This window comes from Monodelphis domestica, chromosome 2 (assembly GCF_027887165.1).
Source record: "Monodelphis domestica isolate mMonDom1 chromosome 2, mMonDom1.pri, whole genome shotgun sequence".
NCBI lineage: Eukaryota > Metazoa > Chordata > Mammalia > Didelphimorphia > Didelphidae > Monodelphis > Monodelphis domestica.
The window spans coordinates 67,500,259-67,644,437 of record NC_077228.1 but is presented as its reverse complement, the minus strand read 5'-3'; the positions used below and the strand labels follow the sequence as shown (position 1 = coordinate 67,644,437).

Sequence of the window (144,179 nt, the reverse complement as noted above, 5' to 3'; positions counted from 1 at the left end):
CCCTAAAACTTAATACTTATATTCTTAGAACACAGTAGGAGTTTAATGAACAGTCACTGTTTGATTGATCAGAGGAATAATGATTTGAACAATAATTTTAGTGACCAAAGCTACAGATGACTGACTCAAAGATCCCACTGTTAGGATGGTTTTAGAAAGAGCTAGAAAGACCTTTATGGACTGATGCAAAGTGAAATAAGCAGAACAAGGAAAACACTGTATACAGTAACAGCAATACAGTGATACCGTGGTTTTCATTGACACCAGTTATTGTCGGTTTTGGTTTTCCTCGATTTTTCCACGAAAAATCTGTCTCCCTTTCCATTGGTTGCCTCCAATTTTGTTGGCCTGCCCAAAGCCCTCACTGCTAATTTTGCAAAAACAAAGAGCAACCCATGCATTCTTCTGCCCTTCTCAGTCACATCCTGGATGTTTTTGCTGCTGAATTTGTCCATGACCTTGAATTGCTCCTCATCTGCCTCAATGCTGATGCTGTCTAGGATCTTCTTCAGGTCCTTGGAGTTGGGAGAGTTATTGTTGATGAGGACAGCCAAAAGGTGGGCAGCCACATAGTGCATCCTGATGGTCTGGGTGCTTATTTATTCTTTACATTAACCTTTTATATTAATTTCTTAGTGTTTTTACTATTAAACACTATATTCTCTATGAAATGTGTTTTGGGTATGTATTTTGGGGTATCTAGAATGAATTAATTGGATTTACATTGATTCAAATGGAGATAATTGTCTTGGTTTTCATCAGTTTCAGACTTCATGGATTATTTTCAGATGGATTATGGAAGAAAACCTGTATTGTGGAATGATCTACTGGGATAGACTTCTCTACTCCAAGCAATACAATGATCCAGGATAATCCTAAGGGACTTATTACAAAGAATGCTATGCACCTTTACAGAAAGAACTCTTGGAGTCAGAATGCTGATGAAAGCATATGATTTTTCACTTGTTTATTTGGGTATATGTTTTGAGGTTTGGGTTTTGTAAGATTACTCACTTTAAAAAATGAAGAAAATTGGAAATATATTTTGCATGATAATACAATAATATAATAATACATGCATAACCCAGATTGAATTGCCTGCCAGAACTGGAAAGGAGAAGGGAAGGGAGGGAAGGGGAAAAGTTCAATCATATAACCTAGGAAAACTTGTGTGGAAATTTATTACATGTAGTTGGTAAAAAATAAAATAAAATAAAAATAAAAGATCCCACTGTTAAGTCTATACACATGAAAGACATCCAAAGAAAGGAACAATGTATAATGAAATATAATTAGCAACAATATTTAAACTCAAGAAGATACTGAGTATTCCTGACTCCAGGCCTGACACTCTATGCACTCAGACACCTAGCTGCCCCTGACACACATTAATTCTTATTTATATAATGTTTTAAAGTTTACAAAGCACTTCAAAAATATTGTCCCACTGTATCATCACAACAACCCTGGAGGTAAATGCTATTATCTCCATTTTACAGATGAAGAAACTGAGGCTGGAAGTGACTTGTCCAGGGTCACATAGCCAATTACATGTCTGAAACCAGATCTGAACTCAGGTGTTCCTGACTCCAGGTCTGGCATACTGATTCCTATGCCACCTGTTACCTTAAAGATGTCTGCTAAATGTTTAATAAATATTTGTTGATTGATTACCCCTATGCCATGCCATCAGGATAAGGGATCAGATCATTTAGATTAATGTTTTCTTCTGTATAATTATTTTCCTATATTGTGATCTTACCAGAAAAAAAGGAAACTGTTCACCTGGGGGTGGATGAGGAAAGAATCAAATTCTTTCTACAACTTGTAGAATTACTGGGGTGCAAATATTTATTTCCTCAGGAGGTTTCTCTCTTTCAGCCAAAATGCCTTTCATGTGACAAAATTATTCCACCTGTGTAGGAGTTTCTGATAAAAAGATAATCTAAGTGGTTAGTGAAGGCAGGTCTTAAGGTCCCTGGTTGAGTACCTCACTGCCTGTGTGGGTGACAGGGAAGTAGAAGGAACGTCAGAGTCATCAGATACTGAGCTTAGATGTGAAAAAATGGGAGAGATTAGTCTTGCCCTTTTCATAACTTTGTTTTATGTATAATCTCCTCTCATGGATGAGATAACATTTGTTCAAACAAAGCCAGAATCTCATCTGGTGTTCACCCAACTTTATTTTAATAGTCAGGGAAGGTTTTCTTTTGGTTTAGAGTTTGGCCTCTGTAAATATAACCTTTTCTGGCTAAAAAATAAAGTTGGGGGCGTGCCAGAAAAGCCTGACTCTGTTTAAACAAATTTTGTTGATTTCATAAGTAGAGAGAAAAGGAAAAAAAATAAAACACCTGCTGCTATAAGGAGCTAGTCTTTCTGAGCTATTTCTTCCCCGGGGCCATATTGGAAACAGTATTGTATCTCCTTCATCTGGAGGTTTGAAGGACCTAAAGATCAGTAGAAGGGTGCTCCCCTCTCTCCTCCTAGGAGACTCAGAAAGATCTTAACTATTAAGAAAAAGAAAATTCCTTCTTCAGTTCAATCAATCAGTTTCAGATTTGATGAAGTCTATTTGTTAACTAGAGCTGATCAGGGAAGAGATAACAGATTGTGACACCTCCCCCCCCCAAAAAAATCATACTTTTCTCCAAAAAATCAGCACTGCTCTCTCCATTGTTTTTGTTTTGTTTTGTTTTGTTTTTTGTTTGTTTCACTTTGAAGTCAATCTAGCTCTACAAAAAGATAAGCTCTTCGTGGGCAGGGACTTTTTAGTTTTTGTCTTGGATCCCTAATGTCAAGCCCAGTGCCTAGCACATAAATGCTCATTTAATGAGTAAGTAAATGTAGGATAGGAGGAGAAAGGGCCCACTGTGTGCAGAGAACAGTCTCTGACAGAGACTAGCTGGAGTGGGAGAGGGGTGAAAGAAGAAAAATACTCAAGATTCCAGTCAGAGAATCAGAAGCTTGGAGAAGTCCAACTGACCACTTTTCTCACTTCTTCCAGCTGGGAGCCAGAGAGAAGAGGTAGATCTCCTGAGCTGGGAAGAAGCTGGTGTCTCTCTGGAGATCAACTGTTTCCCTTTGAACCCCTGGATACCTCTCACTCAGCCAATAACACCAGTCAGAGATATCTGTGGATATTGTATACTGGGATTTTGAAAGGAAGCCATCCACAGAGATCCCTTTCCAAAGATTTCATTCTCCATCTCTCTCCCTAACCTGTTCCTAGATTCTTGTATTCAAAGCTAGTTAGTTTAGGAATAGGGATTAACTGGCAGTGTTAAGGTCCGGGTTTTCACCCACCACCAAGGAAGTCCACGGACAATGTAATCAAGCAAGGAGAAAGCCTTTATTGGGAAAACTGATACGTGCATCAGTGGGAACCTCTACCATCAGAGTTCCAAGTTGCTTCTGACAGGCTGGGGTTTAAATACATTTTCATGAATAACCTTTGTTGGAAAGTTGCTTTTTGCACCTGGGATCTCAATACTTAAGTTTTATCAGGGACCTTGGACGGCCCCAGCACAAGCCCGGAGCTTATCTGTCTGTGGGGCCTTTTTCCTGGCTGAATTTCTCAGGGCAACTTTCAATTTTGATCTCCCTCAGCAGCTGGCAAGAAGAGGCAAGGCCAAAAGCCTTGAACCCCAAGACTTTGGTGGACTGACCTGCCAGAGGGGACAAGTTTTAGGGCTTCCTGTTCACCCACATACCCATTTGTTACTCTTTACCACTCCTTCCCTGTTTGAACCCAAATAAATTTATCTGTTACTTTAGATCTAGGCCTGGGCCAGTTACTAATAGTAGTAAAGAGGACTGAAGATTTGGGGAGGTCATACCTCTCCGCAAAAAAAAAAAAAAATTAACATCTGGATCCCAGTGATTCAAACTACCAGCCCCAAGGAACAAACATTTCTCCTTGGCAGTGGTGTAGCCCCAGGATCCTGCAGGGAACTGGCAATTGGTGTCCCTGAGGAACCAGATGCAGAGGAATTCATCTTGCCTCTCAAGAAGAAATTGGACCTCAAGGGGAGGACAATGTGTTATCTTGCCATTTCTTCCCCCAGATCATTTTACAGATGAAGAAACTAAATGGAATAGAAGTTAAGTGACTTGTCCAGGATCACACTGCTAAGAAGTATCTGAGGCTGAATTTGAGCTCAGGTCTTCCTGATTCCAGGTCCAGTGCTTTATCCACTGATTCACCCAACAGATTCCTCTCAGAGATTTAGCTTAGAAATGATCTCTCTCCTCTAAGCTGCCAGGTACTCAAATGCTGGGTGCTGAATTGGCTTGCTGTTTTATAGAAGACCCACAGTTCAGGTAGGGTATGATAGGAAGGACATTAATTTAATAAAGTTTAATAACTGATGGACTGTTTGAGGTCAGGAGTTCTGAGCTACAGCATGCTGAAACAGTTGGGTGTTCATACTAGTCCAGTGCCAATATGATGAGCCCCTGGGAGCTGGGGGTCAACAGGCCATCTAAGGAGCACAGTGCCTAGGGCATAGTGAGCACGCAATTAATGACTTACAAAGGAGGAGTAAACTGACCCTGGTCAGATGTGGAACAGGTGCAAGGTCCTATCCTAATCAGCAGTGAGGTTGTAGCATGGAACCCCAGGTTTCCTTTAGACACCCCAAACTCCAGAAGTGCTCCAGATTACAAGGTGTCACCAGGGTTTTTGCAAATCCCAGGTTTGCCCCTGTTCCCTGAGAACTCATCCTAAGGGATGACCCAGACTGAATAATAGGCCTTAAAGTACTTCATGACCCCAATTTAGATGGGACTAGTAGAGATAGTCTAATGTTAAGTACCCTTTTTTGTCTTAGTAGTTTCTCCCATTGTATTAAAGTCCTCTCCCAGGTAGCCCAGCTGGACCCTTTGTAAAAATTAAATTAGTCTCTAGTAATAGAAATATTATATTTTGTGAGGTTTATTAAGGATTATTAGAAAATCAAGGAATAAAGAAAATACACCACATTCCCATGGCTGATTAGCCAATTCAGAATGCCCATGCTTAGCTTACTACAACATTGCAATGGCTGAGTAGAGAGAGTGTGTGAGGCAGAGAGCCAATTAAATACTCATTGTGATCTCGCCAAGGTGGAGACTCAGGTGAGATTATAGGGAATTCTGGGAAATACCAAGGACTTCTGGGGATTGAAGTCTAGGGTTCAAATCTCCATTTTATACCTTTCCTTTTGTATTCACTGTAGTAGGCCACTCCCTGATACCCCAGCCTCTGGCTTATATATATATATATATATATATATATATATATATATATATATATATATATATATATATATATATATATATATATATATATATACACATGTGTAAAATTATGTATGTATTTAATATATGATACTGATTAAGTCTTTACAAAGGATAGTTAGATACACAGTTCACAGGCTCTTGCCCCAAGCCTGCTTGTAACCTGTCACTGTCTGTTTGCTGTACCTAGTTCCCCAAAAGCTTTAAGCTCCCCAAGTTCTAGCATTCTTTGGAGAATCTTCTTGAGCACTGATCCTCCCAGAGCCCCAGGGACCTGACTTTGTATAGTGTTTTGGTGCCTGGCTCTGTGTAGCAGCTGACTATCAGGGACCTATCTATCTCATTCCTAATTAAAGACTTGGTTTTGCTGACTACTTTAGTAGTTCTGTGTTTTTTCCAAGTTGACAAAGGAAAGCAGGAAATTTCCTTAACTTCCTTGCATTCTTGTAGTGCTAAGAAAAAGATGACCCTGAGCATCAGAGCCCGTGATAAGGATAGACCCCTGAGAGAAAAATTCCCCTTGGATTCTCCCCTAGATTTTGAGATGGGCACATAAACAGCTCCCAGTTATACTCTGATAGCATCAGACTGTATCTAGAACATATACTCATCCCTTAAACTATTCCAGGTCACCCCTTTTTGCCTTTGGAACACAAAACATCACTCCATCCCCCGTCAAGTGACAAACATCCCCACTTCTGCCTGACCTCATCCCACCTCCTCATCCCTGGTCTCATAACCCCTATTGTCTTAAAGGCATCAGAAGCCCAGAACCACCTCCTCTAGAAAGCAGTCAGTGTCCACTCTTGCACCTGTCTCTTGACCTTTCAACATTGCCTCCAGATTAGTACATTTCTCTTTATTTTCAAGCTGGTTATTCTTGACAAGGGCAACCTGTCCAGATCCAGAGTTCTACCTTAAAGCTCTCCCACAACAATTGGACCCATGAGTGACCACTGTATTTTCAACCAGTCTGAGTGAAATATCCCAACCAGGGCCAAAAAAAAAGAGGGGGTGGGATTGTGGAAGGCCACATTACAGAAAGAATGTCTTTCTTTTCTATACCAAGAAGAGGGCTGAATGGTGCTGAAAGAGTCCAGAAATGCCCAAATGGACACTTTGATAGGTGGGAGACTGAAACATCTGAGGTAAAGTCATTCAAATGGATACTTCCAAAAATTTCTTTTATTGCCCAGCTCCACTCCACTCCACTGGGTAACATTTCTTGCCTTTCTTTAATTAAATTTTTCTATTATTCTAATGAAGTCTATGGAACATGTCCAAATTATTGCCTTTAAATGCATAAAATAAAATACATAAAATGACAAAGAAAATCAATTACATTGAAATAGTTTTATGTGTATATATGTGTGTACATATACATAACTCTATATTTAATACTATATATTACATCCTATATATGTAAAACTATATATAACTATATATAGGGGCATATGTTTGTGTGTTTATTTTAGATCCCAGGTTAAGAACCCCTGCCTTATAAGGCCTAAGAAAAGTCAATAGGTTATTCTCTGGTAAAATTCCTTTCCCATGTGGGAGGTGGAGGTCATCCTGGGGGTTGCCTGTCCCTCTGGTTTCTGGAAATAGAAGAGCAAGCACTTTTTTCTTTTGATCTTTCTCAAGGTTTGGGTGTTTCCCTTCCCCATTTCAACTCACAGATTTCCACCACAGATAGGAGGGGGCTGAGCCTTATCTCCCATTCCCCCTAGTTGTCAACTTCTACTTTTTGTTTGATCAGGAAACCCCCTGAGGGTGAAATTTTGGACTTTGTTCTGAAGGATGCATAATCAGGCAAGAAAAAGACACCTGCACAGTCTTTAATGCATTAAAAAAAAAAAAGAGAGAGGCTGAGGTGATCTCTTAGGTCTGGAAAGGTCTAAAGGTAGTTTCCATATTCATGATTATCTTTTTAGTGGTTTCTTTTCTTGGGCTGGGATCCTGGGGATGGGAGAGAAGAGAGAAGTGATATTTCTGCTAATCTAAGCAGTCTTTAAAATACAAATGGAGACATATGCAGTGTAATTGGGGGTTGGGGGAAGGGTAATCTGCCACATTTATCAACCCATGACTCACTAAGGTTTCCTGAAAAGGACTGGCTGCTCTATACCCCCCACCCTCCTAAAACTACATTCATGGGGAAGATAACTTTTCCTAAAGGGGAACTTCAATTTGGGTCTCGGTCAAGGGCATATAAGTAACAATGCTACCCAGTAAGATATACAAAGACATTTCAATAAGAAGAAAAGAACCCTCCACTTTTGGATCATTCTTGTCCACTGGATTCTTCCCTAATGCCCATCTCCCTCATCCTCAAAAAAAAAAAAAAAACACTCTTAGGCCACAGAATTCCTATAGATCTCATCCTATATCTCTCCTACAATTTGTAGCTTAAACTCCTTACAAAAGCTGTCAATGGTAGGTATCTCTCACTCTATTCTTAACTCTACAATCTGACTCCTAACCTCATTATTTAACCAAACTGTTTTCCTCAAAGGTACCACCAATCATTTAGTTGCTAAATCTAATGAGTTTTTTCCCTCGATTTTTAGCCTTCTTTATCTCTCTTAACATTCTTTTATCCCTATCCAATCTCTTAATATTCTTTTCTCTCTAGTCTTTTCTCTCTCCCTCCCCTCTCTCCATCTCTCTTTCCCTCTTTCCTTCTCCTTCCTCTCTCTCACTTATGAGACCATTCCTACTTAGTTTCCTTTGCTAGAGCTTCATCTAGATCATGTCAACCAACCAGGAATGTACTTCAGGGCTCTGCACTGGACCTTCTTCTCTTTTCTCTCCATACTATTTCACTTGGTAATCTCATCAGCTCCCATGGACTCAATTATCATCTTTATGCAGTTGATTCTTAGATCTATTTATCCAGCCTTATCATCTCTGTTGACCACCAATCTCATGTCTCCAGTTGTTATGGGTGTGAAGAGGTGCATCCCTGGGGTTTGGGAAGGATACCTTTTGTAGGAATGCAAGACTCCAAAACTTAGCTTAAAAATAAAAAGAGAAATTTATTAATTTAGAGAGTAATGTTGAGAATGGCCAGGAGGATAAGTACAGGTGGAATAGCAAAATGGAAGGCTACTCCCAAAACCTATCAATTCTAGGGATTTTATACTCTTGCAATAAATGTTGTGTCATAGTGTGGATGTGACTCTAGAATGGAAAACCCTCAGGCATTTGGTCAGGGATTTGGTCATCTGACAGGTCTGCCTGGAGACATAGGGAATGACCCTCATAAAAGATTCCTTAGTTTTAGAGGACAGACAGATGTCTGAGATACAGCCTGATAGAATTGAGGTGTAGCCTGGAGGTACATCTCTGTCCATCTTAAACCTAAAGGAGGATCAAAGGAAAACAATCATCTCAGGGTCCTATGGGGGTCATTGGATGTTTTAGGCTAGGAGTCATGAGGATGTAAGGGAGCAAAGGAATTTCACTGATAATAGTTTGCCTGAGCTTCTAGGGGTACAGAGCCCATGTCACAATCACCTATTGGACATTTCAAACTGGATGTCCTATAGACATCTGAAGCTCAACATGTCTAAAACAATTCATTATTTTACCTCTAAATTTCCCTTTCTCTGGAACTTCTCTATGTAAAAATGGAGATTTGAACCCTGGACTTCAATTCCCAGAAGTCCTTGGTAGCTCCCAGAGTTCTCTGTAATCCCACTGAGATCCCCACCTGGACAAGATCAAAATTTTTATTTAAACTGGCTGTAAAGCCTACTGAGGTCTCTTCCTGTACTCAGAGATTGCAAGGATGTAGTAAGTGAAATTGAGTGGGCCTTTCAGCCCTCCTAGGCATGTGTTTTCTTATTTTGTATTTTCTTTATTTCTTAATCCTTAATAAACCTCTAAAAATATAATACTTTTTATTACTAGAAACGAATTTTAATTTTTACAGAACAAAACAGATTAATGGAGTGTGAGTGTCATCTGAAGGAAAACCCCTGCTCCCTAGAAGTTTCTATCACCAAATTTGCCAATCTGTTCATAATAATGGCCACTTTGGCACCCAGGGCATCGTGGACTCTGTCAAGAGAGTCTGGATAGCCCCTGGTATAACTACTATAGCCTCTAAAGTGTGTTCAGCCTGCTCTATCTGCCAGGCATATAACCAACATGCCTTTCATGGAAAAGCCTTTGCTGGGAGTCCTCTGGCTTACATACCTTTTGAGCACCTGCAGATAGATTTTATAACAATGCCAAAGGCTGGACAATATAAATTTTGTCTAGTCATAGTAGACCAACTGACCAGATGGCCGGAAGCATTTCCTACAGCCCGAGCCACAGCAGCTTTCATTGCTAAGGTGCTTTTAAAAGAAATTATTCCTCGCTTTGGCCTGTTAGCACGTATTGATTCCGATAGGGGGCGCCATTTTACTGATTCTGTTCTAAATCAGATATATTCTTGCTTGGGGATAACTCCAAAATTCCATGTTCCATATCATCCCCAGAGCTCAGGCCAAGTTGAAAGGATGAATAAAGAACTTAAAACTATGATTTATGATTGGCAAATTATGCACTGAGATCCATTTAAAATGGCCTGAAATTCTCTCTCTGGCTCTATTTTATCTTAGAAGCAGGCCTAGAGGAGACTTACATATCTAACCATTTGAAATGCTTTTTGGACATCCGCCTATACAGGCTAAGCCTTTCTCCCCGACATATACATCGCTATTAGGGGGAGATACTACTATTGCTTCCTATATACAGGACTTATAGCACAAACTGCGTGAACTTCATGAATCCGGAGCTACAAAACAAGCCAGACCACTGGACTTCTCACTTCACGACCTGAACCCAGGAGACAACGTATATATAAAAAACTTCCAGCGTACAGGAGCGATTCAGCCTTCCTGGGAAGGACCATTCCAAATATTAACTACTCCAACATCTATTAGGTTGGAGAAAAGGACTCTTGGATTCATTGCTCACATGTAAAGAGAGCATCTTCTATTGAGACTGATTGACGGTATCCTATACATGCATTGGAGATAATTACCTATTGACAAGTGGATGTTGTATTGTTTTGTTTTGTTTTTAACACATTGAATTCCTGAATTTATTTTTTTCCCTTTTCTCTTTTTCCTTATTTTATTATTTTTTCTTAAAATATTTTATTTTCCCTTTTCTCATTTCTATGTACTCAAGGTACATACAATCAATATTATTTTTTATTCTACAATAATATTAGTTTAAATATACATACTTGCTATATTATTAAATCATATCCGAACAGCTTTAGACTGTGGGAACCTGCCATTTATTGATAATTGTTATGGGACTGTGATTAATGCTTGTGTCTGATTCTAGGAAACGAGATCAAAAAGGAGCACAGAGATAACCTGGATAGTTCCAAAAGAGCTCACAGGTCAACAAATCAAAAACTAATCCAGGTAGGATTGATGCACTTCTAAGCCAATACTAAGGACTTGAACCACGTGTGGGACTCGAGGTTACAACACTTGACATATGTTAAGATGTAGACCTTCCTTGTATCCACACTCTTCGTGAAAATACAGACAAGAACCAAAGGTTGGCTATTATCCTGGCTCCCTCTATCCCTGAGAATGAAGGTAAAATCAGACCAGGGAATGACACTTCTCTATTAAAATAAAAATCTGGTCCTTTTCTCTCTCCTATAGTATGGCAACTTCCTGTAGCCTTGGCTGCAAATGGGTAAGTGAAAAATTACTGCATTCTGTCCTACAGACTTGTGGGCTTAGAAATTACTTAACTGGACCCTAATACAGGGGCCTGTAAGAAATATATTCTTGCTTTCTCAAAATTTTGTATACATAGATTTTTGATATTTTGATACTGATTTTGAATTCTTTAATATATATGTATGTTTACATATATATATATAAAGGATTTAAATTTTTTTCCTTAATTTTTTCCTTTTTTCTTTTGTTTTTTGATTTTGTTTTCATTTTTGTTTTTGTCTTTCTTTTGAATTAACTCATGCACCCCCATAACTAAACCTTGCATCCTTAGCTGGACTGGGTGTTTTTTCAACACTTTCTTTAGGGGGGATTGTATTTTCATAAAATCTAAGATTTAAATTTTGATCGAGATCAATCTTCAGAGAAGAAGCTTGCTAACTAACTGAATCCAGAGAATGAACTGTTTGCAGAAAGATATCTAAACCCTTACACTACAGGAAGATCCAGAATGAACCTTGGGGTGCAGTTGATTGAACATTTATTTTGAATGTACACTCTTATGCCAAAGGGGACTGTTCCCTAATTGGCTTTTGTCAATGCTCCCAGCAAAACATTGGTTTTGCTGTCTCTCTCCTCTATTTCCCCTTGTCTACAACTATTATAGTTTTCCTCTTAGAGGGTAAAATTTTGTATACACCTGCACTTAGAATTTTTGGGGGTGCAGGACGCTTATGTTTAGTGATCAATTAGGGAGACCCAATCATCATCAGGGGGGGAATTGTGATTTTTAAATTTCCTCCATTTTGCTTGGTCTAGCACCCAAAAAATGTGTACAGCCACACTACATGGGCGTGTGCTAGTTAACGACAAATCAGAAATAACTAACTTCACCCCATGGGCTGTCCTAAGCCAAGCTTGAGCCACCATTGGCACATGTGAGGCACAGGAAGTGAGGTAGAGAACAGCCTCTGGAGTTCACTCACTTCCTGTGGACAGGACTAGGCGCGAGTTCATTCTAGGAACTCGAGCAGGGAGGAGGTCCGCAGGCAGCTTTCCTTCAGATTGGTCATGTGAGTGAAAGGACTGATTACCTTCTCTGCCTTGGCCCTCCGAGGCTAAACTCCCTCTGACTCTGCCAGAAGGTCAAGTTAACCTCTTTCCTTTTCCCTTCTTTCCTTCTCTACCTCTCCTTCTTTCTTACTCCCGTTACAATTAAATTACCATAAAACTCCATTCCGATTTGAGTGTTTCATTTAGGAATTTCATAAGTGAATTCCTTGGTGACCTTAAATTAATATATATCAGTCTTTTAAAGTGATTTCCATATCACATCTATTACTGTGAATAACAGTGTGAACGTCATCTCAGCCACCCAGACTGATAATCTGAATGCCATTTTTGACTCCTCCCATTCTCTCACCCTTCATATTCAGTCTGTTGTCAAGGCCTGTCAATTCTCCCTTTGTAACATCTCTCATATGGGTGCTCTTCTCTCCTCTGATGGTGCCATCACAGTGGTTTAGGCCCTCGTCGCCTCCTATAAACCAGACTACTGCAATAACCAGCTGATTGTTCTGCCTGTCACCAGTCTCTCCCTACTCTGGTCCATCCTCTACTCAATTGCCAAAGTAAACTTTCTAAAGCACCAGTCTGTCCATTTCACCCTGTCCTCTCTACTCAATAAACTTCAGTGGCTCCTTCTCCCCTCCAGGATCAAATATTACATTTTCTTCTTGGCATTCAAAGCCCTCCAAAATCTGCTCCAAACTTCTTACGTGTTATATTCACCCTCAAACCTTCACACCCACAGCATTTACAGAGTCTGTAATACAGTGGCACTGGCCTCCTTGTTGGTCCTCACACCAGACACTCCATCTCCTGATTCCAGGCATTTTCACTTGCTGCCTACTGTGCCTGGAATTCTCTTCCTTCTATCTTTTCCTCTTGACCTCCCTGGCTTCCTTTAAGTCTCTGCTAAAATCCCACCTTCTACAGGAATTCATTCCCTCTCCCCATTAATTCTAGTGCCTTGCTTCTCTTGATTATCTATGATTTATCCTGTGTATATCTTATTTGTGCAGTTACTTAAATATTCTCTCCTTCAGTGGACTGGGAGTTCCTAGAGAGCAGAGACTATCTTTTTTTACCTCTCTTTGTATCCCCTGAACTTAGCATAATATCTGGCATACAGTAGGTACTTAAGAAATGGTTATTGAGGGGGCAGCTGGGTAGCTCAGTGGATTGAGAGCCAGGCCTAGGTTCTAGGTTCCTAGGTTCAAATCTGGCCTCAGACACTTCCCAGCTGTGTGACCCTGGGCAAGTCACTTAACCCCCATTGCCTAGCCCTTACCACTCTTCTGCCTTGGAACCAATACACAGTATTAATTCTAAGACAAAAGGTCAGGGTTTAAAAACCAAAGAAAGAAAGAAATGGTTATTGAAAGGCATATAGGTGACTCAATAGATAGCCAGGCTTGGAAACTAGAGATCCTGGGTTCAAATTTGGGCTCAGACACTTCCTAACCAAGCTGTGTGACCTAGAGCAAGTTTCTTAACCCCCATCGTTTAGTCCTTACCATTCTTCTGCTTTGGAACAGATACTTAGCTTCAATTCTAAGGCAGAAGATATCGATTAAAAAAATTAAGAATACACATATGTGTGTAATGTATGTATTGGCTAGCTGACTGCTTAAGTACCTGGAACATAGTAGGTATTTTTTTAAACCTTTACCTTCTATCTTAGAATCAATGTGGTATAGGCAAAGAAGGGTAAGTGACCTGCTCAGGGTCACACAGCTAAGAAGTATCTGAAGCAATATTTGAACCCAGGACTTCTGGTCTCTAGACCTGTCTCCAGAAATGGTTACCAAATTTTAGCATTTTAGTGTCAAAGAAAGTCTTGTGAGCACCTCCAAAAAGGCAGTTTATATATTAAGGAAAGCCAGTTCCAATGAACATTAAGTACAAGAAACGAAAGGAAAGTCAGGAATAAGATAAACAGCATTGCTGGTAGTTGAGTCACGACCTTTAACTCTCCCACTCTCCACAAAGCCCAGCCACACCTGAGATCATAGCTCTCCATGCAGCCCATCACTACTCTTGAACTTTGGGGCCATGATCAGAGATTAAATCATGCTAATGAAACAAAGTGAAGCATTGCTCTGACACAGATACAACTTGGTACAAGTAAGAATTCTGGACAAAGACCTAGATGTAGAGGCTAATGTTTGGTGCAAAAGAATGTAATGGCCCACACTAACACTTCTCTGAGCAAAAATGAGCAGAATTGGGTGAACTTCTGTGAGACTATGCCCCTTGGGAAAAGAGCATGGATTTAGAGCGTAGTTAAATTGTTTTATTTTACATCTTTTTCTGCCTTTGTTTTTTTAATTGCCAGTTGTGTATATTTGAATTCATGTGTGTCGGGATCATGTAAAATGCAGTCCTGTATACATGTGCATATATGTATATAAACATGCACACATTTAAACCCTTGATGTAGGTTAATGAACAGGGAAGAGATGTTTGAAATGGATATGGGAGTAGGAATCAAGGCAAGTGTTTCTGAAGTGCGGATATTCTGCTAGAGAATGTAAAGCTAGGAGGAAATCATAGCTGAACTTAGAGAAATGTCTGGAACCCCCCAAAAAGCAGAAGATAATATACAACGGGAAGGATTGGATGATATCCAAGGAAAGTTGCTGCTCCCTACTCAACTGATTCCCATTCTTGTGAGTTAGCAAATTCAGGAGGGGATACATTCAGGAAAAGATACATTCATCTCATTTAAAAGATTAAAGAATATGGACTCTCCCCATTCCCCATCTCTGGTTTAAGGACCTCCCACATGCTCCATTCCCCAATTGTGGCCAATCTCAAGAACTCTTTTCTTGGGTTTAGCCCTTTCTTTGACCTATCGGCTATCCAATTTTGTTGATTTTCATTTTGACCTTGATATATTAATTCTACCTGCTACTAAAGATACAACCATTTTATCTCTAGACCCTTCTTATTCTCTGTTTTTGATAGCCTGGCTGTTCATTGTTGTCGTTATTGTTGGCAATGGTGGTGTATAAACTATGGAGAAAACTGGCTTCTCTATTTCAGTGCTTCAGGAACTCCCAACTATCTCTCAAGGAAGATCAGCCTTCCTTTCCCTATGGCACTAGACCCCATGAGCATAATGACATCTTCCTTGGCTACCAAAAGCATCTATTCATGCACCTGACCTCATTCCAAGTAAAGATGACAATGAAGTCACATGCATATTCCATGAAACAACCAATGACTTTACCCCCTCACACACAACTTGAAATTTCCCATCCACCTAAAATGGAAATGGTCATGCCGAAAGCAGTGACATCAATACATAAATATCAAAATGTAAATAAGGCTGTGGGTGAAAAAGCAACAGTACTGTCATTCCCTCTATAATTGGACACAATAATAGAGAGCAATTCCAAAATGAAGTCAGGGACCAGGTTTAGTTGGGAGTTGAGTGGCCAGATAGAACTCCAAAATAAGATCTTAAACTAAAGTCAAAGGGGTTTTATAAGTAAGGAAGGGAAGGGAGGTATGATTGGCTCCTGGGGAGGGAGAGGAAGAGTATTTTTTTTCCCTTGCAAATGTTTCCAAGAAAAAAACTGATAGGAATCCCAAAGAAGTGCCCCTTCAAAAGTGCCAAACTGGTGGGTGAAGATACAAAATAGTATAGGAAAATGCTTTATCTTTGATAACTGCCACCTTGATGTCAGCAAGTAGAAAAGCATTTTTTTTTTACTAGAAATAATATAGTTGAAATATATTACTGAAGTCAGGTGGGGGAGGCATGGAAAAAGATGGAGAGGTTTTGACTGTCCCAAAAAGAATGTGTTGATATATTTAGTACGAAGAACTAACCAAAAGTAGGGCATAGAAAATGCCCTCTTCATACCACTCTTTCTGGCCACAGGGTAATAGTTACCCCCTTCCATGACCAAATTCATAGCCTTATAAATATGCACAATGATCACCAACTTTGGAGGAATTCTTAACATAAAAATTTTTCATAGATCCTCTCTCTCTTCCTATCCAATAGTATAAGCTCATTCTGAGTATCTTAGTATTAGAATCCCACTGATTACCAGCCATCCTTCATTAGCTTTTAAAAACAGTTATTTAAGAAAAGTTGGAATAAAACTAAAAAATTGCAGGATTGAAAGATGAGTACCATGACTTGGTATGCTGAGTAATACTTAGTATCAGCATGGTAAGATACAAAGAACACTGTATTTGGAACCCAAAGACCTAGACTCTGCCACTTACTCCCCTGTGTGCCTTTGGCATGTCATAGAACTTCTTCTGGCCTCAGTTTCCTGGTCTGTAAAATGAGAAAGGGTTAGAATAACCTCTAAGTTCCCTTCTACCTTCAACGTTATCATCCTATAGTTGAAGAAAATACATAACATAAAGCTCTGATGAATCCAGTTAGGTTTTTAAATCTATTTGTGTTTTATTACTCGCTATAGCATTTACTTAGATACCTATGTTTGAATTATTTATTCAGTCCATATATTTCCTTATTAATTAGAATGATTGACTTGATGAGTTGGCAGACATAACTTTGTAGCTTTCTGAAAACATATCTATTTGAAGCTTATGGCAGTAATATTTCCCCTGATCATTGGGTGGGGATATTTATATTTACATATATAACTAGCAATACATATTTACTTGCAATATCTTTAGCTGGTCCCTCTGTCATTTAAAGCTACAAAAAGGAAACCAACAACTTTATATATACTGCCTACTTTTTAAAAAAAAATTAAAAGATTTCTTTCCACGTTTCCATGATTCATTTTCTTTCCCTCCCCTTTTCCCTTCCCCCTCCCAGAACCGACAAGCAATTCCACTGGGTTATACAAATGTTGTCACTTGATACCTATTTCCATATTACTCATTTTTGCAATACAGAAATCTTTTAAAACCAAAACCCCAAATCACATGCCCATATAAATAAGTGATAAGGCCCATGTTTTTCTTCTGCATTTCTACTGCCATGGCTTTCTCTCAATGTGGATAGCATTCTTTCTCATAGGTCCCTTGGGATTGTCCTGGATTATTGCATTGCTAGCAGTAGCAAAGTCTATTACATCTGATTGTCCCACAATGTTTTAGTCTCTGTGTACAATGTTCTTCTGGTTCTGCTCATTTCACTCCATATCAGTTCATGGAGGTTCTCCTAATTCACATGGAATTCCTCCAGTTCATCATTCCTTACTTACACAATAGTATTCCATCACCAACATATACCACAATTTGTTCACCCATTCCCCAATCTAGGCACAACCCTTCATTTTCCACTTTTTTGCCAACACAAAGAGCTCAGCTATGAATATTCTTGTACAATTTTTTTATTATTATCTCTTTGGAGTACAAACCCAGTAGTGGTATAGCTGGATAAAAGGGCATACATTTTTAATGCCCATTGGGCATAATTCCAAATTGCCTTCCAGACTGGTTGTATACTGCCTATTATGTGCCAGGGACTGTACTAAGTGGCATTAAAAAAAATATTATCTCATTTGATACTCACACCCCTGGGAGATAAGTGCCATTATTATTATTCCCATTTTATAATTGAGGAAATTGAGGCAAATAGAGGTTAAATGACTTGCCTAAAGACACAGCTAATGAGTCACTTGGGTTTGGTTTGAATTCAGGTCTTCCTGACTTTCTGACCCACTGCTCTATCCATTTTTCAACTAGATGCCTCTATAGAGGAAGCTGAAGCCTTCAGTTAACTATGGTGGCTAGAGGAATATTTTCTCCTTCCCGTGGTACAAATAAGATATCTCAGAGAGGGTTTATACTTCCTCATAATTATCTCATGAAGACCTTTCTCTTTAGTTCCCTTCTCCCAAACTCATCAAAATAAACAAGCAAGAACAGATCACAGGATCATAAATTCAGTGCTGGAATGAATTAACAAATCATTTGTTAAGCATCTACAGTGTACTAGAGAAGTAGTAGCTAATTGGTTAAAAATCCTCACCTTTCTACTTCCCAAACAGCCCCATACCATGATGCCCAAAAATTATATCATGACTATTGTAGATACCTCTCAGTGGGCCGCTTATGATATAGTAGCCAGAAAGCAAGATACTTCTTCCCTCCACATCTTTTAGTTTTTGGAAGGGAAGGAGCGAGTAGCACTAGATGCATAGACATAGATGGGTTCTCCCCAAATTCTCAGTCTCTTCCAAATTTCCCTACTACAGGTTCTCAATTTTCTCAATGTCCTTTTGCAACCTAGACTCTTGGCTCACTGCTTTAGTCCTGAATTATACTGGCAGATTAGGTCCCAGAGTAGAAGGATATTTCTCTGCTCAGGTGCTAGCACTTACACTGAGAGGTTTGAGATGATTTTCTAGTGATATTGCTCATAGACCCCATAAGTATATTTTTCCCATTAATTTTCATTCATACTTAATTCACTTTTTTAAAAAAGAAAAGTTTAAAAAAGTTTTAAAAAAGGAAAGTTGGTATAAAACAGTTTAGAAAGTTGGTGGATTGAAATGTGAGTACCATGACTTAGTAACAGTGGTCAATGGTATACTTTTATTTGGATTTACAGGAGTTTATGTGGCATTTTTTTTTCAAATCTCTTCGCAAGATCATAGGATTACAAATTTAGAGGAAGAAGGGATTTTAGCATTTAGTCTAATCACTTCATCTTTCAGGTAAAGAAACTAAGACTCAGTGAGATGAGCTGATTTATCTGAAGTCTTACAGGTACTTTAGGTAAGAGAAAGAGGCACTGAACCACATTGCCTTTGTAGCACCTGAGATAATAGAGACAAAGATCTAAAGCTTGAAGGGACTTCAGATATCAGTAAGTTCCACCATTCCCCATTTATTTAAGAGAAAACCAAGTCTGGAGATGATGAATGCCTTGCCCAAGGTCACACTGATATTCCTCTGACTTTGGAGCTACAGCTCTTTCCACTAAAATGTCATAATTCCAAAGAGCTTTATATGTAATCATCATCATGACCATTATCATATCTGACATGTATTGGTGTTTTAAAATTTACAAAGCTTTGAAATACATGACCACATTTCATATGAAATCATTTGATTTCTATTATGATCAAATTAGGTAAAAAAATATATGACAAATGTAATTTTATGATTAAATTAGCTGAGCTTAACTAAGCTTAAGTAGTATGCCTAAAACTACATAACGACTACAAGAACATAGCACTGGACTCAGCCACTTCCTAACTGTGTGATCCTGGGCAAGTCACTTGACCCCCATTGCCTAGCCCTTACCACTCTTCTGCCAATACACAGTATTGACTCCAAGATGGAAGGTAAGGGTTTAAAAAAAAATAGCACTGGAATCCAAATTTTGTAATTCGTAATAAGATAAGAAATGAAAATAAATATAACACTACTCATAGGGAGGAACTCTTTTTTCTCTTTCTTTCTTTTTCATCATGATCAAAATTTCCATAACTTTCTCCCCTCTGGAAGGCTATAATGTTGACCATGGTTATGACTCACCATTGTGGTATTCTGACTTTGTACCACTATATTAGATGATTAGATGTCACGATAGCATATAACATGCTATTTACTGAAGAAGATAGGATTTAATTTCATTGTAATGCAGATCTAATAAGCAGAAAAACTTCATAGATAAAAAAAGGGTGTTTCTTTTACCATAGTCTCCAAGAACCTTGTGATTCTATGATCCCATGTGACAGTAATAAGCAGACAGGGTGGTAACCACTAGCAGTGCATTTCTAGGAAAGCTAAGTTTGGTTCCTTTTCTCTTGGTTAATACATGTTGAACTAGGTTTGATGCTCGCATTGAGCAGGAAAGATTGATTCAACGTAATATAATTTATTTGTAACTAAGGCACACTCTCCAGACTGTAGTCTTAGTCTCTTATATGTTCTTTGTTGTGTTAATGACTAAATACATTCCCATGTTATAGATGATCTTCATGTTTTCCATTGAGATCAGGGTTCCAATGTATAGGACCTACCAGATAAGGGCGCATCCTTATTCACATCAGTTCTTCCTGGCTAGAATTATATCCTTAATTCATAATTGTCCAAACTCGTTACCCATTTCTGGGTATACAATTGAGCATTTGTTAAGATATAGGTTAATGGTTTATTGTCCATCTACATTTGAAATCAAGCAACAAATACAAAGTCTGGGAGCTTTTTGGTGACAACTCCTTCAAGGCTTAGAATTCCTTGAACACACTGACAGTGTGTTCCTTACTGTCACATTGCTGGCCTGGTACAAAACTGTCCCTTACGCATCTAGACTGGTATTTTGTAAATAAAATGGCTTAATGAGATAATAACAATAATAATACTATAGCACACACACATATATATATACAACTCTCTTAAATCTCAACTGATTATCAGTGTCATCAGGATGGGGAATTATTTTCTTGCTTAGCCTTATATTCACCATTATTTTTTTTCAAGGAGATTAAATATTGCTTCCAAATTAGAGCATTAAATGAAATGTTTTATTAATCACTTGATGTACATGAGTGACATAAGCCATATGACTTCCATGAAAAAATACATTAAGTAGTTCCTTTATGTTGTGGTATTTTTCTGTAATGATATAAAAATGTTATTTAGATCATAACCAATGCATTAGTATAATTTAGCATAAATGCACAAAATTTCATGATATATAAATACTTAAAGGAAGAGTTAAATGAATTATAGGGATTTACACATTAAAATCATAAGAGTTGAGGATCTTAATGTTCACCTTTCAGAACTTAACAAATCTAAAAAATAAAACAAACTAAATAAGACTCAACTCCAGGTGAAGAGCAGAATCTATGACAACTCAGATCCTGATCTTGAAAAGGAGAACTGAAACTAGGTCTCCTGGTGAGAAATTGACCTTGTCATCATGACCACTTAATTCCAGTCCCCGGATGGGGGATCTGAGACTCAACTGGTAAGCAAGATGTGACTCATTATGATATCTTTGATTTCCAAGAATAAGTAAACACAAAAAAAATAAAGAACTATTATTATGGCAGGGATGCTCAATATACATACCCTAAAGGGTAAATTACTATGCCTAAATTCAAAGCTTCAAATAAAAACACAATTTAGCTACAATATCAATTAAGAATTCCTATTTTACAAAAAGAAAGAGTTTTTTTTTAAGAGTTAAAATGACACTATTGATGAGATGTGACCATAAGGAGAAAGAATTGCAAAAGAAATGAAAGTTATGAAGGAAAGACTTGGAAAGAGAATCAATAGTTTACTATATAACAAACTTCAAAAATTAGAATGAACCAAGAAGTTAATTACTCTGTTAAGAAAAAAACAAATCATGAAACAAAGTCAAAAGCCTTTTTTTTTTTTGAGACTAGTTATCTCTATTTCAACCAGGCTGGAAGCAAAAAGAATAGAGAAGGGGAAAAGATATACTAGGGAAAAAAGAGGAGTGAGAGTAGAGGATCTTATTATCTCCCATATTTAGGGTATATAAGTAGAAATCTATACAAATGTGGAAAGGATAGTATAAAGGACCATTATATGAACCTCTCTTTCATCAGAACTATTCAAAAGGACTGTAGGGAGAGAGACAGACAGACAGACAGACAGACAGAGATAAGTATTTGGTATACATTTTACTCATTAAAGGGGGTTGTGTGAGTGGGATGTTCAGGGAGGACTAGCACTTCTCATATGAGTTTGTTAAGCCCTTTTCAGGGCTGCTCATCTACCTTTGTTGTCTACCTGTGACTCCAAGAAATTGTAGCCTGTGTAGTTGTCACACTGTGGTAAAATAATCTGGGCTAATTGGGCTAAAGCAGGGGGAGGGTAACCTACAGGCCTCAAACCTATCTATAAATTAGAGAGATGTCTACCCCAAGCATATGAAGCCTTCCACCAGTGGAATGGGCAGATAAGAACAATTTGTTCCAATAGGCTAGTAGAGCACTTAGAGCTTGGGCAGATATCAAAGATGCCCAGGACATCCACTGCAACCCAGGCTACCACCAGTCATCTTGACTTTTGCCTTGCTGGTGGACTTTGAGGATTCTGGAGGAGAGAGTGGGGTTGATAACTTTGTAAAACTCTGCCTCACTTAAATCATTTCACTTGAAAGTCAAGACATGACTCCATGACATCATTGATCCTCTGAAACAGGAAGAATAAGCAATATTGTGTCTAGTCCTATAGTTGTTTATTGTTTCTTCTAGGAGACTGTGAGTTCCTATAGGACAGAGGCTGCTTTTTGTTGTTTACTGTTTATTTGTTGCCTTTCTTTTGTATCCCCAGCACTTTGCAGAGTGCCTGGCACATAGAAGACACATAATAACTAATTGACTTGACTTGCTATAAAATAATTTTGAACACTTTTTAAAACTCTTTAATCTTCTCTTCCAGAAATTCTAGTTGAATTTGTGCCCAGACTATGGGTTTTTTTTTTGTTTTGTTTTTTTTGAAGATTTCATTTAGGCTGGCTGGTTTGGAATCAGTCTCTTCTTCTGGCTCATGTCTTTAGCTGGTAGGTCTGCCTGCCGTGGTTTCATTTCACACTCAAACAACTGGTAAAGAGGACAAAAGATGGAAACAATCAGTTCAGAGGGGTCATAAGAAGACAAATTACTAATGCATTGGTGATGGAGCTCTGAGTTCATCTAAATGTTTTGGAAAATAATTTGGAACAATGTTAGAGAAATGACTAAACTTGGACCCAGAACCATATAACACAAGGCAATGTGCCACCCCTGGGAATATATCACAAGGAGGTCAAAGATAGAAAAAAAGGTTCAATTCATATCCAAAACTGTCATAGTAGCACTTGTAATGCTAAAAACCAAATATAAACAGCAGCAGAAAAAACCCTTAAAACGTGCCAATTGAGAAATGGCTAAAGGAATTGTGGTATATGAAATTAATCATCATTGTTTGGTAAGGAATGCAGAGTATGAGGAATTTAGAGAAATTTCAGAAGACACATGAATAAAGACTTACATGATAGAAAAAGAGTGTAAGTAGAACCAAAAGTCTATATAAACAATGACCATAATAATATAAAAGAAGAATATTAAAAGTCTTAAAATTCAAATCAATGCAATTACCAATCTTAGCTCCAGAAGAGTGATGATGCAACATATTTTCCCCTACTCTCAGTAGAAAGGTTATTACAAAAGAGATCTCTACTGATGAGAAGATGAGGAAGGAGAGGTAAGGGATTTCTGCAGAATTATCAGGAAGTGTCAGTGATGTGAAAAGCAAGTCAAAAAAGCATAATTTTTTAAAGAAAGGAATGATCATGAAAAACTTGAGAGGTTCTATAAGCCTAGAGAATAGAAAATATCACCCTGAATTTTTTTAAAGGTTAGAGAAGTGTGTGTACACCTTGATTATGATTCCTTCCAAACTTCCAAAGTGTGTTATTAAAGGCATAATTAGCACACATTTAGCCAAACAAAAAATGGTTTATGGTCACAAAGAGTTTGATTTAATAAAAAAAAAAGCTATTCATATTAGACATTTTCCTCCCATTATTTGACAAACCATTTATATTAAACATGGTTTTCCACAAGGGAAAATGAGCAAAAATGAGCTAGATGATAGTAAATATTGGGTGAATTCAAAACTTAGTTGAGAGACCAGTCCCAAAGAACAATCATTTGTGGTCAGATAATCCTACTGGAATGAAGTCTCTTTTGGAGTTCCCCTAGGAATCTTATTATGACTTAGATAAATGTTAACTAATTTTTCAGAATCACAAAAGAAGGAGTTAATTCAAATATTATCTATTTAATACTGGATGAAAGCATCAAGATTCAAAAGTATCTTAGGTTGGAACATTAACTAAGCATTTAATTAGAAGAAATCTAATAGGAATTAAATTGGCAGCTAGGTGGATGGAATACCTGGCTTGGAGTCAGGAAGATATCTTCCTGAGTACAAATCTGACTTTGGACACTTACTGTGTGTCCTCATCTGTAAAATGAACTGGGGAAGGAAATGACAAATTATGAAAACCTCATATGAGGTCCCAAAGAGTTAGACATGACTGAACAACAATAGGAATTAATGTGGAATCTTACACATAGATCCAAAAATTCTATGTGAGATAAAGGAAAGATATTACTATACAGTATCTCCCCCCCACCCCCGGAAAAAGATAACAATAGGGATATTTGTCGTCTGGGCGCTCAGTATGTCAACAATATTATAGAGCCACCAAAAGAGCTAATAGCATCCTAGATTTCATTACTGTAGAAGGAGAGACACTTTGGTCCAGAAAGCTACAGAAATGTTGAGTGGGGCCATAAGGAATTAAAATGAAGGGCTGAAGGGCACAAGATCTGAGGGGAGGTAGTGGAGTGAAGCAATGGCCAAGATTATTTACTATTTTTTACTGTGACTGCATAGAAGTGTATCTCATTTTTCCCAATTAAAAAAAGGTCCAATCAAAAGTCCAAAGAAGCAAGACTAATCCAGTGGATTCACTCCAGCTAACATGAATGCATGAATAAAGTATGGACAATGAAGTAAAATTTGAATCATTACATGTTATTACCACAGCCATCAGTTACTGGAGTTGAGTCATAAGTCATGACACAGATAAATTAGTTGGCCAAGCAGATTTCTGCATTTAAACATGAAATTCATAAACTAGAAGTTAAAAAAATCTGTGAAGGGGAAAATACCAAAATATCCTTGATATTTCTCAACATCATTTATTTTGCTTAATATAATATAAAATTGGTTTCTAAAACTTGCAACTTTTAAACCATAGAAATAAGTTGAAAATAGATAAAAACAATCATTTAAATTTTGAACATTTAAATATGATTTTAATCATCTTATATTTTTTGTCTCCAACATTTTAAAAGTGAAAGGATATCCCTTCATGATGGATAAATACATAGCCATTTTGAAGAAATCTATGGAACAGGTAGAACTATAATAGAGAAGGGTTAAGTAGAAGAAATATGAAACACAAAAGATATAATCCACTATATTTATCACTGGAAGTCACAAATATTATTATTGATTGATGAGGTCCTTTCTTTGCCTTGCATGAATCCTTTAGCAGCAGAGAACATGAACTCTAACCTAAAGAAAAGGGAAACACCTTAAAAGCATTCATGCAGTATATATTGGCAATATAAGAAGTTTCCAAAGAAAATTAGGTGCTTTTAATAAGCAAAAACAAATACTTTTAAAAACCCCATCTCATATTAAAAGACTACTTTCACTATACAGAACTCCTTTCAGAACCATTAAGGCAAAAAAGTCTCATTTCCAGCAGAAGAAACATTGGTGCTACCCACAGCTACTTATATCATCAAAATGATGTTTAGTGAACTATATGCAAAGGATCTTAGAATTGTTCTGCTTGCGGATGATAATAATGGGAAGGAGAATCACCCATGTTTAAAGATTTTGAAGATCTTTGTTACCAATTAATTGGGGAAGTAAACTCTTCCTATTTTGCATTACGAATGGATGAAGCAATAAACATAGTTGAAAATATTCATTAATTACATATATTGAAACACATCTGAGTAATGTTTTAGCAAGAGAAACAACTGATGGATTATTAAACAATGCAAAGTGGTGATGTATTGCATTGGACTCTATAGAAATCCATCAATGTCCAAATAAAATATAGCTTGCACTCTGTGAGTTCAAGAGTTCTATACTTCAGTGGGCTAAGCCAATCAGGTCTGACATCAAGATGATCACTCTCTGGTAAAAGGGGAGGCCACTAGGTAGACACTGACTTGGAAGGGAAAGTAAGCTGGTTGAAGCTCTTGAGAAAGTATTGAGATCAGTTTGTGAGTAACCTTTTCACTTCCAGTCTGGAAATAATAAAGAGCCCCAACCTTAAAAAAAATGACTCAAATGGAGAGTGTGAGCTATTAAGTACTGACAAGATTGGAAGAGCTTTTACTCCTCAGTAAAATCTTATTTTCCACTTACTTCAAAATAATAACACTTCATAGGCCATAATACTAAAAATAGATTTTTTATTACAAGTATCTCTTCATAGGAAAATATGCTTATATATAAATGCTTAGGACATAGCATAAAAATAGGTTACATTATAACTTTCCGAGGATCAAAAATATTATGCTGTCATAAACACCTTATTAATAGTTAACTGCTTCTGAAATTTCAAAATTCATCACTTAATTTTTCTCAAATTTAAACCCTGAGTCCTCAAATAGTTTTCTACCTGGAGAAAATCCAAGAAAGTACTCCTCAGAGAAAAATAATCTATACTGCTGGAATTGGCACAAAGATCTGTAAACAGACAACAACAATTGCATTGACATTATCTGCATGTGGAATGGAAGGTGGTTACTCACATAAGACCTTTCTCATCCTCCTTGCCAAGCAAAAATCTATGCTCCTAGAAATGTATGTAGAATTATAGATGTTCCAATATGGCAGAAACACACACACACACACACACACACACACACACACACACACACATACACACACACACACACCATTCCCTGACATTTACATTCAGGAATGTTCAGTTGAGGACCAACTTTCCGTTTAGGCATTTATCCATGAAAAATGAGCTTTAAAGTGCTCTTTACAAGTTTAAAAACCAAGACTGCCCAAGATTTTTCACAGCAATCTTGGTGGCCACTTGCTCCTATGCCTGACCCAGTGACAAAAGGATTTCACAAGCAGGTTGTTCTTTACCACTGACTCACACCCCTTGGATGACATAAAGAAGCAGGCGCCATTCTTCTTATCGACCTTATGGTTTGGGTGTCTTTCTTGATTCCAGGATGGATCCCCACTCTCATTGAGCTCCTTATCAAAGCCACATCTTCAGTGCTATAAAGGACTAGATTCCATAATGAAACAGTCCTATTCTCTTTTCTTTAGACTGCCCATCAAGTTTATAAAGGCCAAAGAAAGTCTTAGATTCCTTAGAACTGACCACTGAAAATGCAGAGACATTGACAAACAAGCTATTGGCACTGGTGAGGTTGAACATTGTACCCAGGTAACTGCTTTAGCCCATATCTGTTTGGTGGTATAATAGTTCATCTTCTTTTCTTCCATCAGTACCAAGTCTGGCATGGGCTGGTTATCACAGAGCTGGCCCCTGAAGTACACCTTAGAGTAGACAAAGTAAAGGCCAGTGTCATTGATCATCAGACTCTGGTTCTTGTTCTTGACTCCAGAAACCAGGATGATTCCATAGGTGGCTTCTCATTCAAGTGGAATGCCTTGTGATTTAGGCTTGCCTAGAATCAGAAAGAAGTTTTAAATGAGGGGCATTTAAGTACATCTGAGGCTCAGTGTTTTCACAGCACAGCTTCTTGTGCTCTGGCTATATAGCAAAATCTCTTGAATCATTTAGAAATAGGGATGTAGCTTGGGGTAGTGGAAAGAGCATGGGACTTGGAGTCAGGAGGCCTCAGTTTGGATCCTGGATTTCCCACTCACTAGGTATGATAAGCAAGTCACTTTGAGCTATAGACCCCATTAGCTAGAGAAGGGAATTAAACAGGATGACCTTTAAGGTCCCCTCCAGTTCTATGAGTTTATGAATCAATAGTGCTACAAAGAGTAATATAATGAATTTAATTCAATTCCTGGACCACTGTTAACTCCCTTTGTGGTCTTGACTGAGTGCATTGATTCATCTCTTCCATGCTTCGGTGTTCTCATCTATAAATTGGAAGCAATAATGTCACTCTTGTGTCAACTTCATCAGGTTATTGTAATGGTGCATTAACGATGCACTGGAAGATCTGGAAACAAGATCTGAAGCAAAGATGTTAGGATTCCAAGGCCATATACAAAATGGCCCCGAAAGGGTGATGTGCTAAGAGATGTCTAAATTCCTAAATCATAGACTAGTGGGGTTGGATAGGGCCTTTTATGTCATAAAAGGCAAGCTTCCATCCAACTCAAGGGTCCCCTCTACAACATAGGATCTGAGGTTGAAAGTTGAAAAGAATCTCAAAATCCATGCATTCTTCATTTTGCAAATGAAAGAATGAAATGCCCAAGAGGGCATGTTACTTGCCTTAGATCCTCTGGGTGACAAATAATGGAGCCAGAATTTGAACCCTTGTTCTCTGATTCCAAATCCCTTGCTCCATGCTCTCTCCATAATACATGACATCTTTGACACACGGTCATCCAGATTTGACTTGAAGACTTTTAAAGTCACCATGGCAGCACACTAGTTTATGAGAAATCCTTCTTTATTATGGATTGCAGGAAAGATTTCCTCTAGGAATTTTATATTGATAGCAGATCATTTGTATCCCTGTTAAAGACAACATTACTAGGTGCATGAGGAACCCTAACCCTTTCTACTGTGTTTATATTTCTACTTCTATTACAAAAGACTTGGAATTGCTAGTCTAGGTCATTGATTCTGCCTCACCCCCTTGCAACATGCATTCCAAAGTCAATGACTAGATGTTAAAAACTAGACATTTAAGGTTCTTTCTTTCTCATTCTACAGAAGAAATGACTAATCATGGCTTCCAGATACCTATAATTGGAAAATAAAACCATCCATCCCTGTGGTTTTTTTAATAACAAGGGCTCAGAATTTTTAAAAATCCTTACCTTTTGTCTTAGAATCAATATTAAGTATTGGTTCCAAGTATAAAAATTAAATTTATATCTCTAATAATAAAAATATCATATTTTATGAGGTTTATTAAGGATCATTAGAAATCAAGGAATAAAGAGGATACAAAATAAAAAATACTAGTATAGTTTTTCTATCTATTTCCTCCTTCAGCTCCACTAGTTTCTCCTTTAGAAATTTGGATGCTATACCATTTGCTGCATACATGTTGAGTACTAATATTTCCTCATTGTTTATACTGTCTTTTATCAAGATATAATTACTATCCCAATCGCTTTTAATTAGATCTATTTTTACTTTGCTTTGTCCAATATCATGATTTCAATGCCTGCCTTCTTTTTCTCCATTGAGGCCCAATAGATTTTGCTCCAGCCTTTGATCCTTACTCTGTGTCTACCTGCCTCATGTATGTTTCTTGTAGACAACATATGGTAGGATTTTGGTTTCTAATCCACTCTGCTATTTGCTTTTGTTTTTTGAGTGAGTTCATTCCATTCACATTCAAAGTTATGATTGCCACTTGTGTATTCCCCAACATTTTGATATGCTCACCTAGTTCTGCCTTTTCTTCTTTTGCTATATCTTTTTAAACCAGTGGTTTGCTTTTAATCAGTCCCCCTAATCCCCACCCTTATTATAGTTCCTTTTGAGCCCCCTCCTTTTTCGTTATTTTTTTAGGGTCTGTTAAGTTCCCTCTCCCCTCTCTTTCCTTCCCTTTTTTTTTGTACTCCCCACCCCACTCCTCCCTTTGTTTTTTCTCTTCTCACTTTCCCTGTAGGGTAAGATATAATTCGATATCCCAGCGGAACTAGATGCTCTTCCCTCTCAGAATTTATTTCTCTGAGAGAAATGTTTAAGTATTACCTATTAGCACTCTCTTCCTCTCCTTCTTATACTAGCATTTTTCCCTCCCCTTCCCATGTACCTCTTTGTGTGATATAGATTATCCTATTTATCTTATTCCTTCGAGTTTCTCTTGGTGCCATCTTCTATTCCCCCCTCCCTTTTTCTTTTTTTGCATATCATTTTACACCACTTATTACCCCAATCTCTATCTATGAATGATTCTTCTAATTACTAAAATAGTGAATATAATTTTTGAGAGTTATAAATAAAAAATTTCCATATATTAATAAACAATTTGATCTTATTCAAATTACAAAGGTAATTTAAATTTAAAAAAAACATTTTTTTCCTTTCCCCTCTCTTTCTTATTTACCTTTTCATGTTTCTCTTTGTATGTGCAGTATATATTGTAGCTATATTGTGACAAAAGTCATCAATAAAGATTGAAAAACATGAAGGAGAAGAAAAAAAAAGGAAGAGGAGATAAAAGTTTATCTGATTTTGTGCAAATCAGTTAATCTCCTTTGGCCTATTTCCTCATCTAGAAAATAAAGGATTTATACTAAATGAACTCTGAGGTTCCTTCCTGCTTTAAATCTGTGATCTTATCAACCCTCATTCATTCAGCAATCTGTGCCTACAGTGTGAAAAACATTGTGGTAGACAAGATGTTTAGCCAAAGACCCAGTTCTTACCATTATCTAGCTTAGAGTCTAGAGCAGGAGGAAAAGATACAAACTCATGTGACTATAATACAGAATATTACAACAGAAGTCTATTTTATCAGATTGGGAAAAATAGTACTGTATGAAATCTGAGTGGGACAGAGGAGAGAGTACCAACACTGGGGATCAGCGAATGTTTCATTGAGGAGATGGCACCAGACTTTAGAGAGCTTTGACCAGCAGGCAGAGTGGTATCACTTTTACTGGAATAGCAATAGGGCAAAGGAATGAGATGATTAGATCTCTTACATGAGCCCTTTTCTATTTCCAATGCCATTACCCTCCTATGTGCCTCATTAATCCTAGATAATTGGTCTTCCTACATCTACTTCCATGGGACTCCAATCTACCCTTCTTAGCACTGCAACTAATATTCTTTAGCCATAATGTTACTATGCTACTATTGGGTTATTACTATTTACTACCATTTGCAAGCAGCTTTTGTAGCTGTTCTCTACAGAATTCAAACTCTGCTTAAAGAACCCTCTACAACTCAGTCACTCTTCTTATCCCTTTATTCTCCTCCAAACCCTCTATGTCATGGCCACACTATCTGATCTCCCAAACCACCTTATACTTTTCTTCCTCACAGACCTATGCTATTCCCAACTTCTGGGATGCCCTTATTTTGTTTCAATCTATTACATTTCTAACTTCATTCAAATGCTACTTCCTCCAGGAAGCTTTTTTCTGACTTCTCCCCCATCTCTATCTAGCTTTACACACAACCTTTCCTTTTATACCTCCTATAACGCTTGGTTTGGTAATTCTCAAATGCCAGGCTTGGTACTGATGGAAGAAAAGAAGATGAACTATTACACCACCAGGCATATGTGGGCCTAAAGCACCCTAAACCTGGGTGCCATGTTCAACCTCACCAGTGCCAATAGCTTCTTTGTCAATGTCTCTGCATTTTCAGTGATCAGTTCTGAGGAATCCAAGACTTTCTTTGGCCTTTATAAACTCTGGGGCAGTCTAAAGAAAAGAGAATAGGAATGAAAGGAAAGGGGTTATGGGAAATGAAGTCCAAGGATACAAAATTCTAATTACACATGATATTCTAGGCACAATACTATGCTTCATTTTTGTTTAAATGTTTTGATTCTTTTTATAAGGAATAGTGGGGATAAGGAAAAGGAAGGAGAGAACAAAGGAGAGAATAAGGAACAAATTTTGTGATGTAAAGAACAAAAATGTCAATTAAACTTATTAAAAGTGAGCATGCAAGGTCTCTAAGTCTGTAAATTTTCCTAAGGTCTTTTAGCTGGTTTCCATTCATTCATTTGTTTATTCACCAAACATTTCATTGGCCTAGATAGCCCAGTATATCATTGGAAGGGATCTCCTGGATCATCTAGGCTAGTGGTGTCAAACTCAGAAAGAAGCAGAGGAAGAAGAGGCCACTAAAACCATATGTAAGAAACTTTGCAGGTAGCACATTGATTTATTTTTAAAATGTAATACTATGTATATTTTATTGTATTTTTATTTATTTTGTTTAAAAATTCCCAATTACATTTTAATCTGGTTTGTCTCAGATCCAATTGTTTGTTTGGTAACTCTGCTTTAGGTCATACAGAATTTTCTCAAGATACTAAGAGGTGTGTTCTGAAGCTATTGAGATAGAATATCATCTTAAAAAGAGATTGTGAGGGGCAGATAGGTGGCTCAGTGGATTGAGAGTCAGTCCTAGGGACTAAAGGTCCTGGGTTCAAATCTGGCCTCAGACACTTCCTTAGTGTGTGACCTGGGCAAATCACTTACTCTCCATAACCAATACATGATGTTGGTTCTAAGATGGAAGATAAGGGATATAAAAAAAAGGTGGGGATGGGGGTAGATTGTGAACCTGATTTGTGGCCAGGCTCTGGTCATTGACATTTTATTACCAGCTAGCCATCTGGAATCTAAACCCAGCAGTGGTTTAGCCTGCTCATCAGAAAGAAGAAATTGTTGTAAGTATAAGTAATTCCCTTCACTTACAAAATACTGATCTGTCCCCTCCTCCCAACTTCTCACCACCTTTACCACCTGTGCATTCCATCCAGTGGTTGGTTCTCAGTAGCTTTTACTTCTAGATTGGCTGTTAAGTTGGGTCCCTCTGACACGGCTTGAAACTCTGGATTTGCAGAGATGAGAGAATAGCTTGCTGGTGCTCTCATAGCCTTTTGTGGTCTGGGCTATTCCAGGGAATAGTGGAACATGTGTATGAGCTGCCCTGAAAAAGAAACACAGAAATTAAGCTGTCATTTTGTCTCAAGGGTCCTCATCCCATGGCACCATTGGTTGCCAAATCCCATAACTCCCAAGAAAGTGGTCTGGCGTCATTGTCAAGCAATTGGAGTACATAGACTCTTTAAGGAATCTCTCCAGGATGAAAAATGAAATTGGCAATGGGGGCTAGACAGAGTCATAGAACCATAATCCACCATTTCTGTCACTAGCAGCTTTGGGTAGCTAATGCTTGTGTATCACACACACACACATTGTCTACTGGTTATCTAATGTGCTTGTATAACACTAAGCTACACCTTAGAAAGAGTACTCTGTTTTTTATATCCTTTTTATTTCCCATTGTGTGTGTGTGTGTGTGTGTGTGTGTGTGTGTGTGTGTGAGAGAGAGAGAGAGAGAGAGAGAGAGAGAGAGAGAGAGAGAGAGAGAGAGAGAGAGAGAGAGAGAGAGAGAGAGAGCGTGCAAAGGGATGGGGGTGGATTAAAAATGTAATGAGGATTAATGTAAGAAGGCTATGTAGGATAATGAATAGAGTACCCAATTTGTATTCAAGAGCAGATCTGAGGTTAGATACTACTTTTTAATATTATATATATATATCACTATCTACAGGTTATTGTCAGGCAGCAATTGGAGTTGGATTTCACTGATGACTTCTGGTATAAAGAATTCCTAGTCATGGAGACTCCCCTCTTCCCATGCTGGTCAATACCTTCTCTGCAAGTTGCAGTCTTCTCAATGATGGCTATTGCTAGAGACTGATCAAGTCCATGCTTTCTGACTCTTCTGTCTCCAGTCCTGTCAATGTACATTCCTTTTGCCAAGTGCTAAGAACATAAAGGAAAACAAAAAACAAATCCTGCTCTTGTGGAGCTTATAATCTAATGAGGAAAACAATAAATAAGCAACTAGGTGTAGACAAGATACATGGAATAGATGAAAGTAATTTTAAAGGGAAGCGATTAACAACTAGGAGGATTGGGAGAGACTTCAGGCAGAGGATATAAATTGAGCTGAATCTTAAAAGGAACCACAGGAACTTAAAGGTGGAAATGACTGAACAAAATGGAAAAGAGTGCTTTGTGTGGGTGTTGATTAGAACTATGCTTTAGAAAAATCACCTTGACACCTTGGTAGTGTAGCTGGGAGCTTGCTTGAAGGCAGCAGTAAAGAAACAGTAGAAAGGTAGAGACTAAAGAGAGTATGAGGATGATAGTGGAGATCATTTGATGGAGAAGTTGGGAGGTGACCATGGTACAGGTAGAGAGATTAGACTTGTTGAGAAGGGACTATTCATATGGGGACTGAAGGAAAGGCAGATTCAATAAATGAAAATAAAATGTATTGAATGTAATATTAATAAAAATATTATGGTTGCCGTTATGAAATCAATGCTCAAGTCAGGATTCCATTAGTAGCTCTTAACAATGTAATTTTAATAAAAATGGAGGTATATGAAAAAGGGAAATGAAGGAAGGGGACAGAAATCGCACCTATTCTGAAAAATAACTAAGCTGAAATTCCAAGCCTGATAAGCCACTTAGCTTCCAAAGCCTCCAGTGCCAACCAAGACAGAGAGACAAAGAGACAGAGAGAGAGAGAGAGAGAGAGAGAGAGAGAGAGAGAGCGAGAGCGAGAGCAAGAGCACAAGCAAGCAAGCTCTTCCCCACACCTTTGTATACAAGCAAAATATGAGGTGTGGGGTAGGAAAAATTTAGGGAGTGAATTCTATCATCATACAACCAATTGCTTGTTACTGCCATTTCTAGATTCTCCCTCTACCATCATTGCTAAGTAACATCTCTTTAATCAACATTACTAAGTAACTCTCCTCCTGCTATCCAAATTGTCAAGAACCTGATCCGGTAACATTCTCTTTTCTTCTTCAGTGATTTCAGTGTCAAGCTGTGTTGTGTGTGTGTGTGTGTGTGTGTCTTTCCACAATTCCTACCTTCAATCTACAGGTATTTAGTATGTATATTGTTTCCTCATATACCCTAATTTCATAGTTCTTTTCAATCAACTCAGTTCCCATGAACATCTCCTCCATTCCACATTAGCTATACACAGATGGTCATATGCTTGGACACTCATATTCAGCTATTTTCCACTTTGTCATCAGTTTATTAATGTCCTCGCTTGAGGCAATAGTACTACTGATCTCAAAGCAAAAGGTGAAGAGGCAGTGAGATGAAAGAGGCAGGCATGGTCTCAGGGAGTTCAGAGTTGAGTGCTTTAGAAGGTCCTCCCAAGGCTTATTTTTTGCAGAGAGGTATAAGATTTAAAGGTTATTCAGTGCTACCCATTCAGTGCACAGATGAAGAAACTGAGGGCTAGAGGCTAAGTGAGCTACCTTCACTCTAAATCCTAGTGATGCAAATATGCAAATGGTATGTCAGAGTTATCACTAAAACTTGGTAGTATGAGACCCATGACTGGATAAAATATTTATTAGGCACTTACTTTGTGCTAGGCACTATATTAAGGGCAAAGCAAATAATGACAAGAAAATAAGACAATCCTTACTCTCAAGGATCTTATATTCTAATAAAGACAAAACACAAAGGAGAGCTAAAATGTCTTTCCAGATCAGAATACCTTGCTCTTTTGAAAGAGGATGACAAAAAGAGGAAGGATGACATTGCGTGTTAAGAAGGCATGCTCCTAAGAAACTCCCCAAACTAGACGGGAGTAGCACCATGGAGAGCATTTGGATGAAAATCAAGAGAGGTAGAAATTGAATTTATTTTTTTCTACGGAAGACCATTTTCTAATACTCAATGTAAAGGAAAGCATAAAGAAAACATTGAACTGTCCTTGACAAGCTCATCCTATTTGGTCCAGGGGAATAGACCATATAAACAGAAAGAAGGAATAGATGAGTAATTCAGGAAACAGATTACAAATCTGTCAAGAGTTCTGACATAATTCAATAATTCAGACTTTGTTCTTGCTCTCTCCCCCACCCCTCCCACTCAAGGTAGAACCAATAAGAATCTCTTGTTTTAATTCTACTGTAGTTTCATTCTTCAAAAGGTGGAAACACCAACAAGGTGAAATTCTCTCCTGAACCTTATTCACATTAAATAGGAAGAAATTGTGGTGGAAATAATGGGCCCCATGAAAAAGAGTACTTACTCTTAGTAGTACTTAGGCCCATATCAACTTGCTTGCTCTTTAAGTACTAAAAAGAGGGAAAGGAGAGAGGAAGAGAAGTTGGAACTCATTTTTTTTTTAAAAAAGGAATGTCAAAAATAATTTTTACACGTAATTGGAATGATAGGGGAAGAGAAAGTCAGGCAGTTTGACATGCACCTTGAATTTTGGGAGAGTTAATTTCAAAGGGTTTGGCAAGCCAGGTAGGATGCTCATGATCTAACGTTCCCCAGGAGAAATTAGTCCAGAAGGGATAGGAAACTGAAGAATGCAATTCTGAGGGCATAAAGGGAAACAATTCTAATGAAGGAAAAAAAGAAGACCTGCCCAAAGAAAGACTGGATGTACAAGTACACTTACAAACTTAGATTTTCAAAAGATATAAGAGAATAAGCCAAAGCTGGTGAAGAACAACAAAGAGTTGTGGTTTTTTGTTTGTTTTTAAAGTTGGTGAGAAAAAGGGAGAATTTAAGAAGTAACAGCTTTTTTTGGTTGTATAAATAAAAATTTTGTACCTTTGAACTACATCTCCCAGCTTCCCTTTCCTCTTTCCTCTTTCATCCCCACCTTGCATGCTTACATTGTATATAGTTGTAATTCTGCCTCTCGCTCTCTTCTTTAGCAACCACAGCTGTTATCTCCCTTTTTACTATAGCTTTTTATTTTAGTTATCATTAATAAATCTTATTAAATATAATACTTGGAGTATTTGGATATTAATTTTTAATCTTACATGGTGGACAAGATGACAATTGAAAATTGCAAGAAGGTGGAGCTACTCCATTCCCTTGCCACTCTTCTGCCTTGGAGCCAATACACAGTATTGACTCCAAGACGGAAGGTAAGGGTTTAAAAAAAAAAAAAGAGTCTGCAAACTATAAACCAGAGAGCTTCATTGATTTCTGGCAAAACTAGTAAAACTGGTATATATGTTGACACTATTTAACACTCAATGTAAAAGAGAGCATAAAGAGAACCTTGTGCTATCCTTGATAAGTTCATCCCACTTGATTCAGGTGGGTAACTTAGTTACCAGTACTGAAAGGTGTAGATATAATTTTGCAGAAGAGATGAGTGAGTCACTGTCAGCGATATCTGAAAGATATCCTACAGTTCAGAAGGGTAAATGTCCTGATTTTCAAAAGAGAAAAGAGCTTAAGAGTCTGCAAACTTGGGGGCAGCTGGGTGGCTCAGTGGATTGAGAGTCAGGCCTAGAGATGGGAGGTCCTAGGTTCAAACCTGGCCTCAGACACTTCTTAGCTGTGTGACCCTGGGCAAGTCACTTAACCCCCATTGCCTAGCCCTTGCCACTCTTCTGCCTTGGAGCCAATACACAGTATTGACTCCAAGACGGAAGGTAAGGGTTTAAAAAAAAAAAAAGAGTCTGCAAACTATAAACCAGAGAGCTTCATTGATTTCTGGCAAAACTAGTAAAACTGGTATATATGTGCAACATATAAATGAAATGGTCAAGAGAGTATCAGAAAAATGTCTTGCTTTTTGAAAGACATGATCTAAAGGTCAGCATCACCTCATCTATAGTTCATGGGAGACTAGCCTTCTTATTTCTTTCTATGGAAATTACTAAAGTGGCGAAGCTAGCTATAGTTGACCTAGATTTTAGCAAAGCAAAAATAACCTATCACTATTCTCTTGTAAAGTAAAAGACGAAGAGATGTGTACTAAAGAGTAGAATTCAATGAATTTAGAACTGAACTATCCATCAGACTCAAAGAGACTCAAAAAGTCATTAATGGTTCCGTGTGAGCTTAGAAGGAATTCTCTAGTAAAGTGCTAACAACATTTTTTGTTGATGACTAGGTGACTCAATAATTGATAAAGGTATAGATGGCATATTCATCAAATTTGCACATGAAATAGAACCGAGCAGAATAACTTAAAACACTGACATATCAACAATCAGGATCCAAAAAAGACCAGGACAGGCTAGAACATCAGACTAAAATGAACAAGATGCCATTATTTAATAGAGATAAACATCCAATTTAAATATGGGTTAAAAACTCAACATCACAAATACAAGATGTAATAGGCATAATTAGATGAAACTTTATCTGCAAAAGTTCTGGTGCTTTTAGTGAACTGGAAGCTCAATGAGTCACCATAGCAAAATTGAGAAGTGAGGCAGTTTCCTGGATTATGGAGGCGATATAGTCCCAGAGTCTTTTGCTCTTATCAAACTACATTTGGGGATATTATGTTCTGTTCTAGGCATCACAGGCTACAAGGACATTGATAGACTGAGTAATGTCTAGAATAGTTTCTTAGCCTGGGTTTATGAACTTAAAAATGCTGATAACTCTACTTCAATGTAATTGGTTTCCTTAGCAATCATATTTGTGCATTTAAAAAAATATGCTGATACAAGGTCTATGGGCATCCCTGAACTGCCAGAGATCTATGACACCAAGAAACATGGTCTCCTGGTCTAGAGGGCAACCAGAATAAGTAAAAGTGTTGTCTTTGTAATTTAGTTATCAGATAAAGGAATTGAGAAATGTTTAGCCTGGAGTAGTCTGAAGAGGATATATCCTCTTCATATATATATGTATATATACATGTATATATATACATATATATATGTATATACATATACACACACGTGTTTATTTATTCCATTTGGCCCCAAAGGGCAAAACTGGAACCAAAAATTGGGTGGAAATGTAAAGAGAAAAGTTCAGGCTTGTGCTTGAGAACATCTTCCTAACAATAAGACACTCAAAACTAGAATGGGTTTTCTTGAGATATGGGTTCCCCTCAGTGGAAATCTTTTAGCAGAGGATGAGTGACCAAACCATGGACACGTAGTGGGGATTCTTTGGGAGGAGCTGAAGTCTTTTCTAACTTGAAAACTGATTTTTTTAAACTAAAGGTCCAAAGGATTAGAGGCTGACAGAAAACTGAGGACACCAGACTGTTATTATTTTTACTCATAGCTCTTCTTACCTGTGTGACCCTGGATCCATCACTTAACTTACCTATTTGCCTAGCCCTTGCCCTTCTGTTTTTTTTTAATTTTTAACCCTTACCTTCCATCTTGGAATCAATACTGTGTGTTGGTTACAAGGAAGAAGCTAGTAAGGGCTAGGCAATGGGCGTTGAGTGACTTGCCCAGAAATTAAGGGGGAAAAAATTGATCATGCCAAACATAGTTTGTTTTTAAAAATAGATTTTTGGGGGTCTAGATGAGTAGAGAGGAGTCGTACATGCAATTCACAGAGATTTTGGTAAAATACTTGAAAGTCTATAAAGTTATTTGGGGTGGTGGCGGAAAGATGTGGTTTAGTGAAGGTACAACTAGATAAAGAACTGATTCAATGGCATGACCCAGAGTACTCATTAACAGCTTGATCTCCAAATGGAAAGTCTCCATGGGATGGATTTGCATGTGGCCCTCTGCCAAAGGTAATATTTTCATTGATAACTTGAACACATACATGGGGTCCTTCATTTTTAAAAGGTTCAAAGCTTAAAGTAAAAAAGTTTACAGGTAATCAAAGTTTAAGTTTTCTAATACCCTGGATGTTAGGATCCAAAAAGAAAAAATATAAGCTAGGGCAGTGAGTTCAATGTAATAAAATGAAATTTAGTAGGAATATAAATGCAATGCCTTACATGTGGGTTTAAAAAAAAAATTAGTTCCTAGCTGCATGACCCTGGGCAAGTCACTTAATCTCCATTGCCTCGCCCTATTGTTCTAAAATGGAAGGGAAGGGTTAAGAGAAACATTTGTTTAATGAGTTCTTAGGAACAAGGTGGGGAGTGAGACATGGTTCAACAGCAAACCTGTTTGGAAAAGATCTGAGAGGGTGAGAGATCAGAGGCCTGCAAGTTCCGAAAGAGCCAGCTGTGCAATAGGGCAACACCACAAGGGAGACAGCAGAGCCGGACCTAGAGACCGGAGGTGCTGGGTTCAAATGAGATCTCATACACGAATCGCCATTGCTGGGCCCTGGACCTCTCTTCTGCCTAGGAAGCACTGATTTGGGGGGAGGAGGGGGAAGCTCTTCATCGTCTTCTGCCCATAGAAAGACTAAAGCGCCAGAAGAGGGAAAACGACGTGAGGAGGGTTTTCCAGGCTTCTCTCCAATGAGGGTCTGTGGATGGAGCCGAAAATGTTTTGTCTGAAGCGCCAGTGAAGGAGAGGAGGCAGATGGGGGCTCATGGTTTTTGGGGGGGAGGCGGGGGGAGTTGTCCCAAAGTGAAACTGAGGAGCGAGTGGGCTCCTCCTCCCTGGAGGTCTGGAAGTGGATGCTGGACGCCCATTTATCCAGGGTCATGCAGAGAGACTTGGCTCGAGAGCTGTTGATGTTCCTTCCAGCTCTGAGATTCAGTTCTTCCCTAAGTGAATGTTATGGCCTCCTTCTCTTTAAGTAATAACACCAAACATGGAAGTTGGAGTGATTTTTTTCTCCTCTCAGTATATTTCCCTGTAGCAAGTGGGAACAATCAAACTCACCCTACTGACCAAAAAACTTCAGTGTTATCATAGGTGTTTAGGGTTTGTTGTTGGTTGGTATTTCTCCCATTGAAAAACATTCACCCTTACCTTTCGTCTTGGAATCAATACTATGCATTGGCTCCAAGGCAGAAGAGTGGTAAGGGCTAGGCAATGGGGGTTAAGTGACTTGCCCAGGGTCATACAGCTAAGAAGTGTCTGAGGCCAGATTTGAACCCAGGACCTCCCATCTCTAGGCCTCTTGATCCACTGAGCCACCTACCTGTCCCTGGAAAACATATATAAAGTAGGGATGGGCAGGTGATACCAGCAGAATCATAACTTTCTCTTTTTAACCATCTGACAATGGTTTTTCAGTTACACTTCGAGGGCTTAAGGAAAACCCATTTTCTGTCTTATGTAAATGCTGTATAACATAGACTCCCCACAAAAGAGTATCCTCCATCAATTGCTAAAAGAGCATACTATCTAAGAAGGAAGGATGTAAGTAAGTATGTAATGCATGCATGTATATATGTATGAGGAAATGTGGCACATTTTTATTTCTTCAAAATTCCTATAGGGTCCTTGTTCTTGAGTTCTCATAGTTATATATTTTAATAAGCAGCAAAAAATACTATAATCTTGAACAAAAATAAGTTGACCCAGTATTTCCTTTACCTCCTCTATCTTCTTAATTTATTGAGAGCTTCAAGTAAAGTTGCTCCATGTTGAAAATTAGGGACTGTGGGAGGCAGTATGTGCTATGAAATCATTCTCTAATCCTTAGATACCATAGAAATCACTTGACACTTTATTGAACACTATCAGAGCAAATAGAAGGTCATTAAGATGAACTTTCAAAAAGGTGCTTCAAAACAGCTCCCAAAGAATTGAGATTACAAGGAAAAAAAAAAACAAAACCTCTCCTCCTGATTGTGCACGTTCCTGTAAAGTGGCAAAGAATGAACTTGCAATGGAGTGATAAAATGTGAGCAAATGGGGGCAGCTGGGTAGCTCAGTGGATTGAGAGGCTAACTAATTCAATCACCTATTTGACTTTCAAAAAGCAAAATGGTAACCTCATCATTAGTGACTTCTGGAGGTCTAACAGAATTCTAGATTCAGAGCTGAAGGGAACCCAGAGGCCATCCACTTAGTTCAAGTCCATTTAATAGAGGAACTCAAGTTCAGAAAGGCTGTTCCCTATCCAAGGTCACAGGGTGGTAGAAGCTGGATGGGACAAAAGGTCTTCTGACTCCCCAGCCAGTGCTGGTAGATCTATGGCACTGATTTTATTAGTTGTCTGAGCAGTTAAATACTAAACATAAAAAGAGAACTTGTGTGTTGAGTTATAACACAAAAAAAAAAATACTGAGTTTCTTCTTTGTTCTCATTTCTTAAATGTTTGATAACCATTATTTGATATCCAACTCATGTAACTAAATAATTTGACAGGAAAAAAGGCAGACAGAATTAAACAGTTATTTTCTCATTAAATATGTAGTTTAAATTCTATCTACCAGTTTAGGAAGAAGAAATATATAAGAATCAAAGTTAGAATGTTAGCTTAAAAATAGAAAACCTGAAGTTGTTATTAAATTAGCACTAAGCATTTATGTAACTCCATACTGATGTTTAGCAGAATGAATGTTGGAAGTGTTTAACTTAAAAAAAAAAAGTTACAGGGATCAATTATGAGCTTGTGAATTTCTCTTAACAAAAGGAAGAAAAGCCATTAATTAATAAAGACAAGTGTTCAGATTTATTTGGAAATTCACAGTTTCTAATGGCACTACAGCTCTGTAGTTACATAAGTCTTCTTTCCACAATGTTGAATGCTGCACTCAGATGAAATTATTTTCCCATTCCTACCTCATTCTAATTTGGACCTCAATTTACTGTAATTATTATAAAACTCAGGTCCTCTTGCTCTGAACGGCTAAATGTGCAGACTGACCAACAAAAATTACATCATCCAAAATGTACTGGTAAACTAACATGAAAGCAGCAAAAAAAATTTCCTAAAGGCTTTAAATAAGTCACATTACACACAATACCCAGAAAAGGCATCAGATCAGTTTAAAAAAAGGATATTACTGAAAGTGCTCAATAAGTTAGAACAGTCTAACAAGGGATGTGAAGCTGTTAGACTTCTCAACACACAAAGAAAAAAGAAAATGCTTTCTCCAACTTCACTCACCATTGCACATTCACACCCCCTATGGAATAATTGTAATCCAAGTATACAGTCGCTGCCAAAATTAAAAAGAGAAAGTATGAAAACAGACAAAAACCACACACATCGAAACATCCTGCCCTGCACATTTGTAGCCAATACTAAAGCAAACACATTATGGAATAATTCATTCAGATGTGACTATTTCAATAAAGTTTGGCAAACTCACTGGCATGCCTGCTTACATTTGGACTCTGCATTGATAATATAAATTTTGGACTGTGCTATAAATTGGTCAGAAGTGTTTTTTTTCACCCTTTGCCAAACCTCCTTCTCCAAATTTTGCACTTTCAAAGGATTATTGTTCATTGTGAACAATCAGAATTCAAATGTAGCCAATGAGTCCCTATAATGACAGTTAACATCCTCAAGGTGAATCTATAAAAAAAAAATTAGTTGGGAACAATGGTCATCTGCAAGGTCCTAGGTGGTCCACTTTATGTTTATATCATTCAATTCCCATGGATAAATGAATTCATTCTAAATCAAGTAAATGAAAACACCCTTAAGAGCATCACAATCCCCCTCAGAGAACAGGCTTTCTGGCCCTGTGAATCATTTATATTCCTTGGTGAGTTTGCTATCCAGAAATCTTCTAGGCAAGTCTCATCTGATCTTCACTACCCGATGCACATGGACAGGTTGAGCTTCGGGCATGGGCCACTCGTAGAGCAATGTAGTGTTTACAACTTCAAAAAAGCTTATGTTACCAAAGAAATCAGATGACAGAAACAAGTTTCTCTTTCTCTCTCCTCTTCCAGTGGCATTATAAATAGACACAAGGCACATAAATATGGGAAGGTGCAAGAAATAGGAACAAAGCTGAAGAGAGCATTAGGCTTTCATTCCTATTCTACCCAAGGAACTGGGTTTCCAAATTACCTTTTTGCCCCAGTAATTAATCTGTGAAAAAAACATCTTTATAAAATATCTCCCATTGTCCAGGTAGGAAGTGATCAGACTTGTAAAACTGCAGCTCATTAACCAAGATTGACACAATCCCATCTACTTAAAAAGGCAGAAATCATAATTTCTGAATACTTTTCCCATTAGTTTTTAATGCCTCCCTAGCCCGCCCCCCCAACCCCTTCAAATACCACAGACTTCTTCAGTGAACAACAAAAGTCTCCAGTATGAAAAATTCAGCTAGTTTTAGATGTGTCCTGATACTGCTGTGACACCAAACGTTCCCACTGTGATCTCCTTGTTTCCTTTGATTAGGTCATGCAGGCTCGGCATTGAACCTGACTTAGTCTGAATTAGAGTTTTTATTAACTTTCCTTGGTCTTGGACTCTAGATCGCCTTCGTTTTAAAGCCCTCTTCTCAGTTTTTGTTTTTTGGGTCTGTCCATTACACAAACTTGTGCAAGCTGAAATGCCACAAAAATAGGATTCCTCAGACTGGGATGAGGTCTCTGAGCTTCCTTCAGATGGAGGACCCTTATAAGAAGAATGATAAACCTCTCCCATGTTAGAGAAATCTCTCTGGTTCGTAAAGGGCTTCCTTCCTTTAATGTCTCCATTGGCTATCGGTTGCGATGTGTCAGATGGCTTTACAGTTTCAATTTTTTCGGTTTTATATTTGCAGCGTTTCTTCTACAACACACACACACACAAGAAAAAAGAGAATTGGGATTAGAATTTCAAAAATTAAGCAGTTATTTATCTGGAAGAACTCAATCATTGTGGAATAAGTGCCACCTTCTGGCATCTGGAACATAGTAAGTACTTAATAAATGCTTAATGATTTGAAATGTAAGAATACATACATGTAAATTGTGATTCGTGTTGCTACTTCTGGCAAAGATAACTGTCATTAAGATTGAGGTAACCATATTAACAACATTAATTCTCATGGTTCATCTCTAAAATAGGACCCCCCCCATTTTCCATTTTTATGGAGAAAGGTAGTACGTACTTAGCTGGCTTGTGTTTATATCTTATATCTGACACCATTCTTCATCTATCACCTCATAATACACCAAGTGGACTCTGTAAATACAAAATTACCTTTTTTTCTGGAGAGAACTTGAGTGGTTCTACGATGTATAAGTCATCTGGGTCTACTACAAAGAGAAAAAGATTTTAAAACGAAAGAGTTAATTGAGTTGGAATTAGTCACTCATCTTGCACAACTACTAAACTACTAAAGTTAAGGTTTTTAGCTTTGATCCAATAAGATCTTAGCAATCTAATTCCTAACAGTTAAAAAAACAACCAAACCTGAATTATATTTGTAACAATATACCAAGTGGTTAACATACATACTCAAAATATCTAATGAAAATTTTCAAATAAGCTTTCCAATTCAGTTAAGGGCATTTTTCAAAATTTGTGGCTCAGTATGCACACATACTGTGATCCTAGGAAGCACTAGAAGTAGACTAAGCCTAATGTTTTCTGAGACTCAAGAGACACTGCTCATTAGCTGTGACCTAGGCAAGTGTTCATAAAAAAGTTTGAAGGAACTCCAGAGGTTCCCAACTAATTTAAGAATCCCTTTCGACATCTGTCAGATTATCTAGCCCCTGCTTAAAAACATTTTAAATTATAATGAAACCAGTGGCTAGTGCTTTAAGGTTTACAAAATGCTTTGTAAATATTATCCTGTTTTATCTTCACAACAACCCTGGGAGGTAGGTGTTAATATCTCTAATTTACAGAGAAGAAAACTGAAGCAGATAGAGATTAAATGATTTGCCCAGGGCCACACTGTAAGTGCATGAGGCAGGATTGACCTCAGGTCTTCTTGACTCACATCTCAATATTCTTATTCACTGTGCCTATTAGATGCTTTGTGCCCCTCCCTTGCCCTGTTAAATAGTTATAAAATAGAGACATTGCCACTGCAAAGCAGACCCATTCCTTTATAAAATAGCTCTAATTTTTCAGAAAATTTACCTTACACTGACATGAAATCTTCCTGTCTCTGTTATATCTATCAAGTGGTTCCAAAATAATTTAAGCTTTTTGGAAGTTTATCATTCCCATCTCAAGCACATGACATGGTCTAAAAAGAATGCATAACTTTTGGGGTAAACACACTCCTCCAATTCATAATAAGTATTGCCATTTGCCAAAGATGTCACTATAAAGGTGAACGAATACCTTTACATCCCCTGTTTCTCAAGTGGTAGCAAAATTATGGTAAAACAAGGACAATTTTTATATTCCAATTTCTAAATTCAGGTGGACTAATAGGAATGTTTTCACACCCCTAAGGTGCCTAACATAGCCCCCCCAAAATAGCAAAAACATACAAAAATTTATCTCATAACTTCATTATATATTCTGCTTAGTTAAAAAGAATTTGAAATTATTCTATTATTGTTTTAAGCCTAGAAAAGGCATATTTGTTTTACATCTTTTTTTTGGCAAATAAGAATCATAAAAAATCTTTTAAATATTAAGTTCTTCATAGAAATATTAAAGTTTGTCAATGTTCTGTGGAGAATAAATAGACCATTATGTACAACCAAATATAAATACAAAAATTAAATTCTACTCTATGACTGACTTTTGCCCTGTTGTTTCTCAGTCTGATGAATGCCCAGGAGACTCTCCTGACTTATTGATATCCCTTTTGACTCTCTGCTCTTGAAGCTGCAAATGAGCAGAGGAAGAAAAAAAAAAGAAACTGCTCTATTTTATAAAAGTAGACATTTGCTAAATTATTACTTAAGTTTTATTAAAAATAACCACAGATGTTAAACAAAGAAGATACAGCATAAAATTCCATTTTCACAGATTTTCCACTATGTACTCAGTCAACCAAAAGGAAAGTATATTTTAAGGTCTGGTAATTGTTGATTTACCTGGATAATGGCATAAGCGATGTACACATTCTAGTAAGATTGCTTTATAACATAAGAATAACAAATTAACATTTTTATATGAAACCCTATAAAAAAGGGTAAAAAAAGAACAAACTACTGGTCATCTAAAAATAATTTCTCTAGTATAATCATTCTCAATGGATTATTAACATTTGTTCAAAAGGTAATGTTTATAAGGTTCTCCCCATCATTACATTATTCCTGTTGCCTACAAGAAACCTGTTTTCAATCAATCCATCAGGTGCCTATTAGACAATAAGGAGCTGAGATGCTAATCCAAAATATATTTAATCTCAACAGGGACAGAAAGAAAAGCAATTTTAAAAAGTGCAGGACTCACACTTGTATCACAAGATAGCAGACCTTTGGAATTGGCAAAGATCTCTGAGATGATATAGCTTCTCAGCACAAAAATTTTATAGATGAAGAAACTAAGACTCATGTGGGTTAAATGGCTAGGAAAGATGTCACGTGGCTAGTAAAACAATTAGAACCTAAGAATTTTGACTCTCAGCTAGATATATTTGCTACTACTTGTCACATTAAATCAAAAGGATCTCTTAAGTAACCAATAAATGTCTCCAGAAAAAAAGAAAGAGAATGAGGAAAAAGTGTAGAAATGGGGAGAAGAATCTCCATCACAAATTCCTATTTGTATGACTTGTTCAATTAGGAAACAGGGTCTATCTAAATAAGGATAAGTTCTAATGAGGAATTCTAAGGAACTCTGCTGAAAAGTTTAAGAACTTTAAGAAAAAATTTTGTAGCAGCAAGCTGAGGTAGTAGAGATTATTTGTTAGAAAATTGGAAAGATTGATCTTTTAACCGCTACTATACATTACTAATCCTCTAACAAAATAAAGTAAAACCAAGAAACATTTTAAAAAAGAGCTCCAAAAATGAAAGCCATTCAGCTTTTTCAATATGGTTGTGCAATATAATGTATATGGGTATGTAGAAGTGATAACTGGATTTAAAATTAGTCTTTTAAAGAAAATGGCATTTATGGATGAAAACATATAATGTTTTACTTGTTTATTTGAATGTACATCTTAGAAATTTGATTTTATAAGATTATCACTTATAAAAATGAATACTATGGAAAGATAATACATGTATAACCCAAATCAAATTGCTTGCCAGCTCCAGGAATGGGAAGGGAAGAAGGGAGGGAAACAATTTGGACTCTAAAACTCACAGAAATTTGTTATTAAATTAAAAATAAAATGAAAATGTCTTTTATTGATACCTTAAACTTGCCTAGCTACAATGAAGTAGATGTGAAAACCTACTAAACATGCCATCTACTGGTGAACCAGTAAACTTTTACTCAATCTCTGGATATATAGGATGAAAGCAAGGAAGAGAAAACTAAGCTATGAAAATATGGTTTAACAGTGACACATTATAATTAGAAACAATTTTAATGCTTAATGACCTTTCTGCTTTGGAAAGAGTAGACTATCTTAAGCACATCTGTAATATAACTAGATAAAACTATTTTGTATTTATATATAAACAACACACCCACAAAAAGCTTACCTTCTCTGCCAGTTAATTGAAGAGATTTTGATCTGATGAGAGGAAATGAGGTTCTTCTTTTTAAGTTCAAATCATCATATGAGGAAAAACACCTAAAATAAGTTAAGAATCATTAGCATACATCAAAACCTGCCCCCAAGAAAATCACAAATAATACTCTAAAATATTTGGGTTAGGTGGGGATTCATTAGAACTCTACAAAAACTGTGTGAGGATGCCATATAAACAGTACACATTTAAAGGTTTTAAAATTGCATTAAAATGCTTTCCTTGGCTAGATCTTTCAATATTAATCAACCAACAAGTATGTGTGTGTATATATATATATGTATATATATACACACACACACACACACACACACACACACACACACACACACACACACACACACACACACACAGTAACAGTTTGGGAGGTAGAGTACTAGGAATTAAGGGAAAATCACAAATCATAAAAGACTTCATGCAGATTATTGAGCTTCATCTTAAAAGAAGAGAGAGACTCTGAGGAACAAGTAAGAAGTAAATTCAAGGAATGAGGAATGGTCAGTGCAAAGACCTGAAGATAGAAAATGGACTGTCTTGAGTGAGTAAAAGAAAAAAAGCCCTTTTGGTTGGATTGCTAGCGCAGTAGGGGGAATTAATGTTCAAGAGAGGGTGGAAAGAGAGGTTGGAGTCAAGTTTTGTATATGGTTTTAAACGCTAAATATGAGTTTATATTTTATCTTGGAGGCAACAGAATGGACTGGATTTAGTTGAATAAGGAAGTAACATGGATAGATTTACTTTGGTTGCAGTTTATTGGGTTGGACTGTATTGAAGAGAGAAGTCAGGAAGTAGGATGATGTAATAATTTAGGTAAGAGGTGATTAGGATTCAAACTAAGATGCCAACTGTGTAAATAGAGAAAAGGGGTTTTTATATACATAAATGACTTCAAATGATTAATAAATTTTGGTCAGTATTAGTGCTCTTATCATGCAGAGGAAGTTGTCTCAATAAAACTACAGTAGTGAGGGAGAAGGGCCTAATCTAAAGTGCTGACACTGACAACAGGACAACTGAATTTAGCACTACCAAAAAAAAATTAACTGCTATTAGAACAATTTTTTTGATTGGAAAGAAAATAAGAATACTGATAGAGAAATAAACTGGATTATAGGAATCATTTACCTAGAGTGGAAAAGGGAACTTAAAAGGCTTAAAATCAGTCCAGCACCTTCATGTTACAGATGAAGAAACTGAAATTCAATAGAAAATGTGACTTGTTCTCCAACACAAAGCTATTTAAGTATCTACCAATTAGGATTTGAACCCAGGTAGTCCTGACTCCATGGCCAGTGACTTCTATTTGCTTATTACTAGAGAAAAGAGAAAGGATAAATTTCTCAAAAGTGTATAAAACATTACAAAGAAAAAAACAAAATGAGATATAATAGCCAACTGTACCTTTTAGGGCTTGGATAATGATTATTTTTAGGAAGCCTTGAAATATAATCTCCATCAAATTGAGAAGTATTCCTACAACGCTGCATACAAAGCATTAATCCCAAGATGACACAGAGAACCAAAGAAATCACGAGATAGCTTTGTCGATCTGAAACCTGGAGTAGGATGAGTAATAAAGTATATTTTATAAATGATTTAGTCACACTAGTTTTTAAAATATAGCCCAATTAATGACCTAAACAAATAACACTATTTGTTTTCACTTATCAATCTGTAGACGAGGGTCAAACACTCTCTGAAAATCTACTTTCTGAAGTACTCATTAAGTACCTACCATTTAATTGATTTGAAGCATTAAAAAAGAACTCATCAAATTACTTAGTATTTTATACAACGTTACAGTTCTGAGATGTTAAATATATAAGAACGGACAATAACCGTCTAATTGTAAAAATATGTTTATTTATTTAAATACAGGCATATTTATATTACTTCATCTAATGCCTATAGCCCCCCCCCTTCTTCTCTGAGGTAGGTGCGAAAGCTACCACCCTCAGTTTAAAAAAGGGAAGAAACAGGCTCTGAGAGATAAAGTAACTTGCTTATGTGCTTAGGGTCAAACTATCTCAGAGGCAGGATTTAAACTCAGTTTTTCTTAACTCCAAGTCTAGCATAATGCATTACATTAAACAAACACTTTACTAGTCTTTGAGCAGTAACCAAAGCTGTTGTCGGTAGTTATGTGACAAATTATGTTTTATTGAAATTTAATTCATTTTTACTAAAAGTAACACATTCTTTAAAAAAACAAAACAAAACAGGAAAAGAGGCAGTCTCTTGTTGGGTACAAAACAGACCTCTGAATCAAGAGGGACTGGATTCAAGACCTACCTGATATCCTGATGTGACCTTAATAAGTCACTCAACCTCAGTGCCCAGCTCCTCACAGAACCACCTCCAGGCCTTCAGTCAAAAAGCCAGAGGGTAGGAGGGGATTGTTTAAAAAACAAAATAATAACAATAGTAATGTTTCCACTGTCATGCTCTATAACAAAAATTTATTAAATCCTTGCTAAGTACAAAGTACTGAGGGGCTAGGCATCAGGGATACAAAGATGAAGAAGCATAAGCTTCTCATGAGAGCAGAAAAGACTTGCCAGAAAGAGAAAGTGTAGAGAAAGAAGAGTTGACTAGGGGAGGCTGGGAGAGGGGAGATTCAGAAAAGGGGAGACTGAGCTGGTTCTTCATTGGGCAGGAAGCATGTGGAAGATGCTAAGCAGCAAAAGAACACAAAGAGGAGAACAGAGAGGAGCCCAGGTTAGCCATAGTATGAATGGGATGAAGGAGAATTCAGCTGACAAGAAAATGCATTCAGGTTGAATAGTGAATAGATAGGGCTAAGTCCCCTCCAAAAGCAGAAGAAGAAAAAGAAGAAAGGAAAAAAAGAGAAAAACAAAAGTCTTGTTTTAGTGTTGCCTGGAATTATTTTGGGCATATAAAGTTAAAGAAATAAAATATCCTTTGTTTTGAAAACCAAGTTTAATCAGTACTTGTTAGACTCTAAAGTTCATGTAATATTAACTGGATAATTTACATTATAAAAGTTTCTTAGCTAAAGTTTTGCTAAGATCTGTATCATGAGATTATGAGAAAAAACTAAAAGAAGATATTAAAATTTTTTAAATACCATTTATTCAGGCTTATATTACCCACCAAATTATCTATTTCTGAAGAGGTTTCTAGATTCTTTGGCTTTCCTCTTTACAATCATTTTTCAGGCATGGGCTTATCTCACCAAATTAATAATTACCTCACGCTTTAGGTCTGCTACTGCTGTTGATAAATTAGAAACTAGCTGGGTCATGTTGGTCAGCTGTGCCTGCAGTAACTGGATAGCTTCAGTTTGCCGCTGGTCCTGTTAAAAGTAATGGACATTTTATTTGTTTTGAGTTTCACTACCTGAAACTTTTAAGTTTTAATGCAAGCTTTTCATAGTTATGAAAACTATTTATTCTGATTATAAAAAAAAATAAAAACGCAAGATGCATAGAATATCCTGGCTTTGATAAGAAAATTATTTTTCAAAGAACTACCATTTTAAAAAATCTAGGCCAGTCAGGTTAATTTTAAAAAGACCCTGCTTTATCCACTTATAGCACTATATAAAAATGGAAGACTTACTAAGAATTAAGTCATTTTGTGAACTGTGAATTAAATCCTTGTGGCTATAAAACAAGTAACCCAAAAGATACATAGAAACATTTATTTTTTAAATTACCAACTTAAGTTTGCAGTATTCATCCATTATAAAACCAAATGAAATTCAGTAAATTTTAAATTCTTTAAATACATTTCAACAACAAATAACTATTAAAATCCATTTATGTTCTTACTTAAAATACCATTTTGCATGCTATTTTTTAAAAAAAATTTCAATCAGCATAAGTCCATTTTTCCTTCTCAATGTACCATCCTTTGTATAATAATTCCTTTCACCTTTTATAGCATAATTGTATTCCATCATATTTATGTAAATTAATTTGATAAGCTCTTAACCAATTTATAGGCTCTCTCTCAGATTCTCCTATTTTGCTCCCTCCAAAAGAACTAAAAACATTTTTGTATATTCTTAGGATTCATTTTGGCTTAGGACTAATCACCCCTTAATCTATTCTCACTTCAATTTCACCTCCCTACCTACTCATTTTCCCTATTTCTCTGTTCAATGAAATTATTTTTATACTCAACTGTCTGTGTCTTGACCAGCTAATGAAAAAGTAAGATTCAAGTATCAATCCCCTTAATTTGTAAATGTCTATTTGTGTACCATAACATAAAAGAATTTCCCCCTAACTTTCTTTTCCCTTCCCACCAGTGTTTTCTTCCTCTTTCCTTCAAGATCAAGCCATAGCAGAACCAACCCCAAGTTTTCTGTTTAATTAAATCCCCTCTATGACTCCTGTTGTTAAGAGGATTCAAAGGACACATTTACATCTCCCCAAGTTAGAATGCAAGCAGTTTTATCCTCAAGAGAGATGGGCAGGAAAGCTGAAGTAGTTAAAGGAGAATTAAAAAAATAAATAAATAAAAATTCTACAGTAACTTAATCATGCATCTGCTGTAGAAAAGTAAATATAATTGTTCAACAGGTACCACTGCCCTTCAAAATCTCAATTAGCCTAGCTAATAACAGAGACTCATTTGCATCAGTATTTTGTATCTCCTTTTACAAAGTAAAACCATATTTTCATCTAGCAATGTCCTGAGATAGCAAATTGAAAAGAACACATGATTTAAAAGACCCAAGAAAAGAACACATGATTTAAAAGACCCAAACCAACAATTTTTAGGCATAATCACATTTTCAAAATTTGTTATCAAGATTATGAAGTACTTTGAAAGAAATTCCTAACGTCGATCACCATACACTCTGCCATTAAAAAAAATCATTAAATAGAAGCCCCTTTAGAGTTCACCAACTAGGAAAAAAAATGCCCAAATAACTATTTCTTTCATTTTAGGAGGACCTTTTCAAGAAAAATATAGTAGTAGAAGATTACTTACCTGTTCCTCTGCTATTCGAGAAGTGTTCTGAAGTTTTATTATAGTTTTATTAAAAGCCTTTTGCATTTCTTCCATTTGTTTTCGATACCTATGAAATGAATAAACAAATTAATTTTAATTTTCCCATAATTTATGTATTGGATGTATCCTCTACTTTGGAGAATTCTATCCCTAGTTTTCCATCCTTTGTTGATTATCTCCATCAATGATAACTCTTTGTTCTGATTATTTACAGAGCTACTTGCAAATATAAAGGAAAGGGTCTTGGGGGTTACTAGGCACTTCTAACTTAAATGATAATATGCATCACACTCCTTAAAGAGGTCTAGGGTTATGTTTGGTTTGAGGTATTATTTAGGCAGGTAGAGTGTGCAAGACAAGTATTGAAAGACAAGAAAAAGTAATTTTGGAATATGACAAAAAGATTATATGAGAAACAGGCAGTTGGAAATGGGAAAGAAGTGACTCCTAGTGTCTTCCTAAATATATTTTTTCTTTATCTTGGCCTATTGAAATGCTACCCTTCTAAGGCTCTGATGTTGCCAACACCATGAAGTCTTCCCAGATAATTTTGTTCAGACGTTACTCTTTTCAAGCAGTGAAAGAAGGAATGTTGGCTATATCCCAAACTAAAATTTAATTTTCATGACACAGCCTACATAGCTATCTAGCTTTATAAAGCACCTATCTATCATGTAGAAAAAATTTGGTTAGGTACTTTGGTCACAAATTCAAAAATAAATCCCTTTCTCAAGTAGAGGTAGGGAGTGAGATGGCCCTGGAATGCAGCATGTTTATAGTTATTATTATTTAAAAGTCATTATTCAGCTTTACCTTGATTCCCATGTTAGCATGCTAACAATTTCATGTACATAAGATTATTTGTTTTATCAATAACATTTGCTTTTATTTTAACAGTCATTTCTTTATACTTAGCCCCCATCTTGTGGATCTTCTTTATAAAGAAAAAGAAAAATAGGTAAGCAAAATCAACCTATATCAAACTGTAAACACATTTAAAGAGTTGCAACATTCTGAATCCATAGCTCTCCATTTTTCCAAAGAAAGGTATGAGCACCATTTGCTCATTTTTCTCCCATGATAGGGAAAATCATATAATGACCACACTGAATGATCATTATGATGGACAGCTAGCTAGTGTTTATAAAACACACTTTAGGGATTGCAAAGTATTTTACATATTTTATCTAATTTATTCTCACAATAATCCACTGAGCCAAGTGTGATTATTATCCCTTTTTATAGATCAAAAAAAGTGAGGTTGAGAGGTTAAGTGATTTATGTAAGTATCTGAGGTAGGATTTGAACTTAGATCTTCCTAATCCTATCTCCAGTGCTCTATCCATTGTACCACCTAGCTCTGTCTGTGTCTCCTGTACAACTAATTCAAAGTTTGTTTTCATTAGCTCTTCTTCTCTCAATACATTTAAAGTATTTCCCGAGGCACTTCTAAAGGACAAACTGAGGCTATAATAATGTCCTAGAACAGCTCACACTCCTTTAGTTCATCTCAGAGGAGGGCAATCTCTGTTTTTAATAAGAGCTAGAAATGAGGTGTGGGAGACTTAGCAACTTTGCCTAGCCAGAATCACAGAAGGAGAGGCAGCACTGGAAGAGGCCTCAGAGGACACAAGAGATGAGGAAAAGTAAAGCCTTCAGAGGTTCAGTGATTTGCTCTACTGACAGGGCTCCATGGAGGTGATACTGGACATGAGTTTGCTAGAATCCAAATACACTACTCTGCCTCTTTCATTTTAAAGCATCCCACCCACCAAGGACAGTCAAATTATTATTTTTTTTATCACTGTATACTATATTCCTGAAAGTATTTGCTCGAGAGTTGCATCTTCTACTTTACCCTTTGTTATCACTGCATGGATATTTATATATCATCTTCTAGTGAAACCAAGCCCTCTTCACTTTTCATCTGTGTGCCTTCTTGGTATATAAGAGTTATAATCAGGATTTATTAAGAGTGAAATTTCCAGAAAAAGTCATTTTCCATAGATTGGGGAATAGCTAAACATACTATGGTACAAGAATATAATGAAATATTGTGATGAAATGATGAACATAAATATAGAGAAGATATAGAAAATTACATAAACTGATAAAAGTAAGCAAAATCAGGAACATACACAATGATATCAAAGTAAATGGAAAACTAACAACAAAAATAAAACAAGTGAAACTGAATGATGCAAAATCATAATGATCCAAGTTTGTACCCTAAAAAAGAAATATCAAAACCCAATTCCTTCACATTAGTATCTGGTATTTTTGATATAGTTGGTTTTGGTGAACTTTTTCCCTTCTTTTTTATTCTCTGGTCAGGGAGGGAACAGAGTAGGAAATAAAAGTGATATTTAAAAAATACACATTTTAAAAGTATTCCCCATGCATCCTGGTTATTCTGTGTTTAACAAAATGAAGAACTAACTCATTTGTGTTTGTACTAAATATCTTTCAAATGGTAAATATATAGTTTAATTCCACATAAAGCATATATACCATATTCTAAAATCTGTGTTGATTTCTTTGACAAGATAAACTAAGATAATAAAAATCATGAAACTCTTGGCACAACAGGTATAATCTGTGCTTCTGCATATATCCACAGGAAAAGACTCAGTAACACATAGGAAAGCAGGACAATTCTATATCAAAGATTCAATTATTCATACATAGTCCAAAATCTCACTTCAGTCTTCCCCATCAAGTTTCCTCTATAGCTGGTGAAAAATAAGAAAACTAGTCTTCCCATCACCTTCCCCCCCCCCCCCCCCCCTTCCTGCCTCTCTGGGACTTAGGCAGCAAAGATAAGTGAGGAAGAAACATTTCAAACTTGACGCCCTTTAAGTTTTATAATGTTAACCAGCTTTGCTTAAAGCTCTATAATTAAAACTAAAACTAAATCATTTTATTTTCATTCATCATTCAGGGTGTGTGTGTATGTGTGTGGGCTTAAACTCAGTAGGTAAATGCTGAGTGGTACCATTATATCAAGAACTAGTTTAATCCTGATCTACAACTGTTTATTCTTGCATTTGAAATTTTTCTTTCTTGAATGTATATATTTGCTACTTAACTTGCCCTTCAGATTCAATTGATTCAAATAATCCTTTTATCTTACCTTTGGCTAAGTTCCTCTAGATATCGGCCACTGAGAGACATGTTGACTTCTAGGGCTTTAATGCGGTTGTTAAGCCTCATGAATACTGACTCCTTTTGGTTTGATCCATGCACAAGGTTTCCATTGGCATACCCTAGCTCTGTTGAATTTTGTAATTCAGCATAAAAATCAGGAGCTGTCCTCTGCAACCCACCATGCACAGGGATAGCCAGAAGCGCATCTTCTGCTGCTTGCTCTTCTTCTCTTATGTCAGAGGCTGGAGAAGACTCCACATCAGAAGGTGGAATATGCTTGTGTGTGTCAGTGATGGTCACCTTGGCTTCCTCATCTTCACTATCTGCCACAGAGGCCATGTGTTCAAGAGGCAGGACTGATTCTGAAGGCTTTAGAATAACTTGAATTGAATTTGTATCGTCCCTAATGCTACTGTCCTTAACTTCACCAACAGCATTCGTTTCATAGATCACAGAATGTTTTTCTATAGCGACATTGGTCTCGGACTTTTTTTCCATTTCTGTAGAAACCTCAACAATGCTTTCTTGAGGAAAGAGCTGTGATACTGTTTGTCCTACCTCATGCTTAACAAGCTCAGGAACCTCCACTTTGGATAATGACTTGATTTCTGGAGTTACATCCAAAAGGTCTGATTGAGACACAGTTGGAGGATGGCTAGGCTCTAGTTCAATAGCATCCTTGGTATGATTGATCAGGTCATCATGGAACCTGCTGCTTACATTATGTGCCACAGGAGTTTCACCTTCTCTCTCCATCATCTTACCATCCAATTCCTCACTCAGAGGTTGTGACACCAAAGCATCTATTGTCTCAGTTGTGAGCAGCAGTGGTGGCTGAGCTGTAACAGGATAACAAGTCTCTCTGCTCCCCAAAGTCCTGCTGCGCAAACGATGAAGAGCAACTCTAACAGAACACCATTTCAGTAGATATTCTGAAAAACTAGAAACGCAACATGCTGTCGCCAGCTCACTGCAATACGCTTGTGTCTCCAAGTCAGACCATGCTGGAGACTCTTCTTCTTGCTCGTCGTTCCCGAGAAGAGTGACAGTTGATGGGCTTGGTTCCTCTTCTTCTTCTTGGACTAGTTGTACAATTGGGCTCTCTTTAGAAAAGTCCAGAGTGGGTGGCTCAATATCTGGTAAATGGCCTTCAGCAGTTATAAACCTAGGAATAAACATTTCCATTATAAATAGTGAATTTCTACCCTTAACAAAATCTAAAGGCAAATAGAGTTTAAGAGTTAAAGAAAAATCTGAATTATCTTGCAATAAGCAAATATCTGTTAATATTGAAGTCAACTTTTCTCCTGGAAAAAAAATTTTTTTATTTAATATTTCATATGTTGTTCAAGTACTGGAAATCATAATAATAAATCATTAATACATCACTTTTTATTTGGGAACATTGCTAGATTAAAGGGGAAAAATGGAAGAGCATTGCAGAATAAGTTATATTACTAGAACCCAGATAACTAATTTTTTAAGTGACTGAGTGGCTTGTAAATCATACATAAATATAGATCTCTTACTAAATCATCATCATCTTTGCCCAAGGGAGGCCTACCTGCAATGACTACCTCTCTATTTTCCCCCAATCCCTCAAAGTACTTTCATGTGTATTGTCTTAGAGATATCCCTACAGACAAAAATCAGAGTTAACAAACAAAAAGAAAGCTAGTTCTCCTAATGTTCAGGGTTTTGTCTGAGCATGCAATTAGTTTTCATTAGAAGATATTTTTACAAAGAGATCATTTTAAGGGGGAATGTGGAGAGAATGGAGAGAATCATTTGGAGGGCAAAGTTTTGAAGTATCTTAATATTTTCTAGGATGATTTTCTGCTGTTTTAAAAACAAGATAAAACACTGTGATCAAAATTATCCCTTTCCACCTAAGATCAATAATGATTAAAGAGCAAACTCATATGAAGTACCATTAAAAATATTATATTCCATCTCTTATTTTCTTTAATACCTAAGATTCCATACATGAAAATTTTCACATGAGTACATATTGCCCCATACTTTTTGTTAATTGTGGCCCATTAGGAATATCATAATTTTCCAGAGGTTCTACTTTTCTTATATCCTATAGAGGCCCAAGGCACATTGTATGCACTTAATAAATATTTATAATTTTAAACTTCTTAAAATTGGACTGTTTAACAGGTCCTTTGGTCTACAATCATAACTAATGAACAGACTGTAATAATTTGTAGTAATGGAAAGAAAAATGCCAAAGATATTAAAAAGGTAAATATCAGGCATATCAGGCATAAGAAGAGAGTTTAAAGTTTTTGTTTTTACCCTGCTATAACAGATTCGCCTAACTTTTTTTGTTTTACTTGCATTAATCATCTTGAGATTTAATATTTTATGGAGTAAAACATACATAAATAACATTTTTCTAGTAATACCTCACTTTCCCATTTCAATAAGTACCTTGTGACTTCTGGGCTTAATATTCTAGTGTTCTCTTTGCAACTTACTCAGGTGATGATGAAATAGGGCTCGGCTCTGGATCTGGCATCTGAGGGGCTGCTGTGGCAGGGATGCTGCTCTTAGATAAACTCTTATTTCCTATTTAAAAAAAAAATTATACATATCCACATTGAAAACTTCATTAAGTAGAATATTTTCTTGTTGTATCACAAAAATCCGATATCCTAACATAGAACACTATTTTCTTAGGCAATGATAAAGAAAATAATAATATTATTAAATAATAGGGCATATTATCCTTCAAATAATTCTGCTACAGGCTTCCTTGTTGAAAGCAAAATTTCAGTGTTATACCTAATGATATTTAACATTTTTCCTCAAGTGAATTCACTGGCACTTAAAGTAAAACAAATATAATACTGGACTGAATATGAATCATATTTTCCTTCCTTAAATCTGGCAATCACAAAAATTGAGTAAGGCAATATAACCAGTACTATTTTTTATTATATGTACTTTTTTTTTCTTTCAAAGATATCTCATTTTAAGGCAAAATGAAACAGCATATATTAAGAATAATACGGTTATACAAATAGTGTTCTAATTTTCTATGCCTTCTATGCCACTGAAGAACTAAGGAAAAGGGAAGGAGTGAACTTGTGGCTTTAATTATGCTAGTAGAGCAATGAACATGAAATATCATGTTGTCAGAAGGCAGCTATAAGGCAGAGTATTATATGTATTAGCAAGATACAAAACAAAATGCCATGTGAGACCTGAAGGAGAAGACTGTTAGTAATCACAGGATTCAAGGAAAATTTTGTAGACATGATGGTGACTTCTATAATGGGCTTAGGGATTAATATGAATTCAATAGGTGAAGAGAGGGAGAAAGAATACCTCAAGTCACAGAAAATAGGCTACAAAAAGGGAGAAAAATATGACAAGTTGACATGTATTTGGAAACTAAAAAGTCATTTATTATAAGGGGGCAAGTAGATGGCTAAGTGGATAGCCAAGGCTAGAGAGAGGAGATCCTGGGTTCAAATTTGAACTCAGACACTTTCTAGCTATTTGACTCTGGGAAAATCACTTAACCCCCACTGCCTAGCCCTAACTGTTCTTCTGCTTTGGAACCAATACACAGTATTGATTTTAAGATGAAAGGGTTAAAAAAATATTCTAGTTTTAGTTAATACTGAAAAAAAAATTATGATGGTGCATAATTGTGGAGGGTCCTAGGGTCCTAAATGGCAGGAAAATTAAGAGAAAGGGGTGGTTGTTTGTACTTGGTGATCAAAGACATTTCCCTAAATGGATTACTTTAATAGCTACCTTATTTCTAAACTGCCTTGGTAGACTATTGTACAGAGTTAACAGAAGAATCAAAATGATCAATGTCATTTCTCTTGACTATTCAAAGTAATCTTGAACAATTCAAATAAATAGAATTAAAAGTGATAGTTAATGAACATATAGGTGAGGTGGTGGGGTGTATGTGTTTGTGTGTGTAAGCAAAGAAGAACAATAAAGGAATGAATTATGGTTCTGTTAATATCTTGTTACAAATATAGAGCATGTAGAAGTTCTAAAAATAAATTATTAGGTATCTTATATATTTTTTGAATTTAACTAGTTTATGTATTAGTCTTAGTAGGCAGATAGAACAATGGGCCAAGAAATATTTGAGAAGCCACCTTTGAAAAAAAGATTAAAAAAAAAAATAAGTTGGCACTTACCTTCTGTCTCAGCAAGGTCTTCAGTTTTTGCTCCCAAAATATTTGCAGCAATATTCACCATATTTAGAATGGCATCTAAATAGAATGAAACCAAAGAAATTTCTTAAAAACTCAAGTAGATTAAAAAATTTTAATAAATGTTTGTTAACCATGTTTGCTGCAATGACATTTTGGTACTGATAAAAGATTCCTTGTTCCATTTTCCAAAAACTGGCATATAACAACTTTCAAAATTTCAGGCATATAAATGTATCCTTTTATGCATACACATAAGGTCTTATGTACATAAATTTTGAAGTCTTACATTTTCCTTTAACATTCTTATAAGAAAATGACATAGTTAATGTTTCAAAAAATAGGTAAAAAATATGAAAATTGGGGCAGTTAGGTGGCTAAGTAAATAGAGAGCCAAACCTAAAGTTAAGAGGTCCTGGGTTCAAATATGGCTTCAGACATTTCCTAGTTGTGTGACCCTTAGCCCTAACTGCCTAGACTTTACTGCTCTTCCACTTTAGAACCAATACTTAGTATGGATTCTAAGACAGATAGGAAGGGTTAAAAAAGCAAAACAAAAATTAAAATTTCAAAACAAGGGAAAAAATGCTCCTAAACATGCTCCATTTACATAGTAAATGTATGCCAAATTATTAGTATATTGATTCCATTTGTTCAATCTCTAATATTTGCAAGGCATTGCAGAAAAAGTCTGTATTTTATGGAATGTTATAAATACAAAGTCCTTTAGCATGTGATTTTTCATTTTATCTTTAAAGCAACCCTGCTAACCAGGAAAGCAAGTTGTTATTACGCTCATTTTGTTAATAAGGAAACTGAAGCACAGAAAAGTTGCATTGTGTGACTTATCCAATATCACACAACAACTAAGTGTGGTGGAGCCAAGATTAAATTCTACATCTTCTAGTCCAAGGTTATTTCTCATTTTTCAAAAATGCCCTAAAAAAAAAAATCTAAATCCTAAAAAGGAGATAGCACAACTTTCTTCCTATGAAACTATCTATCTATCTATCTATCTATCTATCTACACACACACACACACACACACACACACACACACACACACACTCTCTCTCTCTCTATCTCTATGCTGGTTCTTAATTAATCTCTAAGCAATCATTCCTATAAAACAAGCCTCAGGAAAATGACTTGAAATATTTCAACTTTTCCCTTACAAAAGAATAGATTATTTTGTCACATGTTCATTCCACAGCTCATTATTATTTTGAAATGATTTAGAAGTTTAAATTCAGTTTTATCAGGGTTCACATTATAGACAAAAAAAAAGAGGAATATTTGATTCTTTATGGTAATTTCACTATGGATATGTCACTATTTCACATCCTATTAGCAATAAAAATCTCTATGTAATATAATCATTAGCCAATAGTCTTAGTTTACAGCATATATTGCAGTGTTTGTTCATATATAGGTACAAATATATAACAGGTATGTCATCATAATGTGTGCCTAATCTCAATATCTTTATTTAGATGGATCTGTGATTGATCCCAACTCTTCCCATTACCAACTCTTCCCATCCTTTGTGATACAGGTCCATAAGCTCCTATATCTCATATCTCTTCCTCTAAACCAGGAAGGGGCTAAGGGAGATGGGTGATATAAACAGTACTGTTAGGTTTTCTTAGGAAATAGGGTTAGTACACATATCTACTTTCATCCATTGGATGCTATATGCTCTTTTGTTTTTAATTCTCTCTTTCTCATCTAATACAGGTTTTGATCTTGGCATATTCGAATCTGGCCTCAGATACTTCCTGGCTGTGTGACCCTGGGCCATTCACTTAATCAGAACTGCCTAGCCCTTGCAGCTATTCTGTGTTAGAATTGACACTAAGACAGAAAGTAAGGAGTTAAAATTAAAAAATTTTTAAAAAGGTGCTGGTATAGTTGGCATCAACTGTAAACGGCTGGTTCAAGAATGACACATACTGGTAATAATCACTTTCTCTCTGTCCCTATTGATTCACCATTTTATTCCAAGATTTTTAATAATATGGTGACAAGTGGTCTAGTTGAGACTCTTTCTTTGAGTAGAGACTGATATCCATGCACAAGGCCACTGCTCAGCCTTTGGCCTCTCTTGTTTCTTACTCCTTAATTATGAATCATGTTTTTCCAACATAATTTTTTTCCTTCTTCAATTTGTGCAATTTCTCTTTCTTATCCTTTTACAAAGGACATATTGATTTAACTTGGAACTTTTTATTGAGTTGATCATAGATATTCCTTCTCATTCTTTTACAATTCATGTTGGTGCTAAAGGTGCAACTATCTTTACAATGATCTTTTGGCAATAAAAAAGGATCAAATGTTTCATAAAATATTTTTAACTACTTTTGTACAAATGGTAAAATCTATCCTATATCATCTTTTACTGGATTCTTTAAAGAGCATCTTCAATTCATTCTTCCATTTAGCATCAAATTCCTTGTCTTCTGTTTTACATATAGTGAGAATACTGATATGATTCAATTTCTGAATAATCACTTACTGGTAAATGGATTAGGATTTCACTCAGAGCCAACATATTAATATTCTAAATGTGGTTCTTAGAATACTCATTTTGCCCTGTCACCAACACACACCTATATCTTCCTCAGTCTCAAAAAACCATCACTTGATCTATCGTTTCCTACCGTCACCCCATATTACTCCTCCTTAATGGTCTAAACTCCATAAGAAGCCCATCTACAATCAGTGTCTCCACTTCCTTTTCTCTTTTATGATTCTCTATAGTATGGCTTACAACCTAGTCATTCAACCAAATTGTTCTCTCCAAAGTTAATTAAAAGTTAATCATGGACCAGTGAGGTGGCTCAGTCAGACCCAGTGACATGAAGTCCTGGATTATAGCTAAAGCTGAGCACATACTATGCTCAATTAGTATAATGATACCTCACTTACATCTTAAAACCAGTTTTTTCCCTTTACATACACTAACACCCTAATGCTCTCATAGTCTGCATTCCTTTCCCCTTTACTTTGTCATGCCATGTCCATCATTGTTGGTTCTGTATTTTATAGTATCCCTTTCCTCTTCTTAAAATCCTAACCAACTGAATTATCTTCAAAGATCAATTAAAATATCCTCCTTCCCTTCTTCTTTTACATCACTTCTTATCTATGGATGTAAGGACACCAAGAGTGTGTCACAGAAATTGTCGGAAGTTTCCAGGTGGGTCATAGTATGGAAAAATTTAGGAAGCACTACAAAGTGTCAGGGAAAAAATACTTACTTGTGGCAGAACCAAGAAGATTTTTTGAAGATTTGTCCTCACCAGTACTATAATCCAAAGGATAATCTGTTAAAAAAATTTTTATATAAAATGAATAATTAAAAATATATATATATATATATATATTACACATAAAAATTACACCATACCAACAACTCAAGTCATAGAGAATCAAAAATAAAATAACTAGGAACATCAAAATACTGGGAAAAAATCAACAAGTATTTAATAAGTAATAAGTACCTCCTATTAAGTACCCAAATACATTTAGAGCAGGGAATATAAAAGCAAAAATCAAGTGGTTCCTATTTTAATATATAATATTATATATAATGTATGAATGACAATGCATATACAAACATACCAGATAAATACAAAGTTATGGGAAGAGGGACATCAGGAAAGAGAAAGGGGGTGGGAAAGATCAAGGAAGATTTTATATAAAACATAAGTATCTGAGCTGAATTTTGAAGGAAGCAAAAGATTCAAGAGGTAGACTTGAAGAATAATCATTTCAGGCATTGTTCAGTTATTTCAGTTATGTCTGACTCTTCATGACCCCACTGGGTCAGAGATACTGGAATGATATGCCATCCCCTTATCCAGATCATTTTAACAGATGAGGTAACCGAGGCAAACAGGGTTAAATGACTTGCCCATAGACACCTAGCATCTGAGACCGAATTTGAACTCAAGCCTTCCTGACTCCAAGCCTGGCATTCTACCCACTTTAGCATCTAGCGTCCTTCATTTTGGGTATGAGCAATAACTAATGGAAAATCACAGAGATAGGAGATGTTGTAGCATATGTAAGGAATAGCAAGACCCTACATTTAGTAGTAGTATAATGAGTAAGAAAGGTATATGCTATAGCATGCCTTTATAAGGCTGGAATGGCAGACTTGATCTAATTGGTAAAGGGCTTTAAATACCAAAGAAGAGTTTAAATTTGATCCTAAAGGCAATCGGATGTCATTAGTTTACTAAAAAGGAAAGTGACACAATCAGACAAACAGAGTTTAAGAAAATCACTATTGTTGCTTTGTGGATTGTAGAATGGATTAGGGACATAAGGTAGGGATACCATTAAGAGCTACTGCAATATTCCAAATGAGAAGTCGGTCAATAAGCATTGATTAAGCACCTACTATGAGCTGGGCACTAGGGATACAAAGAAAGGCCTGAGACAGTCCCTGACCACAAGGAGCTCCCATACTAATGGAGCGATGAAGGACTGAACAAGGGCAATGGCAATATGAGGAGACAACAGATGGGGTAAGAGAGAAAGTAGAGTTAACAAAATCTGTTTAGAAATGTGGGAGAAAGTTAAATAAAGAGTTGAAGATTAATGCTCAGATTAAAAACCTAAGCAGCTAGGTGGTACAGAGGATAAAGTGCGGAGCTTGGAGTCAGGAAAATCTGGGGTCAAATCTGGTCTCAGACACTTTAGTAGATGTGTGATCTTGAACAAGTCACTTAACTTCTGTTTGCCTCTATTCCCTCATCAGTAAAATGGGGATCATAATGGCACTGACTTCTCAAGGTTATTGTGACAATCAAATGAGATATTTGTAAAATGTTTAACATGGTGCCTGGCATATAGTAGGTACTTAATATTTCCTTCCTTCCTCCCTCCCTCCCTTCCAGGAGGAGGAGGATAGCCTAACAAAAATTGGCAAATCTAGAAAGTAGTTGGGGGGTGGCTGACAGACAATGCATTGGGTTTGAAACTTATTGGACATCTAATTTGAAAAATACAAGAGACAACTGGAAATGAGTGACAAACTCAAGAAAAGAGCTATATATAGTGATCTATAGAGATGATAATTGAACCAACAAGAGATAGTAAGGCCACCAAATGAGAAGATGTAAAAAGAGAGAATACAGGACAGAATTTGGGGATACAATTATAAGTAGAGGCCTTGAATATAGACAATGCAAAGCAATATTTCCTTAAATTATATGTGACTATATAAAAAGGGAATTGAACCAGGTGTTCTATAAAATCTCTTCTAAAGTTTAAGTTCTGTAAAGTTACAAATGCCCAGTGCTTATTAAAATCTTTATATGCTTTTCATTGTCTATATTCAAGGCCTCTACTTATAATGTGTGTCCAAGTGATTGGGTAGCAAGGTAATAAATAACACATCTGACTCAGCAGTGTGGATAGGGCCCTGGGGCTGCAGTCAAAAGGCCTGGTTCAAAAAAACTAACTATGGGACTGTGGGCAAGTGACTTAATCTGGCTGTGCCTCAGATACAGACACACACAGAGCTCATGCAGGAAAATTAAAATTAAATTCAAGGAAGTAAACATGGATAAAATTTGACAAGGAAAAAAACTTAAATAAAACATACTAGTATTGACCCCCCAAAAAAGGTTAAAAAATAAAAATAAAGACAAGTAAGCGCCATACATTTGGCTGCTTTCCAAAAATGCAAAACCAGGATCACTCAGTAATATTTTTAAGTGATGAAGATTAAAGGAAAAGTGACCTACCATAGTCCTCATCAAATAGCTCTTGTCTCTCTAACTGGTACTGAGAATCAGCAATTTCTTCATATTCTTCAACCATGCTGGTGCCAAATACCCTAAAAACATCAATTTATAATAAAGAGATTCTCAAAATAAAGCATAAAAAGCTTATTTTAATAAAAGCACATAAACAAATTATCTAATAATGATGTTAATAAAATTTTGCTAGTTTAAGAATGTCTTCTTGACAATTAAAAGCTTTTGAAAACTTTTTACAATTAAAATGTTAAATTCCTACAATATAAAACACTTGGAATCTAACTAAAATGTTTTGAATATAATTTCTTCCAAATATTTAATCAGGAAAACATGAACTCAACTAACCCCAAAATGAATTTGAAGATTCCAGCTTTACAAAACTCTTAAAATCCTAGTTTAACAATGTTCCTTGCTATCTATGCAAATATAAAATTTATTTCCCTTTAAATGATGCAATTAAAATAAATATATTGATTTTATTTTAAAAAGTAATTATGAAATATTTTCAAGGCCTCAAACTCTTCAAAAAAAAACCCGAGTGTTTACTTTTCTCCTAGGACATACATTTTGTACATTACCTTATAAGGCTTAATGGGCAAAAGTGTTCTGATCCAAAATGTGATAGCAACTCCACCTAAAGGATAAAAGTACTTAAAAAATGGAAACCCAGAAATGCTTAATCTTATTATAATTCAATATAATAGAACCAAGTTTTACACTTGCAATATTTCCACATGGTAAACATTCCAAGAAAGTGGGAGAGGAAGGAGAAGAGGAAAAGGCAAAGAGAGTCTTGGAAACTTGTTTTGCCATGCAATTAAGATGGTGAGCTGCAATATACCAAGCTCTATGCATTCAACATTCCAAAAGAGAAGGTCGCTAACCTTTATGTATTTGATGAACATCTGAAGCAAGAGAAAGGAAAAGAAAAAGATATCAGTACAAAAGTCTAGATAACATGCTAAAAGCAACTTTAAATATTTTTCAATTACATTTTATGGAGAAAGTATAGAAAGAAATGTATTATAATGGATAAAGTTGTAGTACTCTTATTCTGAATGGAAATTCCAACTATAGTCTTGATTTTTATCATTACTATTTATAAATATAATTTAATAATATGTGCCTTAATGTCTATGTTAAAATAAATTAAATTTTATAATTCTCAAATGTTTGGTTACTTTAGTTAAAATGATCTCTATTGGCCATATTTAGGTTGTTGAAATTACATACAAGTTGAAAAATCTCATTAATAACTTATTAGATGCACAAATATTTTATTTTCCTATTAGTGAAAATGTATTTTAATCCCATAATAGCACATACAAATGAAATGGCCAGGTTTTTTATAGCTACTTTTACTATATCAGCAGCTACTTTTCCTTCATGAACTCATTTTACACATTCCACAGGTGTAAACATATTAAGATTATTGTCTAACATGCAAGATTGTCTACGCCATGCCATTCTATTTTGAAGAAATAAGTCTTAGGCAAAGTAATGACAAAGCCAAAATAGATAAAGCATAATTTTTTTGATATGGCATACTAAGTATCCCTTTAAGCATGATTTACTAATTTTTAAATATTGGTGATACTGGAAGATATATAGTAAAACTGCATTTGCAACACACAAAACATTTTAAAAGAACTGTTTATTGAGACTTCCCAAATTTTGTTCATTTGGGTTGGTTAAAGAAAATCGGTACAATTCTAAAACTCCAGATTTTATAGATAAAGAAACTGAGGCACAGAGAGATTAAGAGATGGTAACACAATATTAGGGGTAGAATTTGAAACTAGGTATTTTCACTCAAGTTAACATTTTCCCACTAAACTAGGTATACATCTGACTAATATCAGTTGAGAACAAGAGATAACCGGTTCTGACAATTTAGACCCAGTTTAAACAAAACTAAAAACGTTGTGGGTCATTCTGCAAAAATGATGAACACTGAAATTCACCAAAGCTTCAGGTATTGAAAAGGGGATAATCTATTGAATGACTGATCAACTTGGGTAGTAAATTTTGAAACAAAAACGAATTTATTGCTAAAAGTGTACTTTTACATTTAATAATATAAACAACACAAAACTACTATATTAGTCATGTCAACATTTTGCCTTTACTGAATTGTCATTACATAATAGTATCAAAACCATTTAAGAAAAATAAAATTTTAAACTTTTAGGCTAAGACTACGAATACTACAAGTTTACCCGTTTGTAGATGCCAAATACATGCTAAGCAAACAGTAAAACACCCAGAAGACTATTAGCTAGCTAAAATTATTAAAAGAATAGTAGAAGTGATCAATACAATTGCCATTAAAAAAAAGTCACTATACTAAACATAACAGCGATTTCAAAGTTTGAAGCTATGGACAGAAAAGTGGGGAAAGGCAAGGTTGTTGTCTCAAATCTAACTTTAACTATGATTTTATTACTTTAACTAGGAGAGAGTGGAAAAGGAATATTTAAAAAAACCCTTTAAAGATAGAACATCAAATTAAGATTTTCACATGCAACATATTTCACACACATACATATGTGTGTGTATATATAACTGATTTTTACAACATCCTCCTACTTTGTTTAAATTATCTACATTTTTATTTTTAATAAAATTATTATGTAAAATAGTTTCATTATTGTTGTAGCCTAGGACTCTAGGGAACTCCAAATTAAACAACTAAAGAAGTCAGGTGGAAGAAAAGGATATTTTAAATATTACTGCTTTTAAATGATGATTGGAATGATCAAAATTTCAGATTCTAACAGATCTGCTTTATCATTAACAGCAAAATATTAAAAAAAGGATTGGGAAGAGTTTAGATATTATGCAAATGGGCATAGTAAATTTCCTTGAATAATTATTTTCAAATATTTATACAGGAAGCAGATCTATGGAAAGTCAGCCTTGAAGAAATAAAAACTAATTTGTCACTTTATCATGTTCACCAGAGATAATAAAATGAACTCCTTCTGGTTTTCACTCTGCCCCATGAAAGAGGCAAGAATATATATTTTTAATTCAATGATTAAATGATACAATATGTGCTGAATTTTAGTTTTTTAAAATAAGAATAGTCACATTTTCATTACCAAATGCAATGTTCTTTTACAAATTATTTTACCTTGACATATTTCGCATACATCTGTTCATCTAACGGGAAACTCTGAACAGTCCTCTCATCTCTACCATGAAAAGTGCCCAATTTAATCCATTTATTTGTTGGATATCTGGAAAACATATATATCCCCCGAAAAGGAGTAATACTTAGCATATTACATCATAAGCTATAGATCAAGTTTTTGTCTTTTTTTCTATCCAAGGTGACATTGATTTATTATAGTATAATCATGCCAACATCTTGTGTCTTAAGAGATCTTTTGCTACACGTATGCTAATCAGTGCTAAAGTACCTGGTAGAAAAAATCTGAAAGTACCAGAGTAAGTAGTGCAAGTAATTCTTAGACAATATGAATTTACCAGATGGCTGCAAGAGTGAGCATAAGATAAATTTGGGTCATTTATAAGGAGGTGTCAATGACATTAATGTAACCATGGAAGATAGTCATGGATATATGGAACATATTTACTCTACATCACTCCTTGGTTTCAACTTCACAGAATAAGATGATACCATATTGGTATACCTTGAGGATAAAAACTATTTTTCTTTTCTTATTTGTGACCCCAGTGCTTAGAACAGTGTTGGCATATAGTGGGCACTTAATAAATATTTAATGAATCAAAATGGCAGTAGCATAATCAATGAGTAAATTGCTTCTGCATTATATAGGGAGAATGTGGAAAGAGGAAAGAAAAGAAATGGGGAGTAGAAACAAAGTTATCATAATCACATTTAAGTTTGGAAGAGGTATACAATTATAAGAAAAAAAAATAGTCTAAAATTCAGACTTCCAAAAGAGGTAAAAAGGGGTGATAACTGTACTGTCAATAGACACCTCAAAAATATGTCTTAGTATGCAAAATGTATATGTAATGATGATATATTACTTCTATAAAATGAGGTACTGGCCATGAGAAGAAATTTAAAAAGTGGTGATTTAGGTTTTAAGAGAACCTACCTGTCACTAATAGACACCAAAAAATCTTTAGGAGTAGATGAAAATAATTCATAATTTGCAATGTCAAACTGCTTTACTTGAATTGGTTCACAGAGTTCAATAACAAACCTTTAAAGAAAACAGAAATTATCTGAATAAAATATTTACCAAAAATCATTATCAAAATAGTTTTTAATTTTTTTCCCTTTAGAATAAAAAACAATAAAATATATATTAACATGCCATTCCATTTCCAAAAGCAACAAGACTTAAAGGAACTCTTAGTTTGGGAAGTGATCAGTAACCTGAGTGAATTCACATGGTTTTATATAAGAGAAACCCATAATTCTTTTCCATGAATTCTATTAGTTCACAAAAAAAGTTGCTTTTTCTTTTACCTTATATATGTGCATTAACTCCAGAAAATATTCCTTAAAACAAATTTAAATTTGTGCAGTTATTTGCAGAATGATTTTTAAATAGCTGTCAATAAACCTACTCCATTAATCCACTTTTGAAAACATTATTCACCCTGTAAGACCTGCTTAGAAGGTATTTTGAAAATATCTCTGCCATGCTTATCTTGTCTACTAGAACAAATCAATAGTATTTCTAGAGTACTAACTACTATCTAATCCAGTGATAATCTAGGCAACATGAGGTACAAAGTAAATCAGTCTTTACCCACAAGAACTTAATACAAAGTTACAGAAAAAAATATGACATGAGAGTTGAGAAGGTATGTATTTCCTGAGCATACAAACATTTGAAAAACGTAGTTAAGAACTGAACTGTCTGTGATTTAGTTTTAGGTTTGTTTTGAATTTCAAAAGTATGACTGAATAGAGAAAAAAAATCCCTAAGTAAACAGATGAAGCAAATTGAACCATTCACAAAATCGAGGAACACCTAGGTTCAAGCCTTAACTCTAAAGCATTCTGGCTGAGAAATGCTAAGAGAGTTCCAGTTTTTCTCAGCACTATACAGAATTAGCAAAGGCAGAAGTTCTTAAATCTTGGGGGTCATGGACCCTGTCAAAAATTTGATGAAATTTACAGACCTTGAGAAAGTTTTAAATATATAAAATAATATAATATAAATTCAATTATAAACACTTAAATATCACATTCTTGTACTCTCTGAAATTTATCCAAAATACAGATATCAAAATATTTAAAGAACAAGTTCACAGACCTCAGGTGAAGAATCCCTGATTTAGATCTAGGTAGCTCAACATGATTTATGTGTTTATATATAGCTTGAAATAGATATACATATCTATGTAGACTGCATATCATATTTGGCTTTTGATTCAAGCAGCATAAGAAAATTAGGAATTTAGAACATATTAATGTATACATGCTATAATTATATAGTATCATTTACCTAAAAGCAGCTCACTTATAATTCAGTATTGGCCAATAAACAGAAGCAATGGATGGCTAATAATTGGATTTTTAGATGTGCTAAATCTTAGGAATTCTTTTTTAAATTTCAGTAATAATTTGGACATGGTAGCTATGTGATACAGTAGAGAATCAGATCTCTGGAGTCTAGAGGTCCTGGGTTCAAATCCAATAGCAGACACTTTGTAGTTTTGTCATCCTTAAAACCAATTGCCTAGCCCCTGTCCTTCTGTGCTAGAGTTGTTATTGGAACAGAAAGTAGAAATTAAAAAAAATACTAATAATGATGACTATGTTTGTTTAATATATTGAGAATAATAAAATGGTCAGAATGAACTCAAAATATTATAACTCAAAAAACCGAGTTTAAAGTTTAATGATGAGAATTTGGGGATAATTTATCCTTTAAAATAAAAACCACATCACATTTTTTTAAAATATATTTTATTTGATCATTTCCAAGCATTATTCGTTAAAGACATAGATCATTTTCTTTTCCTCCCCCCCACCCCCCCATAGCCGACGCGTAAGTCCACTGGGCATTAGCCACATCACATTTTTAAAAATGGAGCAGGAAGCTCTTTTGAAAAAATGTGTTTGAAAGATATTGCAGGTACAGATGACTAGAGGCTAAATATAAGTGTCATTTTTAAAAAATGTAATAGCTATGAAAAATAAGGAACAAGAAAATCCAATGTTTTTCTCTTCTGATATAATAAGCCTTGAGAGTCCTAGATTACATTCTATCTCAAACCCACAAATAAAACAAAATGATATGGCTTATAAAAATAATTTGCTAATTATCTCAATTAGTATACTTGCTAATTCCCTAGCATTTCCTAAGAATCTACCATGCTCTCACCAAACAATTTTAATCACTTTTTTATCTATAGTAATTTTTTTCTTATTGCTATTGTTAATATTTCCAAAATTACATCAAATGATAGTGGGGACAATAAGCAATATTGTTTTACTCCTGTATTTATTGAAAAAGTTTCTAGTATATTCCTATTAAATAGGATGCTTGCTTTCAGTTTTACACCATTTTATATTCATGTGTGTGTGTGTGTGTGTGTGTGTGTGTGTGTGTGTGTGTGTGTGTGTGTGTGTGTGTGTTGTTATGTGGGCTTGTTCTGCTCAAGAGGCACCAGCAGAGGGGTTTTGCAAGATCTGCAAACCCAGGGATCCAGAGATGGCAATAGCCAGCTGCCCCAAGGAATTCACAGACTTGTCACTTGGGGGGGGGGGGGGGGGGGGTTGGATATCAAGGATAGCCTGTATCCTGTCTCAAGACAGTTTACAGGTACCAGAAAACAGAACATAGCCCTTGTATGTAACAGAGGTTGCACAGATTTGTGCCTTCTTGGCAGAGAGCCGATATCCCAGCCATCAGAGAAGTGAAAGGAAATCCAAAGTGGCCTGAAAACAGGAGTCATAAGAGTCACTGACCAGGAGCAAATCATCTACATATTGAAGAAGTGATACAGATGGGTGGCCTTGGTGATAGGGCAAGAGATCCTTTGCCAGAGCTTCTCTAAAAAGGGTGGGGGAATTTTTGAACCCTTGTCCATGTGAGTTGACCAGTGTACCCCTCTCCTGGGGGTCTTTCAAAGGCAAAGAGAAGCTGGCTGGGAGGGGCCAGTGGGATAAAGAAGATGTCCTTTAAATCTAAGATAGAGTAATAGATTCAGGGGGAGGAGGTGTGGGGGGGGGGGGCAAAAGGCTGAGGAGGGTGTAGGGGTTAGGCACCACAGAGTACACTGTTTCAACCTGAACTAGACAATAATCAATGGAGCCAGGCTTTTTAACAGGAAGCAGGGGGGTATGCCAAGGGGATTGACAAGGTACCAGAATCCCTGCAGATAGGAGGCAATCATACACATATATAAAAATAAAAAGATTCCTCTATTATCTATGGTTTGTGGAGTTCTTTAACATTAACATTGTTTTACTATGTCAAAGACTTTTCCTGCATCTATTTAAATAATCATGTGATTTTGTATGTTTCTTGTTTTCAATATTATGCTGCTTATTTTCCTAATACTGAACCATCCTGGTTTCTTATTCCTGGTATACATCCAACTAGGTCTTAATAGAATGATTTATTGGATTAAACACATTAATTTGAAAAGATTTTTACTTTTAAAGTTTTTTAGTAAATATACATTGATGTTATCAAGACTATCACTTTCTTTTGTTTTATCCTTCCCAAATCTGGGTATCAGGACTATTTTTGGTAGCTTATAACAGAGTATAGTAGATTCTGATAACTCTTTTTATTGCTTTAGATTTTGGTTTGATTTCACTTTATTCATTTGCTGTTTTGTTCATATGATTTTCAACCTTCTTCTGTCAAGTTGCAAGTTCCAAAAACCCCTCAAAAAATCAATAGCATTTCAGGGCAGTTAGGTGGCTCAGTGGGAAAAAGGTTAGACCTGGAAATAGGAGATTCTGAGTTCAAATTTGAACTTAAGGCACTTCCTAGCTTTGTGACTCTGGGCAAGTCACTTAACCCCAAGTGGCTAGTCCTTACCACTCTTTTGCCTTGGAATCAATAATTGGTATTGCTTCTAAGACAGAAGGGTAAGGGTAATAAAATTCAGTAAGACTTAATAGAAAGGGAAATTCTATTCAAAGTAACTACAAAGGCTTGGGGATCAAAAATGCCAAAGCCCACAAAACATCTGAATAGATTCAAATGTAAATTTTAAAAACTTAAAAGTATAAAATATGAATAAAGTACAACTTAAACAGCTAGAGGAATATTTGGTGCTCATTACTAGGCCATAACAAAATAATAAAAATGACAACACTATGGAAGTTAATTCATACTTTTAATCCTCTGCCACATTATCAAAAGGATATTTTACAGAATTCATTAAAATAATAAATTCATTTGGAGAAAAATAAAAGCTCTAGACTATTAAGGAAAATGAAAAAGGTATGTAGGAGATGAGTGCTTCTAGAACGAAAAACTAGATTATTAAGCTGTATTATCAAAACTTTGTGATATTGGTTTAAAAACAGATCAATGGAATAGACAACAGATGAGAGAATTAAAAACAACAGAACTCAACAACTGAATGTTCAGTAAACCAAAAACAAACAAAAAACCCAATAACTCCCTAAGAAAGCACTAAACCATCAATCTAAAAGAAATTAGTCCTAGACCAGCCTAGGTAAACATTTGGCATGAATGGGCAGAGCCAACATTTGGGGAGCTGCTCTCTCCCCCTCTTCCCAGCACCCGAGGACATTTTTGCATTCCCTGCCCCTCTGTCCAGCCCCCCAAAGCAAGCACTTCCTCCCTCTGCTCTCTCCAGTAATGTAGGGGGCTCACAGACATCTTGAATTTGTCCTCTGGGCACTCAAACTAGGAAAAGGTTTACCAATGTGGCCTTATACCATATTCCCACAAAGAATTTTTTGAACCTTTACTTTCTGTCTTAGTACCAATTTTAAGAGAAGAACAGTAAGGGCTAGGCAATCTGAGTTAAGTGATTTGCTCAGGGTCATATACCTAGTTAGTGCCTGAATCTAGATTTGAAACCAAGACTTCCCATCTCTAGGCATGGCACTTGGACGGTATTACCTAGCCACTTCTCCACAATATATTTTAAAATGTCTATGATCTTAACATAAAGAATGATGATGTAAGAAACATCATTATCTTTTACAGCATTGACTAGATCTATTTTTTTTTCTTTTTTAAGCCCTTACCGTCTATCTTTAAAATCAGTACTGTGTATTGGTTCCAAGGCAAAAGGGTGGTGAGGGCCTGGTAATGGGGGTTAAGTGGGCTTGCCCAGGATCACACAGCTAGAAAGTATCTGAGATCAGATTTGACATCAGAACCTCCCATCTCCAGACCTGACTCTCTATTCACTGAGCCACTTACCTGCCCCCTAGATCTATTCTTAATCAAACAAGAGTCAAAAGGTAATAGTAATAAAAGATAAAGACAATAACTAATACAACCAAAGGAAAGCTTCTGTACAAACAAAATTAATGCATTGAGGATCATAAAGGAAATGATTGGATGGGGAAAAAAATCTTTCAAATTTCTCCAATAATGATAATAATAATATCTGTTTTATGTAAATAATATAGACAGATACACGCACAAATATATATACACATGCGTAAAGGGATTATAGTCACCTTCAAGGGAGGCATTTGCAACAACTGAAAATAACTCTCATTTTCCATATACTCAAATTATATATAAAGGAATAAAGGAATGCAGAAAACAATGCAGAAACAAATAGCCTGGCATCCATAACTTACACATATTACAAAATAAGAGGCTGATGGGGTCTTTAAACCTGAAAAATTAATTCCTTAAAAAAGAAAAGCTAATAGTCAAAATACTATTCTGAATCTGATTCTCTTCAATAAAGAAGAATATATCATTGCCGTGACCATGACAATCTTAGAATTTATGACCAGACAAAGAGAAAAAAGGCAGGAATCGTCTGTAACAAATACAAAATAATAGGACAAATGCCAAATGTTCCAAAGAAAAAGCCTTGCTGGCTTTCTGTTATTATTGGTTCATTTTCTAGATTTTCATTAACCATCCCTTTAATATTACATGCTATAGAAGTTAGCCATTAATCAAAGTGAAGTCTACTGAATCATAAAAACACCATTCAATTACCTCTCACAAACAGATAATGTATATACACCTATCAGCAGTTTGAAACTGAAATTTCTTTTTCTCACTTCCTTTCTTTAAAAAAACTTTACTGATATCCTTTTGTTTTTATTTTACCTTTGTTTCCAAACATATCTTTCTTACATATCTTACAGTAATCTATCCCTTGCGACAAAGGATATCAGTAAAGAAAAGAGAAAAGGCAATTCTGCAAAATCAACCAAATACTGTGTCTAAGGGGATAAGCAATATCCTGAAATTAGTTCTCCAGTTTGCCAAGAAAAGATCCTTTTCTTAAGTTATACCTAGTGTTTCAAGTTTAAGAAAAAATCCTTGTTTTTTTGTTTTAAAGGCCAATTGGAGTAAGAAAATTTCCTATCAGTACAGACAATATAAGTGGGAGAAGAACAGGATGGGCTGACAATATTATATATTTATACTTATTGGGATAGCATTCTTTTGAGCAATGTGATCAAGAACCAGATAAAATAGCTGGCCAGAATAAGCCTTGAGATCTCCAAGATAGCTCTACATCTGAAGATAGGTCTATAGCTATATAATTTGTTCATACAAAAGTATAATTATGATTTTCTTTAACTTACCAAATTTTGGTGCTACATGGATTCAGCATATATAAGTCCATGTTTTCTATGAGAATTGCAGATGTGCTCTATATATAAAGAGATAATAATTACAAAAGGAAAACACTAGGCAAAAAAAAGAACAAAGTATTTTTGAACAATTATAAACTCAATTTTCTACATTTTAAATTCTTCAGGAACTTAAGCATCAGAGCTATAAAATCTATAGAAAGCTATAAAAAGAATGGATTTGAACCTGAAGGAAACTCATGTCACAAAAGAAACACATAAATATTTGATCCTAAAAGTTAGGATCAGATTTTCTTAAAAGAAAAAAACATTTCACATTTCCTAAAGATAGATATTAAGGATTATGGATTTTAAAGTATCCTCTCTCTTTTTTTAAAAAGAAATCAATAATGGAAACTAAAATCAATGAAAAAGTACTAATTAAGCTCCTTTGTTCTGGTCACTGTTTTAGGTGGTGAGGATACAAATACTAGGACAGGAAGACATTAGCAGTCAAGAGGAAAACTAGGAAAATTTCATGCAGATGGAAGTCCTTAAGCTGAGTCTTAATGGAAATAGGAAATTCTATAAGGAAGGGAGAGGAAGATATGCTACATGGCAAAACAGCCAGTGCAATGGCGCAAAGATTGGAGATAAAGTGCTGTGTGAAGAATACCAAGACAATCACTTCATAGTTAGACCACAGACTGTAGGAAGGAAAATAAGAATGCAATCAAAAATATAAGTGGCAACCAGTTTTCTTTAACAGCCAATAGGAATGACTAAAAACTACTGAGAAGAGAAATGACATGATCAGAGCCTGCATTAATAAAAACCACTTTGGCAGCTATGTGGAACATGGAGAAGAGGAAAAAAACATTTCTATAGCACCTGCTACATACTGTGCTAAAAACACTTTTTACAAATATCTTATTTTCTATGTCAGTTAAGATGGAGTGGGAAGACACTTGAGACAATTCGAGGGGTCTGTGGGGTGGAAAGGTCACAGCCTGAATTAAGTAGTGTTTGTGAGAAAAGTGAGAGGGAAAGGCATGTGAAAGATAGCATAAAGGGAGAATCACCAATATTTGACAAGGGGCGGGGGGAGGAAGAGAGAGAGAGAGAGAACTGATTAAATCTGACAATAGATATTAACACATGACAAAGATAAAAAGTGGAAGAAATATCAATAGAACCTCAAAACAAATTTAAGCTTAATTCAAATAACCCCTAAACTATAGTGAGTATTCTAAAAACTCAAGTTCAAGAAATTTAAACTTCTCCTAAATAGAGATTACCTTGGCCTCTGGATTAGCCGCTAATATTTTGGCACCACATTCTACTGAAGCATAATTATTCCGGTTTTTCTGGACCTTCTTGGTAGAATGTTGGCCCCCATTGGAAGCCGGATGCATCGACTGACCTGTGGATAAATATTTTTTATTAAAAACATATTTATATTGTGATTATGAGAGAGAACAGCTCACCACACTTAATGAACTCTAATAAGCATTAACTCTACTTGTCAGGTAAGTGGGAATTTCCTGGGAAAAATAAAAAAACAATAAAAAACCTCTATTCATAGGGATAAGTTCAAATTATAGTATCTGTGCAGTTTTAGCATTTATCTAATAGTTTTTTAGGTTAACTAGCAAAATTCTTTTTTTTTACTTTTTAATTCAATTCAATTCAGACATTTATTAAAGTTTTATAATGTCACTAAATTCAGGGGATATAATAATTAGGGGGGCAGCTAGACAGCACAGTATATATTGAGTGCTGTGCCTGGAAATCAGGAAGATTTGAGATCAAATAAAGCCTAAGCCTTAACTTATTGTGTGTTGGAGGGTAGGGGTGCACCTTGGGCAAGACATTTAACCTGTTTACCTCAGTTTCCTCATCTCTAAAATGACCATAATCATAGCACCTACCACTCAGTTATTGTGAAGATCAAATGAGACAATAATTGTAAAGCTTTTAGCACAATGTCTGATACATAGTAGGTACTATGTAAATGCTAGCCATTATTATCATTATTACATAAAATAGACTCTACCATCAGAGAGTTTATATGTAAGTTCTGCAATTTCTCCACTATGGAAACCTTTTATCCATAGGCATAGTGTCTTTCTGAATAGTTAACTATGACACTGAAATGCCAATCTTCATACATACCACATATAACAATTGCACTTCAGGCTAACTGGTTTTAAGGCAAAACTATGTTATTAAAACCAAGTATCTTATTGTTGATCCAAATTCTAAAGCGTGAGTCGGTGGGAAAGAAGTACAGAAAGCCTCAGGGAAGGAAGAACTGTGGGATCAGAGCTAGTTAGATGGAGCCAAATATGGCACTAATTTTATTCTTGCAATATCTCACTTAAATGAACATAGTCTTCTCCTTAATTCTTATGCCAACAATTTGTTCATGATGGCTGGGTTACCAAAATTGAGAAAAACAAAGTAAAAGCCTAAATATATCTATGTTGGAGTTTAACAACAACAAAAATCCTATCAGTTCTACCCAGTCATGGCCAAATCACATAAACCTAGCATCAACATGGCACTACTTGCCAGATAAAAATACTAATGCTGTATGTATCTTGATTTTATAAAACAATCTCTCATATAACTATTACTCAAATTTCAATGTCTCTCAAAGTTTCCAATGTGTTTTTCTGTATATGAAACTTCCTACTGAAATATTTGCAACATCCCTGAAATAGTTTTGAAAAGTTTTCTTCCCAATAAAATACAATTTAATAATTGTTTTAGGTTAGCTCTTTATAGCAGAGTAGAAATTAAGGGATTCCAAAATTAAGATTTGCTTACTTTTTTCTTTCTCTACTTCCATAACTTTTTTTTTCCATTCATCAAATGTTGGAATGTCTCCTGGATCTTTGGGGCTTACTACAGATGTGGGGTCAATTTCTCTATTTTTGTTGTAATCTAGTCCCTGAAAAAAAAAATTCAATACAACTTTTATTTCAAAAATTATTCAATGCCTATTATATGATACACTTTTCTAGATAATTGGTATATAAAGGAAAAAAAACCCAACAAATAACAAAAATATAGTCTCTTCCCTTCACAAGATTAAATCCTAATAGGCAGAATGAAAATATATGCACAAATAAATTGCTGTTAAGTAATAGTCTAATCATTTTTTGCAATTAACTAGAGTTGCACAAAAGATATGAGGAAAGATCAATTCTACCTGATGAGAATTACAAAAGGCTTCCAAGAAGAGGTGTTACCAGAACTAGGTCTTAAAGAAAGAGAATTTCAACAAGTCAAGATGTGGAGAAGGCAAATTTCAAGATAGAGGAAAGAATATACAAATATACAAAAAATGGGATATGACAGTTTTAGAATGTAGAAGAGCTAGGTACAAACTTTGACTGGAACATGGAATATATAGAGACTGGTATATAGTTGTTCTAAAGGCAAGTTAGAGGGAAAATTTGGGCTGATCATTATGAGAACAGGTTTATTAGAGACAAGACTATAAACATCTTATAGTTTATTTGATAAACAATGAACTTTTTCATTAATCCCAAATGATCAAAGCTCTCTAGTTTCTTTGAAGTGAGTTATTTTACTTAATAAAAGAGATTTCTCAATGTTCAATAATTTTTAAAATATATTCAGCGTTGATGAAACAAGACCATCATAAGGCTATATGGAAATCTATTTGCTGGCTCTCAGATTATTTAAAAGTAATGGAGAATTCTGATAGCAAACATCTTCCTACTAAAATAATTGTGAAATTTCTGGTAAATTTGAGGAGTAAAATTGAAACAGAAACGCAGAAAATGGTGGAAAGAAGGCAAAACTGAAGATCATAAAACCAGAGTGTAAGTATTGGATCAGCCACTAACTAGCTGTAGGGCTTTTTGTATGTCTATTTCTTCAGTTTGGGCATTGTAAAATATACAAGATTATATGCAGTTATCCCTTTCAGATCTTAATTCCACAGTTCTAAGAATACTATAATGAAAATTGTGCTAGACTAATTTATTATAGATTATTAAGATATAATCACAGGCTTATCTATATAGACAGTTTTCTGCATTTACTTTCTTGTGATATCATTTTCTTTCTTTTTTTTAAAAGCAATAGAAAAAGTGAAGATACCGGGGTGGAGAAAAATGAACTACATAAAGAGTTTCTACCATAATAAATTCACCACTTTAAAAAGATATTTTCTGATTTAAGATTGAGATTAAGAGCTTCATGGTTTTGGTGTTGATTAAAGAAGCATGATCCTCAGAATATGAAGCTCATTATATTTCTACTTTTTCAAAAATTAACCAACTAAAAACCAAATAAAGGATAAAAATTTTACAAATCTAATTGGCTAATTTAATCAAATTATTTACAACTGTTAGAAGAATAGCATTATTTATTAAATATGTTTGTCTAAATGTTTATTAAGTAGTACTGTATACTAAGAGAAAGTGTGACATAGTATAGAGAAAGGTGATGGGAGTCAGGAAGGCCTAGGCTTAAATCCTACCCCTAGAGCAATGATGGCAAACCTTACAGAAACTTTTAAGACACGTGCCATGCCCTGTGGGTACTGTGGCTCTCCCTCTCTCCCAATACCCACCCCCACCCCCTGCTTTACCCCAGACAGGGGAGGAGGAAAGGGAGGAAGTGGCCTAGGCATTCTGCTCAGGGGAGGGAGTAAGTGCTTCCACTGGGCTGCTGGGCAGAGGGACAGTGAGGTACAGTGGAGAAGGGGAAGGGAGCAGCTCCGCCAGAGTCTCTCTGCATTTCTAGTAACTAACTCTGGCAGGCAAAGGCCCACATGCCCACAGAGGATCTCTGCATGTCAAAAATAAATTACAATTGACAGTTTCTATCCAAGTAATGAACAAAGAGCAAATGGAATAGAGGAGTAACCAAGTAACATCAAGCAAAAACACAGAAACTCCAGCCAATTGGACATAGGCTTTGGAAGAATTCAAAATACAATTAAAAAAACAATTAAGAGAGGCTGAAGACAAGTGGGAAAAGAACTTAAAAAGCAAAATAAGTCATCTGGAAACAAAAAATAGTGTCTTGAAAGCCAAAATTAACCAGCTTGAAAATGAGACAATGGATATGAAAGATGACCTACAAAGAAAATCAGATCAGAAGGAGAAGGTTGACCAAAAAGCAAGGAATGAAATTCAGTCTTTAAAAACTAGAATTCAACAACTAGAAGCAAATGACTTCACAAGGCAGCAGGAAGCCATAAAACAAAATCAAAAGAATGAAAAAATTGAGAAAAATATGAAACACCTCATTCACAAAATGGAAGATCTAGAAAACAGATTCAGGAGAGACAACTTAAGAATAGGGAAAAGTGGAGATTGAAAGAATCCAGAGATCACCTCCTGTACTTAATCCTCAATTGACAACACCCAGGAATGTTAGTCAAATTTAAGAACTACCAGACCAAGGGAAAAATATTACAAGCTGCTAAGAAGAAATCATTCAGATACCACGGAACCACAGTTAGGATAACAGGATCTGGTTGCATCTACACTGAAGGACCGAACAGCATGGAATGATATTCCGGAAAATAAGGGAACTAGGTCTACAACCAAGAATCAACTACCCAGCAAAACTAACTATATGGTCATTTAAAAAAATAGACTTCCAAGCATTCATAAAGAAAAGACCAGACTTAAATAGAAACTCTGATGTGCAAATACAGAACTCAAGAGAATCACCAAAAGGTTAATAAAGAAAGGGGGGAAATTTTTTTAAGGGACCCAATAAGTTAAAATGATTTGTATTCCTATAAAAAAAGATGATAATGTTAACTTTTAAAAATTGTTATTATCACCTCGGTAGCCAGAATAATTATACTTAGAGGGAACAGTGACAAATTATATAGGACAAAATATCAATATATATACATAAAAGTTTCTATATAAATATGCATAAACATATATAAAAATTAGAGGTGTAAAAAAAGAGGTCAATACTAAGAGAAATGGGGAAAAAGACAAAAAGGGGTAAATTTATGTGCAAAGTACTGGTAGTTGTGGTAGTTATGTGAATCTTAAAAATTCTCAACTCTACCTTGGAACATTATCTTAAGGTTAAGGTTAAGGCTATTCCCATTTAAACAAGAAGGTACTTGATCAGGAATGTACTGGGAACTTTAAAATTACTCCACCCATACTAAGGCATACTTTAGGGGAAGATAAAGTTGTAACGTCCTTACTGAACAATGAGAAAAAGTACTTAACTCATACTTATAGTGAGGCAAAAGCCCTTAAGCTAGTTCTATTTTTAGATCTAATACAAAAAGGTGCTAAGTACCTATGAAGGTTAAATTAATCACTAAAAGGGCAAGCTTAGCAAAGAGATGTGAATTACTCGGAAGTTTTAGTCTACCCAGAGACGGTGATAACAAGATGTGAATTAAAAATGGTCAGTCCTTTGGAAAACATCTACTGTGATTGGTAGATGTGAAAATTTAGGGGTGATATAGGAGAAAATTCTCTTTAAAAGGAGGTCAGGGGCCTCTGGACTTAGATCAGCTTAGGAAGCTGAATTGGAGGCTCTTGGTGGCTGAACGTGGTTGAGCTCAGGAGCTGAACTGGAGGGTCTCTCTGAACACTAGAGTTTTGCCTGGGACAAAATCTTGTGGTGAGTGATTAAGACTGACTTAGTTTCTCTCTTAAAGAGAAAGGCCTAGGCCATTGGCCTAGGCCCTAGCCTTTTCCTATTATTTCCTCTTACTCTGTCTCTCTCCCTTTCCTTAATTCCTTCATTTGTATTAATTAAAATCTCCTAAAACCCAGCTGACTTGGGTATTTCTTATTTGGGAATTTTTCCCATGGCGACCACTTATTTTTGATATAAAATCAAGACTCTAAAAATTCTCTTTACAGCTTGGGCAATTAAAAGTCTTAAAACCCATATTTTTGCAGTCACAGTTACTAGTTACTGTGAGTAGCAGATGAATAAGATGTCCTCTTTGTATTCTATCTCCATAGATATAAATGGTAACATCTTACTCTCAATTCTATCTTATACTCATCAAATTGAGAAAATAATAAAGAAAAAAATCATTGTGGAGGGAACAGAGAAAGGGCAGATATTTTGGTGCACTGTTAATGCAGCTGCAAATCGGTCTAGCCATTTGGGAAAATAGTAACTATGCTTCAAAAATCATTAATTTTGCTCCTGCCTGATTACTTGCTTGAGAGGGGTATCTACAACAGATGCTTCCACTTTCTTCTCATTCTCTTAATTCAGCAATATGATTTCCAATTTCAATTTCCTGAACTCAAATGAGGACTTAATTGCCAAAATGAATGGTCTTTTCTCAATTTTCATTCTTCTTGACCTCTTTGTAGCCTTTGATACTGTCAATCCCCTCCTTCTTGATACTCTTATCTCTAGGTTTTTATGATACTATCTTCCCCTTCTACCTGTCAGACCTCTCCTCCATCTACTTCACTGGATCTTCCAAGTCACACGTGTTAACCATGATGGTCCCAGAAGGCTTTGTCCTGGGGTCCTTTCTCTCAGTTATCTCTATGTTAATGATTTGCATATCTACTTACTTAGGACTTCTAACTCCAGTTCCTTCTAACCTCCATCTCCAGTCTCACATCTCTCAAATGCCTATTAGAGAACTTGAGCTTAGTTCAAAAAACCCAATTGCCACAAAGACCATGTCAAAAAAATGTTTGTATATGTCTGTATCTTATCTATCTGCATCCAAACTATTTTCCTCTCAGTTGTCATTGATTTTTCTAAATCATAAGTCTGACCATGTCACATATACTCCCATTCTATAGATTTCAGTAATTCTCTGTCACCCAAAGGGTCAAATATAAAATCTTTTATTTGGCATTCATAATCTAGTCCCTTCCTACCTTTCCAGTCTTCAAATAAATACCAAACCCCACCCACACTTATATATGCACATACTATCTAATTCAGTGACAATGGACTCCTTGCAATTCCATTTCCAAACTCCACTTTTCACTCACTCATGCCTAGAAATTCTGTCTCTTCAAGTCTGTCTCCTGACCTTTCTGACTTCCTTTAAGTCCCAGCTAAAATTTCACTTTTTCCAATACACTTTTAATTTTAGTGTCTTCGCATTATTTTCTCAATTTTATCTCATATATATCTTATCTGTACACTACTGCTTTCCTGCTATAACCCTTATTAGACTCTGAGCTCTTTGAGGGCAGAGACTAGTTTTTGTCTTTTTATTTCCACTGTTTTGCACAGTTGTAGGCAATAATAAATGCTCGGTAAAGGAATGACTATCCTATGACCTAGCAAATCTAATATTAAATCTATTGCCCCTCACCTCTAAAAAAAAAAGAGATTAAAGTGGAAAATGGCTCACATTTACAAAAATATTTCTATCAGATGTTCATCAGCTAGGAAATGGCTGAACAAGTTGTCATCAGTAATGAAATACTCCTGTATGAAATGATGAAAGAGATGGTTCCAGACAATACTCAGGAAGACATATGCATAAGCAATAAAATGGGTAAAACCCAGGTAATGATTTATATGATAACACATTTGGTAAAAAAAATGTGTTGACAGGTTTAAGAACTTGTAAACTGGTCACTAAAATGAAGAAGCAGGATTTCAAATTACAAGTAATAAAACAAGCCATTCACCTCCCAACAGAAAGGCAAGGAACTCGAGGTTCAAAATGGAACACATTTTTAGACATAAGCAATTTGTGAAAAGTTTTGTTTTTTCTAACTGTATATCTGATACAGGGATTTTTAATTTTAAATTTTTTATATGAATGGGTAAAGTTAGATGGGATTATTAAACTGGAAAAAGAAAATTATACTTAAAAAAGAGAGCAATGGAAATATTTTCAAATGCATATAAGAGAATAGAGAAAAGTTAGTAGGAAACAGGGAAGTAGGGCATTTGAAAAAATAAAAAATTATGATATAGTAAAAAAGCACACTATTCATAATACATGACTTCATGTATGATTCTCTTTTTATATGCAATTCATTCTCTGTACTGCTCCATATATGGAAATGTTCATCTAATTTGAGTATTACAAATTTTTAAAAATCTTTCATTTGTCATTTAAATAGCTCCTGTAAAATTTTTATTTGATCTGATGCTTGCAATGTTATTTACTTGTGTCTTTAACCTCTACCTTTTTTTTTTGTCAAATTTGTAGTTTGTCACATTAACTATAGGAGGCATATAACAAGTGTAAATTGAGCAAATATGTTGTCTTCATTCCTCTATCCTACAATGTTTCATATCATATCATAGACATGATTCTGAGTTTTTGAAGTCTATCAGACTAGATAGCTCAAACTATATATGTAAATCCTATGCAGTTGGAAAAGATTTGTAACAAAGGCCAATGATGTGTTTGTCCTTCAAGGATTAGCCCAACTTTACCAGACAGTTGACTAACAGGTGAAGATTTCAGTCTGCCTCCAGCCTATGTTTACAAATTTATAATCTTATTATTCCCCCTCAAGCATTCTATGTTTTGTCCAAACTATACTTGCTGTTGCCCAAACACAACAATCAGTTTCCCAAATCTATACACATACTCCCCGACCTGGCTATGGTCAGAATGCTCTAACTTCTATTATCTCCACCTCTTGGAATCTTTAGCTTCTTTTTAGACTCAATTCATGAATTTCTTCCCAAGTGATGCTTCTCTGCCTCTAAGTAAGTACTTCTCCCCCCTCACACCCTGAAATTATATAGTATATATTTTCTATTTCCCACCTCCTTAATCTTCCTCTTGCTTCTGAGATTTACCTCCAACTTGCTTTGTCTATATCTTGTTTAGACATTGTTGCAATGTTGTCTCCTCTATTAGACTGTGAGCTCCTGAGGGCAGAGACTAACTGTTCTACCCAATGCAGAGCCTAGCACAAATGCTTACTAAATACTTGCTGACTTGAATCTGAAAGCTGTAAAATTTAAATGACTAAACTTGGACCCAAAGAAGAAAAGAGAATGTGCACCTCCCTGCCTCCCTTCTTTGCAGAGATGGTGGACTAAGGGTACAGAAAATTACATATCATGTCAGATGGATATAACTGTTGTGTTGATTGGTTTCATTTTTTCACCTTTTAAAAATTCTGTTATAATGGATGGCTTTTGGTGGGGTGGCAGTGGGTGAGGTGGTAAAGGAATTATTTGAGAAATATAAATGGAACAAAAACAAGAGAGCAATGATTTTTAAAATGAATTCTTATTAAATATCACAAAATAGGAAATAACAGTTTGTCATGTTAAAGGATAAAAGAGTAATACTGTATGATTCCAATAGAGAAAGACGTAGATGTTCAGCAAACAGAAAAATGAGTTGCCTTCTTTACAGTGTTTTTCTTTAGGTTTCCTTCTAGGAATGTTAACATAAAAAAGTTTTCACTGAGACTTTTATTACCAACTGAGACTGAGCTGGAATACGTAGTCAAAGCTATAGGCTTAACTTGAGGATACCAATCAACAGAGGAGTAGTATCACCACTCAAGTGACAAGGCACAACCCCTTTTATAACAAAATGTATTTTTCTGCCCATCTCACTTTCTAAATGGAATCATAGATTATATTTCAAAGGATATTAATTTCTACTTTATTATTCTAATTATCAAATATAACTAATACATTAATGAAATTGGGTTACCTTTTTCACATGTAAAGTCTAAATAAATTCCTATAACCAAATGAAGATAGCATTCAAAGGAAAAAGTAGGGCATTTCTCCCATACTCCTCTGATACTACAGTCCTTTTCTCATGGTTGAAGCACCATAGTTTTATGGCAGTATCAGTGATACTAACACTAACAGTGTTCCTTTTAAAAAAAACATTTGCTTAAAGAGTTGTTAATAGCACTGGATTGATTTGTTTATTCTGAAGGTAATTTATTATAATACCAACATCTATTGTCCTCTTTTCTAATATATTAAAACGGTTTGGTTTCTCTTTCAAGCAGGAAACTGAGGGGGGTGGGGTGGGAAGGGAGTGCTGTTTATGAGAATTGGAATTTGGAAACAATTTTATCTATAATGGATAATTTTATCTATAAGGATGGATTAACAAAATTAGTTCTGAGAGTTAAGTGACCAAAGGGATCTATCAACTCTTTTCCTCACTGAAGATGAAGCAAAAAATAAGTGACTTGAGATCATTAAAGGCTGACTAGTATCAAATACACATCACACATTTAGAACTAGATGACAAAGATTTTACGTACCTCTTTTAAGTTGTCTGAAGTATTCAATGCAGATTTTTGATGATTTGCATCCTGCTTACTTGTTGAAACAGATTCAAATTCTGATTTAGTCACCATTCCTTTGTCTTGAGAAGAGGAAGTATTTTCTATGTGTTGACCAACAAGACTACATATGAAAGCAAACATTAGCTGAATCATATCTACTGCAATCAAGCCGTGAAATAAAATATATAAAAATGATGGAAGTTTTCACAATAACAACAAGTAAATTAAAAATAACTTTTACTCACCTTTCCGGTGGACCAACAAAGGCTGAATGTTCAACATGCTGGTCTAAACCAAGGGCTCCATGTTTTTCAACTTGAGGGTCTGAATAAAGGCTCCCACCAATATTACAGTCAGTTTCAGTCTGCTCACTTTCACTCAAACTAGCAAGTGGGATATCAGCACTGGAATTTTCTATTTCACTGAAGGGAAAAAATAAAAACAAAAATATTCTGATCATTGAAAAAGACTAAACTTCTTAAAGTTACAAATAAGTCTAGTACATGCTATATAATTAAGGGCAAGAGTTGTAGAAAACAAAAACATTTGAATCTTAATTTTTCATGTATACTTATGAAGTATTTCCTAGAATATTGTATTTCTTTATTTTAATTCTTACAAATAAGATTCAAAATTTAGGTTAATGTCTTCCCCTTCTACAAAATTCTCAAACAACTACTTTAAAAGAAAAACTAAAATCAATTAATGTATTCATTATCATAAACTGTATATTGGTAATAAGCCATCTGATTTATTACACAGACTAACTTTAGTTTGTCTAAGTTTTTATTTCTACAGCAATAAAATTTTAGTGTTTTAAAGATGCTTAATTAGGAGATATTTTTAAACAGCCCTAATTTTTTTTAAGTTTCAGACTTCTAAAAATAAAATATTTAAGGCCTTATAAGGCCTAATACTTGATTTCTTAGAAAAATAAAGAATTTAGATGTACTGCTTCCACAAAAAGCCACAATGATGACAATGATGATAGGGCAAGCTAAGGATGGTGGATTACACCTGTGATTTCAATGATATGTTCAGAGAAACAAGAAATCATCATCTATAAATCTCTAAATCTCTGCATCATCTCTAAAACTTAAGGACTTAGAGAGCTCCTAGGCCACTAGGCCATTAACTGATTCACTCAAGGGCTCACTGACAAAGTGACAAAAATAGGACTCAAAATCAGATGTCTCAGGTCAGTACTTTATACACTAGAGATAATAACATCTGACATTTTAAATTTGCAAAGCACTTGACAGACATTATCTCATTTGATCCTCACAACCATCTTGTGAGGCAGTTACTATAGGCCAGTGTTGGTGAATGTTTGAGTTTAAGTGCCCCAGAGGGCAAATTCAAACTGTCTGTGAGCCCCCCTCTACCCTTACTCCCCCAATGGGTAAGGAGCAGAGGGAGGAAGTGCTTGCTTTGGATAGCTGGATGGAGGGTCCAGACATGCAAAAAATGTCCTTGGGTGCTGGGAATAGGGGGAACAGAGCAGCTTCCCAAGTGTTGGCTAAGCATGTGTGCCAATACTTCACCAATGCTGCTATAGGCATTTTATCTCCATTTAAGGGATCAGAAAGTAACGATCAGAGAAGTTATTAGCAAAATCATGCTAAAAAGTGTCAAAAGCAGAATTTCAAACCCAGATTATTCTGACTCCTAAGTCTAGTACTATCCTATCCAATATGCCACAGTATAGCTAATTAATAAACTCCTTGAGGTCTAGGACCATATCTTACACATTTTTTATATTCCCTTCTCCCAGGTCTGCTAACATAGTATCTTTTTTAAAAAATGCATGTGGGGCAAGGAACAGAAAAGAGATAGGGATGTTATAGCTTTATTGAAATTACTATAACCTAAAAACAAAACTGAATATATAGAAAAAATAGAAAATATCAGCAAAACTGAAAACAGCAATGATTCCTAAAAGAATGGACCCGGGTTTAATTTACAAATTCTAGATTAAATATAGTGAAGAGATTACCCAATTTTTTAAAAATAAGGATACTTCTCTTTTGTTAAGATAAATGCTTTGGAATTTATTATCTTTACTTTCATTTGAATATCTTTTTTCAAATTATAAGGAAATCAAAAGATTAAAAAGTAAAGCACAAAGCTTGGCACTACTTGCCTAAATCAAATTTGTGGACAAGGTTGCATTTTATCAGAAAAAGAAAATGCTTCTATCTTTAGTTCATCAAGAAAATATAAAATTAGTTATACTTAGGTTTTGAGACTGGAGTGATCTCTGAGGTAGATGAAGTGGAAATATTCTCAACATTTTCAATATTTGTAGCTATACTAGAAGAATCTCCATTGATGTCAACTGATGGGAGTGTTTCAAGTACAGGTGAACTTAAAATCCTTGACTGTGTATCCTGTTTAAAAAATAATAATATTTATATAAAATTACAAAGTTAATTGTCTTTTATTCTTAACAGATTTTTATTGAGAATATCTTCTGGGTGTAAACCTTAAAATTTCTTACTTATGAATGTTGGAAATTTCCCCATTGGGAAATTTCATACTTGAAAAAATTTCCTACTGATAGTAAGAACTCTATTGGAATATGAAACTCCTTGGCATGGGAGGATCCTTCTCCTCCCTACTTAAGACTACTTTAGGACAAAAACCTTTTGCTAAACAATGGAAAGGGCTTTGACCTATGCTTAAGCATAGAACAGGAAGTTCTTTGAGTCATGATTGATTTTAGAATTGATACAAAGAGATACTTGGAATGACAGAACCAGGTCTTGGAAACTACAATCTCCACCCTACTCAGAGTAACAGGATTTAGGAAGGGCTGCAGCAAAGATCAAGATTTAATTATTTGAGAATATGACCTTCAACAGACATGTGCAAAGGAGACAGACCTCTGGGCGGTCCTGGGTTAAGCGAGAGCCACCATTGGCACAGGGGAGACATCGACAGGGATTGGTAGATGTGAGAACTGAGGGGAGGGAACTTAGATTGTTTCCTTAAATATAGCGGGGTCTGAGGACTGGAATTGTTGCTCTGAAGGAGAACTGGGGGGGTTGATGCTCTGAAGGAAGTCTGAGAGGAGAGAGGTCCTGGAGGGAGAGCTCCTGGAGAGGTCTTGAAGGAGGCTGTGGAAGGAGAACTCAGGAGGAGTCAGGAGGAGAATTCTCTGGAAACATTTCTTGAAAGGAGGCTCTCTTGAAGATGGAGCCTGAGGTTGGTATGAGAAGCCTTACCTAGAGAGATCTTGGATGAGTGATAAAACTAACTGACTGATTTATCTCTTAGGACTGAGGTCTAGGCCTTATTGGCTTGAGGCCCTTCATTCTTATTCCTTTCTTACTTTCTCTCCTTTTCTATTGATTAATCAGTGTATTATAAATTAAATTTCTCTATAAAACCCAGTTGGCTTGGGCATATTCATAAATTGGGAATATATTCCCTGGCGACCATCTTATATTTATATAAAACCAAGACACAGTAGAAAACATATTTCAGCGGTCATAATTGTTATATATTTCCCTTGCTCCCAAACATTTTAATTATCACATGGGCTGACATTCATATTAAAATATTTTTTTTCAAAAAATATCCTTTCTACTTTACCACTCTATTTAAATTTCTGTATTTAATTTCACATTCAACTTATTTCCGTATTCATTTACAAAATTGTAAGTTAACAAAAAAATTCCTGCACTATTCCTATTTCTATAAGTGTACATTAAATTTTTTTTCTTTAATCTATACCAGTTTTCATTTAGCACATCAACATTTATTATAAGCACAACAAAATGGGAGTAGGTGTGTTGAAGTAGGGGAGAATGTTACAATTAAATACCTTATCAGACTATCCTTACTTGCAAATTACATACAAAAGGATCCTCTGCTTGAACTCTTAATTTTGTCAATACACATCTTAAGACATAGCACCCAGAAATGAACACAATGGCCTACATGTGTCTGGAAAGCACAGCAGAACTGTCACATCTTAGATAACTCTACCTTAATTTCTTCTTTGTAAAATGAGGTTTTGAGGGTTAGGAGCAGTAAAGAAAATAAAAAGTGTTAATTGAAAAAAAATCTTAATTAAAAAAAGATTTAATGGCATTTACCTTATAGCTCTAAGTTTATGATCTTATGAGTTGGCACTAAGCTTCCACACATGCAGGCTGTTGGCTTCATTCTCCTAAAATCCTACTCTTGATAATTCAATAAGGGGTATTTCAAGCTGTAGATATAGAGTATAATCTCAGAGGATCTCACCAAACTAGAAAGACTGCAAAAATATTCTTTGACTTGCCTGAGGTCTTGTTGGTGGAGACCCAATCATATGTGAATAAGGCAGTAGGAAATTTTGTTTTCATCTTTCTTTTAATTTTTGTATACAAAACAAGGGGGCAGGGAAAGATGAGAATTGTGAAATTTACAGAATTGAGAAAATTGTCTACTAAATTGTAGACAGATTTGTTTTTCTAAATTCATGGAGGATGGGCATACTGATGAAATTGTGACTCCCTGAAGTATTGAAGATAGAATTAACTTCAAATTTCCTTTCATGTGAACTGGAAACTGTCAAAATAAATCTTCTCATTGCTAGAACTTTCTTATTAACTTATTTATTAAACTCAAATACACGGCTTAAATTTTATCTTAATAGGTACTAAAATGCAACTAGTTTTTAATGGAGAAAAGAAAACCTAATGGTCTTTCTCTAATTTTCTTCCCTTATTATGTTCGCTAATTTTATTAAATAATTTCTATTTCTTACTGAATGCTATGTTAATTACCCTATAATCACAGACTTGTTTTATAAGGCCATATAAAAATCTCAGGAAAATATGCATATCTAATTGGTGATAAGTCATACAGAAAAATGGAACAATTTCTTGATATGGGACGATTTCCTCTCATCTTGCTAAATAACAATTCCTTTATAAATTTTCCTCAATTTTTCTATTTCATGATGCAAAGTGGCAGACATCCTGAGTTCTCACAACAGTAATATATGAGAGCCGGCATCAAATACTATGTCCAATTAAGGTAGGGATCAGAAAAAGCAAATAAAATAGCTTGACCCAAGTTCGTAAAGTGGTTTATAACACAAAGATTCCTTTTATGAATGAAAATAAGTATAATTTTGAACTATCAAGATTTTAAGAATATTTTAAAAGTTAGTAACTTTTATTTATACTTTATATTTCATAAAATTTAAAAAAAGGGAATGGGGGAGTGATTTCTGGATCAATCACTATTCTTATAATAATTTTGCCCATTGTCAAAAATGTCCTTTTAGGAAGATGAAGGCATGCTCATTTTTATTCTAAGTTAGATTCTGAACTCTAGAAAACTGATATGCTGTATGCAGGGAATTGATTGAGGACTCATTACTGGCAATACTCATTTCTCCTTTCTGTTATAACATAGCACCAATTTTATTTTTTGGAATGTTATTCAGAACTGGGCATATTTCAAATATCTCAAGTTTCTGGGGGAAAAAAAGCATTTATGTTCTCTGGGTGAAATAGGAGATTTTGGAAAGCATAAATTTGACCAATTTAATTTCTTGATTATGTCCTAACGGTTCATACTGTCATTAAATTGGCATTAAAGTTACATTGTATGTTGACCTTTCAAAGTTCCTTGCAGAAATTTTCTACCTTATTCTCTGCAATAAAAGTTGATACACAAACTATTTTATTAGTGCTCTTTTTGAAAGCAATGCAATTTGAGATAAAAAAGTGGTTCATGATATGTTTCTTAGTGCTTTTAGACCATAAATACAACCCTGCCAATTTCTCCCCGTCTCTCCAAAGAGAGGTTATAAGACATCCTTACCCTTGGCTGTAACTTCCTTAATTTCATTTTAATGTCAAAAAATGATGTAATTCAGTTCCCTTTGGTAGTATGTCAATTCACTGGTCATCATACAATGATTTCACAGTAAGAGTTCCAATAGTTGTTATTTTATGTAGAGAATAAAAAGACAATGTAATTCTTAATACGTTCTCACTTTTCTGACACTGTCACCAGCATTATAGAAACAGAGTTCACATAGGACTATAGGCTACTTCTCTTATGTTATTTTAGGGGGTGGGGAGAGAAAAATGGAATAACGGCTAAATAAGTAGGTTAGTATTCCAATCAATCTGAAAGGAAGTGTCCGTTTAAGTATCCAAGGGTAGGAGGATAAACCTGTGCTATATTTAACTAACACCATTATCAATTTATAGATGACAGAAAATAGATAGATACCCAAGAGCATTGAAGGATGGAGTCAAGATTCAAAAAAGGAAAATCTTATGAATACCAGATTGAAGTAAAGATGAAATTTAGTAGAAATATTTAATTACATACAGGTCAAAAAACCAAGTTTATAATTACAAGTTGAGAGAGCTATCTAGAGTGCAGTTTGTTTAGATAAAATGTAGGGTTTTTAATTAACTGCAAGCTAGATACTAGTTAATAGTGTGAGATGAAAACCAAGAATTGTAGTATAATTGTAGGTTGCATTAAACATCAGAGCATGTAGAACTAATGAAGAATCTTCCTGGACCCTACATGGGTTACAACAGGAATTAGCAAATTACCACAAACCAAATCTGGCTTGCTACCGGTTTTTTGTACAGCTAATAACCTAAAAATAGTTCTTACATTTTTAAACAAAGTTTTATTGTATTTAAAAATATACAAACCACTCTTAGCTTGGGGGCTGTACATAGACAAAGGGCCAGATTTGGCTCACAGCTCATAGTTTGACAATTCCTGAGTTAAAACACACTTGGATATTATATTCTGAGCACCATATTTTAAGGACAATCATCTGCTCAAGAGAGACCAGAGAAGAGTGACAAGGATGGTGAAGAGCCTTGAAATATCATGAGGATTTGTTGAAAGAAACTGAGGGTAGAGAGTGGTGGTAGAGGGAGAGTAATAATGAAAACACTTGTCAAATATTTTAAAGGACTATCATTTGAAAGTATAGACCTGTCTTAGACCCAAAGGGCAATAGTAGAGCATTGAGAGTTGGAATAAAGCAAATAACTTGATCAAGGAAAAAAACTTCCAAATGAGTAGAGCTACCAAAATGGAGTGGGATACCTCAAACAGGGTTCCCCATTACTAAAAGTCTTCAAAGACTACATAACCACTTGTTGTATAGTGGGATTTTAAAGAATAAGCTGGAGTCTTGAATCAAAAATGTGATTCTGTATTTTGTTATTGTTTTTGTAAAGTTGGCTTTGTCAAAGAATGAATCACTTAAGAGTTCAAATGGACATCAATGACCTTATATGTACTTATGATGGCAATCTGGAAGACATTGTTATGGAGACTAAATTGAGTCTTTCCAGCGTGAGCAACCCTAGAGAGTTTAAGGTCCATAGTCTCCAAGAATGAGCATCAGCTCCATACCACAAAGAGGCGAGAGAGTAGGATTTTTATGCTAAAAGTATAAAAAGGGAATAAGCCTGTTACAGATACAGGCCATTATACCTTTAGTCAACATAATTGAATTAAAAGTAAACAAAATGTGAGATCCAACTGTGCTTACTGTTTATTGATTCTAAAAAACCAAAAACAGTAAGGCAAAATGCAGCATAATATTTTCCATTGAAGTGTCTCCATTAATAAGTTGACATATAAGATTATCTGATACCTTTGCGGATCAGGAGTCTCTTAATTATTAATATTAAGTGAGGCATAAAAGAGAAAGGTATAGTCATCAAAGGTTTCTGTAGTCATAGAGAATGTCCAGTAAATAGCACAAATGAAAAACAAATTCCCTGAAGATGATATGGTCATCCTTATAACTCCATCTATTTAATGTCACGGTAACTATATCATATTCAAGAACACACAGAATTTCTTTAGTGATATCAGAAGGCATGCCGAAGAGTTGTGTGTGTGTGTGTGTGTGTGTGTGTGTGTGTGTACTAAATAAAACTAAGTAGACTTGGAGCTAGTCTTTATTAGCATATATCTATATATCTTTAGATAGTCATTGGAGATAGAAATTTAGAATCAGGACAAAACGGGAATAAAAGAGACAATATTACATATGGGAAATGTTCTTTTAATAATTATGAGGTTATTCTCCAAATCCATCTTTTTAACTTTAATGTTATTCCAGTAATACTATATGGCAACAAATCATGAATTAATTCATTCTCTAAGAAATTAAAATTTCAGATTACACAAAGAGTAGAAAATTTATGATGGACATAAATAGGCAATAGTACATCGCAAACTGTGAAATGGCATTAAAAGATAACAAGAGATAAACTATGCCCAGACATGGTCCTGTCATGCCTTGAAAATAAGAGATAAGAGAAGTACAGCATGATGTCAGGCTATAAGCAAAATATCCAAGCACCATTGAGTAGAAGGAAGTTAAGAGAGTTGCACAGGGACAGCAAGGTGGATCAGTGGACAGAGTGGCAAGCCTAGAGACAAGAGCTTAGATACTTCTTAGCTGTGTGACACTGGGCAATTTGCTTAATCTCCATTGCCTAGTCCTTACCACTCTTTTGCATTGGAACCAATGTGTTGTATTGATTCTAAGACAAATGTAGGGCTTTTTTTGTTAAAAAAAGTTGCACAGGAATAGAAAACATTTGCGTGTTATACACTGTACCACTAGGGGGAGGCCTCATATCAATAAGATAATGGATCACTGAACTACTGAAGTACTTCTCAATCAAGCAATAACTTGAAAAAGATAATAGTATCTATAACATTGTTTTTTAAAAGTTATGTCTTGGAATTAGTGTTTTCATGGTTTTATTTGGGTGTTTTTTGTATGAGTCTGTTCTTACAACAATGACTAATATGGAAGTGTTTTGAATGACAATAAAAATGTAAAATAAAATAATTTTTTAAATGTTATATGTTGGGAGGACCAAGGTGGCTCAGATTGAACAGGAGGCCTAAAAACAGATGGTTCTGGGTTTAAATCTGACCTCAGACACTTCCTAGCTGTTGACCTCAGGCAAGTCACTTGATTCCCACTGCCTAGCTCTTTGTGAAGATTAAATTTAACTCTCCCCTGATTGTGAAAATGAAATTAATTAAACTCTTCCCTAATTGTGAAGATTAAATTGTAACCCCTGCCCAGTTTTAGATCTAATCACCAAAAATGTAAACATCCCATTTAATCATTAAGTGGGAAGTCTGACCCACATGTGCAATAGTGGGTGATGAAATAGAATCAACTGACTACCTCCTGGGCAGTCCTAATGGCAAGGCTTTAGACTATGATTTGTCCATGTAAAAAGTAGAGTAAGACACAGGAAATGATGCAAAAGAAAGTGTTTTAAAAGGGAGTGACAACTTCCTGAGTGCACTTCTACTAGGAGTTCTACTTGGAGTGGAGGCTGAAAAAGAATCCGCTAACTGGACCTGAGATCCTGTTACTGGTGAGGCTGTTCTTAAATCTTGTCCTTCGGACTGACACGTGGTGAGTGAAAGCTGACTCTTAACTGCTGGATTTTTCTGAAGATACTAGCCTCAGGAGAGACCTACCTCTTGAGAGACTTCCCCAGGTCCTCGGCTACAAGGGCCAAGGCCTTTCTGCTAAGGACTAACTTTCCCTGCCTGGGTTGAGCCAGAAGCCAGGAATAAATTATTTCGTGGTTAGGCTAGATATCTTACCCTATCCTCTCTCTAATTTTCTTCACTCTTTCTATATTTTGTAAAAAAAAAAATTGTAAATAAATCTCTTTGGAATTAAATTAAATTCCTGAACCCCAATCAAACCTTTTTATAAATAACCCCCTTTCCCCCCCCTTACATCTGCCTGGGAACCAATGCACAATACTCATTCTAAGACAGAAGGTAAAAGTTTTTTTGTTTTTGTTTTTGTTTTTTTAAAGACTAATTGGGAGGTGTGGACCCTGTTAGTACAGAAGTTCAGAAGGCGAGTTTATGAGGTTAAGATGTCTATAGGACATCTAATTTGAAAAGACCTAGCAGGACCAGAGTTCAGAAGAATTAGAACTAAATAGAGAGACCTGGAAGTCATCTTGTTAGTGATAAAACCTGAACCTAAAGATGCTAACAGGATCACCAAGAAAGTATATAGAGGTGAAATTTTTAAAAAGAAAAAAATCTGGGACAGAAAATCTTGAGACACATTCAAAATTAGTGGAGGAATGGTCAGATACATAAGAGGATAACCAACAGAGATTTGTCAAGAAAGCACAGAGATGAAAGAACATACATATGGAGGAGAAAGTGGCCAGCCTCGCTGGTCAAATGCTACAGAAGAGATCAAGAAGGATGCAGATTAAGAAAAGGCCATTAGATCTGATCAGTAAGAAATCATTAGTAACTTTGGAGAAAGAAGTTGAATAATGATGAAATTGGATTATAGTGAGTTTAGCAAAGAGTACAGAGAGGACATAGAGGCACCGAGAATAAATTGTCTTTTTTTAAATCCTTACTTTCTGTCTTAAGATCATTTCTAAGACAGAGGTACAGCAAGACCTAAGCAATGGGAGTTAAATTACTTGCCCAAGGTCACACAGCTAGGAAATGTAGGAAACCAAGTGTGGTGCTCTATCCATTGTGCTAGATACCCCTAGAAATTAATTAGCTGAGAAGAGGACAATAGGTAGGGGATGGTAAGACCTACTACAGATTTTATTTTGTTTTAAGATGGAGAAGGCTTGGATGTGGTTATAAGTATAAGGGAATGAAAGTAGTAGGCAAGGAGAGAGAAGAGTAAGAGCAAGAGTAATCTAAGTAATGGTTCCCATTTAGTGCTCCATAACTATTGGGGTTCATGATAGTGCAAGGGATTTGCACTAAAAATTCTGTAATGGCACCTGAAGTAGTAAATAAATAGCCTGTTTATGAAACAAATACATTTTTTCCTCTGTGACAACAAATGTGCATGTTTGAAGCATTACATATTTGGTTTTGCAGTAATTGGAATTATGACTATGAGTACAATAATGGTGTTTGTGCAGCAACTATATTAAACTGACAACTTCTACCTGAATGAAATGTGTTCTTTTACCTTCTCAGCATGTCATCAAATTCTTTCTCAACTTCAAAAAGAGCTCAACATTTAAGCTGAGACTGATTCCCAATAGATGGTTAGGACTATCCATTCACATACTCCAATTTCCATTCTGTATAGTACTTTACCTCCTCAGCTGTGTTAATCATGTGATAAAGATGTTACAAAAGTTTGCATTCTTTCAGGACTAATGTCAGGCAGTTTGAAAAACATGATTGCACATAATGAGCCATCTTGAAAGTACCTTAGACCATCACAAATGTTCTGCAGAAACAAACTTTATATTGCTTCTCAGTGAAGTAGTATAGCTGCTTTCTGATTTAAATTTATCCTCTATTTATTTATGTTACTATTTTGCTATCTGGCAGACTTTCAAAGCACTGGCTGGCCACAATGGTCAATTGTTCAGAGTTCCTGTAAGATTGTCACCAGTATGCAAAGGGTAGAGGAAAGCAAAAAATCATAGCTGAAGAGATTATTACCTTATAAAAGTTAGTTTATAGTAAAAGCATTGCTTAAAATGATGCACTATATACAATTTGACTTCTAAATACATTTGTCATTAACCAGCAGAAAAGTAAATATTTCATAATATAAATGACTATTCATTTGATTAGGTGCCTAACTCCAAAGAGACAAGTGAGACAGAGGTATAAGAGAAGGTATAACTAGTACTAGGAAAGGTTAGCCAGGTAAGCTGGAAAAGAGTAGTCAAAGTCCTAGTAAGTGCTAGAAGATGGAAAGAGCATAGAAGATGAAAGAAGAGAACTGGTCTACAATGAAAGAAATGGGATTAGAAGTTTTAGAGGACACCATGGAAGGGGTGGGCAGTTCTGGAATGAAAGAATGAGATAACAGAACTGAGGAAGATAAGAATAAGAAACTGGGTAACACTAGTGGATGGTTTGTTCTTCTGTAATCAGGTTTTTAATATCAATAAGATAAAGAGAACAAAAGACAGTGGTATTGTTAACCATCTAGGAATAAGTCCAGGCAGTTTCAATGGATTGAAGAAGTTCCACTGTGATTAGAAAGTTCAATATCTGCACAGAGACCACAAATGTCATTGGGCCCCAAGGAGTTTAAAAGCCTTGTCTTAAGTTGGAGGATATTGATATTCCTGAGGTAATTAAGAATCCCAGCTTCAAAGCAGGTAAATATATTTCCATCTCAATATCTTTGTTTTGGCTATGCTTAATGCCTATATTCAACTCAGGTGTCTTCTCTATGACATCTTTATTGATGTCCCAGTTGGTAGGGCCCTACCCCAAAGAATCACCCTGAATCTATTTAGTATAAATTTTTTATTACCTAAATATGTACGCATTGTCTTACCTAATAGACCATAAGATGCATGAAGCGGGGACTACTTCATTATTGTCCATGTATTCCCAGTGCCTTCCACATTATTCATCAGAGTAAGACTGAGAAATGACCCCTGCTATTTTATTATTACTAGTTTTCTGTTAGCATTTGTCTTTTCATGGAAGTCAAATGAATACATCATACCAATTAAAACATTTTCAGTAGATTGTAGATAATATTTACATATTATTAGTTTGTACAGGAAAATTCACTTTTTTGTAATTTTTTAAAAAGTAGAATTTATAGCAAATAAGTGAATTCTTACTAAGCCATAAAAGCATGATAATTATAAAATCCAGTGAGTAAACATAAAGTTTATGGTTACACACAAAATCTATCTTTGAAAAGCCAAATTACTCAAAATCAAGATAATGGTGCAGTTTTTACCTGTTCTTCAATGTTGTAGTCATCTACTAAGGTATTATATTCTGGTGGGCTAGGCATGGTTGAGTCTATATTTTCAAACAATTCTGCATTAATGGATTTATCGGTTTCCTCCTAGAGAATGATAGAAAAATAAATCAGAAAATACTGGTTTTGATAATGTTCCTAATCTGAATGTATTGTAACTTCATTAACTACTTGGATACCACACCTTATTTCTTCTCATACTTATTAATCGAAAGTATTAAGAACTCTTTGTGTATCTTCTCTCCTCATTCTCATTTTACACTGTTGAATAGCCCTCCACCTTAAAATTTGTCTTTGTCTTTCACAATTTCTAGCCACATTTCCACTTATGAGACTATATGACTACCATTATTTTCATTTTTCCCCTTTAGTTATAAAGAAACAGAAATATCAGACTGCAACTTCTCATTTGGCAGTTTTCTCCCCACTCAAAAACTCTCAAGTTGAATATAACCCCCTCAAAAATGTTTTTTTCAAATACGAAGGCAGAAAATACTACTATTATTCAATTGAAGTTTTACAGCTTAAATATTTATGCTACACACTAAATGTCATAAGTATTTTTTTGTCATTATACCCATTATACACTGATATGGGTATATAAGGGACTTCACTGGACTCCTTTTTATAAACCAATGTAATCAACATATTTATACCCATTTTAAGTCTAGGATATGGTTTTACTATTTTAAAATTAGGTTTGCAGTTCCTGGTGTGTTTCTATGACATATTGGTCATATATGTTTGAACTGATATGAAGTCGAAATTTCCACCAGAATGCTATTTCCATGAAGAAATATGACACACTTTTATGGTACAATTTTCAAGGAAAGAAGGAAGGAAGGAAGGAAGCAAACAAGCATTTGGCACCCACTATGTTCCAGGCACTGTTATAAAATATATTTTATTTACTTATTTTTTGAAATGTATAACATTAGTGCCTTGTACAAAAAAGTTTCTAGTCATAAAACATATATTACAAATCATTGAAAAAGACATTTGGTAGGTAAATGTATTCTTTAAAAAAACCCACCACACATTTCTGAAATGATAAAGTATAGATGATCATAGTTTTAGGTGCTCAGCATGATATCCATCATCTCCACAGAAGTCTGTGGGTTTTACCAGTACTATTGAATTCACTAAGTCATTTATAAACCTTTATATTTACAACCATAATGACCAACGGTCACTGATAAAATAAATGGCCATTGAAATAAAACCAAGCTATCTAAAAGTTTAATGGTTAAAACTACCTTTAAGTCAAAAATCACCTTTATGAAAACAATTTAAAGGAGTACATGACCTCATTTATAGGTCTTTGGGCCTTGTTTTTCTTTAAGTTTATTGCTAACAGTTTTAAACATGATAACCTAGGAAGAAATGTTGATCCTACTCATCTAAGCACTTTAGAAAGCCTTATAGAAAAAAAAATTTTTATTAGAAGAAATTGTATAATTCTTTTTTAAAATTTTGGTTTTAGAACTGAATACAAACTTAGGGGGAAAAACTTTTTAAATGTCACTTTAAAAGATGTAATAATTACAATAAAAATATCAGAAAGCCCCTATCAAATGAAATCCTTCTAAAATGAATTCTGTTATTCCTTAGAGAGGAAATACTGAGGCTCTCCCAAAGAGGAAGTCACTTTAAAAAAACAAACAAAAAAAACTTCAAACATAAAAACTAGTGTGTGAGTGAAGAAGCATGGACAAAGACAAAAAGTTGGATCTGCAAAGCAATGAGAGCTCAGAACATGTGGAACACACAAATCATCAGGGATGGGGAGGTCTCTTTGCCCACACTTCACTCACACATTAGGAAAGTTATTAAAATGGAACTGCTTAAAACAGACTTTAAATATCATGGCAAGAATATTTAAATAAGTTTACTTTAAGTGGGAAAAAATATTTCCGTGTTTTGGGCACTTTGATAAGTAATGTCTTTAGCCTCCACTGGCTTTATTATTAAGACTAAAAGCCCTTATTGCTGTTGTTAGGGTCTGGGTTTTCGCCACCCACCACCACGGAAGACCAATAGACAATGCAATTAGCAAGAGGGTCGTTTATTGAACTTGTGCACACTAGGGAAACTCAGCAAACGAGTTCCAAGTTCCCTTCTGAAGGCTGGGCCTTAAATACTCTTCAGCATGTATGGCCCCCCCCTTCCAGTCCTTTATCTGTTACATACTATTCTTGAAACCTTGACATTTTTATGTTACTGAGGTCTTCCTGGCTTCTAAGTTCTTATCTGGTACCCACTGCAGCTGGGATCTTGGCATATTTGTGGTTTTGAACTTCCAAGGCTAGGCAGCTCCTTGCTCAGGCCTTCCTGAACTTCCAAGGCTGGGCAATTTTCTGCCCAGGCCTCCCTCACTGTAAGACTTCACCTGAGAAAAGGTTTACTAATTTAGAACACAGGTGATAGTCTTTTTTTTTTGCTTTTAAATGAATTTGTATTTTATTAACCCTCAACTACATCTACACACATCTGAAACTAGTGTGAAATGCAGAGAAACACTGAAAAAAAGGTCCCTATTATACTGGGTGGATTCCTGGTGGGAATCACCAGCCAAGAGTTGTATCAGAGCAGCAGACATAAAGTTTCAATCTCCTTTTAAGTAATATCCACACACATCAGATGATATCACTGAAGTATCGGAGTATAGGTGAGGCATAACTGATTCAATATATAGAATATTTATTATGTTTATTATGTCATCATTAAATGCCCTTCACAATAACTCTACAGTCCATAGGCATGGCCATGGAATTAAAAATCCTTACTTGAATATTCAGATTATACTAAAGTTTATAGTAAATACAAGTTTTCTAATCAGGAAAAGTCTATTTTTTACAAATTTTACTTTCAAAAAAGCATTTTTTAAAAAGAGAAATCTCAGAAAATTCTTATACACAGTATATTATCTCTACCTTTTTCTGGAATTGTTCATCTTCATTTTCAAGTACACAATTGTCATTTTGAGAATAATATGAAGAAGGTGAAGAACTCTCTTTACAACACACACGCCAGCTAGGAAACCTATAAAATAAATCCAAACAAAATATCTCAAAACATGATGAGTAAAAAATACTAAAATCTCAATTCATTAAAACTATTAATTGATTTTCCTGTTTCATATCTCTCTCCCTCTAATCTATCTCCAATCTATCCTCCATAGTGCCAAAGTGATAGTCCTGACTATGGTATTCCCCTGCACAATAAACTATACTATAGGGCTATCTATTACTTTATGGGATCATTCTGTTAACAATCTGCTTGCAATCCACCTTCCCAGACATATAATAAATTAGTTAAATCAAGCAACTAATCCAAAAGCATTTATAAAGCACTGTGTTAAACACTAAAAATACAAAGACAAAATTAAAGAGTAACTATTGAGGAAAATGGCATGTGAACATATAAGTTAATATGATTTTTATCAGGAAAATATTTTTTGATGGAGAGCCATTAGCACCTAGAGGGATCAGTAAAAAGACTTAATTTAGAAAGTGTTACTTGAGGTAAGTTTTGAGGAAAATTAGGGATTTGAATGGACAGAGACAAGGAGGGAATACATTTACAGAAAGAAGAAAACCAGTGCAAAGGCTTAGGAGTAGTATTATATAATTATGAAGGGGAATAATGCAAAATGAAGGGGGAAAGTAGATTGAGTCCAGGTTATAACAAATTTTAAAGGACAAAGAAGTTTGTATTTGATGATAAAAATAATGGAGGTGGAAGAGGACACCTAGGTGGTTCAGTGGATTGACAACCAGGCCTGAAGATGGGAGGTCCTGGGTTCAAATTGGATCCTGTCTAAGTGTATAACCGTGGGCAAGTCACCTAATACCAACTGCTTAGCCCTTACACTGTTCTGTCTTAACTGATACTTATCAATGCTAAGAAAGTAAGAATTTTAAAAATAATAATAATACAGTAATAGGAAGCAGCTAGAGTTTAGTGACTAAGGAAGCATTCTAGTCAGGCTTGTAACCAAATTCATGCATTCTATGCTATAGCCAAATTGGTTTTCTTGCTGTCCCTTACACAGGTCACCCTTGCTGCTGTTTCATGTCTTTGTATACATAGGCTGTTCTGAATTCTTGGAATGACTCCTTCATCTCTAGCTCTTAGCAAACAATCTCCCCTGGTAGAATGTAAGCCCCCTGAAATTCAATTATCACCTATCAAAAACAGCAGACAGTAGCATGCTCAAAAATAGCCCTGAATCAATATTTGCTATATGGATAGGTGAACCAACTTTATATGAACACAAACTTTCCCCCAACACTCTGAAACACACAAGTATTACCAGAACATAATCAAGTTTCATCTACTAACTGACAATATACTATTATCTTTGACATTTAAAGTGCATTCCTTACTAAGCTTTCAACTGAGCCACATGAACACAGATGATACAGTGAATCTTCCATTATTCATTTTACAGCTTAATCCCTCTTCAGAGAGCAGGTTAGAGCCCAAAGAGACATACTTTCAATATCTCCCCAGCTGGTCCCAGGATACAATGATGATGAACAAGAATTAACTTACCACGGACTAAATTTTGCCAATCCTTCTAAATGACACTCCATGATTAACAATTTGACAGAAATCAAAAAAATGTATTAAATTGCCACTTCATCATGGCACAAAGTAAATTTTTAAATGATACATGTACATGCATGCTATTATACAAATTTTTGAAATCTATAACAGAAAAAAACACTTGTTTCCATCACAAAATCGACCTTTAGTGATTTAAGTTCAAATCAAAACATGAGATTGCAAATAAATGATAGAATGGGACAGGAGCAGGGGATATATGTTGGTGGAAACTGGATGTGATGGAACTGCTTGAACAAGTAGAGAGGTTGACTTGATAAAGACAATGTCAGTACATCATGTAAGACTGGGATAAAGGGGGAGAGAATGACAGAAGACATCTGATAAGGGATTGGGAAGAGGGAGCTCACAAGCAAATGACCTCAGTTTTTTCTGTAAAATATGAGAGAAAATTCTCAGGCTGAGTGGGTAGCCATGGAAGATTTAAGATGGGATAAAAAGATTTGGAAGAGCTGCTGTGGAGAATGAGATTAGTAAACTGTTAAGTATAGCAGCATTGCCTAGTAGTAGCAAGGGCTCTGTTGAAGTTGTATAACAAATTTGTAGTAGATAGTCAGAACAGTTGCCTGATTTTCTCCACCATGAAGCAGCAATAAAGCCTCCGGTTTCTCCTCCGATGCTCTCCGGTGGCATGCATGCATGGAGGAGAAGGGGAAAAAAGAACTGATGTTTTTGACCATTTGCCAAGTTTCTTTTGGTGTGGTTTATTTAAAATTCAACAGGAATTGATGCAGAGTGAAAAGAGCTGAAGGAGAACATTGTACACAGAAACTGATACATTGTGGCACAATCAAATATAGTAATGGACTTTTCTACTAGCAGTAATGCAATGTGATCCAGGGACTTATATAAATTAATTCAGAGAAAGAATGTGGGAGTTGAAGAAAAAGACATGATTAATCACATGGTTCAATGGGTATATGATTCGGGATTTGGACTTCAAATGATCACTCTTACAAATATGAATAACATAGAAATAGGTTTTGAACAATGATACATGTAAAACCCAGTGGAACTGCTCATTAGCTCTGGGAGGGGGGAAGGAAAGAACATGAATCCTGTAACCATGGGAAAATATTCTAAATTAATTAACCAATTAAAAATAAATTAATTTCTTAAAATTTTAAATTAATAAATAAAAAACAAATTCAGCTAACTCCTAAAATTTTGGTTGGGTTTTATGCTATTCTAGAAGTTTACACTCAAATCATGAGAATTTTGAAATTTAAAGGGCATTAAGAGGTCCAATATAATCCAACTTCCAACCCACACAGCCCTCTCTTCTCCCTTCCCAAAACTAATTAATGTGTATGGGAGGTAGGGAATATCTGACAGGGGATTAATGCTAAACAGCCCTGGGTTGAATAGTTCCAGTGATGGAGAACTCACTTCCTAATAAGGCATTCTGTTTTAAAGTAAATGCTAAATGAGAGCTTTCTACAATTGAATTTAATAGTTTTCGAGCCTCTACTACATAGATGTTGTATGGTGCAGAGAACAGGAAGAATAAAACAAATTTACTACCCAGTATGACCAAGACAGTTCTATTTCTAGACAAAGGATTGAAACTAAATGCATTAATCTTATAAATTCAATGTATTGATTCAGGAAAAAAAAAACATTTAAAACTTCAATAATACTACCAAAGGAATTTCTACTTGTATATTTAATACAATCAATAAAATAAAATATGCAAAAATTATAAAAATTATCTAGATAAAAAGTATTCCCCTGACTACCTTTTCAACTAACTACTCTATGTCTTCTTACTAAATTTTGGGTCTATTACTTATCTTGTATACAACCAGTTGTCTATTACTGCATAGCAATCATCAGGACTTATACTAATAACTAAAATAGCCTTAGCCTTTCATCAGTTACCATAGTTAACTTGAATGAATATGATTGTCTCACTTTTTAAGACTTTCTTTTTCATCATGAACATAAACATGAGCATTCCAATAATAGAATGTTCCAACAGCAAAAAAAAAAAAAGATTGTATAAGAATCTACAAGTTTTTAAATTAGATACCCAATTTATCACTTTCAATAGTCATAATGACTAACTTTAATAGTCTGCTTAGGGGGCAGCTGGGTAGCTCAGTGGATTGAGAACCAGGCCTAGAGATGGAAGGTCCTAGGTCCAAATCTGACCTCAGACACTTCCCAGCTGTGTGACTCTGTGCAAGTCACTTAACTCCCATTGCCTACCCCTTACCACTCTTCTGCCTTGGAACTAGTACACAGTATTGGTAAAGTCCACTTAAAAAAGACGTATAAAGCAAATGCCTATATATCAAATTATTTCTACCCCTGATTTCCAATATAGTTACAGAGATATGTTCCCTTAGGATACTGTTTGAGCCCAGGGCTAACAATAAAAACTTTACACATAAAAGAATCCTAGGAAGTAGAATCAATATGTGAGTACAGCAAACTCCACCTCCAAACAGATGCAGAAAATGTATAAGGCCAAATACTGATGGAGAAACCCAAAACACTGTTATAGTGAAAAACATATACCCAGTACAAATCAGCAAAGGAAGACCAACTGAGATTCTGTGGACACAAGGTATGGCCAGGAGAACAGTCCAAGGAACATTCCAGGGAAGTAAATAATCAATAGGCCATCCCTAGACCCATTAGGGTCTGAAAGGAATAGCTGCCAACTAAGCTGGGGAAGGAAGGCAAGAGAAAAGGCAAGTCCTATTCTGTACCACATTTGTATTGTGGAAATGACTTTGGATTTTTCCAAGGCAAAAGAACAGTGAGGATTAGGCAACTGGGCTTGGCTTGCCCAGGGTCACATAGCTAGGGAGATGTCAGAGGCCAAATTTGAACCCAGGATCTCCCATCTCTGGGCCTCTCTATCCACTATAAACCACCTAGCTGCTCATACCCTTGGATTCTGAAAGACAACCTATGGCAGATTCCCTGCCAAAAGCAACTCATGAAATAGTATGCTACTCCATGGAGTGGTTGCCATATGATCAGGTGAGGAACTCTTCAATACATAATCTAATTCTCCCATATAACCTCTAAGAAAAGAGAGCCAAATAAATCATCAATCCAGGGAGAACACAGATTGCCTAATAATAGGCTCACTCTGAGGTGAACCTTTGGAGCATGTCCAGATTGTGTCTGTTGTGGGTCCTTCATTTTTGAAGAGGAACAATGACATCACAAGCTGATGTCTTAACTTGGGTGTAAAGTGAGGCAGAGCTGCACGAATTTATCAGCTTCACTCTCTTCTAGAATCAGAGTCCAGTGGCAAGACAAAAGACAAGACAACTGGTGATGGTCCAGGATGAAGTGAATGACTTTCTCTTCTTCAGATGCCTAATCAAGCTCTAAGCACCCAGAGTCTGCTTCTACCTCATCCACCCATCCCACCAGGGTGACCAGGCTAGATATCCCTTTAACTCACAGACGGGTTTGAGGCCTTTCCATTACTCTTGGTATGATTTGGCCCACTTGATATGGTTTATCAGGGCGTGTGGCCCCTGTGCATGCTAAAACTTCTTAGAGCCTGTCTCTCAACAATGATTGTCTGAAATCTTTTTTTTTTTAATTTCTTCAAATCCTTTTTGTGATTTTGTGATTTGTGATTAAATTTGAGAATGTACCCACAGATGGTGTCTTTTTACTTTGGCTCTTTTTTAACTGCCCCAATTGACCTTTTTTCCAAAGTTATCAACAATCTTTTAACTGCCAAACCAATGGATTTTCTCATCTTTCTTGATTAGTCTACAGTCTTTGACACTATAGAAATCACTATGAGGGTTTGCCAAGCAAGTTCACCCACAGGTCAGATACCTTGAACTGAACAGGTGAAATGGAAAGGACTTGTTAATGGGCTTGTCCTCTCTTTTGTTCCATCTCTAAATGGTCCTGGGGATGTTTAGTTTCTTTTCTGTATTGTTTTCTTCCCAGTTTGAGGTGCCTGCAGTGATTTCCTCTGACCTAAGAGTTCTAAGCTACTGAACCCTTGGATCTAAGATTCCAAATGAGATGTCACAGTTAGCCAGCCCAACAGAGAAGCCCAGAGAAAAGAAAGGTGGGGTGCCTGGGACTCATGCTCAACTGGGAGTTTTGGGCTTAGAACTGAGCTCTATAGAAACTAAACTAAGTTATGAATCTAACATACTCCCAAACCCTTCACAGAGACTGAAGTGGTAACAAAGGAAAGGAGGAATTATGCCTCCCAAGCATTAGAAGAGTATGTTTGTATATTTATTATTCCTTTTAAGTAAAAATTCCTTTGTAAAAGCTACAGACTTTTAGTGGCTAAATGAAATTGGAAATATCACTTGCATAAATGAGGGAGTATCATGAGTAGGCACTAAAGACACCCTCAAACTCCCTAAGAATACCCTGGAAAACACCGGGAAAAGAGAGAAATGTGACACACCAGGACTTCACACCTGACTGGCTTGGAGGACAGTGAGAGCCAGGGTAGTCAGTGTATACAGATTGATGAACTTAGTATATTCATTTTTTAAGCACATGCATTTAATTTGACATAATTCCCAGGCTTCTGGGAATCCCATCCTAGTCTACAAAATAAATGTTTAAGCAGCCACATTGGCTATATCATTGATCCTTTAAAGAATGATACTTTACTGATTAAATGGTTATAATGGAAGTTCTACAGAATTAATAATAATAATAATAATAACTAGTATTTATATAGTGCTTTAAAGTTCAGAAATTCCTATATATTTGTATAATCATTTGATCTTCACAACACTTTGGGGTAGGAGGAAGAAAGGAAACATGCTTTTAACACATATTTATTATGTTTTAGGCACTGTGCTAAGAGATTTATAAATATTCTCTCATTTGAGCTTCACAAAAACAGTTGGAGTGCTACTGTTAGCCCTATTTTACAGTTGAGGAAATAGGTAGACAGAGGCTAAATGACCTGTTCAGGTTCACACATTAGATTAAAATAGGAGGGGGCAGCTGGGTAGCTCAGTGGATTGAGAGCCAGGCCTCAGATAGCAAATATAAATATTCTCTAGAGATAGAGATGAAAGAAGCTGGAGTATTTCTTTACAGGGGATCCCTTTACTCTGTGTTACCTAAGAGGAAAATAGATGGTACCTAGCAGTGGACTACATGAAGCTGGAGCAAAGCCATCACGTCTATCTCTACAGATATTCCTGATCAGGTTAATGAGGTTAATGTTATACATCAGATTGTGTAGAACTAGGTTAAGTGACATAAGGTTATCAACCTTCCTTTTTTTTCCCCTCTATTCACATGTCTGAGAATAGTCAGGAACAGTTTGCTTTCATTTGAGAAAGAATCCGATCTACATTCACCATTCTTCCCTCTAGGGCTATCTGAACTCTCCCTTCATATGGCCAATTACTATGGATAGAAATCTGAAAGAGTCTTGTTTCCTGAAGGATATAATGTATACCACCACAGTGGTGACACAATGTTGATTGGGCCAGTTAAGATCAGAGTGTAGTCCACACAAAGGATGAGAAGTCAACCCTGAGAATGTCTAGGTTCCATCCTGCTAAGCTGAAATTTGGAGAATACAGCAGGTGAAGAGAGCCCTAGCAGATTCCAATAAAAACAAACTACTGGCACTTGCTTCCTCACAAACAACCTAAGGAAACAAAGAGACTTGGACCTACCTGGAAATCCTGAAGGTTCTCATCTACCTAATCACTTCTGAGTAGGGCACAGAATAGGATATAGCACTGAAAGATATAAAATCATGTTTGTCTGGGTCCTTCTTGTATTAGTCCTATTCATAAATAGATGGTAACTATGCCAGAGACTGAGGTTCAAAACCAGACCTTAGAAGCCTGCCTCTTCTACTGGTCCAATGAGTTCCCACCTCTCAGGACTGGGTCTCATTAAGAATGTCATTTTGCTTGGTTGACTGATGGCTGTATCCACCATAAGAGAGGCATATGCAACTGGACTTCAGCAGCCACTAATTGAGTAATAGGAGATACCTCAGGGAGTAGAGGTGTTGGCAAGAGCTTCCAGTTGGCCGAGTTCCAGGCTGCATGGTTGTCGTAAGAGAGCCTTACGGGACAGAGCAAAGATCTTCATCTATACTAGTTCTTGAGCAGTGGCCAGGAGTCTGGCCAAGTGTCTTGGCCTGGAAAGCACAAGACTAGACAATCAAAAGCTCTTCTCTTTGGGGGCAGGCCCAATGGTGAAATTCTGCTAATGTCTCCCACTATGTTTGTGGGGCATGTCAGTAACCATCAGAGATAGATACGACTAAATTGAACTGTTTCAAGAATAGCAGAGCTAGGGAGCAGATCTAGTGTTTACTTGGACATTTGAATGGTGATATCATGCTGTCCCTGACATAGGACCATATGATCTTCACTAAGGATAAAGCAGGTATTCCGAATTTAAGCAAGTAACCCTCAACCTGTCCTAAACTTTGCTGACGATTTAGATCAAAATTGAAAAAAAAAAAAGGGAAGTCTGAACTTAAATTAGACTCTGACTTCAAAAGGCAACATAAGAGGGAAGAAAACTGAACTTTGAGTCCAAAAGCCTGAGTTTGAAAGTCACAACTTCTCCACTTTAGTTTCTAAACTCACTTATATGCAATGAAAGAGCTGGACTAATTAATATCAAAGATCTCTTCTAGCCATAAAGCAAAGATCCTAAGTTCTTTAATTCTCAAGGAATACAGTGAAATATATGTATATCTGGCATAACCAGGTAGCACAGTGAATAGAGCCAGGCCTACAATCAAGAGAACTTCAGTTCAAATCTGACCTCAATACACTTCCTACCATTGTGACCCTAGACAAGTCACTTAACCCATTTGCCTAGGTCTTTACCCTTCTGTTCTAGAGTTGTTACTAGGACAGAAGAGAAGGTAAGGGTCTTTAAAAAAAAGAGAGAGAGAAGAGATATATATGTACTCATGACAATCAAGAAAAAAAAGCCTGTAAAATGAATAACTTTCAGGTCTATATAAATGATAGAAAAGTTTGGAGCAAGTTAAAAGGAAAACTCATTCACAAACACAGTATAAAGCTGAACTAAAGTCACTATTACATTTTAGGCGGAGTGAAGATGGCCACGAAGAGGCAGTGAAAGTTCAGACCTCTGAAAACCCTTCCTTACAAACTGTGGAAGAGGCATGAAGGAAGAGAGAATTTCATGCATGCAAGACAGAAAGCTGGGGACATCATCTGTCAATGAAGGTAAACATTCCAAATAGAATGTTCCCAGGAAAGTCAGTTGGAGCCTGGACAGGGGGATGAACTGAGAGACTTCCTTGGCTTCTGATCAAGGGAAAGACTGCCTTTGTTTCTGACCTAGGCTGAGGCTTGGGTGTGGCTGATGTTGGTGACTGATCGTTATATACTGGGCTGATTAGAAGACAGAAGAAAATCAATTGTCCTTCATATCTCCTTGACAGACTTGTGTCACAGCTGTGACAGGACTGACATTTCCCAAAATCCTCCTAACCCTCCTTATAGACTAGGGACAACCCTACTGTCCCTCTCACCTCATCTTCCATTCTGTCCTATCTTCCCCAATAAACCTCCTTACTTGAGAAAGAGAATAAGAGTATCTTCTCTAAATCTCACAGTTCAACTTTGAGTTACATAGAAAGGTGGCTGACTAACAGGGGGGAGGGGAAGGGAGGCAGGAGGGAGTGGGTAGAAACCTGAGAGGTGAAGGGTGGAGTATAGGAAATATCTTGATCTATAAGCCATCAGTAGTGATCAATAGGCACCCACTGAAAATATCCCTGGTAGTAATATCTCCATTACAACTAGGCACTTTGAGATTTCCCCTAGTATCCCTCTAGTCACCCCAGAGTATCTCATTTATCACAACAGGAACTCAGATTATCTATTCTATTATAAAACTAAATGCTCCTAGGGGACTGAAAATCAAACCTAACAACGAGACAGAGACAAGGAACCCTCCTGCTGGACTCAACTTAAAAGGTACACCCCCAAAAGCCAGAATTTGAGAACACTCAATTTAAGGGGAAGGAAGAAGGAAGGTACCAGGACCCCTCCCCCACCTAGAACCCTAAGCCTCAAGCAGCAGCTGGAACCTCTAGGCCAGCAAGGGTGCTGGTCTGGAGGGAGTACCTTCCTGGCAAAGCTGTGCCAGGCTCAGAGCATTGAACACAGGTGGTGGGGAAACAGAGGAACACAGAACAGGCAGCCTAGTTGCAGCAGCAAAGACCCTCCATATGCCGCCCCGCCCCCCATCACCTCTCCAAGAGGTTTTTGGGCTCAGGGCACATCCAGGCCAACCCAGCTGAACTTAATACCATCAAAGTCTTCAGAGGGCAAGGAAGCTAAAGCTCTAACACACAACTCCCACACACACACACACACACAGACTGCTGGACTTAATCCCATCAAAGCATCCAGAGGACAGGGAAGCTCAAACTCCAACACCCCTCCCCCACAGACTGCACTGAGAGATTTACTGACAAAACTCCACGGGTGAAGGCGGAAAGAAAAGTCCAAAACCACAAAAAAAATGAGAGGAACAAGAGTGCAGGCAACTACAGGGAGTAAAGAAGAGGTAAATATGAGCAAACAACAGAAAAAGAAAAAAGAAATTACAATTGACAGCTTCTATACAGGCAATGAACAAAGAGGAAATGGAACAAAGAAGGAGGAGGGAACACCAAGCAAAAAAACAGAAATCCCAGCGAATTGGATATAGGCTTTGAAAGAACTCAAAATACAATTCAAAACACAATTAAGAGAGGCTGAAGACAACTGGGAAAAGAACTTAAAAAGTAAGATAAGTCATCTGGAAACAGAAAGCAGTGTCTTGAAAGCCAAAATTAATCAGCTTGAAAAATGAAGCAAAGGAGATGAAAGATCATAAGGAGGATGACCAAAAAGCCAGGTATAAAATCCAGTCTTTAAAATCCAGAATACAACAACTAGAAGCAAGGAAATTCACAAGGCAGCAGGACACTATAAAACAAAATCAAAAGAATGAAAAAATTGAGGAAATATGAAGCACCTCATTCACAAAACAGAAGATTTAGAAAATCTTTCCAGGAGAAACAACACAAGAATCATTGGTCTACCAGAAGACCATGACAGAAGAAAAGGCCTGGACATCATTCTACAGGAAATTATCCAAGAGAAATGACCCAATATTCTAGAACGAGAGGGAAAAGTGGAGATTGAAAGAATCCACAAATCACCTCCTGTAAACACTGTAAAAATGGAGACTTGAATTCAGGACTCCAGTCCCCAGAAGCCCTTACTCACTTCCCAGAATGCTTTGTAATCACACTGAATTCTCACCTGGGTGAGAACACAAATTATTATTTAGAGGAGTTCTCCAACTACTGAGGCTCTCTTTTCTACTTCCACTTCAGAGCAGATGCGTCTTTCATGATATGAATGAAATTGAATTGGGCCTCTCGGCCCACCTGGCACGTGCCTTTCTTACTTGTATTTTCTTTATATTTAAATCTTCAATAAACCTCTAAAAATATAATACTCCTTGCAGAGAGAAACTAATTTCTACCTGCCTCAGTTTCCAAAATTTTAACTATTACAACACCCAGGGATGTTATAGCCAAATTCAAGAACTATCAGACCAAGGAAAAAATATTACAAACTGCTAAGAAGAAATCATTCAGATACCATGGAACCACAGTGAGGACAACACAGGATCTGGCTGCATTTACACTGAAGGACTGAAAGGCACGGAATATGGCATTCTGGAAAGCAAGGGAACTAGGTCTATAACCAAGAATCAACTACCCAGAAAAATTGACTATATTTTTACAAGGGAAAGTATGGTCATTTAACAAAAATAGAAAAATTTCAAACATTTGTAAAGAAGAGACCTGAACAGAAAATTTGATGCCCAAGCATAGAACTCAAGAGAATCATCAAAAGGTAATTAAGAAAGGGGTAAAAAAGAAAAGAAAACAAAACAAAACAAAACAAAACCCAACTTATTTTAAAGAGACCCAATAAGTTAAAATGATATGCATCCCTATAAAAAAAGAGGTCATTGGTAACTCTTAAAAATTGTTATTATCACCTGGGCAGCTAGAAGAATTATACCTAGAGGGAACAGTGACAAACTATATAGGATGAAATGCCAAGACATAAATATGTATATAGATATATGTATGCATAAATACATATGTGTAAATATATATATACATATATATATATATACACACACAACTAGAGCTAAAAAAAAAGAGGTTAATACTAAAAGAAATGGGAAAAGAAACAAAAGGGGTAAATTTATATGTCAGCTAATCCCAATACAACACAAACTATTTGACAGAATAAGCAAAGAAGGAGTTCTACCAAATTAATTCCTTTTATGACACAAATATTGAACTGATTCCAAAGCCAGGAAGGTCAAACAGAGAAAGAAAACTACAGACCAATCTCCTTAATGAATATAGATGCAAAAATCTTAAATACGATACTAGCAAAAAGACTCCAGCAAGTCATCACAAGGTTTATTCACTATGACCAGGTAGGATTCATACCAGGAATGCAAGGATGGTTCAATATTAGGAAAACTATCCACATAATTGACCACATTAACAAGCAAACCGACAAAAATCGCATGATTATCTCAATAGATGCAGAAAAGGTCTTTGACAAAATACAACACCCATTCCTATTGAAAACACTAGAGAGCATAGGGAGAATCATCTGCAATGGGGATAAACCAGAAGACTTCCCAAAAAGATCAGGAGTGAAACAAGGATGCCCATTATCACCTCTATTATTTAACATTGAACTAGAAACACTAGCTGTAGCAATTAGAGAAGAAAAAGAAATTGAAGGTATTAAAATAGTCAATAGAAGACCAAGCTATCACTCTCTATAGATATGTAGATATGTAGATATATGATGGTCTACTTAAAGCTAATTGAAATAGTCAACAACTTTAGCAAAGTTACAGGATACAAAATAAACCCACATTAAGTCATCAGCATTTCTATAGCATTTCTATATATCTCCAACACATCTCAGCAGCAAGAATTAGAAAGAGAAATCCCATTTAAAATCACCCTAGACAATATAAAATACTTAGGAATTTATCTGCCAGACAAACACAGGAACTATATGAACACAACTACAAAACACTCTCCACACAATTAAAACTAGATCTAAACAATTGGAAAAACATTGATTGCTCATGGGTAGGATGAGCTAACATAATAAAAATGACAAATCTACCCAAATTAATTTACTTATTTAGTGCCATACCCATTGAACTACCAAAAAACTTCTTTACTGAAATAGAAAAGAAAAAAAAACAAACACCATAATATTCATTTGGAAGAACAAAAGATCAAGGATATCCAGGGAAATCATGAAAAAAAAAATGCAAAGGGGGCCTTGCAGTCCCAGATCTCAAACTATACTATAAAGCAGTGGTTATCAAAACAATTTGGTACTGGCTAAGAGACAGAAAGGAGGATCAGTGGAATAGACTTGGGGTAAGTGACCTCAGCAAGACAGTCTTGCCCAAAGATCCCAGCTTTGGGGACCAAAATCCACTATTTGATAAAAAACTGCTGGGAAAATTGGAAGACAGTATGGGAGAGATTAGGTTTGGATCCACATCTCACACCCTCCACCAAAATAAACTCAGAATGGGTGAATGACTTGAATATAAAGAAGGAAACTATAAGTAAATTAGGTGAACACAGAATAGTATACATGTCAGATCTTTGGGAAAGGAAAGACTTTAAAAGCAAGAGCTAGAAAAAAAAATCACAAAATGTAAAATCACTAATTTTGATTACTTTAAAAAGTTTTTGTACAAACAAAACCAATGCAATCAAATTTAGAAGGGAAGCAACAAATTCGGAAACAATCTTTATAACAAAAACCTCTTGACAAAGGTCTAATTACTCAAATTCATAAAGAGCTAAACCAATTGTACAAAAAGCCATTCTCCAATTGATAAATGGGCAAGGGACATGAATAGGCAATTTTCAGATAAAAAAAATCAAAACTATTAATAAGCACATGAAAAAGTGTTCTAAATCTCTTATAATCAGAGAGATGAAAATCAAAACAACTCTAAGGTATCACCTCACACCTAGCAGATTGGTTAACATGATAACAATGGAAAGTAATGAATGCTGGAGGGGATGTGGCAAAGTAGGGACATTAATGCATTGCTGGTGGAGTTGTGAATTGATCCAACCAACCTGGAAGGCAATTTGGAACTATGCCCAAAGGACACTAAAAGATTGTCTGACCTTTGATCCAGCCATAGCACTGCTGGGTTTGTACTCCAAAGAGATAATAAGGAAAAAGACTTGTAAAAGAATATTCATAGATGCACTCTTTGTGGTGGGAAAAAATTGGAAGTTGAGGGGATGCTCTTCAATTGGGGAATGGTTGAACAAATTGTGATCTGTTAGTTGATGGAATGTTATTGTGCTCAAAGAAATAATAAATTGGAGGAATTCCATGGTAACTGTAATGACCTCCAGGAATTGATGCAGAGCGAAAGGAACAGAACCAAGAGAACATTGTACACAGAGACTGATACACCGTGGTACAATTGAATGTAATGGACTTCCCCATTAGTGGCAATGCAGTGATTCGAACAACTTGGAGGGATCTACGAGAAAAAACACTACATTCAAAGGAAAAACTGTGGGAGTAGAAACACAGAAGAAAAAACAACTGCTTGAATACATGGGTCAAGGAAACATGGTTGGGGATGTAGACTCTAAATGAACATCCTAATGCAAACACCAAAACATGGAAATAGGTTTTGAGCAAGAATACATGTAATACCCAGCGAAACTGTGTCAGCTACCGGGAGGGTAGGAGGAAGGGAGGGAGGGAAATATGATTCTTGTAAACAAGGAATAATGTTCTAAATTGACTAAATAAATTAATTTAAATTAAAAAATAACATTCAGGCAAAGGGTTTGGTTAAGAATCATCACAACAACTGAACAACTATTTTTAATAGCTATTCTTCTAAAAAGATAATCACATTTCCTCTTATAACAACAAAGCTAATAAAGATTTTTTACATGTAAAACCTAAATTTTTAAAAGTTAAAATAAAAAATTATCTTTGCAATAATGGCTTATCACTTTTATTTCAGGAAATATACAAAATATTTACAGAAATTTTGTGAATGATATTCATCCATTTATTATTCAAATATATTAAATCACATTAGAAGGAAATTCACATGAGTGTTTAAATTAACAAATAAAAAGAAAAAATCAATGACAACTTTCAAAAAATTTAATCTTCCAAAAACAAACACAAAAATAGAAATTTTGAAAATCCAAACAGAAAAAATGACTATTAAATTAACACCAAAAGCTTAAAATTTTTTAAAAGATCAATTAAAAGCTATTAGCTAATTTAACTTTAAATAAGAGAAAAAACAAATTCTCTATGTTTAAAATAAAATTACCACTTAAGTCATCTTAAATTATATAACAAAACAAATTAGATAACATACAAAATATGAAATATAAATATGCAATACAAAAATTAACAAAATGGGGGAAATATAAATGACCTAATTGCTGACCTGACTACTGACTGAATAAATGGGCTAAGTTGGGAGAATAGAGATCCTAGAACAGTAAGGTTATATACCTGGGAAAATTTGGAAGAATGGTACGGTTTATAAGTAAAAGAGAATACTTGGATTTGAAGTGATATTTCATGAAAGAACTCGCTCTGGTTGACACAATAGAAACAACATGTGGAAGTTTTTTTGAGGCAAATTTTTGCTCAATTTAAGAAAAAAATTTCCTGGATCTTATTTTTCCCAGAGTAGCATGAATTTCCTCAGTACGTGGAAGCTTTCAAGGAATCACTGAATAATCCCCTTTAAGGTAACATTAATTAGACAGAGGGTTCTTTTTTTGGTTATCATGGCCTAGATGGCCATCTGAAATCTCTTCCAACTCAAAAACTGTAATTCAGTCCAGGAAGAATGGGAATCTTTTCAAAAATAAAATTCTGAAAACCTTCAGAGGAAAAAAATAGGATGAAGAAGAATGGAGTTGTCTAATATAATTCAAAGAACTCATCAAACTTAGATTTAAATGCTTACACACACTCCTAAAGTACAGAAGATAAATATAAAAGCACAATCCGGGAAGAAAAGCAGCATAAGTGCTAAAGCTTGATCTTCCTCAACTCTACTCTAGCACTTCTCTACTTTGAAGACCACTTACCTATCCCTACTCCCTTTTCAGCTTTCTTTTATGTACTACTTTTTCCCATGTCCTTGAAGGTAGCAGCTGCCTTTCTTTCCTTTTTTTTTTTAAACCTGTAACTTCTATCCTTAACAAAGTGCCTGGCACATAAGACATATAATAAATGTTTGTTGACTGTTAAATTCTCCTCCTCCTTTCTGAATTCTTTTCTCCTGCATTTTGTTTTTTTAATGTGTTCTCTCCTGACCTTCATGATGTTTTGAACACTCCTCACCAGCTGCATCCTTTTTTCTTAACCATGGGTGCCCCTAAAGACTGCCTTGAACCTCTTTTTTTTTTCTAATATACTTCTCTTGATGACTTTATTCTTTCAGTTCCTCAGCTTCACAAATTCAACTTCATCCTTAACTTTTGCCCTCCCATTCACTTCACATGTGTAACTACATTTGCTAAGTCTAGTTCTTGGGGAAGGAAATGGCAAACCACTCCAGTATCTTTGCCAAGAAAACCCCAAATGGGGTCACAATGACGGAGGGGGGAAAAACTCAACTGAACAAGTCCAGTTCTGCAACATTTTGCAATCATCCCTTTCTCTCCATTCACTGCCACCACAGATATCACCTTTATCACTTACCAGCCACCTGGGCTACTGCAATAGAGTAACTGGACTCTCTAGTCCCTCCTCTTAGCAACCAAAATAATCTTCCCAAAGAACAGATCTTGTCATTCCCTAATCAAAATTAAAAAAAAAAAAAAGGAACTCTCCAATGGCTCTGGATTGTCTCTAGGATGAAATACAAATTGCTTAGTATGGCACTTAAAGAAAGCATCTGACAATATATCTCTAGCCTACCTTTTTCAAGACTTTTCATATTGGCCCTTTTCCTTTTCACATACTCTACTTTCCTGACAACTGACTAACTCATTTCCTAAATTTTACATTCCATTTTCTTTCTTCCTAACCCTTGCCCAGAAAGTGGAAAAAGGAATTTCTACATTTAAAATGTACTTCCTCCTTACTTACGCTTCTTAGAACACTAAGTTCCTTCAAAAACTCAACTGGAGTGTCATTCATCCATGGAGATTTCCTGTAGTCCTAGCTAGTGGTACTATTTCTTCCACAAAATTATCTTTCACTTTCTTATCTAGTTACAACATGTTGTATTCCTCCAAAATATAAATTCCTTTTGGCATGAACATCTTTCTTTATAGCTCTAGCACAGTACCTTCTACATGAAAAGTTATTCAATGATAAAATATCCCTCCATTTCTGTTTTGGCTATAGGGGTATATTCTTAGAATCCAGTAATGCTTGAGGTTGGCTTATACACCACTACAATAGAGTCTTATTTCCTGATTTTTAAAAATCAACACTGTATAATCACTTGTGAAGAGGAACCACTGAAAATCCACAAAAAGGAAAAAGAAAACTGAAAATCACAGCTTCATCAGTTGCTTGATATCTAATGTCTACTTTTTGAATGAGTCAGGTAATAGGAGAAAAGAGGAAAAAATTAAAAGTAGAAAACAAAGTTAAAATAAGCCTGCATTTTTTTAGGTATAAGCAGCAAAAATATTTAAATTAATATTAGTAAAACTTACAACATTCACAGGTAACTCATCTATATTAAAGGTAGATATTGACTGCTTACACAAGTCCTTAACAAATTTCTGAATAAAGTCGACCTCTCCCATCAGACTCCTCTCTTTACTTCCACAGCTGCTGCCATGGCTCAGGCCTTCATTACCTCAAGACTAAATTACTGAAAGAATTACCATTTTTTGCGATTAGTTTCCCTGCCTCAAGTGTCCCTTCATTCCAATTCATCCTCCACTCAGCTGCCAAAGCAATTTTCCTTAAGCACAGATCTAACTATGAAACCCCACCCCACTGGGGCAGCTAAGCTGCACAGGAGCCAGGAGCTGAGCCTGGAGTCAGAAGTTCAAAACTGGTCTCAGACACTAGATGTGTGAACCTGAGGCAAATAACTTAACCTGATTTGTCTCAGTTTCCTCAACTATAAAATAGGTTTAATAATAGAAACTACCTCTCAGGGTTGCTGTAAAAATCAAATGAGATAATAAATGTAAAGTACTTAACACATATTAGGTGCTTAATACTTATTCAATCAACTCCAGTGGCTTCTTTTTGCCTCTTAAATAAAATATAGATTGTTTTATCTTTTTAAAAAGTCCTCCAGAAACCAAACTTCTCTTTCCAGTCTCACTAGCCATTCCTATTTCTCTGTACCCTAAACTGGCCTTCTCTGTTCTTCCACACACCACTATCTTCCATGATTCTCTCTCTCCATCTCTGCACTTTTGCCCTAGCATCCCACATGCTTGGAATGTATTCAGTTTACTTCCACTTTGAAGTATCTTTCTCTTCCTTTAAGAGTGTAAAAATGGAGATTTGAACCCCAGACTTCAAACCCCAGAAGTCCTTGCTCTAGTTCCCAGGATGCCCTCTAATCTCACTGAGATCCTCACCTGGGCGAGATCAAAAATTTGTTTAGCTGGCTGTAAAAGCCTACTGAGTTCCTCTTTCTACTTCTACTTCCAAGCAGACGCATCTCTCATAATGTTAGTGAAATTGAATGGGCCTTTTGGCCCTCCTAGGCACGTGCTTTCTTACTTGTATTTTCTTAAATTCTTAATCTTTAATAAACCTCATAAAATATAATACTTCTAGCAGAGAAACTAATTTTACCTGCTACAGTTTGGCGACCATGAAGGGATATCGAAATACCCTAGATCTTCTGATCTACTGTAACTAAGTTCAGCGTTTAATAGCTAGTGCCTACTTTGTTTTTTAAGCCACGTTTCTCCAAGATGCTTTTTTAGAAAACCATCTTGATCAGCTCCAGCCTTCCCGCCAGCATGGCTTGGCTCGGCCAAATCGCTCCCGGCCTCTGCCTGCCTGTTTCTGCAACCCAGACCCCGGTGGCTCCTGCTCCTGGTCTTTCTCTCGCTCACCTGGCCCAGCTGATTCCCGAACCTCTGGCCTCTGACCCAGATGGCTCATCACCCAGGCTGCTGGTAGCAGACCCAATTTCTTCAGGATCAAAAACCAGCTGGTAACCCCCCCCCCCTAATTTTCCCTTAGGCTATGATTAGTCTCCACGTGGCCTGGGGGCAGGGGATCACAGGAGGGGAGAAAGAAAGGGAAAAAAAGAAGAGACTTTTCTAAACAGGAACTTATAAGCATGGAGTATTTAAAGGAATATCTTTTGACTGTTCTGATAATTTCATTTATTTCACCTCCATGCCAGGGGAAAAATTCAACTTCCTGCAACTCTTTAACCAACTTTGAAATTCCTAAAATCTACTCTTACTATGGGGAGGAAACTCAGCGACTCAATAAATTGAGAGCAAGGCCTAGAGACGGGAGGTCCTGGGTTGGAATCTGGCCTCAGACACTTGCTGGTGGTGTGGCCCTGAGCGGGTCACTTAAACCCCATTGCGTAGCCCATACCAATCTGCCTTATGACAATAGGCATCTAAATGGATTAAAACCCAAGGAACTTTAAGGAGACTGGGGATTATATTTTTAAGGCATTTCAGACTCCAATGTTTTATAAAAATCTCTGTATTCTATTGCATTTACTGATTGCTTTAAGATTTAACTTTGTGATTTTAAGTTCATATATTACTGCATTCAATATTATTCTTTTATACTGTTCATTTTAATGTACTGAGTTTTAACTACTGTTATATTCTGTTGCTTTTCCCCTATAACCATACTGAACGAACAAACATTGAATAAGCCCATATAAAAAACAGCTTTTCTATTTTTGACTTTGTAAATTGTCACATAGGATAGATGGACTCCATCAGAAAAATTGCTATAACAACCTTTGGAAAATTTACTGTGCTAAATATATCAATTGATTTTAAGGGTTCTTTAGACATGAATTTTAGAATTTTTCTTAACAATCTCTGGTCATTTTTGCCTGCCCCTAACACAGGGTGTAAGGCCCATTCTAGTAGCTGAAGTGAAATACAATTTAACCCCCAACTCCTGCATTTCTAAAAATGTGACTGGAAGTTGGGCAGTTAATCCCAGGGCATGTACCCTTAAAAGGCCTCAAAAAAAGGAGCATCTCTCATTTATAACTCTTCAGCTCACTTAACTTCCACCAGAATGATATCTAGATTTCTTGATGATGTTCTAAACCCAAAATAAGTTTTACTTTGCTTAAAATTATGTTTACCAAGGTTGAAAGATTTGCTACGTTTGTAAAAAATTGTGACAAATATCCATCAGTTCATAGGCTTTTAAAAATGCAATACAGCAACTTATGTGAAAAATGATAGTGGTTTGTTATTGTAATTAATTGGGCTATTGAGCATTTTGGGGACCACATATTTGTACTACTGCTCAATTCATTTGCTTTCACTCATAGTGGATCGTGGCCAGGTATGAAGAGGAAATGGATCTTATTTTTGGTGAGAAAGCCTTGCATTCTATATTTTCTTAACTGACCAGTGTGTCAATGATTATAAGCTACATTTTTGAATTTAAAACTCTTTTATTATATTTTTCTGATATGTGCAATATACTATTTCAGTTTTTATTTTTTCTCTCCTTTTTATATTTGAAGCACATGTCACCAGTATTAAGATTTTCTTTTAACTTTTTTGATTTTGCAGTAATATAAGTTTTAGATACATATGCTAATGCATGCCCCAAAATTTGAGACTATAAAAATGATGCCACTAATTATTAAAAAAAAAAATTATGGGACTTTACTTAATGATTCTCTCTGATTCCACGACAAGATATACACAAAAGAGCCATTGCATAAGGCCAAAGATAAACCAATCCAGGATGGATTGATGCACTTCCAAGCCAATACAAAGGACTTGAACCTAGTGTGAAGACTCGAGGTTGCTATGTTTAATATTTGTTAAGACATAGGCCTTCCTTGTGTCCACACACACTCTGAAAATACTTACAGACGAGTATCCCCAAACTTGGCTCTTACTTGGCTCCTATAATCTAGTCCCTTTTCTGTCTTTCATAGTGTGGCAAACTTTCTGTAGTCCTGGCTACTGACTGGGTAAATGCATCATTGCTTAGATCATTTAATTGGGCCCTGATTCAAGGACCTGTTATAGATTTATTTTTCCTTTACTTGGAACTTTTACACATAAGACTTTGATAGTCTATATTTTCATCCAGAAATTTTCTTTTTTATTTAGATTTTTCTGATGTCTTTTTAATTTCTCTTACCAACTGATTCATATACCTCATAACTCAGCCATGCATCCCTAAGTGATCCCGTGTTCTTCAATCACCCTTTTAACAAGGAAATGTAAAAATATTATTATTTTAAATTGCAAAGTTTAAATTCCTTTTAAGAAGAATTTTAGGTAAAGAAAGATGCTACCTCTCTGAATTCAGAAACTGAACTGTTTGGAGAAGACACCATGAAGATGCCTCCAGACCACAAGATGCACAAGAAGATCAAAATGAACTTTGAGTGTGGTTGAATCAACATTTATTTGTATCTATACTTTCATGCCAAAGGGGGCTTCCCCTTAACTGGCTTTTTGTCAATGTGTCTAGCTAGCAATTATTGGTTTTGTTCTTTTTTTCTCTCTCAAATTATTGTAATCTTTAAGTGGATTATGTTTTCATGATCCTTTTTGAACGATCAAACGGGGGTATGTAAAAATGGAGATTTGAGCCCCAGACTTCAATTCCCAGAAGTTCTTGGTAGCTCCCAGAGTTCCCCATAATCCCAGGTGAAGTCCTCACCTGGGCTGAGAACAGAAACTGTATTTAAACTGACTCTCCGCCTACTTCAGGTCTCTCTCTCAGCTTCCATTTCTAGGGACAGGCGTCTCCCAAGATGTAGTAAGTGAAATTGAATGGGCCTTTCGGCCCTCCTATGCACGTGCTTTCTTATTCGGTATTTTCTTTATTTCTTAATCTTTAATAAACCTCATAAAAATATAATACTTTTAATAGAGAAACTAAATTTTAATTGTAACATTCCCCTTCCTATCTACTCCATTTCTTTCTATATTATCTCTCAGGCTAGAAACATTGGCAATACTTACTAATTATTTCACCATCTCTTACTGAATAAAAAAAATCACAGGAATAATGAGCGAAAGCAGGCAATAGTGATCATAAAATTCAATCTCTTTAGAGATTGAATGCTAACTACTAGTGTGTTAGTCTTAGCCAATTAATATCAGTCAGAGAGAGAATGTTATGTGTACTTTTAGGGTTCAATTCAAGAGACAGGAAAAAAGTGTCTAGAAATGATTGTGGCATAAAAATTAAAAGGTATCAATAAAACTTGAGGTTATGGTTTTAATAATAATTAATAATAATAATCAGGACCAGAGCCTAGGACTCCTAACTCTGACTATCCTTTATTAACAAATCAGAATTTTTTCCTTTATGTCTCCAATTTTCCCACTAGTTCTTATGCTACCACTCTAGTTTAAAAAATGCCTCTTCCTTCATGTCCATTTTATTTCAATAGCTTAATTGATCTTCAATATTCTAGTCTTACCCATTTGATTAATTTTGCAAACTGATATGATTTATTCACAAAATGCTACATTCACTACTATCATTTTCTTGTTCATCCTGGAAAGTATATTTTAATGTGTTATTGTAGGTTTGATTTTAAACTATAATAATCATAATAGCCCATATTTACATAGCACCTACTATGTGTATCAGGCACTAAGCACTCAACTGATCTGAGGAAACTGAGGAAAACAGGTTAAGTGATTTTTCCAGAGTCACAGGGTTAGTGTCTATGACCAAACTTGAACTCGGGTCTTCTGAATTCTAGGCCCAGCACTGTATCCACTACATACATAACCATGCCTTTACCTGGCTTTTAAATTAATCCTTAAAACCCTTACAAATGAATCCAACCATGCCTATCAATTCTCATTCCCCAGTACAAATCAATATATCCCCCTCCACTCTAGTTATGATGTGTGCTCACTTGTCCACCATGTTTCCTTCTTGCCCTAAAAAATTTGCTTATGAACCTACATAGCACTTTCTATTCTGTAAAGTTATCCAATTCTTACCTAACTTCCAAGGTCTAATTCAAGGTCCACATTTTCTATTAAGTCTTCTCAGACAAGTCTAGTTCTTATACTATACCATTTCACATTTAACTATATATTTGTCCTATATTATTTATCTTTTCATGAGAATCTATTTTATCTCCTCTGTAGGACTGCAAACTACTCCTTGAGGATGAGAGATAAAGTTTTTTTTTCCCCTGACAAAGCCTAGAATTGCTTCAATAATAAATGCTTGATAATTAAGTAATCTTTTACTTTTTGAATTCTAATTCTAGACTCAGACAACTAGGCTAAATACAATTTTCAAAATTATGTTTGCATCAGAGATAGCCAAGAAATGAAAAATGTCCATATTAACATAAAAAATGTTAACTCCACAGAAGGAAATAAAAAACTAGTTTAGTATGTGATCATATGTACTTTACAAAATATCTTAAAATGATAAAGTAGGTATAGTAACTATAAGTAGCTAAATAGGTATTATTTATTATAGAAGGAAAAAATTACACTTTTTAATAAACTACTTAATTATGAAAATAGGACTAAAAAAAAAATAAGTCAGTGCTCTGCAAATGGCATTCATTCATGAAACAAGCCCAAAAAAACTAGTTGTGGGGATTAACATTTTTCTACTGCAAATTCTCAAAAGCATGTTTTTCATGCCTTTATGACTCCTACAATTTTATTATAGGGTTATTATAAGCCCTAAACTTCCTTAAAAAGTATGAGATGAAAACTGAACAGTTGAATGCAGGTTGCAAAAAAACATTTTTTAATAATTTTTCAAGTAATAATTATTTTGTTTTTATTTGCTAATAAAAACTGCTGAAGAGGATTTAAAGTTTTTAATAAATGTTAACTTACCTATTTAAAACATAAAAATTTCAAAAGCATGGATGTCAGATTATACAATGGAATAATTTTTAGGTTCCAAGTGAAAACACTACATATTTTAATAGTTTACTAGAATCTAAAAATACTATTTGGACATACTTTAAATATTTTGTTGAAAACTTAAAGACTTATAAATAATAAAAAACCTGAGTCAGGTGAGATAAGAAGATTTAGCCTAAATAGAAAATCTGAGGATTTTAAAGTAAAGCCTCCATAATTCCATATTCTACAGAAATCATACTCTTAGATCATTCCTAAAAGCTTTCCATCTCAGGAGAATCCATTAGAATGTAAGTTTCTACAAATCACATAAGGGGGAAAAGCAAACCAGAACCGAACTGGCAAAAATGACAAAAGATGAGAATTGTCCATCTGAGAGGACATGGGAAGAGATACTGATGTAGGAGCTATAAATTAGTACTACAACTACTTTGGAAAGCCATTTAGAATTGGGGGGAAGGGGGAGCTAAAAATAACCATTCCCTTTGACCCAGAGATTCTACTACTAGACATATACTGAAAGGTCAATGACAAAAAAGAAAAGCTACTGGTCCCTTGATTCACAAATAAATGTATACAATTAAATATATAGGAAGTACAACACACTGGGCTAAAGGCTAGGGATAGAAAGGCAAGAGGGAGATTACATTATAATAAGAGAGGCAACATAAAAACAATTATGTACAACTAAAACATATACAGGGTAAAAGGGAGGATAAGAGTCAGCAATGACCAGTGTAAAGGAAAAGAAAGCCAGTGTTGTAGTATATACAACAGATGGGATTAAAGTGTAAGAATGATGGAAAAGTGAGAAGGGGACTGGCTATGAAGGGCTTTAAAAACCAAACAGGATTATATTTCAACCCTAGAAGAAACAGTGATGCTTTGAAGTTTACTGATTAGAGGAGAGATATGGGCAGAACTGCACATTTACAAGGATCACTTCAGCAGTTGAATATAAGATAAGCTAGAGCAGGAGACTACTTAGGAGGAGGGAAACCAACCAATAGGCTAGGGCTATGGCAAGAGTCTAGGTATAAGATAATAAGGCCCTACACTAAAGTAGTGGCTTTAGTAAATGGAAAAGAGGACATGAAAGAGGTTATAAACGTATAGAGGCTACAAACTATAAAGTACTTAATGAAAAAGACTGAGCAAAAGATTAGATATGTGGATGATCAAGAATAAAAACTGAGAATTGAATATGACACCTAGATTGTGAGCCTAATGGATTGGAAAATGAGGGAAAGATTGGGGTAAAAGATAAAGAATTCTAGGGGCAGTTAGGTGGTTCAATGGATGGAGAGCCAGACCTGGAGATGAAAAGCCTTGGGTTCAAATCTGGATTCAGACACTTCCTAGTTGTGTGACACTGGATAAGTCACTGGAATCAACCCCCACTGCCTAGTCTAGTGATGGTGAACCTATGGCATGCATGCCAAAAGGGGCATGCAGAGCCCACTCTATGGGCATATGTGGAGTCACCAGCCAGAGTTCATTACTAGAAAGCTTGAGGTATGTGAGGCAAAGCTGTTTCCCTCCCCCCCTTCCACAAGCACCTAAGGACATTTCTCACATCACCCGCCCCCTCTGCCCAGCAACCCAATGGGAGTGTTTACTCCCTTCCCTATCTGGGGTGGGGTTGAGGTGAAGGGGGACAGGGCACAGTACTTAGTCTCGGGGTGATCAATAGTGGCAAAATATTTATGGCAGTACTCTTTGTTGGAGGCAAAGAAATGGAAATGGAATAGATGTCTAGCTATTGGAAAATGACTAACTAGACTGTGAATGTTAATAGAACATCATTGAGCTGAAAGAAAAGATGAACATGAAGATATCTAGAATAACTCTGTATGAACAAATATAAAGTAGTATAAACAAAGCCAGGAACACAATATGCATAATGCTTATCTATGTAAATGACACTACAAACTCAAAGATAAATGTTACCAAATTATAAAAAAAAAACAAGGACAGCCCTAAAGAAGAGCTACTGGAAGGTACTTCATCTCCTTAACTCACCTGAAAGATAGGGGTCCAGAGTTGTGAAATATTGCATAAAATGTATAGGAATGTAATGCACTGGGCTATGGGGTAGGGTTGGAAAGGCAAAAAACAAGGTTCCTGCACTTAAGGAGATTGCATTCTAAAATGTTTTGATGTACTGATCAGTTTTGTTGATTTCTTTTCTTCTTTTTCCTAAAAAAAAACAAAGTTTTGTTGAGTCCCAGGCTGGGCCTGTGGCAAGGACAAAGATTCCAGTTTAGGATCCCTTGGTTGACACAAGGGGGGGATGTGAATCTTTTTGCCAGAAGCTCAGGGCTGTTATAAGTAAGAGAGCAGATGAGATGGGTCTGCCGGGAGATGCAGATGCAGAGAAAAGATTCTAGAATTGGGAGAGGAAAAGTGCTTTGAGACAGCTAACTGGGGTTGGAGCCAAGTCTTTCTCTGGTTTGGCCAGGAGGGACTAACTGCTTTGTCTTGGTGGCTGTTTCTACCTTATTTTTTTCCATCCTACCTGCTTCCCTGCTGGCTAGTTGATATCTACAGAGCTTCCTGGTGTGATCCTGAACCATTTGGGCCATCTGTCTGTAAGATTAGGTCTGAGATCCATCTGGATCCAGGACCTCTCCTGGGCCCTTGTCTTGTCTAACTGCCAAAACCCACTACTTCTATTACCATGGGGGTGGGAGGGAGGGGATATTGGGGTGCAGAGGTTTGGGTTAGTGTAGGTTTATTTATATTAGGGTCTTGGGGCTTTAGATAGATAAGTAAGGATTAGTGTAGTTTAAATCTGTGAAGACTCCTGGTGACAAGACATTTAGATCTGGGGGGTTTAGGTAGTTGACATTAGATTATAATTATCCAAATCCCCTTTTCACCTTCTCTAGTTTAATAAACCCAATATCTGTCCCTGTTATATAGTGATCTGTTGTTTACCTCAGGACAGGCTCTGCCTAGACTGGACCTGTTAGCCTGTCAGCCCACAGTTGGCCTTCCCAAAACAGTAATCCTTCTGATACTGGCCTATAATTAAAAACATCTAATCCCATCCCCAAACCACCCTCCCTTACAGTACAAAGCTCCAGAACAGGGCAATCAACTGTGTGCCAGACTGAATCAAGTACACCATGAGGCCAAAAATTTGCACCTAAGCCGAATAGCATCTCAAGGGTTAACTGAATCAGCAGTGGGAGGGGGCCCTCAGAGCTCCCAGCCCTCAGGCCATCATACCATTTTAGAAAACCTGAAACTAGCAGAAATCCAGGAAAAAAGCTAAGGGCAGCATCAAGGAAGTACTGAAGTTTAAGAGGGTACCCTAATCTCCCAGAAAATAGAGCCTACCTATAAAAAGGTTAGGGAAAATGAGCAGACAACAAAAAAAGCACCTAATTTTTATGGACATGAAAAGCAAAGTAGAGACACAAAAGGGAACAGTGAAAGCAAAGCAAATACACACAAAGTCCAAAAGAAAAACATGAATTGGACACAGATTCTGGAAGAGCTCCAAAAAGATTTCAAAAACCAATTAAGAGAGGCAAAGGAAAAGTGGAGAAGAGAAATGGAAAAAATAAAAAAGGGCACTCAATAGCTGATGGAGAAAAATCTGGCCTTAAAAATCAGAATTAAGCAACTTGCATCTAATGATTTCACAAGAAATAAAAAAAAAATTTTTTTTGAAAAAAAAGCAGAAAACATGAAATATTTTATTTTTTTAAAGTCTTGTTATCAGGGATGAAAGAGAATAGCCATAACTGACAAGTTTTTTTGTCCAGGGTGGCCCATGAAAGAGAAAAATACAAAAGATGATTCTTAGTTTTACAGAGTCCTTTTTCTCCTTCCATATGACAAAGGAGAGGAAGATAAAAGAGAACGTTATCAATACTCATAACATTCTTAAACTCTCTAGAAACTTTTAACTGCTGGAGCTCAATATTTTATGTCTGTCCATAATGAAGTTAATATAATTTATGAAGATAAATGGAAATAGAAGATAGGAGGGCCTTGCATTCAAATCATGCTTCTTTCACCATCTATAACTGTCAGCAAATCACTAACCCTCCTGACTCTTTCCTCATAAGTAAAATCAGGAACTTGGTCTAGTTAGCCTTTTGGATCCACTCCAACTCCACATCTATGACATTAGTGGGTTATGACTGATGAAAAGCTTTCTAATACTACATCTGTCCTATGAGAGGTTATTTTAGAAACAGAAAGATCTTGGAAGCTACAGCCCCCAAGAAAGAAGGGTTAGGCTTTGATCTTTTGTTTGTTTTTTCCCCATTCTCCAACCTTGATTGAGGAAATAAGTTACAGAAACCCAAGAACTGGAATCCAGGCCAGATTGTTCAGCCTGTTCAGTACTGATGCCCAAGGAGCAAGCAAAGATCTTCTCACTAACCCAACCCAGGGGACTCTCCTGAAAGTCATGCCTATCTGGACAAGAACTTAATGAAACTGATGCTATATAGCAACTGAGCTAAATTTTGAGGCTACTCTTTCCTCCTCCCCCCACACCTCCTATCAAAATGGTAGCGAGAAGGTCACTCAGAGGTAATGAGAGAAATATTTATAAAATTATTCTTTCTAAAAGCTACCTGATATTAAGTGGTTAAATGAAACTGGAGTCTTGGTCAGGGCCCAAATGGGACTAGGGATTTGAGCTGATGGGAGCAGAGAAACTCTAAATAAACCCTAATAGTAGCAGGCCTGGCTCAGGGAATAGAGCCAGAGCATTTACACTATATTTACATATTCCTGTATTGTCTAAATACATGAATAAGATTTGCTTGAGGCCAAAACTGTTTCATTTTTAGCCTTTGTATCCTCAATACCCAGCAGAGGTGCTTAATAAACACTTACTACTTACTTAAAATAAAAATGCAAAAGAAAACTCAAAAGTTTTCAAAGTAGAGAAAAGTTGTCAGGGTTTTTTTAATTTTATTTTTCATGCACTAAAAGACAATAATCATTATCATCATTTCATAGGACATGTGATCTCCCACTAATGTTGACCATAAGCAATACCTTAGGGAAATTATAGTTTATGTACTAATATCTGTTCTAAGGTGTGGCGGAGAGGAGAAATTCTTACCTATAAAATGAAGGGACTGGACTAGGTGATCTCCAATGTCCCCATCCACTTTAAATCTTATGATCCTATAAAATGACACATGGGGAACCAAAAAACAGTACTGAAAACAAATGTGTATAAAGCTGAAAAACTGAAACTCAGTTTGCTTTTTAAAAAACATACAAGCAAGAGTTAGAAAGAGAAATTCCATTTAAAATCACCCTAGACAATATAAAATATTTAGGAATCTATTTGCCAAGACAAACACAAGAATTATATGAACATAACTCCAAAACACTTTCCACACAATAAAAACTAGATCTAAATGACTGGAAAACACTAATTGCCCATGAGTAGGATGAGCGAATATAATAAAAATGATAATCCTACCCAAATTAATTTACTTATTTAATGCGTACCTATCAAATTACCAAGAATCCTTATTAAATTAGAAAAAATTATAACAAATTTCATTTGGAAGAACAAAAGATCAAGAATATCAAGGGAACTAATTAAAGAAAAATGTGAAAGATGGGGGCCTAGCAGCACCAGATCTTAAACTGTACTATAAAGCAGTGGTCATCAAAACAATATAAGGGAGGATAAGTGGAATAGACTTGGGTTAAATGACTTCAGCAAGACAGTATATATATAATAAACCCAAAGATCCCAGCTTTTGGAACAAAAACCCACTATTTGACAAAAACTGCTGGGAAAATTGGAAAACAGTATGGGAGAGATTAGGTTTAGATCAACATCTCACACCCTACACCAAGATAAATTCAGAGCGGGTAAATAACTTAAATATAAAGAAGGAAACTATAAGTAAATTAGGTGAACATAGAATAGTATACCTGTCAGATCTGTGGGAAAGGAAAGAATTTAAGATCAAGCAAGAGATAGAGAATTATAAAATGTAAAATGAATGATTTTGATTACATTAAAAGTTTTTGTACAAACAAAACCAATGTAATCAAAATTAGAAGGGGAAGCAACAAATTGGGGGGAAATTTTTATAGCAGAAACCTCTGACAAAGGCCTGAAAAATCAATTGTACAAAAAATCAAGCCATTCCCTAATTGATAAATGGGCAAGGACCATGAATAGGCAGTTTTCATAAAGAAATCAAAACTATCAATAAGCACATAAAGTGTTCTAAACCTCTCATAATTAAAGAAATGCAAATCAAAACAACTCTGAAATACCACCTCACACCTAGAAGTTTGGCCAATATGACAACAAAGGAAAGTAATAAATATTGGAGGGGAAGTGGTAAAATTGGGACACTATTGCATTGCTGTTTGAGTTGTGAATTGATCCAATTTGAAACTATGCCCAAAGGGCTTTAAAAGATTGCCTACCCTTTGATCCCAGTCATACCACTGCTGGATTTGTACCCCAAAGAGATAATAAGGAAAAAGACTTGTACAAAAATATGTATAGCTGCGCTTTTTGTAGTGGCAAAAAATTGGAAAATGAAGGGGTGGGGTGTCCCTCTACTGGGGAATGGCTGAACAAATTGTGGTATCTGAGGGTGATGGAATACTATTGTGCTGAAAGGAATAATGAACTGTAGGAATTCCATGGGAACTGGAAAGACCTCCATGAATTGGTGCAAAAAGAACGGAACCAGAATATTGTACACAGAGATGGATACACTGTGGCACAATCAAACATAATGGGCTTCTCTACTAGCAGAAGTGCAATGATCCAGGACAATTCTGAGGTACTTATGAGAACGGACACTATCCCCATCCAGAGAAAGAACTGTGGGAGTAGAAACACAGAAGAAAAACATGATTGATCACATGGTTCAATAGGGATATGATTGGGGATGTTGACTTTTATCAATCACTCTACTGCAAATTGTAATACTATGGAAATATAGGTTTTGAACAATGATACGTGTATAACCCAATGGAGTTGCTTGTCAGCTTCAGGAGTGGGGAGGAAAAGGGGGAGGGGAAAGAATCATGAATTATGTAACCATGAAAAAATATTCTAAATTAAAAAAAAAAATTTTTAATGGAAAAAAGTATACCGGTGCTGATTTTCTTCCAATTCTTCCCTCTCTCTTTTTTCTACCTGTAGGACTACACCTTAATCTTTCCTGGATTGTCATTCATTTCCTGCTTCCAGCTATCAAACTAAGGGGATTCTGAAACTGCTTTCTCCAAAGTTGCTACCTCTTAATTGCCAAATCTAACTGCCTTTTCTCAATCTTCATTCTTCTTTCTAGCCTCTGACACACACTGTCAATTACCTTCTCCTAGGTACTCATATCTCTAGATTTTCTTCTTTCTTGGTTTTCCTCCTAACAGCTCCTTTTCAGTTTCCTCTACTGATCTTCATCCAGGTCATGCCCAATAATTATGGCTGTTTTGGGCCCTTCTCTTTTATCCCATTATACTATTTCAATTGATGATCTCATGAGTACCAATGAATTCAATTATTGAATCTATGCTTCTCAAATCTTCTCATCCTGTCCTAACCTTTTTGCTGAACTCCATTCTCCCATCTCAATTACTATACTGGACATCTCAAATTCAATATTTCCAAAACTAAACTCATATCCCAAATCCTTCTCTCCCTGTTCCTTCCTTCCCTACTCCTCTTGAGAGGATCACCATCCTCCTATTTAAGAGCTCATAACCTAGATGTCAACCTCAAGTTCTCACTCTCCCTCATTTTTCATATCCACTATGTACCTTCTTAACATCTCATACATTTGAAACCTCTCCTCTGGCACTACCACCAACACTTATCACCTCAAGCCTGGTCTACTGCAATAGTCTCCTGGTCTACTGCAATACTGGTCTCCCTGCCACAAGTCTCCAGTCCATCCTCCACTCAACTATCAAATTGAGCTTTCTAAACTATAATTCTGACCATGTCACCCTATATTCTGTTCTAGTGGCTCCCTATCACTCCGAGGATAAAATCTGAAATCATCTCCTGGGTGTTTAAAACCATAATAACAACCCCCCCCCACTACCTTTCCAGTTTCTAAAATTTACCTTCTACAAGAATCCTTTCCCCAATTCCCCCTCCCTTTTCCCCTTATTTTTTAGTGACCTCTCTGTAGCTTGTTTCCACTTTATCCTACTTATAGCTTGTCTTTATATATTTGTTTACATACTGTCTCTCATTAGACTATGAGCTCATGAAGTACATCATCTTTTTCCTCTTTTTGCATTCCCAACACTTAGCACAGTACCTGGAGAATAGCAGGTGCTTAATTAATATTTACTGCCTGGATAGTCTTCCCTTTTTTCCTGGTGAGTTCAATTCCAATGGTTTCAGTCATAATCTCTATAAAGATTATTACTAAATCTAGTTTCACTTTTGATCAGTACTTCTGCATCACCAACTGTATAATGGCCATTTTTAACCAGACAAATAAGTCTCTTAAATTTTATATGATCTAAAACTGGATTTATTACCTTTTTCCTAAAGTAACATTTTTTTTCATATTTCCCTAACTCAAGAAGTATTTATCAAGTGTCTATGAGTTATTGTGCTAAATCCTGGGGATACAAAGAAAGGCAAAAGAGTCCCTGCCTTCAAGGAGCTCAAAATCTTATGTACAACAAGATACATATATATGAAAAATTAGGCATAATCTCAGAAGGAAAGCTAGTACCTTCCTTAAAAGGGAATCAAGAAAGGCTTCTTGCAAAGGTAGGATTTTAGCTGAAACTAGAAGAAGTTAATGTGAAGAGGGGGAGTCTTCTAGGCATGAAGAAAAGCTAGAGAAAATGCATTGAATCTGGAGATGGAGTGATAAGTTCAAGGAACAGCAGTCTACTGGATCAAAGAATACATAAAAAGGAATTAAAGTATAAAAGTCCTAGAAAGCAACCAAGTAGAATGCCATCTCCTTCCAGTTACTTGGGTTCACAATATATGATCAGCTCCTCACTTTTCCTCAACCAATATATCCAATTGTATCCAATCATTTGCCATGTCAATTCTACCTTTACAACAGCTCTCACATCCATTTTCTCTCTACTCACACAGTCACCAGGTTTTGGCTTTTATCACCTCCCACCAGGACTAGAAAAACAAATTATTAAAAAATATATTTTTTTATTCTAAACTTAAAACACCAAAAAAAGACATTCTCCATGCAATTATTAATTTCCACTTCATACTGTTAGCTTTTATTAAAGTTATAACAAATTCTACATGTCACTTTCAAAACTTTTGTCTGATTTGCTACCTTTCTTTTGGCATCTATGGTACTTCTTTTTTAAGTTTCAATATCCCTCTTATTTTTTTCACAATTATAGACGTTTAAAAAAGGCCAAGAAAATTTCAGGAAAAAAAAATTTTAATTCTCTACTCATTTTTGCCCCATGGTTTCACATCTTGATGCCCAATTAGTGATTAGATTTCTCAAGGGCAGAAGGTTTACAAATAAAGGAAACTGGAAGATATAATCAATACCAAAAAAGTTAACCAAGGCCATTTTGGAGAAAAAACTGGAATCACCATGAGATTGCAGGAGATCTGAATATTTACTGACAGACTGATTTAATGCCAAACTCAAAGTGCAAGAATAAATATTTTCAAAGAAGGACAGGATTTCTTAAGGATATTAAGTTAGCTATTACTTAGAAGTATGGTAGTAGACAACTAGTCCCAAAACCAGGAAGGTCTGGAGTTCAAGTCCTACCTCTGATGCACATTGGTCTAATGAAAGCCCCTCAGTGCTTTAGGCAGTTTGCTGAGACTATAAAGTGCAGAGAAGGCATCAGCAATGGTATCTCGTGTCCAGCCCACATCCCTTTATTTAGCATCTTTATAAAAATATTTGAAAAGAAGTCACTAAAATACTGTCCAGTTAAGTGTCAAGGTAACAGGAAAAAAAAGACAAATTTCTGAAAAATAAAATCTCTATGAACAAGCTGCAAAGTGGGGGGTGAATTTTTTGTTTATAACAAAAAGAACTCTAGATTTGGAAACAGAAGACCTGTTTAGTACACTAAGCATGAACAACTACTTGCATGATTCTATACAAGTATTCCCTTATCCAGGCCTTGGTTTCTCTAATTGTAAAACCAAGGGGAGCTGGGTTTAATGACCTCCAATGTCCCTTCCAATCTTATTGATCCTATGACAGAGGATGATATATTTAGCAATTTAAAAAGTGTGTACTGACACATATACACACAAGATTCTCTGAGTATAACTTCAAGTCCTAGGAATGTTTTAGTCACTTCAGGAAACTGGCCCAATATCCCTTTATAAGGAAAAAAAAGGAGAAAAAAGGAAGATTGTAATAGTTCACATTTATGCAATGCCTTCGGTTTTATAAAACTCTTAATGATTGCATTGAGATAAGCAATAAATTAAGTGATTTTCCTACTACCATACAGTTTAATAAGCGTCAAAGCTGGATCTGAAATTCAAGACTTCAGACACTAAATCCACTTTATCATGCCATCTCTCCAAGATGACATGGTTTACATAAAACTTATATAATTAGGATATCTTACCCAGCTTGGATTCCATTCATCAAAGTCATAATACAACTAGAATGAAATCAGAATGACTAGAAAAATAGTAAGAAAAGGTTACCCTACAAAAACATATCAAAAATATGACTTTTCAGGAAAAATAACTGTATGTGACTAGGGGTAAGTCACAAACTCTCAACCTTATTCACAAAATAAAAGGGCTGGACTAGATGATCTCTAAGGTTCTTTCTAACATCTATTATTTGGGATGAAACAATCAAAATCAACAGGATTATAACCTATAAGAAAAGAACAGAGCAAACTATATGTAAAGTTAGTTTTAGAGCAAAGGAAAAGTTGTTTGACTTCACTCTGTGGGCAACAGGTATCAAATTTATGTAAATTCTTTCTAAAGAGATAGTATATAGGGGCAGCTAGGTGGCACAGTGGATAGAGTAATAGGGCTGAAGTCAGGAAGACTCTTTCTTCCTGAATTCAAAACCAGCCTCAGACATTTAATAGCTGCGACTCCAGGAAAGGCACTTGGCACTTAACCCTGCTTTGCCTCAGTTTCCTCATCTATAAAAGCTAAAGAGGTAAATGGCAAACCACTTCAATATCTTTTGCCAAGAAAACCCCAAGGGGGGGAGGGGAAAGAGGTCACAAAGACTTAGACAAGAATGAAAATGACTAAACAAAAGAGGTAGTATAGGTAAGAAATTAAAAAACAACACATGATTTATGAAGAGAAATATCTATAACTACAAAACTGTAATCAGAAAGTACAAAGTCCTACAATGATTAGTTCTTTGGAGACTTTATTGGCAACCTAATCCTAGATGTGTCTTATTCAGAATATTTGTTTATTTGAACTTAGGAAAAGTTTTGGAACATTTTGCAAACTAATAGTAGTTTGAACAATCCTCTATTTAATTTTAAGGGTTCTATAAACATAGGTTTATAAGGCAACTATGAGTATGAATACTATCAAAGAATGGTCAAATTGATATACATCTCTAATTTTTGCTATCCAAAAAAAAAAAAAGCCTCAAAACCTAACAGGTAGTTTCTTCTCATGCCAATAAATTTCTTATGCCTTTACTTAATATTTGATAATTCAAACCTATTATCTTTTGCAATTGAATAGAAACTTCAGAGAGATGAATAATTGCACTGGTAAAAACCCCAGTCAGCTCTTGAATACCAGACCAACTTTCCCCTTCTATCTAGGAAGCCAGCTCTCTTCTCACTTTGGTTTTGGGGTAGTTGGAAAATAAATGTTAATGTCAAAAGAAAACAATTAAGATTATCCATGGTAATAATAACATGATTAACTTAAACTGTTAACATATATCAAAACTGAATAATGAAGTTGACTTCTCTTCTGACCACCTACTATAGAAGGGTAGTAATGAGTAGAAAATTGGCAGAAAAAATAAAGGGTCTATTACAATCTACAAACTAGGTAATTAATTGGTCCATGAAATGACTGGGTGGGTTATGAATAAGGATTTAAATTGTAGTTTAAAATGGAACTAGTGAATCCTCTTGTATACACTCCTAGGTACAGAACGACCCAAACTTTTAGAAACAAATGACAGATGAAAAGTTAAGAGCAGACGGTAAAAGACATTCTAAAAGACTGTGCTCTTTCTTTAGTTTCTAAATTTCACAGTCTTCTTTATGCTTTATTTCCTGTGTCCTTTAAGTCTTCAAATGATCTTAATAATCCAAATATTGGGAATTTACAAATGTATGTCTTCCAGAAACTATATTAGGCATTTTTTTTCTATAAATAAAATCTAACTAGTGGTATTTTTACCCTAACATTATAACTGAGAGATTTACATTATGAAGTATCTTCCACATTCACCAGATCTTGGTTTATCTATCTCTATATATTCTTTGGGGAGGGGTAAAAGCATAACAAGATTTCAAATAATATCTAAGTGATGTCTTCAGATGATTGTTCATAAAGCCAAGAAATCAACAGGCATTTATTATTAAATACCTATTATGTGTCAAGCACAGTGCTAGGTAATAGCAACACAAAGACAAAAAGTAAAAGCATTTTAACCATAAGACATCTTCAATGAGATCTGTAGTCAGTCTAAAGAGATCAGTCTAACAATCTACACCTGAATAATGATGATGAATAATTGCTATTGTCCACATTCTGAAATGCCCTGGAATGACCAGCCCAGGGAGTAAATCTATTATAGCAAATGTTTTGGTCAAATATTGCAAAAAAGGTTAAGGGTTGGGAACTGAAGAAAAAGTTCTGATATTCAAGAGCTGACTGGATCTGATTTTACACCAGTACATTTATGAATATCTAAGATTTCCACTCAACTGTAGTACAGAACTGTACTAGAGAAATGACATTATTTGCTCAATAATATCAATATTCCTTCATGCAAACTTCCATTGTATCTTTTATCATCAATATTCCCAATGATGTTATATGATGAAAAGGCATGACTGGTGATCTTCACCTATTAAGGAAATATCAAAATCAGTGGGATCATGGGGTCCACTGAAGTATTCAAGCACAATATACATTGAGGAGAGTGCTGGGTAGAGTCAGAGTAACTGGGTTCAAATTCCAGCACTATCATTTAATAATTTAATAACTATGTAACTGTTGAGCCAACTAGGTGGCAAAATGGATAGTGACAGGCCTGGATTCTGGAAGACTCATCTTCCTGAATTCAAATCACTTACTGTGTAACCCTGGACAAGTCACTTAACTATGTTTGCCTCAGTTTCCTCATCTGTAAAATTAACTGAAAAAGGAAATGGAAAATTACTCCAGTATCTTTGCCAAAAAACAAACAAACAAAAAAAAAAAAAACCCAAACAGGATCAGGAAGAATTTGACATGACTGAAACTACTGAATTGATAACCTTGGGTAAGTTCCTTAATAACCTTAAGGTCTTGGGTTCCTCAGCTGTAAAGTGAGGGGGGTCAAACTAGATGACTAAAATTGGAAGGTTCCTTCTTTTGGTCCTATGAACCTTAATTACTCAAAACACACATCATAAAAGTGGAGTATGAGTAATAAGAACCTGAAAATTCTTGAATATGCTTCTTCAAGTCCTCAAAATATAGTACTCTGCAAATGAGAAGACACAAAAAAATAACACAAAGAAATACTTTTAATCCTTTAACTTTCTTTTAGCTCCATTCTAGGCAAAGCTCCATTCTAGGCAAAGACCACCAATCAGGATGGCCAACTCTTTCATGTCACATCAAAAGTCTTTTAAGGAAAAAAAATTGGGGGGCAGCTAGGTGGCTCAGTGGATCGAGACTCAGGCCTAGAGAACAGAAGACCTGGATTCAAATATGAACTCAGACACTTCCTGGCTGTGTGACCCTGGGCAAGTCACTTAATCCTCATTGCCTAGCCTTTCTTCTGCCTTGGAACCAATACAGAGTATTGATTCTAAGATGGAAAGTAAGGGTTAAAAAAAAAAAAGCTTTCAAACCTGGTCTCAGATACTTCCTAGCTGTGTGTGTCCCCGGCAAGTTATCTACCCCAATTGCCTAGTTCTTACCATATTTCTACCGGAATTCTAGAATTCTGCCTCAATTCTAAGACAGAAGGTAAAGGGGGAATCAAAAAAGTTCCCCAGGCCACCAGAAAGTAACCAAAAGATCCTCCTCAAACTGAAAAACCCTATTAATCGCCGGGTGCTTCGTATTTAACACCCGTGACAGTTCCCGATCTTTAAACACTTCCATCCCGAGAGTTGTCAAGTCAACCAAACCTATTTATTAAGCGCCCTACTATGTGCCAGGCACCCTGCTGAGGGTTCGGGATTCAGAGAAAAACTCACAACACGTTCAGAGAGGGGGCTTTATGAAGTGGCCTTCAAACTCCGTCAAACACCCTGCCCGAACTGTGGGTGCCCGGCAGGTTCGCTGGCCGTGCCATCTGGACCAGTGCGGGCACTCACAGCGTTCAGTGCCACGCTGAAGGCACTTTCTAGTTCCTGATCCCCAAGGACCTTCTCCTCTTCTCCTCCCCCCAGCGCTCCGGACAGGGAGATGCAAGCACTGCATGTCCGCACCCAGGAACCCACAGGGAGCTCTCGGAGAACGGACAGGCTCGAGGGAGTCCAGAGGCTCTAGGGGACATCCCGAGGTCGGAAGCCAGAGGGGCTGCCCGGCTGCGAAGGAGGCCGGGGCGACTCACCAGACCAGAGAGCAGAGGAAGAGGCAGGAAACCAGGGCCAAGGCCCGCCGGTACTTCTTCATCTTCTCCTCCTTCTTCCCCCGGCCAGAAGGCGGCACATCGTCCCCGCAGCCACGGCTGTCGAGGCCAAGATGGAGGAGCCCGAGCCGGAGCCGGAGCAGGAGCAGGAGTAGGAGCCGGAGGAAGGAACCGAGGGTGCTGAGGGCGGCGACGCCGCCGCTGGCGGGGAGAGGCGGGAGGTGGCTGCGCCCGCGCCGCCCTCTCGGGAGGAGTGACAGGAGCGGACTGAGGGGCGGCTCAGTGCTGGGGGCGTCAGGGGGCGGCTGCCGCCGAGGTTGCTGCTGCTGCTGCCGTCGGCTCGCCCGCGTCCGCCTCCTCCCGCCACCGCCAACGCTGCTGCCACTGCCGCCGCCGCCGCCGCCGCCGCCGCTGCTGCCCCATATCCCCCCCGCCCGCCCCGAGCCTCTCTCCGTGCTGCTCGCGACCAACGGCTGCTCCGTAAGCCACTCGCAGCAGCCAATCGCCAGCGCGGCCGTGACACCTCACGCGCCGCTGAGCTGGAAGGAGACGCGTCACTCGTCTCCACTCCCACCTCCACCGGCTTCAACCGAAGCCACACCCCCTTCGCTTCGTTTCCCGCTCCGCCCGGGAAGGGGGCGGGGCGGGGGAGGGAACAAAGAGCCGAGTCGGAAGTCTTTACTCGTGGTACCGCCCATTCCCCCATCTCCTCTTGTTATTGGTTTACGCTCAGGAAATCCTGGAACTTTCGAACCCGTCGCTCTTTCCTGACAACATCGCTTCCATCTCTGTGCCACCTCTAAATCCGCGCAAAGCCTTTTGGGAGATGCAGTTTTCCCCTTCTCACACTCGCTCCATTTCTAAAGAGCCGGAACGCACGGTTTCGGCGTCTCACTTTTTATTCTTTCATCCCCAAAGTAAAAGAACTTATCTAACACTTTTTTCATTACCCTAACTAGTAGATTTCTAAACTTAAGAAAAAAAAACTAATTCATTTCGCAAGAAGCCGTGAGATCATGAATACCAACTAGAAAAGCAAATTTCTGTTTATTCCTAAAACTTAAAAGTGTAGGAAGGGCAAATCTATCGGGCTGAGTCCTGATTGGCTGGCAGAAAGAAATGTCAAACGGAACTGTCCTGTCCTGATTGGATAAATGGGACAGCCCCTACCTTTCCCTTCATTCGGAGAGGATTTTCCCCTGTCCCGGTTTAGTCGGGGGAAAAGTTCGGATTCCTTTCTCTATTGTGGTTTTTTTGGGACTGTAGTCCTTCACCTCTCTCTTTCCCACGCATTTCCACTGAAAGTAGCGGAGGGGGCAGTGGCCCTTCAATGCTTTCTATTTACTGGTCAGATCGTACCCAATGTGGGTTCTCAAACCAGGGCAGACTTCTATCTAGCTTTTGCTTTCTCTGAGACCCTTGGAGAGGCTTGTTGCGGGCCAGGGATTTGTGACCTTGGGATGATGCTCGGCCCAAATTAGGGTGGTAGAAAAGAAAGGACCTTTTTTCCAATCTTGTAACTGCTGGGTAGTAGAGGGGGAAAGGGGAAAGACAGAGTGTTCTGAGGTTCCTGCATTTAGAATTCTGGCCCTATTGCTTACTGGTTTTGTGACCCTGGGCAAGTCATTTAATTCCCCATGGAATTAAATTGAGAGGATTGGGTCCGATAACTTCTCAGATCTGATTTCCCAAGGTTGGACCTCTGCACCTCCTCCAAAATTTTTTATTTCGATTGCCTACGGGCACCAACTGAAGGGGTGGATATTTTCTCGGGAAATTCCCTCCCACTTCTAGAAACCACCTTTGCTGTGGTCAAAAGAATACTGAAACCAGGAGTTTTCAAAACACTTTTTTTTTTCTGTCTGTTCTGGCCCTTCACCTTAGAGAGGTTTGTCCTTGGTAAGCAACAACTTCTAAGGGCCACAATCTGCGTTCCTGAAAGAGACAGGAACATTTTCTGAGACCTAAGAGTCAGCATTAAGTGCTACTATGTGCTAGGAGCAATCGAGATACACGAAAAAAAAAAATCTGCTCCCAAAGAACTGAGATTC

General features: G+C 36.1%; 2 protein-coding genes across 7 annotated transcripts; both read right to left on the bottom strand.

The window, feature by feature from the left end:
• Window positions 1-254: 254 nt before the first annotated feature.
• On the bottom strand, window positions 255-578 carry LOC100619736 (60S acidic ribosomal protein P2-like). The gene has a single exon (XM_016429501.1). The coding sequence runs from the start codon at window positions 576-578 to the stop codon at window positions 255-257; it is 324 nt and encodes a 107-aa protein (XP_016284987.1).
• A 41,224-nt stretch (window positions 579-41,802) lies between these two features.
• SUCO (SUN domain containing ossification factor) lies at window positions 41,803-142,599 on the bottom strand. Of its 6 annotated transcripts, XR_461296.3 has the most exons (25): window positions 142,111-142,323; window positions 103,530-103,638; window positions 100,573-100,683; window positions 90,045-90,199; window positions 88,055-88,231; window positions 87,786-87,930; window positions 79,384-79,507; window positions 77,850-77,974; window positions 76,564-76,631; window positions 69,920-70,027; window positions 68,962-69,067; window positions 66,710-66,730; window positions 66,404-66,459; window positions 65,811-65,902; window positions 63,312-63,377; window positions 60,037-60,111; window positions 58,345-58,435; window positions 55,845-57,023; window positions 52,691-52,778; window positions 50,937-51,041; window positions 49,127-49,281; window positions 47,678-47,769; window positions 45,817-45,902; window positions 44,310-44,365; window positions 43,814-43,895 (listed from the first exon to the last, which is right to left on the bottom strand). XR_461296.3 is itself a non-coding variant. In XM_007480793.3 (24 exons), the coding sequence occupies exons 1-24, from the start codon at window positions 142,170-142,172 to the stop codon at window positions 43,452-43,454; spliced, it is 3,810 nt and encodes a 1,269-aa protein (XP_007480855.2). In that variant the 5' UTR covers window positions 142,173-142,599; the 3' UTR covers window positions 41,803-43,451. The 6 variants fall into 6 exon arrangements, 5 of the variants coding, with proteins under 5 accessions (XP_007480855.2, XP_007480857.2, XP_007480854.2 ...); XM_007480793.3 differs by lacking the exon at window positions 45,817-45,902 and having other exon boundaries at window positions 41,803-43,895; window positions 142,111-142,599; XM_007480795.2 differs by lacking the exons at window positions 45,817-45,902; window positions 142,111-142,323 and adding an exon at window positions 140,981-140,993 and having other exon boundaries at window positions 41,803-43,895.
• Window positions 142,600-144,179: the final 1,580 nt, after the last annotated feature.

Excerpts from the sequence above, each read along its gene's own strand:
- LOC100619736 (XM_016429501.1), bottom strand. The coding sequence starts at position 578 with ATGCACTATGTGGCTGCCCACCTTTTGGCTGTCCTCATCAACAATAAC.
- SUCO (XM_007480793.3), bottom strand. The coding sequence starts at position 142,172 with ATGAAGAAGTACCGGCGGGCCTTGGCCCTGGTTTCCTGCCTCTTCCTC. Across the intron at positions 79,508-87,785 it reads CTTCAGACAACTTAAAAGAG|GGACTAGATTACAACAAAAA; the intron begins GTACGTAAAATC and ends TTTTTTTTTCAG. Across the intron at positions 65,903-66,403 it reads TGCCCATTAAGCCTTATAAG|GGTATTTGGCACCAGCATGG; the intron begins GTAATGTACAAA and ends TGATGTTTTTAG.